This window comes from Neoarius graeffei, chromosome 12 (genome assembly GCF_027579695.1).
Source record: "Neoarius graeffei isolate fNeoGra1 chromosome 12, fNeoGra1.pri, whole genome shotgun sequence".
NCBI classification, from domain to species: domain Eukaryota; kingdom Metazoa; phylum Chordata; class Actinopteri; order Siluriformes; family Ariidae; genus Neoarius; species Neoarius graeffei.
The window spans coordinates 55038691-55164915 of NC_083580.1; the positions used below are offsets into that span (position 1 = coordinate 55038691).

Genomic DNA, 126225 nt, shown 5'->3' on the forward strand with positions numbered 1-126225 from the left:
CATCACAGAAAGTGTGCAGGTGTGAATAAAAATAATGGAACTAATAAATTAAAGCAGTGAGATGTGTGCAGTCTAACGTAGCATAATTTTTTAAAAGCATAAATGCACTTGAGTATTAAAACTACTCCTATAGGTACAATTTATTTGAAAAATGTACTTAAGTACATGTAGCAGAGGAAATGTAACAGGTTACTACCCACCTCTGCCCCTCATTAAAATACGACCCCACAGAACCCATAGCAATCTGAATCAAGAAAATGGAGGCGTCTGCTTAGTTATTCAGCAAAGGACACCAGTAAGGAACAAGTAGAGATGTCTGGGAGGAAGCGCAAGTGTGCTGTACTAGGATGCACAAAAGAAAACCCGAGTCTGCATATCTTCCAAAGCATCCAGTGAGCTCTTTCTGTCCCTTGAAAATCCAAGGGCGAGGCTATAAAACTGGCGCTGGGCCATACCCATATCCACACAGGTCTCCAAGGTGAACAGCCTCTGTAGTGTTGTTTGTGATGCAGGTTCAGCATCCATTACTTCATTTTCCTCTTCTGACTCGAATTTATACACGTAAGGCTGTAATCCAGGTGCAGAAACCATTGCTTACCTCTCAAAGTTTAGCTACAATTCCACGTGTTGGCAGAGGGTGTGTCATTTAAAGATGTTAGCTCATCAGAGCAAAGCTAATTACATACAGTGGATATAAAAAGGTATACACACCCTGTTAAAATGATCGGTTTTTCTGATGTTAAAAAAAAAAAAAAAAAACCACAACAAATCCATGGTTTTCCCCAAAGCATTTTAGCGTGTTGGGCCCGATACGCTTGCTCTGCCTGCCGATATGCTTAGTCACTTTAGCTAAAATCCGATACGCTTAGATTTATACCGATATGTTAAATTTCCTACCCACAAGTAACTAGATACATAGGAGAGCAAATAACAGATCCATTTACAGTGGTGCTTGAACGTTTGTGAACCCTTTAGAATTTTCTATATTTCTGCATAAATATGACCTAAAACATCATCAGATTTTCACACAAGTCCTAAAAGTAGATAAAGAGAACCCAGTTAAACAAATGAGACAAAAATATTATACTTGGTCATTTATTTATTGAGGAAAATGATCCAATATTACATATCTGTGAGTGGCAAAAGTATGTGAACCTTTGCTTTCAGTATCTGGTGTGACCCCCTTGTGCAGCAATAACTGCAACTAAACATTTCCGGTCACTGTTGATCAGTCCTTAGAGGAATTTTAGCCCATTCCTCCGTACAGAACAGCTTCAACTTTGGGATGTTGGTGGGTTTCCTCACATGAACTGCTTGCTTCAGGTCCTTCCACAACATTTTGATTGGATCAAGGTCAGTACTTTGACTTGGCCATTCCAAAACATTAACTTTATTCTTCTTTAACCATTCCTTGGTAGAACGATTTATGTGCTTAGGGTCATTGTCTTGCTGCATGACCCACCTTCTCTTGAGATTCAGTTCATGGACAGATGTCCTGACATTTTCCTTTAGAGTTCGCTGGTATAATTCAGAATTCATTGTTCCATCAATGATGACAAGCCGTCCTGGCCCAGATGCAGCAAAACAGACCCAAACCATGATACTACCACCACCATGTTTCACAGATGGGATAGGTTCTTTTGCTGGAATGCAGTGTTTTCCTTTCTCCAAACATAATGCCTTTCATTTAAACCAAAAAGTTCTATTTTGGTCTCATCCGTCAACAAGACATTTTTCCAATAGCCTTCTGGCTTGTCCACGTGATCTTTAGCAAACTGCAGATGAGCAGCAATGTTCTTTTTGGAGAGCAGTGGCTTTCTCCTTGCAACCCTGCCATCCACACTATTGTTGTTCAGTGTTCTCCTGATGGTGGACTCATGAACAATAACATTAGCCAATGTGAGAGAGGCCTTCAGTTGCTTAGAAATTACCCTGGGTTCCTTTGTGACCTCACCGACTATTACACACCTCGCTCTTGGAGTGATCTTTGTTGGTCGACCACTCCTGGGGAGGGTAACAATTGTCTTGAATTTCCTCCATTTGTACACAATCTGTCTGGCTGTGGATTAGTGGAGTCCAAACTCTTTAGAGATGGTTTTGTAACCTTTTCCAGCCTGATGAGCATCAACAACGCTTTTTCTGAGGTCCTCAGGAATCTCCTTTGTTCGTGCCATGATACACTTCCACAAACATGTGTTGTGAAGATCAGACTTTGATAGATCCCTGTTCTTTAAATAAAACAGGGTGCCCACTCACACCTGATTGTCATCCCATTGATTGAAAACACCTGACTCTAATTTCACCTTCAAATTAACTGCTAATCCTAGAGGTTCACATACTTTTGCCACTCACAGATATGTAATATCGGATCATTTTCCTCAATAAATAAATGACCAAGTATAATATTTGTCTCATTTGTTTAACTGGGTTCTCTTTATCTACTTTTAGGACTTGTGTGAAAATCTGAAGATGTGTTTTCAATCAATGGGATGACAATCAGGTGTGTGAGTGGGCACCTTGTTTTATTTAAAGAACAGGGATCTATCAAAGTCTGATCTTCACTGGATTTATGCAGAAATATAGAAAATTCTAAAGGGTTAACAAACTTTCAAGCACCACTGTACATACTGATTGATATTTGTGTTAAACAAGTGGTCTTTTATTCCAATGCTTGTGTTGATTCCGTCAAAGTAATATGTCCGCGTGGTATGATGTAAACAAACTCTAATCTGTTGGTGATGTCCAGATCATGTGTTCAAACCGTCCAATAAAAATATCGAAAGAAAACGTCAGACATCCCGGAATTTTCCGATTCATTATAAGCGATCTCACTGGCTGTCGATGTTGTCCCCCACCAGATGGGCAAAGCCGACTGATTTATTTGATAGACTATTCTGCTTCTGTTTAGATTGTGAACGAGGCTTCTCCTACCTAAAGAGAATAAAGACTCCAACGAGGAATAAGCTAGGAGAAGACTCGCTGGACAATTTGATCCACATCAGCATGGATGACAGCGAGATGGACTATGAGAGGGTTGCCCAACATTGGGCCAAGCAAAAGCCAAGGAGAATTAATCTGCTTTAAAGGAGTAGAAAACTTAATTCATTAGTTTGGGTTTGCAAAAAGATTATGTACTTATAAACACTCACTAAAGTGAAGTTGTACAAATGTGTCAAATATAGCATAATTTCAAATAATAATCAAGCATTTTTGGCAGTGTGATGTCACTGGGATCCATTTAACAAAAGAAGGCTCCAGATTATTCTTTGGTTAAAGGGTCACAGTGACATCACACTGCCAAATATGCTTATCATTATTATTCGAAATTATGCTACATTGAATGTGAATACAATGAATGTGTTTATAAGTACATAATCTTTCTGCAAACTTAAATGTATGAATTAAGTTTTCTTTTCCTTTAAGTATGTTTTAATCTTAATCTAGTCCATTTAATAATGTGCCAAAATTTAAACTTTATAATATGCAGCTGCCTTACTTTTCTTTTCAGTGTACCTTAGTTATACATATATTATGGTAATTGCATCAGAAACATTCTAAATCACTACAGTTATAGTAATACAGCAACTTATTTTAAGGTGACAGTTCTTAGGTTCAGATCCCTTTGTGATCAACAGGAGGTCATGATGATCGATTCTCTTCACTGGATTGCATAAGATGGAGCAAACCACTGTTCATATTTTCATACATATTTTTGTTACAACACTACTTGATCATACATAATTAAGGAATCCCCGTAGATTTTCAATCTATCACATACCTCAGTAATCTATAACAAAACAGTTTAACTTGCATGTTGAACTTTAAGGTGAAATTTCAAATGTGTACACATTAATACTATTTAGGTCAGAAATCATTGAAACACTGGTAAAATCTATCCTATAATCATGTATCTAAAACCTCTCAGCAAGGGCGTAGATTTGTTCTTGACATTGGTGGGGACCTAGGAATCTACCCCCCCCCAACCCATCTCCATCTCTGCTCCGTGATAGAACAATAAATGACTGACTACATACAACATATGCTGTTCTACGTACTTGCAATTCTACATAATTCATACTTTAATTCATTAATTAATATTAAACCAGTGACTGACAAACAAGTTGTTTAGAATTCAGTTTACTTCTGCCACAGTGCAAATTAAACAGTTTTTATACAATAATAAAAGTAGCTGGAGCACTGCATAACCTCCACAAAACCAACAAAGTAATCAAGTAGCCTAAGTAATCACAGAAAAAAGCATTGCTCTCAATGTGTCAGTGAAAGTACAAGACATATTTTCAGATAGTGTTGCCACGAATACATGGAGCACTGCATAACCTGGTGCTGTTGTCCACAAAACCAAAGTAAAAATCCCAGAAAAAAATTAATTCTTTCTCAATGTCTCAATTAAACTAGAAGACATAGGCTCATTTCAGCCCATTTCAAACAGTGAGTTAACATCTAAAGGCTTATCAACATTACTTCAGCCATAGTGCAATTGACATCTTTTATAAATTAGCATTGATAAAAGTAGGGAACATTATCACAGAATAAAAAGTATTTCAGTAGTCTCTCTGTGAACTTATATACATTTTTAGGCACATGCTATTGCCCCTTTTAAATCAGTAAGCTATGATTTTTAAACATGAACTACTGTTACCACAACAGACATGGACTACTGGTACCCCACAACAGCTCAATGTTCACAGCTCCTATGTGAAGGAGCCAAACACATGCCTTCGCCTCTCATTAACTGAGATAAACTGCTGGCATATTTCTTTTATATCTACGTATACTGTCCAGTCTGTCCTGGTGGACATGGCATACAGCAGCATTGTTTAATCTCACTTGGGTCATTGTTGACCTTAGCCATGTTTTTAGTATGGGGCGCCGTTTGTAAAGCATGTCCGTGCTGAAAATTTCAGCAACATTTTGTCACATTTAGCTTAAAACAGTGTTCATTTAGATTTAGATTTAACATTTAGATTTATATTTAACATATATTTTTACATTTAGGTTTAACATTTATTTGTAACATTTAACATTTAGATATAACTATTTAAAATATCTCTAAGATGACAAATATTGTTATAAATGTGCAAAAAGGGGAGTCTGAAAAATTCACACCATTTTTAAAACACTGTTTTAAGCTAAATATGACAAAATGCTGCTGAAATTTTCAGCACGGACATGCTTTACAAACGGCGCCCCATATTTTTAGTCTTCTGAGAGCGCTGAAGCTTCTTTCAGCCTCAGCCGACAATACAGGGATGACCAAAAGCAGCCTGACAAGGCTTTTGACTTGATCAAATAGACCCCTCACCTCCACTGGCATTCCCCTCAAGATAGTAGCCACTTCTGTACTAGATGTAAAGGTATATTTAGATCTGAACATGGCTAGCTGAACTTTTAGGCTCTCTCTGTTAATTTCTGGGTACTGATTAACAATGCCCTCCACCTCTCCAGTGAGCAGAATTTCTTCCAGCTTCTGCAAGACACCTAGATCTGGTTGGTTGAACCTCTCCTGAAACTGAACATCAACACTATCCAGCACTTTGTAAAACTCTGCTCTGTAATGCTCCTCAGGTGACTTGGGAGTGTGCTGGCTAGCCCTGCCAGTGTATCTTTTTGGTGGCCGTCTCTGGTGAGGAATCTGAATGGGCTCAATGCCAAGGGAGTCCACCATTTCCACTGCTTTATCAAAAATCTCGTGAAATCTTTCTTCATTTCTTTTCAACTGCAGAGTGGATCGGACACACTCTATTGAGCTTCCCATTCCTGCAATAGTTGCAATCCGGTTCTGCAGGAACTTGTTCAGACATTCTAACTCCTCAATAACTTCCAAGGCCAAAAAAAGCACAAGCACTGTTTTGCCCTTTTCAAACGTCTCATGCAATCCATTTGCCCTTGCACTAGATCCAGTTGCTGCCATCTCCTCTAAGCTAGTCAAAACACTGTCATACTGAGACAGCACTGCTTTGATAGCATTTCCCCGTACTGTCCACCTGGTTGGGCAGAGTGGTCTGAGTGATGCTGATGGTCCCTCTGATTCTGCTGCTATCGCTGAAAACATAGCTTTGAATTTTCCAGATTGTTTGCTTAATGACCCCAGATCATGTACCCACTCTAAAGCATCACGTATTAAAGGGCTAGCCTGACATAGGACTAATATCCTTGCACAAGGCTGCAGTTTTCTCTGACAGAGTTTCAACCGAAGTTAGACATGCTACAGTACTCTGTGAGACTTTAACAGAACTGACAGTTGGCAATTTGTTGTGTAGTTGGTTTCCAAACCATGTTATTCATCATAGCTGACGTTACTGACGATTTTAGCTTGCTGTATGTAACGTTATGCTGTGCGACAAAGCCTTGCCACGTTATTAGACTCATTTCATTAGTGAACATGACTTTAAGTAACTCACAGGTTTCTTTGAGAAGTAGGTCCTTATGTCCACTTTCTTCTTCTTCGCTGCCATCCTTACTCGCTTATGACACCCGTGTGTCATGTTGCACCTGAGTCTTCAGTAAATCCCGCTGGTGGTCTACCCAGTTTTGGCGCTGCTAACAACCAAACGTGGCTACAGAGTCTCACATGACAGCTCGGAAAGGCACAGCCAATTACACTAACTATAATGTATAACCGAGGTAAGACTCCAGTAGAGAACGTGATTTAACCAACCCTCTCGGATTTAACCCTTTCTGCACCTCTAGGTGAATTAGACGTTGACAGATCATTTTGGTTTTTTTTTTTTTGAGGGAAATTATTGGTGGGGACAATTCAATAATCGCTGGATATCAGTGGGGACACGTCACTTCCGTCCATGCCAATTCTACGCCCTTGCCTCTCAGAGACCCTGAAAATGCACCTGAGAGCAGGGCCGTAACTACCATTGAGGACACCGAGGTCATGTCCTCGGCATTTTTTTCCCACGGTATTTTTTTTTTCACTCAGAAATGTGAAATTAATATATGATGAAAATCGTTCTGACTTTGATCGGTGGAAAATTCTAAATTCAGCTTGCATCCCCCTGTTCGCATTTGTTTGTCTAAAAATAAAGTCCACATAATCATTTTTAAACGAAGCTGAAATATCCGACATTGGAAACATTTCATATTAGGCAGCCTCGCGATAGTCAGCTAAGCACCACGGGATATGCAAGAGTTGAGAAGTGTTCTCATCAAGGTCCGACTCCGCAGCCAGGCAGTTTGTCAATTAGTCGTGGAATCTGAAAATTGACATAAGATGAAGAAGTCTACTACACCAAAACAAAACAAACTCAGCTTTGGAAAGTCAGCAAGTGAGAGAAAAAGAAAGAGGGAAGAAGGTGAGTTAATTTTGCCAGTCACTGACAGTTATGTGCCGGAATGCTTATGATCATTAACAGTGCAATTTTAATTAGCATTTCAAGCAACAACAGTCGAAGCCACTTAGCTAGATAGGATTTTCGTTTTCCAGGCGGCACAAACTCTTATTCTCTCTCTCGATTTGCTTTGGTGCATTTCAGATCAGAAAAGGCTGGACAGTCGTGACCTGTTGTTTATGAAGTTATTGGGTACTGACGAGACTTGAGCTATTTTGCTAACTTACCAGACTATAGGCTTTTTTTTTAATTGAACTTATTTCATTTTATTATTTTATTTCTATTATTGTTTAATTCTTATTTTTCTTCCCCATTTATTTTATGTAATTTTATTTTCTATTGCTTACTGTTTTGCTTTTACTTCTGTAAAGCACATTGAACTGCCACTGTGTATGAAATCTGCTATATAAATAAACTTGCCTTGCCTAACGTGAACACAAGACACTATTGTTTTGATCATTGGTTGTATTTTCGAACGGAACTGAAAACGGGTAGCAAACTTATGTTCACATTTTATTTACAACATGATGTACCAGGGCGGCACGGTGGTGTAGTGGTTAGCGCTGTCGCCTCACAGCAAGAAGGTCCTGGGTTCGAGCCCCGGGGCCGGCGAGGGCCTTTCTGTGCGGAGTTTGCATGTTCTCCCCGTGTCCGCGTGGGTTTTCTCCGGGTGCTCCGGTTTCCCCCACAGTCCAAAGACATGCAGGTTAGGTTAACTGGTGACTCTAAATTGACCGTAGGTGTGAATGTGAGTGTGAATGGTTGTCTGTGTCTATGTGTCAGCCCTGTGATGACCTGGCGACTTGTCCAGGGTGTACCCCGCCTTTCGCCCGTAGTCAGCTGGGATAGGCTCCAGCTTGCCTGCGACCCTGTAGAAGGATAAAGCGGCTAGAGATAATGTGATGTGTGTGTGACATGATGTACCACCTCTGACTGCTTTCTGTCAATCATGAACAGCCCAGCCGCGTTCACAGCTCCTCCTCCGATCACCAGCTGGAGATGAGCCTCCTCTCGGGAAGTCTTGTCCCGCCCCTCTTATTGACTCCCATCTCCAGTGAGGCTCAGTCTCCGAATGTAGCGTTTTAGTCGGTTTTGTCCAATAACCGTCTAGTATTTTGCTATTGAAAAGGGCATATATTTTTTAAAAAGCAATTGAAGTCCATTCAGGCTCGGCTCGATTGCGTTGTCATTCTCACTCACTCACACTAACTCACTCTCACTCACACTCCATCACTCATTCACTTTCACACACACTCTTTCACTCACTCACTAACTCACCCACACACTCACTCACTCGCGCACACACACACACAAAAAATACTTTTGTGATCGTGCAATTTTGAAATTGTTAAAATAAACATGTTCACCTACATGTTCATCTTGTTGGGCTTGTGATTTTGACTCGTTTCCAAAATGTATGAAAAGTCACCATATTAGGACTTTTTTTTTGGCAAATATGTATCGCAATGTTTGACCTCGGTATTTGAAAAATCCTGGTTACGGCCCTGCCTGAGAGCATCTATTTTCAAAAATGTTTCCGGGGGGACCATGCCCCTGCACCCCACTAGTTTCACTTCGCACCTTCGGCGCTCAATTGTCTGTGTATTATCATGCCAGAATTTAGGGCTTTAATTTTTTTCTGGGGAAAACACTGAAATCATTTCAAAACTTTTCCCACCTTTAATGTGACCTATAACCTGTACAATTCAATTGAAAAACAAATCTGTTCAGGGGAAAAAGATAAAAAATAAAAAATGTACAATAAGCTGGTTGCATAAGTGTGCACACCCTTAAACTAATACTTTGTTGAAGCACGTGTAACCCCTTTTTAGTGTCTTCCCTATACTGAAGTCACACTCAGACTAACAGGATCCTGGATTTCCAGTGGTTGATGGGAAATTTACTGGTCTTCCTGTCTACCATTTCCAATTGGGGAACTTACCATTAAACCTAGAACAGTAGGCCTATGTATTAAATAAATAACTTGCGCAGTGCCTCCACTGAAGAAATATTGTACCAGTAACCCTGACATACACTATGTAAATCTTCAGAAATTAGATATAACAGAAGTAAAGGCAACACCACTCTTTCAATGAAATATAACAAATAGGTGACATTTATTTTACCTTGTGCCCACCTGAAATTAAATCTAAGAATGAACTGAAATTAGTGTATGGGTGTGTAAAATGTATGTGAATGTATGCCAATATGAAATAAAAAACTCTTATGGCACTCTGTCACCTTTGACACCCTTATGAACATAAAAGATACCTCTAGCCACCTCTGTAACCCTTATGAGAGGAATGACTATTCAAAAAAAAAGAAAAGAATAGCCTACACCTTACAATATAGGTCAGTTAGTGAAAGTACAATACAGTGTCCATCAAAATCTACTCTATGCCTATAGGCATAAAGTCTCCAAAATACCATGCGGTTTAATCAGTCAATGAACAGCAAGCTTGCAAACAAAACGCTGGGGCCCATTACATTGGTGCACATGATGGAAAAAAATATATATATATAAAAAAAATCCACAACGCAACATCCAATGCCGAACGAAATCTGACATAAGGAAACTGATGTTCACTCACACTGTCACGGTGGTTGAGGGGTGAAAAGGCAGTTGAGCCAGTTATTCACGAACAGTTCAGAATCCGTAGCAAGCAGCCGATGACCGAGGAGGCTTTCTCCGAGTAGTAGTAGGCGGTCCAGTTGACAAAGAGTCTTTACAGAGCGAGCCTTTCTTCCAAAGTGACTTCGCTAGCTTGACCAACAGTTTGTGCACTCAGTTCAATATGTTATTGCAATAAAGAAAGCTCTGAGCTTAACTCAGCTGGCATTTAGGCTACTATTATACTTCCAAACTCGATAATATGCAGCTAGGAAAAGAAACGCCAAAATCATGAGCTGTCTAGCACATTTCGAACAAACGTAAACACACTCGGGACCTTATCACTGCATATACTTAGTAACGTTTGGGCTAGTAGCTTATTAGCTATATTCAGTCTTTTAAATGTCAAATAAACCTCAATTCAAAGCTTTTGCTCCTTCAGCTCTCGGCCCTGAATCCAACCACTTCGTAGCCCAAACGCATTCTGGCCTCTTGCATCTGCGTATTCAGTAGCTGCAGATTCTCCATCCCCTGTCCCAAATTCTAATTGGCCCAATTCATACCACTACTTCTAAACTTACACAGGATTGGTTACACCATAAACACTTTAGCACGAAACATATGAAAAACATTGCATTATGGTACTTGCAGTCACCATCAATAATCTCATCTCATCATCTCTAGCCGCTTTATCCTGTTCTACAGGGTCGCAGGCAAGCTGGAGCCTATCCCAACTGACTACGGGCGAAAGGCGGGGTACACCCTGGACAAGTCACCATCAATAATGAAATGTAATAAACTATATTATCATCCTATATTTGTAAAGACCTTAATGAAACACGAAGCTACTATTTTAGTAGGACCTTACACACGTTTTGATTTAATTACAGCGTTCAGTCTTTTTGGGTCAGAGTCTATCAGCCTGCCACATCTAGACTTGGCAATATTTGCCCACTCTTCCTTGCAAAAGTGCTCCAAATCTGTCAGATTGCAAGGGCATCTCTTGTGCACAGCCCTCTTCAGGTCACCCCACAGATTTTCAATTGGATTTAGGTCTGGGCTCTGGCTAGGCCATTCCAAAACTTTAATTTTCTTCTGTTAAAGCCATTCTTTTGTTGATTTTGATGTATGCTTGGGGTCATTGTCATGCTGAAAGATGAAATTCAGCTTCAGCTTTCTAGCAGACACCTGAAGGTTTTGGGCCAAAATTGACTGGTATTTAGAACTGTTCATAATTCCCTCCACCTTGACTAAAGCCCTTGTTCCAGCTGAAGAAAAACAACCCCAAAACATGATGATACCATCACCATGCTTCACTGTGGGTATGGTGTTCTTTTGGTGATGTGCAGTGTTGTTTTTGTGCCAAACATACCTTTTGGAATTGTGGCCAAAAAGTTCAACCTTGGTTTCATCAGACCATAACACATTTTCCCACATGCTTTTGGGAGAGTTCATGTATTTTTTTTTTTTTTGCAAAATTTAGCCAGGCCTGGATGTTTTTCTTTGTAAAGTAAAAAAAAAAGGCTTCCGTCTTGCGACCCTACCCCATAGTCCAGACATATGGAGAATACGGGAGATTGTTGTCACATGTACACAACCAGTACTTGCCAGAAATTTCTGCAGCTCCTTTAGTGTTGCTGTAGGCTCTTGGCAGCCTCCCTGACCAGTTTTTGTCTCGTCTTTTCATCAATTTTGGAGGGACGTCCAGTTCTCGGAAATGTCACTGTTGTCCCATATTTTCTCCACTTCTTGATGACTGTCTTCACCTGTGCTCCATGATATAGCTAATGCCGTGGAAATGTTTTCGTACCCTTCTCCTGACTGATACCTTGCAACAATGAGATCCCTTTGATGCTTTTTAAGCTCTCTGTGAACGATGGCTTTTGCTGGAGGATGCAACTGAGTAAATGTCAGGAAAATCCTACTAGGACAGCTGAACTTTATTTGGGGTTAATCAGAGTCATTTTAATTGATGGCAGGTGTGAACCCAAAAAGACTGAATGCTGTAATTAAATCAAAAGGTGTTTCAACAAAGTATTAGTTTAAGGGTGCGCACATTTATGCAACCAGCTTATTGTATGTTTGTTTTTTTTTATCTTTTTCCCCCTAACAGATTTGTTTGTTTTTCAATTAAATTGTACAGGTTATAGGTCACATTAAAGGTGGGAAAAGTTTTGAAATTATTTATCATGGTCTCATTTTTTTTACATCAGTAAAACCGATCATTTTAACAGGGTGTGCAAACTTTTTATATCCACTGTATTTAATATTTAAAAGAACAGCTGCAGAATCAGTTTTCATACCATGCTAAAACAGCATGAGAAGGCTTTTTTAAATAATCATTAAAAAAAAAACCTCTCCCAAACTTTACAAAAGCATCTCAGGGAACAATATAAAACAATTGAAGCATATGGCATGTCACCTTTAAGGATGTATGTAGAGCTCTTTGAAGTGTGGGTGGAACACAGAGGACAGCAGGACAACGCTTCAGGTGCTAATAGGGTCATTCCATATCAATTCACACACCCTCCCCAGGTGACCCTCTTCGATTTGCCTGATATTCGACACACAGGTACCTTTTGATGCCAATGGAAAGAATCCCAAGTTTTAGCATCCTACGTCTAAAGGTTTTGGAGATGAGGCCCTCCAAAGTTTGGGTGCCACGCCCACTTTTCAAGCCTGTGAATTGCATACAGAATTTACAAGCATATTTGGACACCTCTAGTTTTAGATTGAAAGAAGATACAGGCCTAAAAATCGCCATGTCCCCTCAGCATGACCTTGTCTATCAGATGGTGTACTTAAGAATAGCATAGCTTGACTATTTCTGCATATATTAAGCCTTGAAAACTGTAAGTGTGAAAAGGGTGGTGAAGAGTCTTGACATTTTGGGGTTCCAGATCTTGGAAACTATGAATGCTGTGGGAGGTATCATTGATTTTCCATCATATTTGGTAACTGTACTGTGTATTCAAAAAAGTGTGCGGACACTCAGACCTTAAATGACAGAATAGGAGGTACACAAAAATGGCTTTGGGAGAAAATGACCCTACGGTACCCCCTACTTCATGCTCCAATTTAACCATGTGGGTACTTGATGAGTGGAATGCCCTTTTAACCCCATGCACAGTAACACTGTATCAAACATTCAAGCTTTGAAGAACTTTGTTTTTCAGAGTTCTTCATACTAATTTAGGCCTTCGAAATATTGGGAAATTTGTCCCTTTTTCATCACAGTATCTGGGTTTCTGCTGCCATCTGCTGGTCAAAAAAGTAACAACAGCATAAATTATGAAAACACCCAGGAGGAAGTCACAAGAAAACAAATTTTTTATTCACCCATAAACCTTTTTCACACGCAGAAAGTATGTTAACTGTTTAACCACATACTCATGACAAAATTGAGGTTATTGAAAGATGGGTGTAAGTGTGGAGTGGAAGTGTCTGGTAGAGATGTAGTGCAGGGCTGAGGCCGTCTTGGGACTGTCACCATCTTCTCAATGTGCGACCATCATTGAGCACCTCAGTCCTCTGATGTGTTTGGCTGAGCTGGATGGCAGGCTGGCTGCAGTCAGGGAAGAGAGGACAAAGTAAGTTATGCAGAATTGAATAGGCATAGGTATGGTTTGGGAGGTGTATATGGATGTAAGAAAGAATGGTGTGCTGTTACCTTTCTTGTTCCAGCGATCAGGTGTGGGTCCAGAGCCAGAAGAGTGGAGTGATGGGGCAGGGCCTGCAGTGCTGGTTTCAGCAGGAGGAGGCATCCAGGGCCGGGGGTGGAGTGGAGTATTGAGGAGTGAATATGTGCCGTATAAGTCTGTGAGTCTATGGTCTCAAAAACACCATATCAAACTGAAAATATCAGTGGATTACATTTTAACTCAAGTTTAAACTTTATGGGTGAAATTGGGAAGGAGCATCTGAATTCTTTCCACATCAGCTGGAACAAGTTTGTAATGCCGAGCACTACAACCCTGAATCTCTGGAGCATTTATGCGGCATATGATGTCTTGAAATGGGATCCAACATGGTGGATTCTGACGGTTTTCAGCAGGCCAAGACAAAGTCATGTTTGAGCGCTTCATGAAATGACAGTAGACATCATTGTGTTCATCTGAACGTTCAATAATGTTGGCCACGTACCAGTTTGCGTCGTACACACAAGCAACATACTGCCCAGGCTGATAGCAACTGAAATCCTCGGAGATCTCATGACCAGGGGTTGCACTTGTTTCCACAGTCTCATCAGAATTCCTCACAGACACAATGGAAAAAGTCACATCTTCAGAGATCCTTCGCATCTCCAGCTTTCTATTATCAATTGGAATATAACTGTGGTGAGACCGAGTTCCAGTCACAGTTTTGGCTGATGTGTACCTCTTCTCAAGTTCAAGCTCTGTCTCATGAAGTCTTATATCCTCAGTGCTCACATATAAGAATTTCACATTCTCAATATTGCCGTTTGCCCATTCATACATTTGGTGAGGAGTTAGAATGTGGTTGTTATCTGTGGCCTGAAGACTGGCTCGTGCAACCAGGCGCTTTACAGTGCCACCAATACCATCACAGGGACTCTTACCATGTGACGTAGCAAAAAAGTGCCATTCAGCCTTTACTCCAAAGTCACTTTCATGGTATGATAAGTTCACAAGGTTCTTATAGTTCTTGTATTGTGAGGCTGCTCCATCACTGAAGTAGATGACCTTCTTAAGATCAGGAATGCTCTCTTGCAGTCTCGGCAAAACCTTTGAAATAAAGGTGTGCACTGCAGTTGTGTCATGCTTCAGGCAATCCGAGATCACTGCAAGACTGTCACACTTAAGTTGGTCACCATTCTTGTAATAAACTGCAAATGGATGCACTGTAGCTTGGCTATTGTCCCAGTGGTGACCCTGTACAGCATCCTGCACAATGAAGCTGTAATTCTCGGCAAAGTCAAGCAGTATGACAGCAATGTTAGGCGTCAGTCCCTCTTTGAGCATCCGCAGATAGGAAGCCTGAGATTTCATTACAAAATGATGATGACGAAGTTGATCAAAAGCCTGACAAACAGCCTGAAGGAATTCTTGCAGAGGTTGCTGCAAAGAAACAAGTGTAGTCCTGTCTGTGTAAACCCACTGCATGTATGTGATCATGTCATCCATGTCCATGTCATTATTTGTGAAGACAGTCATCAAATAATTTTGAAGTCCATCCTTTCCAGGACAAGAGTCACACAGATGAAGCATGCACTCCCTACTCTCCAAATTACACACCATTTCTTTCAAAAGGTGCTTGTAGTCATCCTGTGTTGGAACGGCATTTACCATTAGTTTTGCATTCTGATGCGACTGGCATACACACACAGAGTGCATCCCGGCACTGTTCACAGGCAGACACCACTTTGGACGAAGTTCACAAAACTTAGAGAAGCCAATTTTATCCTGGTATTGTGCTTTGTATTGTGTATATAGCTCCTTTACATTTACCAACAATAGTCTCTTCTGCATTTGTTCACGTTTGTCATTGATCTTTACAGATACATAATCCTTTTTCCCTGGGCAGATCCTTGAATATTCATCCATCTGGTAGAACTTCATGACACGTTCTCTAACTTCAGCTGACAGTGGTTTTCCCTTGTTCACATGCGGCTCACCAAGTATTCCCTGTTGTTCTCTAATAGTCTTTGCTTTCCTCACCATATGAGTAGTGACAGAAAATTATTTAGCTACCTTTCTGATACTCCATGTACAACCCCGATTCCAAAAAAGTTGGGCCAAAGTACAAATTGTAAATAAAAAAGGAATGCAATGATGTGCAAGTTTCAAAATTCCACATTTTATTCAGAATAGAACATAGATGACATATCAAATGTTTAAACTGAGAAAATGTATCATTTAAAGAGAAAAATTAGGTGATTTTAAATTTCATGACAACAACACATCTCAAAAAAGTTGGGACAAGGCCATGTTTACCACTGTAAGACATACCCTTTTCTCTTTACAACAGTCTGTAAACGTCTGGGGACTGAGGAGACAAGTTGCTCAAGTTTAGGGATAGGAATGTTAACCCATTCTTGTCTAATGTAGGATTCTAGTTGCTCAACTGTCTTAGGTCTTTTTTGTCGTATCTTCCGTTTTATGATGCGCCAAATGTTTTCTATGGGTGAAAGATCTGGACTGCAGGCTGGCCAGTTCAGTACCCGGACCCTTCTTCTACGCAGCCATGATGCTGTAATTGATGCAGTATGTGGTTTGGCATCGTCATGTTGGAAAATGCAAGGTCTTCCCTGAAAGAGACGTCGTCTGGATGGGAGCATATGTTGCTCTAGAACCTGGATATACCTTTCAGCATTGATGGTGTCTTTCCAGATGTGTAAGCTGCCCATGCCACACGCACTAATGCAACCCCATACCATCAGAGATGCAGGCTTCTGAATTGAGCGCTGATAACAACTTGGGTCGTCCTTCTCCTCTTTAGTCCGAATGACACGGCGTCCCTGATTTCCATAAAGAACTTCACATTTTGATTCGTCTGACCACAGAACAATTTTCCACTTTGCCACAGTCCATTTTAAATGAGCCTTGGCCCAGAGAAGAGGTCTGCGCTTCTGGATCATGTTTAGATACGGCTTCTTCTTTGAACTATAGAGTTTTAGCTGGGAACGGCGGATGGCACGGTGAATTGTGTTCACAGATAATGTTCTCTGGAAATATTCCTGAGCCCATTTTGTGATTTCCAATACAGAAGCATGCCTGTATGTGATGCAGTGCCGTCTAAGGGCCCAAAGATCACGGGCACCCAGTATGGTTTTCCGGCCTTGACCCTTACGCACAGAGATTCTTCCAGATTCTCTGAATCTTTTGATGATATTATGCACTGTAGATGATGATATGTGCAAACTCTTTGCAATTTTACACTGTCGAACTCCTTTCTGATATTGCTCTACTATTTGTCGGCGCAGAATTAGGGGGATTGGTGATCCTCTTCCCATCTTTACTTCTGAGAGCCGCTGCCACTCCAAGATGCTCTTTTTATACCCAGTCATGTTAATGACCTATTGCCAATTGACCTAATGAGTTGCAATTTGGTCCTCCAGCTGTTCCTTTTTTGTACCTTTAACTTTTCCAGCCTCTTATTGTCCTTGTCCCAACTTTTTTGAGATGTGTTGCTGTCATGAAATTTCAAATGAGCCAATATTTGGCATGAAATTTCAAAATGTCTCACTTTCGACATTTGATATGTTATCTATGTTCTATTGTGAATACAATATCAGTTTTTGAGATTTGTAAATTATTGCATTCCATTTTTATTTACAATTTGTACTTTGTCCCAACTTTTTTGGAATCGGGGTTGTAGCTGGGAGAAGTGTGAGGATCTTGATCTTTTCTTTTTTTGATGCCACTTTACACTTCTCTTTCAGTAACTTTAGTAATTCCTCCCACTCCTCATATGTCTGGCAGTTATCTGAACTCGATGAAGGAAGTTCATCAGTTGGCACATCAGCCAATCTGGCTGCCTTGGTCTGTGTGGCATGATGCAAGTCTTTAATCTTCCATTTCCAGTATCCCTTTTTATCGCGTGAAGATGTATATTTCAGAGGAGAACATCCCATTGCTTTGTTACTTACATCCATTGACTCTCGAACTTCAGTCTGTGGCTCGAATCTGTCTCCTGCATCCATCATTTCACCCATGGCGAGTTGTTCCTTTAACTTGGTGCAACAGTTGCTGCACAGCTTCTGTCCTGGCTTCAACTTGAATTTCACTGCCTTAGCATCATCTACAACCCGGAGGTTTTCTAAAAAAGAGGGAAGAATTCATTAATCATTTGAAGGAATCACTACATTTTTTAGGAAATTATTGAATTAATGCTAGTTATGCAATGTAGCATTTTCATTTTTAGAGGAAATTAATTGAGAAATATGTACTTTTGCATTTTTTTTGGTGCATCTTCAGTGGATCACAGCATGCTTTTTGTAAACATTGATACCTTGAAAGGAACACTTTTTCATGGTGGTAGCAAATTACATCATTATCTGAAAATGACACTCCTGATCGCCATTTCAGCATCCTCCTTTCAGAAGGAGGAAGAGTCATCAGACCTTTCTGCCTACAGTAGGTAAGTTTATGGCAGACATCATTCACTAGAGACAAGCCAGTTTTACAGTTTGGTAGCTCCATTCTCCATATGCTTAGCTTAAAAAATAGAAGTTAATTTAAGCTGTAGAAATCTGCAGTTTCAAGAGCTAGTTGTAGCCTTTTGTATAGAGGCTGAAGTGGAGGGAAGTGAAGACGGAAATTAAGGCTGTACCTGAGTTCACCGCCTGGCACATGATTGTAATCGCCCATAGCAGTTTTCTTAATTTAATTAATTAATTTCTTAATTTTCTTAATGATCCTGATTGATGTTGACCTATTTCTGAACCATGCAATCACAATTTAGAAAATATTTAAACTAGAAACACTGTGCTTTTCCAACATGAAATCTTTACTTAGTCTTATTTTCATAAATACACTAGAGGCGACTGTTAATTTAACTCCCTAATACTTGTTAAAATCACCTATATAATTAAAGTGGTTTATTGATAAAGTGGTTTATTGGTTTATTGGTCAAGACTTTCCAGTCCCTTCTGTTTTCATGATTTATGCTGTTACTTTTTTGACCAGCAGATGGCAGCAGAAACCCAGATACCGTGATGAAAAAGGGACAAATTTCCCCATATTTTGAAGGCCTAAATTAGTATGAAGAACTCTGAAAAACAAAGTTCTTCAAAGCTTGAATGTTTGATACAGTGTTACTGTGCATGGGGTTAAAAGGGCATTCCACTCAAGTGCCCACATGGTTAAATTGGAGCATGAAGTAGGGGGTACCGTAGGGTCATTTTCTCCCAAAGCCATTTTTGTGTACCTCCTATTCTGTCATTTAAGGTCTGAGTGTCCGCACACTTTTTTGAATACACTGTCCAGTTACCAAATGTGATGGAAAATCAATGATACCTCCCACAGCATTCATAGTTTCCAAGATCTGGAACCCCAAAATGTCAAGACTCATCACCCTTTTCACACTTACAGTTTTCAAGGCTTAATATATGCAGAAATAGTCAAGCTATGCTATTCTTAAGTACACCACCTGATAGACAAGGTCATGCTGAGGGGACATGGCGATTTTTAGGGCTGTATCTTCTTTCAATCTAAAACTAGAGGTGTCCAAATATGCTTGTAAATTCTGTATGCAATTCACAGACTTGAAAAGTGGGCATGGCACCCACACTTTGGAGGGCCTCATCTCCAAAACCGTTAGACATAGGATGCTAAAACTTGGGATTCTTTGTATTGGCATCAAAAGGTACCTGTGTGTCAAATATCGGGCAAATCGAGGAGGGTCACCTGGGGAGCATCTAGGGAATCGTGTGAATTGACATGGAATGACCCAATAGGCTTTGTATTGCCAGACGTTTCAGTATAACAGCCAGTTTTATTCTATTAGCGAAACACACACACACTGTGTTCTTGTCCCGGGATGAGCTCTCCTCTGCTCTCCCTCTGCCTCCTTAAATAGGGCGCGGTTACTGGGAAGACACACAAAACACAGGTTAATTACCGTCAGGTGTAGTGATTCTGCCACTCACCTTCCCTGGCTCCGCCCTCCTGTCACAGACCGGCACTTGATCACGCCCCCGCTGCCACATACCCCCACCGCCCGACTCAGGCCGGGCACCCGTCCGGCCCGCAGCCGACTCCCCCCCCCCCCCCCTTGATGGGAGAGGAAGTCCGTCACGACCATCTGCGCCCCCGGCCTGTGGACCACCTTGAAATTGAAGGGTTGGAGTGCCAGATACCAACGGGTGATCCGCGCGTTGGCATCTTTCATGCGGTGGAGCCACTGGAGGGGCGCGTGGTCCGAACAGAGGGTGAAAGGGCACCCCAGCAGGTAGTAACGGAGGGCGAGGACCACCCACTTGATCGCCAGGCATTCCTTCTCAATAGTGCTGTAGCGCCCCTCACGCACCGACAGCTTCCTACTAATGTACAGGATGGGGCGGTCCTCCCCCTCCCCCTCCCCCTCCTGGGACAACACCGCCCCCAGCCCTCTGTCCGACGTGTCGGTCTGCAACACAAAAGGGAGAGAGAAGTCAGGGGAGTGTAAAAGTGGCCCCCCACACAGTGCAGCCTTTACCTCAGAGAAAGCCCGCTGACACTGCTCCGTCCACTGGACCGGATCTGGCGCCCCCTTTTTAGTGAGATCAGTCAGCGGGCTGGTGACGTCCGAATAATTAGGTATAAACCTACGATAGTAGCCAGCCAGCCCCAGGAACTGTCTCACCCCCTTTTTGGTCTTGGGCCTCGGGCAGGCCGCAATCGCTACCGTCTTATTAATTTGGGGACGCACCTGCCCGTTGCCCAAGTGGAAGCCCAGATACCGTACTTCCACCCGCCCAATCGCACACTTCTTCGGGTTGGCAGTGAGACCCGCCCACCTCAGCGACCTAAGGACGGCCCTCAGGTGTTGCAGGTGCCGCTGCCAGTCGTTACTATAAATGATAATGTCGTCCAGATATGCGGCCGCATAGGTGGCGTGGGGCCGGAGGACCCTGTCCATCAGCCGCTGAAACGTAGCGGGTGCCCCAAACAGCCCAAACGGAAGTGTGACGAATTGGTGTAAGCCGAACGGTGTGGAAAAGGCCGTTTTCTCCCGGGATAATGGAGTCAAGGGGATCTGCCAATATCCCTTCGTCAAATCCAGTGTTGAGTAAAAGCGAGCTGTGCCTAGTCGATTGAGCAGCTCGTCAATACGAGGCATTGGGTATGCGTCGAATTTAGACACCGCGTTGACTTTTCTATAGTCCACACAGAACCGGACCGACCCGTCGGCCTTGGGTACCAAGACCACTGGGCTGCTCCAGTCACTGTGGGACTCCTCGACGATGCCCGTTTCGAGCATGGTCTGAAGTTCTTCCCGAACCACCTTTTTTTTGTGTTCGGGTAGCCTGTAAGGGCGGCTACGCACTACCACCCCCGGGGGCGTCTCTATGTGGTGTTCTATGAGGTTAGTGCGACCGGGCAGGGGCGAGAACACATCCGAAAACTCGGCCTGCAACTGGGCGACCTCCGTGAGTTGGGTCAGGGAGAGGTGGTCTCCACAGGGGACCGGAGAGGTACGTGATGCCAATGTCCCTTTTTGAACCTCCGGCCCCAGCTCCGCCTTCTCCGGAACTACCGACACCAACGCCACGGGGACCTCCTCGTTCCAGAGTTTAAGCAGATTGAGGTGGTAGATCTGTAGCGCCCCCTCCCTGTCCGTTCGCCTTACCTCATAGTCGACGTCCCCGACTCGCCGTGTGACCTCAAAGGGTCCTTACCACTTGGCGATTAATTTGGAGCTCGACATGGGCAACAGTACGAGTACCTTATCTCCCGGAGTGAACTCTCTAAGGCGCGTGCCCTTGTTGTACAGGCGGGCTTGCCGTTCCTGGGCCTGCCGCAAATTCTCCTGAGTTAGGTGGGTGAGCGTGTGGAGTTTTGCGCGCAGGTCCATAACGTACTGAATTTCGTTTTTACTCTGTGAAGGTCCCTCCTCCCAATTTTCCCGCAGCACATCTAAAATGCCGCGTGGCTTACGCCCGTATAACAATTCAAACGGGGAGAACCCCGTGGAGGCTTGGGGGACCTCTCGCACTGCAAATAACAAGGGTTCGAGCCATTTATCCCAGTTACGTGCGTCCTCACTTACGAATTTTTTAATTATATTCTTGAGGGTGCGATTGAACTGTTCAATTAAACCGTCCGTTTGTGGGTGATAAACGCTGGTGCGGATCGGCTTAATACCTAATAGCCCATACAGTTCGCTCAGTGTTCGTGACATAAACGAGGTGCCTTGGTCAGTCAGAATCTCTTTCGGGATTCCAACCTGGGAGATGACATGGAAGAGGGCCTCCACAATACTGCGTGCTGAGATATTGCAAAGAGGCACCGCTTCCGGGTATCGCGTTGCATAGTCCACCAGAACCAATATAAAGCGGTACCCTCGTGTTGACCGATCTAATGGCCCGACGAGATCCATCCCAATTCTTTCGAACGGGGTCTCAATTAATGGTAGGGGGCACAAAGGCACTTTTGGAATGGCTGCTGGATTTACTAACTGGCATTCGCGGCACGCCGTACACCACTTACGGACGTCGCCGCGAATCCCCGGCCAATAGAATCGGGCCATTATCTGGGCTAGTGTCTTATCCTGCCCTAGGTGTCCAGCCATGGGATTAAAGTGAGCTGCCTGAAATACCAATTCCCGGCGGCTCTTTGGAATTAACAGCTGTGTGACTCGCTCTTTCGTCTGAGTGTCCTGCGTCACTCGGTATAATCTATCCTTCATAATAGAAAAATAGGGGAAGGACGGGGTGGCGTTCGGCTGGAGCGTTTGACCATCGAATACTCTCACTTGGTCAAACGCATGTCGCAGAGTCTCGTCTCGCGATTGTTCTAATGGGAAATCCGCGAGGGATTCCCCAACAGAAAGAGGAGGAGCCGGCGGCTCCTCACTCTGTCGCGGAGATGACGTAGACGGCTCTGCGACAGCAGCTCCAGCCAAAGCGACACCGGGACCTCCCCCTGTCAAATGGCAGGACCCACTCTTTACTAGGCACGTCATTAAACCCCGAAATCCCGGCCAATCAGTCCCCAAAATTAAAGAGTGGGTAAGGCGAGGATTAACCGCCGCCTTCACTATAGATTTTTCCCCTCTGAAAATATGTGGACTGACACCAAAGGGTAGCTGTGAACATCCCTGTGCACACACAACACCTTCACCCCCTGTGCTCCCCCCAATGCCTCGTCTTGCACCAGGCTTTGGCGGATCGAGGTCTGATTGCAACCAGAATCCACCAACGCCTGATATGTAGCCCCTTGTATACTCACCGGTATGCGATACGCTCCGGCCCGATCGAGGGCAGCTTCTGGCACGTCGGGGATCCATACCACCGCGCCCACCTCCATTGCTGCGCACTGTTGTTGCAGGTGGCCCGGCTCCCCGCAGCGCCAGCAAACCGGCCCGGGCTTTCCCTCTGCACCGGTGCTCTGGGGCTCACTCACCTGAGGGGGGGGAGAGACAGACACAGAAGGGAGAAACGGGAGGGCACCATGGGTGCGGCGGGCCGGCTGGGGTGGAGCCGGCCCCCGCCTCCGTGGTGGGGGAATGGGGTGAGGACGGGACACAGAAGGGAGGGGAGAAAGAGAGAGAGGAGAGAAAACGTCATCGGTTGTCCTGCCGCCGGAACAGCCGCCAAATGATCCTCCGCCAGTCCTACTGCCTGATCCAGCGACGCCGGGCGGTGGCACTGGACCCACTCCATGGTTCCGGCTGGTAAGCGGGCGATGAACTGCTCCAGCACCACCTGATCGATGATTCCCTCGGCGTCGCGATCGTCAGCCCTCAGCCACCGCCAGCAGGCGTCCCGGAGCTGCTGGCCGAACGCGAACGGCCGGCCGACTTCCTCCAACCGCAGCGCGCGGAAGCGCTGGCGCTGTTGTTCTGGCGTGCGCCCCACGCCCTGGAGGACGGCCCGGCGAAGGTCCGCGTAGGCCAGTCGGCGGGGAGCTGTAGTGCGGCCAGCTGCGCCTCTCCCGTCAGGAGGGGGAGGAGGCGCCTCTCCCGTCAGGAGGGGGAGGAGGCGCGCCGCGCGCTGCTCCATCGGCCACCCCTGCTCCATCGGCGACCTGCTCGAACAATGTGAGAAACGCCTCGGGGTCATCCTGCGGGCCCATCTTGGTCACGGTGAGGGGAGAGGGGCCCGCGGCCGGGGCGCTGGTGGACCCCGCCGACGCGAGGAGACGCCGGACCCCGCCGACGCGAGGAGACGCCGGAACGCCTCGCGATCTTCCTGCTGGGCCAGCACCAGGGCTTCGAAGCGCCGCTCTTGCTCCTTCCGGAGCGTGACGAGCGCCTGGTGCTGGCTTTGCCGAGCCGTGGCGAGGGCGTGGACCAGGTCCGCGAACGGGGAGGATTCCATGGGGCTGCGAGGTTGGTGCTCCACCTTGTCCCGGGTTTCGGCACCACTGTAGAGCTCTTTGAAGTGTGGGTGGAGCACAGAGGACGGCAGGACAACGCTTCAGGTGCTAATAGGCTTTTTATTGCCAGACTTTTCAGTATAACAGCCAGTTTTATTCTATTAGCGAAACACACACACACTGTGTTCTTGTCCCGGGATGAGCTCTCCTCTGCTCTCCCTCTGCCTCCTTAAATAGGGCGCGGTTACTGGGAAGACACACAAAACACAGGTTAATTACCGTCAGGTGTAGTGATTCTGCCACTCACCTTCCCTGGCTCCGCCCTCCTGTCACAGACCGGCGCTTGACCACGCCCCCGCTGCCACAATGTACTTATCTCTCATGAGGCTCTGAGATCCCGAAGTGGAATATTTTCACACAGCAGGATTGTCTGTCATGTGTCCTTCCTTATATAATGTATAAATACGGTATAATTATTGCTTGTCACAGTATACCATCATGCCAGATCATAGTAACAGAGTTTTTATTTCATTTTTTATCTTTCCTTACTTAGAAGTTGACTCTCCCTGGTAAATCAGCAGCAGCCACACCGGAATTTTCTGGATGCAGAAATGTGACAGGTTTGTTATTTCTGCTCTTCTGTTCTAAATTAAATTTAGTTCATTTCTATTAGAGTTAAATCAAAGTAAGGAAACATTTTGGGTTTCACTTTTCTCCACAGAGGTCAGAATGAAACATATTACTGAACATGTGAACAAGTTCCAAAAAGGGAGCAAAACAAACTCCAGCTCTCTCTCCGGTAAAGAGAAGAAAAGAGGATAGAAACATGCACAAAAAGATCCCCATCATCAACCCAAACTTCAGACAGAACCTGGAGGCTGAACTGGTGGGGTCGACAAGAGGCAAACATGTCTTTAACAATGACATCCTTAAATTTCATTCCAAGGTGCTAAATGAGTTTAGATAACAAAAACTTGATAATCTACCCTTTGACATGCACAATAGGATAGAAACAATAAAAATGAACCTACTTCCCCGACTCTTATATCTTTTTCGATCCTTTCCAGTAATGGTGACACCAATGCAATTTAACGAATGGGATAAGTGGATCTCAGGATTCATATGGGTGGGTAGAAGGCCAAGGATTCAATTCAAAACATTGCAACTGTCGAAAGAGAAAGGGGGTAGATCATTACCATGCTTAGCAGACTACTATAAGGCAGCACAATTAGGACCACTGGCATGCTGCTGTAACCCAAATTACACAGCAAAATGGAAGGATTTGGAAACTTCACAATTAGAGATACCGATACAGTCTACACTGGGTAGTAAAATACTGTATGAGCAGCATTCTAGTGGCCTGAATCAGTGGTCTAAAGTTTGCCTTTGAATTTGGTTTAAGGAATGTAAAATCACCACTACTTGAAAGACAGTCTAAACTGCTGAGATGGGTTGCTTTTGACCCCGAATTCAAGCCCGCAAGGATCGACGGGAGATTTAAACATTGGTATAGAAGGGGAATCACTTCCTACTGCTTAATTTCATCAAAGGGAGAATTTGATAGTTTTCAGAAAACCTCAGATACATATGGGATAGAAAAATTGGATTTCTTTAGGTATCTTCAAATCAGGACTTATTTTAATGATGAGATAAAGCCAACAGAGGAATGTGAGACCAACTTAATTGACATATTTATTGACATGTACAAAAATATGGACAATAAGAAACTTATTTCAACACTGTACTCCCGTATTCGATCTAATAAGAAACACTCAGCTGATAAGGTTAGATTAAAATGGGAGAAAGAATCTGGAACAGTCATTACAGAAGAAGAGTGGCTGAATATGTGCTCAGTACAGTCAACTTCCACTAGTTCTGGTCCTTGGAGAGATTTTTGCTGGCGGAATCTGATTAGATATTTCATAACTCCTAAGTTAAAATGTGTGCAGACGGGAGACAGACAGAGGTCTATGTTGGCGGAACTGTGGAGAAAAGCTAGCAGACCATTTCCATATATTTTGGAGCTGCCCAGCTATCCAGCCACACTGGCAAGAGGTTATTCGGGTAATACATAATATTTTTGGTGATTAAATTTACTGTTCTTTCTCTACAATCTATTTGGGCAATATTGCACCCCATTTACTGGCGCGAGACAAATATCTTTTAAAAACATTATTAGCAGCCAGCAAGAAAGCTGTAACCCGAAAATGGTTGCAGGCCACACCTCCAACAGAGACAAACTGGATATACACTCACCGGCCACTTTATTAGGTACACCATGCTAGTAATGGGTTGGACCCCCTTTTGCCTTCAGAATTGCCTCAATTCTTCGTGGCATAGATTCAACAAGGTGCTGGAAGCATTCCTCAGAGAGTTTGGTCCATATTGACATGATGGCATCACACAGTTGGCGCAGATTTGTCGGCTGCACATCCATGATGCGAATCTCCCGTTCCACCACATCCCAAAGATGCTCTATTGGATTGAGATCTGGTGACTGTGGAGGCCATTTGAGTACAGTGAACTCATTGTCATGTTCAAGAAACCAGTCTGAGATGATTCCAGCTTTATGACATGGCGCATTATCCTGCTGAAAGTAGCCATCAGAAGTTGGGTACATTGCGGTCATAAAGGGATGGACATGGTCAGCAACAATACTCAGGTAGGCTGTGGCGTTGCAACGATGCTCAATTGGTACCAAGGGGCCCAAAGAGTGCCAAGAAAATATTCCCCACACCATTACACCACCACCACCAGCCTGAACCGTTGATACAAGGCAGGATGGATCCATGCTTTCATGTTGTTGACGCCAAATTCTGACCCTACCATTCGAATGTCGCAGCAGAAATCGAGACTCATCAGACCAGGCAACGTTTTTCCAATCTTCTATTGTCCAATTTCGATGAGCTTGTGCAAATTGTAGCCTCAGTTTCCTGTTCTTAGCTGAAAGGAGTGGCACCCGGCGTGGTCTTCTGCTGCTGTAGCCCATCTGCCTCAAAGTTCGACGTACTGTGCGTTCAGAGATGCTCTTCTGCCTACCTTGGTTGTAACGGGTGGTTATTTGAGTCACTGTTGCCTTTCTATCAGCTCGAACCAGTATGGCCATTCTCCTCTGACCTCTGGCATCAACAAGGCATTTCCGCCCACAGAACTGCCGCTCACTGGATATTTTTTCTTTTTCGGACCATTCTCTGTAAACCCTAGAGATGGTTGTGCGTGAAAATCCCAGTAGATCAGCAGTTTCTGAAATACTCAGACCAGCCCTTCTGGCACCAACAACCATGCCACGTTCAAAGTCACTCAAATCACCTTTCTTCCCCATACTGATGCTCGGTTTGAACTGCAGGAGATTGTCTTGACCATGTCTACATGCCTAAATGCACTGAGTTGCCGCCATGTGATTGGCTGATTAGAAATTAAGTGTTAACGAGCAGTTGGACAGGTGTACCTAATAAAGTGGCCGGTGAGTGTATATTGTGACTAATATTCAAAATATGGAAAGGATGACCTTTTCGCTAAATCTACGGATGGATAAGTATTGGCAATACTGGGAAAAATGGATTATATTTGTGACCACAAGAGATGTTCACTGAGCCATTACTGTAAGAACTGACTTGTATCCCCATCAGTAACGTATGTATGTATGTATGTATGTATGTGTAGCTGACCAACTGTTTGTTCTATGTTTTTATATATGCTGTATGTTGTTTATGCTCTTTCTATAAAAATAAAGTACAATAAAAAACAATGACATCCTTAAATTTCATTCCAAGGTGCTGAATGAGTTTAGACAAGAAAAACTTGATAATCTACAAGCACTGAAAGATAATCCACAGGCACTGAATGAATTCGATTCTCACACACTTACCCAAAATACAGCAAGAGAAATTTAGTACCAGATGATGGTTCACTTTGATAATAATGAATTCTATGTGAACATGAATGCAGTAATGTATGGTGAATATTCCCGAGCACTTCGTAGTGCTTTGTTATCTGTGCTGAACAACATAAACCCAGACGATGTGACAGAAAACCACAGAAACAGGGTGAATTTTGTCATAAAGAATATGAATAACTTTCAAATCTATGTGGACATTCTGGCAAAAGCAAAGTGGTTTGAAATAAGTACAAATCCTCAGGACAGAGAGGCCCGATTTAATGTGGTGAGACAAGAAGTGGCAGACATGTAGGAAGGTCGTGGTTTGGACTGGTGCAGTCGCATTCTGCGTGTAGTTGCACCTTGGTTTTCAGCAGATATATAGTAAGATTATTTCTCCTGTTCTAGGTTGCCAGGTCTTCCTTTCAAAATTTCCAGCCCAACTTCATCAAAAAACCCACAGACCTGAAACTAGTTCAAAAAGTTTTGATATTTTAAGAAACAGACACCAGATTTTTTTTTCTTTCCAAACAAAAGTTCACCTTGGTGTGGCAACATTTTTAAATTTCCTATATTTCCAACATGCCTAGGTTTAGGCTTTTATCCTCCACAGCCTGGTATGACTCTTATCCTCTCCATAACACTGTTTTTCCTCCCAAGCTGTGCACAATTTGTTCCATACATTTTCTGTACATTACACTTTCCCTGTGTTTGCCATAGCCACTGGGTTTTTTTGCAGGAAATTAACTTATCCATATTAACCATATTAATTATAACAGTATTGATCAGCAACTAGCCCCTCACATCTCAGCCACTTCACCCTTCCCAGCTTTTCAAATCCCTTTCTCCCACCCACTCTCTAGCTTCAAACTTCCCTCTGCTGCTGATATTTCTGACCTCATCCACAAATCCAAGCCATCTACCTGCCAGCTTGATCCTCTCCCTACTTCTCTGGTAAAAGCCTCCATCCATTCTCTGACTCCTCTAATAACTGCTATTGTCCATTCTTCTTTCACCTCTGGTACTGTCCCCTCATCTTTCAAATCAGCTATCTCATCTCATCTCATTATCTCTAGCCGCTTTATCCTGTTCCACAGGGTCGCAGGCAAGCTGGAGCCTATCCCAGCTGACTACTGGCGAAAGGCGGGGTACACCCTGGACAAGTCGCGCCAGGTCATCACAGGGCTGACACATAGACACAGACAACCTTCACACTCACATTCACACCTACGGTCAATTTAGTCACCAGTTAACCTAACCTGCATGTCTTTGGACTGTGGGGGAAACCGGAACACCCGGAGGAAACCCACGCGGACACGGGGAGAACATGCAAACTCCACACAGAAAGGCCCTCGCCGGCCACAGGGCTCGAACCCGGACCTTCTTGCTGTGAGGCGACAGCGCTAACCACTACACCACCGTGCCGCCCCAAATCAGCCATAGTAACCCCAATTCTCAAGAAACCTGGTGCTGACCCCAATAATTTCAACAACCTTCGTCCCATCTCCAATCTCCCTTTCTTTTCCAAAATCCTGGAAAAAAAAAAACTGTTGCATCTCAGGTTCACGATCACCTCTCTCTAAATAATCTCTATGAACAGTTCCAGTCTGGCTTTCGCCCACTTCATAGCTCATCAAAATCACCAACGACCTCCTCATGGCTGCTGACACTGGACTCCTTACCATCCTCATCCTCCTCGACTTGAGTGTGGCCTTTGACACAATCTCCCACACCATCCTCATTGACAGATTAGCCGCTATTGGACTATCTGATACACCCCTGGACTGGTTTAAATCATATCTCTCTGGCCGCACTCAGTTGGTCCAATTGAAAACATTCTCATCCCAACCATTCCCCCTCTCTTCTGGTGTACCCCAAGGTTCTGTGCTTGGACCTCTCTTATTCATTATCTACCTCCTCCCTCTTGGCAGTATTTTCTGTAAATTTAACACCCAGCTCTACCTGTCCACCAAACCCACCTCCTCTTTCCCACCCACCTCCCTCTCCGATTGCCTACAGGAACTCAGATCCTGGTTCTCCCATAACTTCCTTAAACTTAACAGTGACAAAACTGAAGTCCTTCTCATTGGCACTAAATCCACCCTTTCAAAAATAAAGTTTCTCCATTTCCTTTGACAACTCCTCAGTTTCCCCCTCCCCCCAGGTTAAGAGTCTGGGTGTCATCCTTGACAGCACTCTATCATTCCAGTCCCAGATAAATAATGTCACTCGGTCAGCTTACTTCCATCTACGTAATATCTCACGCCTGCACCCATCCCTCACACCCAACAGTACCGCTATCCTGGTCCACACCCTGGTTACATCCCGCCTTGACTATTATAACTCCCTTCTTTTTGGTTTACCTGACAAGTCCATCCATAAACTGCAACTGGTTCAAAACTCTGCCACCAGAATTATTTCCAGAACCCCCTTCTTCAGTCATATCACACCTGTCCTGCAGCAACTCCATTGGCTTCCTATCAAATTTCGCATCATTTATAAAATCCTACTTTTTACCTTCAAGGCCATCAACACCCTCGCCCATAGTTCGAATTACGGGGGGTACTGGGGGGTACTATACCCCCCAATGAAGACCCAGTACCCCCCAAAGAGACAAAAATATAAGTTTTGGGGGTCTGATATTTTTTCTGATATTGTGAAAAGGAATATATAATTCAAACCAACTCCCATTCGGCATTCTTATTGTAGGAACATTTTAATGTAAATCAATTTCAGACAGACACCCCTATTGTGGACCGTACCATTTTTAGTCACCGCAGCGCTAGAACGCGCTAGAGTAGGGGTTTTCAAAGTGTGGGAGAGTCAGCCCCCCGCAGAGAGCAAATAAACAACAGCGCCCCCCCCCACACACACAATTTTTGTTGTTGCTATACTTAATGTTCCATTCGTATTTTAAAAAAAATGGTTGTTGTACACTTTTATTTTTCTCTTTTACACATTTTAAACATCTGTGCTTTTTGAAAACATCGTTTTTACACATTTAAAACATATGAGCTTTATTAACCCATTGACGCCGGATGCTGCGTCACGCAACATTGCCCCTAGCGCCAGTTGTTGCATAACGCAACATTGCCCCAAATGCCGGTTGCTGCATGACGCAGCATTGTTGATTTGTCATTATTTTCAAGACTCATCTATGTGTTAACAAATGTGTTAGTGTTAATGCTGAATGAGCATGATCCAATAAAAGCAGAGAATTTTATCTTTTAAATGCAACTTATTTCATGTCTTTATGTGCTTCAGAGGCTGAGATATTTAATTTTTCATAGGCGGTTTCAATTAATTATTTTTATTTCAGAAAACCCTCAGGAAGATGGGGACCTTTTCTAAAAACTGGCTTAGGCATTTGCAGACGTTTTTTTGCAGGTGTTTCAGGCGTCAATGGGTTAAAACATCTTTTTTTTTACACATTTTAAACATCTGTGCTTTTTGAAAACCTCTTTTTTTTACACATTTTAAACATCTGTGCTTTTTTTAAACATCTTGTTTTACACATTTTAAACATCTCATAGCATCATTAGCTAGCACCTCTTGGCAGACAACACACTGTGGCAGTGGAGCATCTTCAGATCCAATCCATGAAAATCCAAACTTTAAATAATCGTGGTCATACTTCCTTCTTTTTTTTGCTTGGCCCAGACTCTGTCTCCTCACTCACTGTAGCTTTAGGTACTAAAAATCGATCCATTTTGTCTCTGGCAAAGGCTAGCTGAAGTTCGCTAAATGTCCACAATAGTAACTTATTCTGGTTTATTTTTCCTCACGTTGCGCCCCCCCCCCCCCCCCGAAGAACTCTGGCGCCCCCTAGGGGAGACACGCCCCACACTTTGAAAAGCCCTGCGCTAGAAGCAATAGCTTCTAGTCCACACCGTATTCAGTTGATTCATCAGATACAGTCCATGGGTTTGCAGCAATTTATACAGTCTGTGGTTTGCAGCAGAAGACGTGCATTGGTAATGTTAGTTGCTAACCAACTTTTAGCCTGTTGAAAATGTGTTATTTTACAACTTTCATTTATTAAAGTGATTTGTTCTTTCAGCTCATGTCACATCTTTATACGTTGAATTACTTACCCACTGAGGCCAGAAGGCTACAGTGGACGGACGTTAATGTTAGTTACCAACGTTAGTTAGCAAGATAAGCTAAGTCTCTATTTAAATCAAGCTTATTACAGTGTGGTATAGAAACGATTCTCATTTCAAAGAAGAAGAACTCCATATGTTTCCATTCTCATTTTATCATGAATAAATTGTGCCCTTCTGAAATTCATTTGGCACATACTGTAGGCCCATCCTGTGTGTGTGATTAGGCACAAGAAGTTCTGATGTAGGCCTAGCTAAGCCTATGTAAAATTACAATCAGAACCTCTGGAGGCAACATAAAAAGAGCCAGGTAGTAGGCTAGCCTAGGCAAAATAGCCTAGTACATGGATGTTTTCTATTGTTTTTACTTACATTCCTTTTGTATTATTTTTAAGATATTCATAGTTTCATCTGAGTACCCTGTTTGAGTTTATTCACAGAGACAGTAGGCCAAACATGAGGAAAAGAAAAGGGCCAGACATCAGGCATTTTTTTGGTGCTAAAAGAGTAAGTAGTAAATATTAGCACTAAGATCTACAGACAATTACAGTACAAGTGTAGGTGCAGTTAGGTTTTATATACTGTTCATGTGAATAAAGAAAATGGGTTCCCAGCAGACAGAAGAGGCACAGCAGGACGAAAGAGAGCAAGACATTCAGCAGGACTGTTCTGCATGTGTGTATATACTGTATGTGACTCATTTGTAGTGTTGATACCCAGTTTGTTCTGACAAAGAAGGTTATCAGGTTGTACTGCTGTTTTTCTTCTGTGGTAGTACTGTATGGTTTGTCATGCTTCTTAATGACATTAAAAATTATTGTTCAGAGTAATTGTGTTGAGTTACTGACACCGACTTCCATAGACGAGACGGGACAGGACCGGGGGGGGGGATTGATATGATAGTGGACCATGATGGTACCCCCCAATTATGGTGGGGTAATTCGCACTCTGCCCTCGCCCCCCAGTACTTTACTGAGCTCCTCCACACGAACATACCCAGCTGTACTCAGGTCCTCCTCCTCCTCCATCCAACTCACCCTCCCACCTGCTCGCTTGTCCACCATGGGGTCGAGAGCCTTCAGCTGCTCAGCCCCCCGCCTCTGGAACTCCCTCCCACAGGACATACAACACTCTGATTCCATTATTTCCTTCAAATCTCGCCTCAAAACCCACCTTTTCCGGCAAGCATATTCCCTTTAATCTGGGGCTGGAATGACCCCACCGTTGCACTTTATTTCTGTTTTATTATGTTTTGCACTCTTTTGATTGTTTTTCATTTTATTGATTGCTTTTATTATTGTCTTTGTACGGTGACCTTGAGTGTCCTGAAAGGCACCTATAAATAAAAATTATTATTATTATTATTATTAGTAGTAGTAGTAGTAGTATTAACCCCACATACAGCCCCCCCCCCAAAAAAAAAATAAAATAAACACAATCTTGTTCCAAAACTGAAATGTTTGGCAACCCTGTGCCTCAAAATGATCCATTTTACTTAAAAAAAAAATGCACTCAACAAATTGGCTATTAATAAAAATTTAAAGCTAAGCCTAATAAGCTGAATTGTAGTTCTTATTAAAATGATTGTGTGTAAATGTGAAGCGGAACAGCGATGATGTTGGAGGCATCTGATTTCCTCCATCTCCCTCAATTCCCTCCATCATTATTGTTATAACCACCTGGTCAGGAGGATTCACCACCATGTGAAGAGACTTTAGAGCTCTGTAGTGTTGCTCTGGAATTATAAAAATAAAATCCTGATGTAATTTAACAGAACAGGAGGGTTAATGATTATCATCAGGGTTTTTAATTCAGCACATATTCTCTAAGGACTCTAAATATGTTTGAGCTTTACTGAGAAAAATTTGTTTGGATATTTGGGTGTGGTCAGAGTTTATATTACTGATTATATACATTATTATTAGACTTTATTTCCCACTCTGTAGCTTATGACACAGATATCCTGGCTGTTACTGTACACTTTCATCAATTTTCAGACGATTCATGCTGATGGTTTAACTATCATATTTTAACATTTTATTTTAATTACTGATTACTATTACTAACTAATTTTGTTTAACAAATCTCATTGTTTTTTATCTATTGATTTTATTTTCTAATGTAATCTTCCTGGAAAGCATGCTGAGCTGCATTTAAATGCATGGAAAAGGTTCCTTGGAAATAAAAATGATTAACAGCCTGTAGTGCATATTATTATTATTATTATTATTACAAATGTAGTGCTACAACCACTGAGCATCTTAATTAAAATCTACCACCTACAAACACAACACGAGCCACAATGAAGGCAAAAAAAAGAGCAGTGAGGGTAAATCCAGTGGACGGAGATGTCTCACAGGTAAAAGAGAAGGTGGTGCAGGTAAAGGTTTGGTAGTGAAACTGGTAAGGAGTAAATTGCAAGCTCTTCAAGCTGAAGGATACACTGGGGTCATTGGTGGTGCAGGTGGATTATTAGTAAGCTGGAGAGGTGGAGCGCTGAAAGCCCTGGAACTGGGAGTAAAACTGGACTGGACTGTGAAGTGAGATGTTCAGAGGAACCCCTACTGATTTGGGAGAACAGCTAGGCATGTATTTACTTCCTTGGCACCACAGAAATCTTTTTTTTTTTAATGCAGGAATCAGTGATTGTATCACAATCAATTAGATTATATTAATAAACTCAACTAGATTAATAAATATCACAATTATTAGATAAAAACAGCCCAGATTTCAGCACGATGTATGAAAGTTTTGTGCCTGCAGGCAGCTTGTTTCCTAATTGGAAAAGCTCACTGGTGTCACTAGGCCCTATCACTCAGGATGATAGCCCTGGGTATTTTTGCCCTCAAAAAAGTAAGAGATTCATAAAAAATCTCTATGAATTTGAATGAGGGGGAGGGGCATAATTGAGCACTGCACAGTGCATATTCAAAATGTTGGTAACCGCCAACAGAAAAAGAACATTCAGAACTGATCGGAAGATGACTTCAAGAAAAATAATCCACTATTGTTGGATTTTTCGAGATGAAAACAAATGGTAAGTCATCAACCATAAGTGTGTATACAAAATGTATCAACAGTGTAACCTCTCAAATTATGACAGTGATGCACAGAAACCGCTCCGTGTAGCCTGGTTATGTTGAATTTACAGTGTAGGGTCTGTATGATTAGTGAGCTAGGTGAGCTCAAAAGTTCGAGTGGTTTAATGACGATCTACAGCAGGGGTCTGTTTGCCCCAACTAAGTTTACTGAACAGGTCAATAACAATCTGTGTTCATATAGACACCAATAGTTGCCCTGACATAATTTAATCCTATGTTTTAATGCTACATGTCGCCTTCGCAGAACCAGCCAGCCGACCGTCCCATAGCCAGCCTTTGGCAGATTAGTCAGATTAGGGTGGCACGGTGGTGTAGTAGTTCGCACGGTCGCCTCACAGCAAGAAGGTTCTGGGTTTAAGCCCAGCGGCTGACGGGGGCTTTTCTGTGTAGAGTTTCCATGTTCTCCCTGTGTCTGTGTGAGTTTCCTCCAGATGCTCCGGTTTCCCCCACAGTCCAAAGACATGCATTTAGGTAAGCATGGGGAGGTCTTGGGCTGAAGTGCCCTTGAACAAGGTACCTAACCCCTAACTGCTCCCCAGGCGCTGTTGTGTGGCTGCCCACTGCTCTGGGTGTGTGCGCGTGTGTTCACTGCTTCAGATGGGTTAAATGCAGAGGATGACTCTCACTGTGTTAAGTGTGCATGTGACAAATAAAGGTTTCTTCTTCTTAGTTTTACTGTTTTGCCATGCAATATTAATGTTAACATCAATCTGTGTTGTCCAGATACTACACATGAGCTGCTCTAGTCCACTGAGCCTGGATGCATTGGAGAAAATGGTGTGTGTGTGTGTGTGTGTGTGTGTGTGTGTGTGTGTGTGTGTGTGTGTGTGTGAGAGAGAGTGAGAGAGAGAGAGAGAGAGAGAGAGAGAGAGAGAAACTTGGAAGACATTTATGTGATCATAGTCTTGTGAGATGGATGTCATCTGGGGTTTTGAATGTTGTAATATAATAATTTAGTGTAGAATTTGTGTCTTTGTGGTCCTAAAGGAGAGATATGTGAGTGAGAAACGATATATTTCTATTAAACTGATGATAAGTTTTACTACGGATATTTAAACCAATTGACACATGCCTCAGTTTCCTGAGTCACTATGGGTGTTGATGATGATAACTTAATAATGAGACAGAAACTGAAGTGAACTCCATAAATGTAAAAAGAGCAATGCAAAAATCATTAATAAAGAAGTCATAACCTTTTAATGTGTGTGGGTGATAATATTTCTTGTAAAGTTAGATATAACCTCACCAACCTATCGATGCCAATTCACCTTAAAAATGCACGCCCCAGGAAAACTGGACTGAGCCCCCGGTCTTTTCAGTAGCTAGAAACTCCCCTGGTTCTACACAATGCATAATTATGTATGGCTTAAAGAATAAATTTGGGCCATCAACTTCAGTCACTTAAATGTTTTATTATCTTCATTTTAGATTCCATTTCAGAGCAGAAATTTAAAAGTCATAAAAATCATAAACACCTATTTTTTTTTTTTTATATGGAGTGTAGAGAGTTTTTCACTCTGGGTTTTGAGAGGCCTAGCAATCTAAAAATTAAATTTCTTGATTCAACAGCATCTGGACAAATTGTGTATAAATGTTGAAGCAGACAGACAAAGCTTTACAAGTTTTACACAGCAGTTATCATATAGTGAGGATTTTGATATTAAAACATCTGTGCTGAAAATATGCTGTTATTACCTCCTAGAGACACCAGGGGGAGCCAGTATATGCCTGGGGGGTGGGGGAGGAATTGGGAGGAGTTTGAGGAAGTTGAGTCAGCAGTACTCACTCTCTTAGGGAGAAGGTTTTCACACCCCAATTGTTTTTGAAAGTAGACATTCAGCATGTCATTCTTAAAGTGCATATCACAGGTAAATTCAGGAGCAAGATCAATGTAATTCTCCTATTTTATATTCAACTTTGGTCAAATATCTCACATTTTGCATTTTGTGCAATTTTTTTTTTTACCTTGCGCAATACCAGAAAAATTCAGTTGAAATCAAGCCATTTGAGGCGAATTCATCTGCCTCTGAAAAAATCACGCATTTGAATTTCCCGGCAAACATTGATTTTCGTGACGTTGCGTGCGGAACGCCTCCTTCTGAATCCTACGTCTGCGCTAGTTTGTTTATGAGAATACGGCCTGGTAGTTTTCTGCAAATTTCTTCAATGTTATCACGTAATTATCATAGGAGGGTGTAGCAACACCAATCTTGATGGGATTACTGTAGTACTCATCGTTTTCTAAAAGACCGGACAATGAGAGAGAAATGGGAGCGCTTCGTGCGAGGCACCCGGAAGCCAAGGACCAAAGCAGAGCCGAGAAAAAGACCAAGAAAATCGGCAATTCACAAGTTGACTGTTGCCAGGGTAAGAAATAATTCTGACATCTCATTATATTCTTCATCCAAAGGTGAAGTAACATTGCGCTCAGGTGACAATTCCATATTTCAATGCAAAATCGCTAGCTGCTAAACTTGGTCTACACAGGCTGTGCACTGAAACCGTGCAAGCTCTTGCAGCCTGCTGGCGGTTCCGCAGGTAACGTCACGAATCTGGCTCCAGACTCCCTTGGGATTTTTCCAGACATGTTTTGTTATTTTATTTTTTCTGCTGTAGACAGATGGCCTTGTGCAAAATTACCCTTCTGGATGAGTGTGTAAAGGGACATACTTTCATATATATATAAAAAAAAAAAAAAATTGGTCCAGGATATGCACTTTAAGCTCAGGCCCAGTGCTTTTGGCTAAAAGAGACTTCAAGAAGAGGAACTGCAGCATGTTGCTACACCTGGAGTAAGTGTTTGTGGCCTGTGGAAGCACGTTACACAGGACTGCTGAGCTCTGATGGGATTCTGCAAATAAATTGTGAAAATAAATAAACAGAGATGTAAATATGGCTCACCTTCATGGGCTCCATCAGGGGCTCAGGTTCTGCCAGTGACTTGGGCTTCAATGGTGATTCTGGCAGATGCAGGAGCTCTTTAATGGCTCTTTCTTTTTCATTTAGCACATCTTCATTCTCTTCATACAGAGCCATAATCAACTCCACGCTCTCTTTCACCGTCCCGACGACAGGAACGTCGCCCACAAACCCGACCCACACTGAAATATTTGGATTTTTAACAGTCATGATGGCACGCTGCCTCTCTACCTACAACCCGTGGATGAGAAAGCGTAAAAGTTTTAAAGCATTAAACCATTTGTCCATGCTCACTAGTCCAGGGTTCACAAGGGTTCGCATGCGCGCGCGCACACGGAGCGTTTTTTTTAAACAATTTTTTTCCTTGAAAAATCAAGTCAAAGAAATATTCTTCACTTTTTCTTCACTTAGTCTGTATTTTTTTTAGTTACTGACTTATCAAAGTGGACTTAATACAGGTTTATACCAACCAAATTGGCACAATTCGAATACTTGTACAGATACAGCTCGGCCTCCATTCCACATAAAATTTAGGCTCCGCTCCAGATTCTGATAAGAAAGACTTGATTTTGGGCCCCTGTGCACCATCAAGCTAAAATAAACCTCTTTAGTTTTAGCTTACTGAAGGATATTTTAGCAGGGAATTATTCTAAAGAGAGATTAGGACTCCTCTTACCTTTTACTTCAACGCAAAACTTGATGTACAACTGAACAAAGTCGAGAAGAGTCTTGAAACAGCCAACATTGAAAGAATCTGAATTTGCCACAGATTTACGAACCGAACACAGAATGACACATCATTTTACGTCATACGTTGCCATGGGGACTGAACATACCACGCCCTCCAAAACATAGAAACTTTTTATTTTTTTTTTTTACACTGACCCCTTTATTACTGACACTTCCTGATGGGCTCAAGCAGTGTTTCTCAACCACTGGGCCGCAAATTTTTTTCAAGTTTGAATCCAAATACTAAATAGTTCAGGACGTTGTTGTGTCCCAAATCCAGTAGCTGGTTTGCCGAACATTTTTCAAGTGGAATAAATATATTTGTGGGTAAATTAAGACAAACAAGCCTTTATTTTGTCACTTTCCTTCTCAACATTTAACCTGCACACACACGCGCACACACAGAGAATGAATCATAACCATGGTTAATAACTTAATAATAAACCACCAAGCATGCTGCTGTTATAGGAAAATAATCAATGACAGGGCAGTGTGATGAAGCGGAGTTGCTGCTCCCACCCTGAAGTTGATTATTTTCCCAAAACAGCATAGAGAGCTATAAATAAATACATTTGTGGGTAAATTATATAGATCTGTGACGCCTGCTGGAAGAGAATAACAGGGAGAATTGGGAATCGAGGGTTATGGGGTGGGTGGGTGTGTGCGCGCGCGCGCGCGCGCATGCGAACCCTTGTGAACCCTGGACTAGTGAGCATGGACAAATGGTTTAATGCTTTAAAACTTTTACACTTTCTCATCCACAGGTTGTAGGTAGAGAGGCAGTGTGCCATCATGACTGCTACAAATTCAAATATCTCAGTGTGGGTCGGGTTTGTGGGTGACGTTCCTGTCGTTGGGACGGTGAAAGAGAGTGGAGTTGATTATGGCTCTGTATGAAGAGAATGAAGATGTGGTAAGTGAAAAAGAGAGATCCATTGAAGAGCTCCTGCATCTGCCAGACTCACCATCGAAGCCCAAGCCACTGGCAGAACCTGAGCCCCTGATGGAGCCCATGAAGGTGAGCCATATTTACATCTCTGTTTATTTATTTTCACAATTTATTTGCAGAATCCCATCAGAGCTCAGCAGTCCTGTGTAACGCGCTTCCACAGGTCACAAACACTTACTCCAGGTGTAGCAACATGCTGCAGTTCCTCCTCTTGATATTTTTACAGATCACAGACTGTAGTCTGCTTTGCTTACATCCATGGGCGCCGCCAGGGGGGGAAAGATTAGAACAATTCTAGGGGCCCAGCACTGCCATGGGGCCCTTTAAGGGGCTGATAATATGCTTTTAATGATTTTAATAAGACTTTTGAAATAACAACAATGCAATATTCCATCTGGTAAAATGAGCTAATTGAACAAGGTTGTCTATTTCTTGAGTTCTTCAACATATTGTCATTTAACCCTCCCCCTTTTGTGAAATGGTACGGTCCAGTTCTGGTAGAAGCGCGATGCGTTAAATCTGTGTGCTGATCAGTGCAACGCTACTTGCTGCTGTATCGCGGTGCAGCAGCCAGCCAGCCAGCAGTGGAGTGCGTACAGTCTATGATCGCTAAATATGAAGAGTGGCTGTCAAAAACGTAAAGAAAGGCAGCTGAAAGCTGAGAGGGACCGGAGAGGCAGGCAACTGGTCACTCAGTTTTTTCCCAAAGAAAGGGAGCTATCGCTCACATGTGTGTTCAAAATATTAGCGAATGGTAAATGAACAGTATGAACGTGGTTGGATTAGCCTATCAAGAGAACACTTTTACAGTTTGTACAGTGACATTTTTTCCATTTTAATAACTGAACTGACTTGTGTGATAAACAAGATGAAATATTACATTATGCTGGTGCTAATAACTAGTGCTAATAACCAGTTTCATAACTAATGGGGTAGGGGTCGACCGATAATCGGCCTGGCCGATATATCGGGCCGATATTCTGCATTTTTAGGGTTATCGGTATCGGCCATAATTTCCACCGATATGCCGATAACATGCCTTTTTGCAGCCATTTCGTTCCTAACGCGACTGTCACTGCACGTCCTTTCCTGCACTCGCCTCTCTGAGTTCAAGAACACGGTCCCGCCCACCACAACATCTGATTTGTTTGGCACAAGAGATACAGCCAATCAACACGCGTAGCTAACCGCTGTGAACTGTTTCAAGGCGGCCGTATGGGCACTCGGGGAGAAGCAGATTCCACTTCAAGGTAAGGACACGCTGCTTTTGCCGCAATAAGTCACAAACACACAAGTTGCAAAAGCACAACATCATTATATGTTTACATTCTTCATCTACTACTCGTTAAAATTGTCCATTTGCATCTGTGTAGCCAGGCAAACTTAGCTTACGGAAGGAAGCACTTGAATTAGCCTACAACCAACTAGTCTCGCTGAAACTACATGTAATGTTGTCCATAGTAAGCAGTCCCCAGCATAACGTAGGCTGCAGTCATTTTTACACACATGCAAACTCCTCACCTTTCGGCGAAATTCGCCGTTTTGGTCCCAAAATAGGTAAATTGTGTGAATCGTGTAGATCCGAAGAGTTTTTTTTGGGGGGGGGGGGGGTTAGGCAGGCTACAACGTTATTGTTGCCAAACATTTCACTTACAAGGTTACAGCCAATCGAGAGATAAACAGTAACACGCGCTTCTTTTCCATTGGAGTTCTGATCAGCTGGTGCGCAACCCACTGCTGGTTGCCAATCCTCGCTTACGAAAATTCCACAGATTCAGACCGCAAAGTCACCTTTTTATAGAGGGATCTGGCAACCTCATCTCAACAGACCCCTTCGCAGTAAACGTCATTCATACGTAAGAGGAAATTGTGCGCGCAGCCTGGACTCAAAAAAGACTCAGCGACGGTCAGACTGACTTTTGGCGACGGTAGAGAGGAGAAGAAATATTTGGAAGAAATGCCTAGTTGTTGTGTTGTCAGGTGTCAGAATCGTAGCAGTGATGGGGTTAAAATGTTCAGAATTCCAGCAGGATCTCACCCATTCCAAAAAAATCGCCGACGTCTATGGCTACAAGCCATCAAACGTGTAGACTGGGATGAAAGCACCATCAAAAATGCGCGGGTTTGCAGCGCCCACTTCATCACAGGTAAGATCAGGCTATTTATTAAATCTTTCTTTTTTATTCTTTCTAGTCTTCGTTTATTGATGTAGCAAAATACTTTGGTAACGTTTGTCTGATTAGCTGGGTCATAGTTACACAATGTAATGAATATTGTTAGCATGTTAACTTAGCTTTGCATGCAGTTTTGTTTGTAGGAGAGGTCTCGCTTGACTCAAGCAGTCCAGATTTTGTGCCATTATTATTTGTGTATGCCGAAAATCACAATTTTAAAGCAAGGATGGAAAGGTAAAATTGTGTGCCCTCACTCTAAATGCCAACTTACGTTGACTGCTCTAACCTAGCTCCCGCCCCGTTCAGTTTCATTTCTGCTCTCTGCCTCTCGCTTTTTACGCAGCTCTGATTTCTCTTAGCTGCACTCTTTACACTATCATTGTGGATATGTTGGATGATGTAGGCACGAAGTTTTTCGTGGGGGTACACTGAAGTCTTGTCAATAAGGTACGAGTATATATCTGGCCACTGTATACCAGGGAACTTACTAACATTGTCCGTCCACTCTTTAATTAAATGCGGATCCGGTAGGCGATGTCCACTTGTTAGAGTTAACTTATGTAGCATTCTCGATCTTGTAACTACAATTGTTTTGCATAATCTGACAGCTCATAATGCCGGTCTATGGGCAGCGCCATTGTTTCTGAGTCCAGGCTGCGCGCGCATCCTGGCAACGGTCGGTTTGTTTACAAACATGCGAAGGGGTCTGAACATACCAATGGAACAGTTTCCAGCGCGCTCGGGGGTGAATAGCTGGAAAAGTCATTGGATTTTGTTGCTGTTACGTGTTGAGGTAAGTCTTTTACAGTGCCAGTACATAAATGTAACTATGTCTAATATGTTTTAACATACGTGCTGAAATCAAGTTTAAGACATAACACGTTAGCTAGCTCCATAAGACGGCTACAGATGTAAATACCAGCCGCTATAGCTTACTGTCGCCAGATATGAGAGAGATGAAAACGAACACATGATCAGCTCAGTGGCGTGGTATAGAGAAATTCCCTCTTCACAATGGATGGTTTTCAAATACAGTTTTTTTTTTTTCGAGAGCTAGAAAGCCGACAGGGTGTTTTTCTCCTAAAAATAAGCACCAAGCGTCTTTTCAAATCCCCATGACAACCGCTTGTTCTAGCTTGCTCTGGCTGTAGAGCGCAAGCAATGTACAAGCACAAGTAATGGTTCCAATTATTTTTATATTTTCTGGTAGTATCGAAGTTACTGGGGAACTCTTGACATGGGTTTAGTTACCGTTCGCTACAACTTGCGTTGAACACCGCGAGAGCTAGTAAAGCTCTGGTGGAAAATGATTTGCTCCTGTTTGCTAGATATTTTAAAGAAATTAGTGTCAAACTTGTGTTGTCAACGCTAAGTAACAAACACTGGTCGCCAGGATTGTTATTTATTGATTCATTGAAACGTAATGGTTCTGAGCCATCTAAAAATAGCGAAAACTGGCCTGTCTCGTGTTGTACACTGTTCTGCCTTCATCCATTGACTCGGCGCAATTTTTTTCAGCGTGAGAGGAGACGTCAGGAAAGGCTTATTTAGACCAGAAGCTACTAAAGCTGTAGTGTAAAGCCGCTTTGTTGCCATTGTTGTTTAGTCGCTGCTGTAGCTTTTGTCACTCGTCACCATTCAAAGTCAATTACTTTTGGCTGTTGTACAGCTTTATCTTCTGTGATCTCTGAACACAGTAAAGAGAGTGGTTTACAGTTAATAGTACTGATGTACCACTTACACTAATACAAACATTATTCTTGCAGAATGAGTGTGTTGGGGAGGAGGACGCTGCAGCTGTTAAAAAGCTGGATGCTGAAATAAAATGCAGCTGGAAGTGGACCTGGCTTTAACTGGAGGGCAAGGTATCCATGAAGGGACAAGAGGGGTCATTTCACATAGGTGATGTCTTTAAGAAAATTGACAGACAGGGATTGGCCAGGTGTGTCCTCTGCCACAAGGACATAAACTATGCGAAAAAGGGCAGCCATGCTTTGATGGCTCATGTCCAAACAGAAATACATAAGAAGAAGATGGAAATCATTGCATCCACACACAGGAGAAGCAGGCCAGGCTGAGGCACGCAGCTAAACACAGGAAGAGGGCCTGTGAACTCCTGGTGCAGGCCAAAAAGAAAAAAAAATAAAATGGCTGTAAAGAAAGCGTCCACTTGAATTGAATTGTTGTCCAATAAAGACATGTTTATGGAAAGTTATTTTGTACTGTATTAAATTCAAGATGTCACTGGTTGCAATTTTTTTTTGTAACGTAAACTACGAAATGTACTTTTGCGCACGTGCCGTGCGTCCGTGCACCCTTCTCACCTTTTTCACCCCTGACCAGTTTGCATGCCTGTTTTTAAATCCCCGTCTGGAAACGTTGTGAATGTGTCAGTAGTTCTACTTGAACAGTAGAATGACAGCCATACAGAGAGGTGGTCAAGGGAAGACGAAATAAAATGTAGTGTTTGTGTTCTGTAGGCTAGCACAAGCCTACTGGCTATTTGTTATGGTGATGAGTAAACTTCATGACATGACTCGTGCTCAAAAAGCGCATTGCACTTGTATATGTTAGGTAACTTTATAAAGCGCTATTTGAACATTTAAACAAGCCAGGTGTGATATGGTGCTAGTAGGCTATGTAATACTGTAGGGAGTTTGTCAGGACGCTTGTTGTGGGCTCAGTAATTAATTGTGTCGTGGATGCACACTTGCTTGGATAAACGGTAATGAACTACATCAATTAAACTCTTGACTTAAATGTTCTTATGCTACTTCTACGGAAGCGTATTAGGGCCACTTGGAGAAAATATTTTTTTCTAAATTCCGAGATTAAAAGTCGGAAATTCCGAGAAAAAAACTCGAAATTCCGAGAAAAAAAGTCGAAATCTTCGAGAAAAAAAGTCGAAATCTTCGAGAAAAAAAGTCGAAATTTTCGAGATTAAAAGTTGAAATCTTCGAGATTAAAAGTCAAAATTATGACATACAAAGAACGCATGCTCTAACTGCTGCCAAGGCAACGAATGGCCACCGGAAAGGGAAGTCGTGGAAAGTGGCTGCCAACCGGCCTGGCCCTGAACATGTGAATTTGGCGACGTTGACTCTGAATGCAAGACACAAGGGATGCAGTTGAAAGGTAAGATTATCATTCTGTTCTGTTTGATGTTACATTGCATTGCGGATATGGTTAAGGGTACGTAATATCAATTAGGATCAGAAGTGACACTACCATGCAGGCTGCATGCTACAACCACAAGGCGTACTGCTCGTTTAGAAACGTGGACATGACACTACCCTTAGTAGCCGATCATGTCCAAGTGCTAAACGTTTGTGCATACAGTGAAACGACACACTTGGTGTCCGTATAATGACTGCAGAAACCCGTTTAATCTAGCTAGTATTGCTAATATTATGCTAACGCCACTACAGTAGGCCTAAGCCTCGTCTGTAGAGCAGAAGGGTTTCCAAGTCACCTCTAATATTTCAATCTAGAGACATCAAACATATAATTTGCTTCGGCAGGCTAGATGAATAATTCCACTTGTACCTACCTGAAGTGTCATGAGTCCAGGAGTTAAATTCCTATTAAACGTTTTCTGGTGAGATTAGCCCACTGAATTGTTTTCGTTTTGGATTAATTGGCTATGAAAGTAGTTTAATCAAGGAAGATAACGTTAGCCTAAATTTGGGCTCAGCATGGGATGACTTTTGATGTTATCAGGGAAGCCTGTGGGGATAAGATGGAACAGGCATATCTGTCCATACAATGTGATAGTAAAATATTGTGATATCTACAGAAAGTATCATATGTGAACGTTCTGTTATGACTTTTCTCAGTTTAACGCACTGATTTTCATATTTTCCTGTATGAAGTAGTGTTATCACACATGAAAATTAAATACATGATGTCAGAAGCACTTTGCAAATATTATCTGGTGCTACTCAAATTCTTCAGTGTTATAATTTAATGCACTTGATCTGAGAATTTGTTACACATGGCATTACACAATAGTGCCTCGGCCTAAAAAAACCGTCCCATCCCTAGCCCAGGGCTCCTACTACTGGGTCCTGGATAATGAATCCCACTTTGCCTCCCACTTCAACACCCCTGCTCCTGGTTTGTTTGTATTGTGCCCACCCCCTCTCCCACCCAAATGAAACCATTTCAACCACTCCATCTTAAATAATCAGGATACTGTTACTGAAACTGTAATACAGAATTTATATACTGAATATTATGTCTGATCTCTAGGAAGAAGTTGATGGGGTTGTATCGACTTGGAATGACCACAGAGTCCATCAAGTCCACAACTCTCGTTCACCTCATGGACGTCCCTCCATATTACATGCAGTCCCTCAGCTGTACGGAGGCAGAGACCATTTGCAGAATGTGGACCTGGAGAAAGTTGAAGTCTGCCTTGAAGAGTGTATGTTCAAAGACTTTCCATGTGATGATGTGTTTCACATTTGTGTGGACCTAATGTCAGAGCATAATCTGTCATTAACAAATGTTTGAAACAGTTAACCTGTATCTCACACTCAGACAGCTGATAAACAATGATCTTGGTGTAAATCATTAATTTTATTGGACGCGGTCTTGTCACCTGTTGTAAGATGAGATAGTACTGTATTCAAGCATCCCGTAACATCCACAACAAGATACACATACACATGATGTCAAGGTTGCCATGGTCATGGATACCTCAGCAGGCACAGGCCATTTCAGAGATGTCTTTTTGTTTTTTCCTTTGCCCATTTTATTCACAATTTGAAATATTGCAGTTTAACTGATTGCCAATTAAAATGTTTTTTTTACTTGTAATACCTGCTTTAACCTCCTAAGGCCCAAGCTGTTTTTTTACATGCATTTTTTATTTCTCTTTGCTATTTGGGCTTATTAGAACCTGATTAGAATAAAAACTAAGCATCATCTTTTGATAAGATGTACTTTTAGAGAAAAAGTATGTCCACATATGTGGATTCTTGTTCCGAATTTCCATAAAGTGCTGTCCACGCATGTGACCGCTAAGCCCTAGGAGGTTAAAAGATGTAGCTTCTTATTTTCACATCAAATGTATTAGCAGTCAAGTTATTTTGTTCTACCATTTACAAATATGAATAAAAATGCAAAATCCTAACGTTTTAACTGAATTATTTATTCAGATATTTAAAAGATCACAATACAAAGAATGCAAAACTATATAATTTCATTGGAACTGTAATGCCACCTTAAAATCTTTACAGAAGGAAGCCTTCAAAAGTAAGATTTTTTTTTGTAAACAGCAACTGTATGGAGTAAAACAGTGGTTGCCATGAGAAATGTAAACAAGTAGTCATACATTGGTAATTCCGACTAAAATCCATGACATCTCATCTGAAATTATTTATAAAGATAACTGGAATTTTCTGCTGATAATAACTCTTCCCAGGCAGACAAAACAACAGTAGGCCTAATCCATTATTAGAAGGCATTTTGTTGTCCTTAAAGCACACAACAGGTATTCACAATTCTCTGCAGCATACCACTTAAAGTTCATGCCACTTAGTGTGTAAAGTAAACTCAAAAACAAAATACAAAAAAAAAAAGTGGTCAACAAGGCAGTGACACTAACATCTAGTGAATGCTGCTGAAAGTCAGTTAACTTACAGTCAAAATCATCACGCTTCCCGTCTGCATTTCTTCCACCTGGAAAAAACAACTGCACAGCTTTATCAATCAAGTCTGATTTTTTACTTTCCTTCTGAACACTCATTTTTCTGGTTCCACCTCCTTTTTTGGTTCGTACCTGCACAAATTCCCCTTTCCTAAAATGCAACCATCCCAATTCAGTTTTTCTCTCATTCTTCTGAGCATTTCTTGCTGTGGTTTGACACTCACTCTCAGACACATGATCAGCTTTTTTCCCTGCAATCTTTGCTTTAAGCCGCTCAAAGACCTTTGACTTGTGACTTCCTGGGTTCTTTTTCCTTCCGTCTGCAGTATCCAAAAACAGCCAGTCGGTCACCATAGGAAGGCAGATATTCCCTTAGCTGGTCATCTGTCATTAGGTTTATGATGCTGGAATCAATCTACAATAAATATATACATTATTAATTCTCAGATCAAGTGCATTAAATTATAACACTGAAGAATTTGAGTAGCACCAGATAATATTTGCAAAGTGCTTCTGACATCATGTATTTAATTTTCATGTGTGATAACACTACTTCATACAGGAAAATATGAAAATCAGTGCGTTAAACTGAGAAAAGTCATAACAGAACGTTCACATAAATTTGGGCTCACCCAAATTTAGGCTAACGTTATCTTCCTTGATTAAACTACTTTCATAGCCAATTAATCCAAAACGAAAACAATTCAGTGGGCTAATCTCACCAGAAAACGTTTAATAGGAATTTAACTCCTGGACTCATGACACTTCAGGTAGGTACAAGTGGAATTATTCATCTAGCCTGCCGAGGCAAATTATATGTTTGATGTCTCTAGATTGAAATATTAGAGGTGACTTGGAAACCCTTCTGCTCTACAGACGAGGCTTAGGCCTACTGTAGTGGCGTTAGCATAATATTAGCAATACTAGCTAGATTAAACGGGTTTCTGCAGTCATTATACAGACACCAAGTGTGTCGTTTCACTGTACGCACAAACGTTTAGCACTCGGACATGATCAGCTACTAAGGGTAGTGTCATGTCCACGTTTCTAAACGAGCAGTACGCCTTGTGGTTGTAGCCTGCATGGTAGTGTCACTTCTGATCCTAATTGATATTGCGTACCCTTAACCATATCCGCAATGCAATGTAACATCAAACAGAACAGAATGATAATCTTACCTTTTAACTGCATCCCTTGTGTCTTGCATTCAGAGTCAACGTCGCTAAATTCACATGTTCAGGGCCAGGCCGGGTGGCAGCCACTTTCCACGACTTCCCTTTCCGGTGGCCATTCGTTGCCATGGCAGCAGTTAGAGGATGCGTTCTTTGTATGTCATAATTTCGACTTTTTTTCTCGAAAATTTCGACTTTTTTTCTCGAAGATGTCGACTTTTTTTCTCGAAGATGTCGACTTTTAATCTCGGAATTTCGAGTTTTTTCTTGAAATTTCCGACTTTTAATCTCGGAATTTAGAAAAAAAAATTTTCTCCAAGTGGCCCTAATACGCTTCCGTATACTTCACTAGTATTTATAATTCTTGCGCAAGTGATTCTCCTCGCCGGCGCTTCGGATTCGGAAAATGATATACTCTTAAAGGAGCAGCCGCTCCTTTTAACATGCAGAGCAACTGTGCTTCCTTCACTACAATATAATCCTAAATTGGGAATATTAGGCTTGGGCATTAAAAACATTAGAATGTAGATGGTTACTTGTTAAGTTGTTACATAATAGGGAGTGATAGCCTACTTTATGTTTGATTTTACTTTTTTAAAAATGCTGCAGGCAGCTCCCTACACTTGATTTGTTATTTAAAAACTACTTGAAGTTGGTAAGTCTTACTTAGTTCTTAGTGTAAAAGAATCCAGAGTGTATTTTCATTTATTTTCCACTGAAAATGGTGAGCTGTAATATAGTAGGGAGTGATTTATTTTTTTATTGGTGAATATTTATTTTATTATTTTATTTCTCATTTTATTCTAACTAATGTTTGACTTTATTGTACAAATGCTGCTGGCATCTCCCTGCACAAAATTTCATGTTCAATTTTACAATTAAACATATACATTTCATGGATATGAAGGTCTGTGTCAGTGTGTGCTATGTTTAATTTCATGTGAATTATAATGTTTACATTTATCGGTTGCACATATCGGTTATCAGCATCCCAATTCCATAATAATCGGTATCGGCCCTGAAAAAAACATATCGGTCGATCCCTATAATGGGGTGCCCTAAATATGCACAGATTCAGCCTCAGGGGGACCTCCACCCTACCAAACCACTGAACCCCCCTTTGGAGAAGGAGGTAAGCAGCAATACAACCCATAAATGCTTTAGGATTTAAGTTTTTAATGAGCGAGCGCCATATACAGTTTGCTAGATTTAAGTGTTGCTAATAACGGACACCAGTCAAGTGTTTGACATGTTTACGTGTGTGAAATGTTCACACCTTCTAAACCATTGGTTTCAAATTGAGGAGCTGGAGAAAGCGCAGCACACATAAAAGAGGGATAGAGGTTACACATATGAAGAAATACGTACGTAATTGATCAAATTGAAATGTCACTCCGTGTCACTTTGAAATAAATTTATAATAAGATGTTTCCTGTCTTTTAGTCTAACTCTGCTTACGCTCAAATTTCTGTCTAGACACACTTTGCTTTGAACATATTCCCTTTTTGCAGAACAGTACACACAGCTTTCTACCTAACACATAACAATCCATGGGATTTCCATAGGTATTTTGATGCTGGGTAGAAAACTTTTTCAATGATTTATTAGCAGTCACATCACACATTTCACTACCAATTGTTCTAGCACAAGAAGGCATGTGGCAAAATCTTGAATTTTCATTTGTGATTGTAAATGCACCAGCATTAGTCACTGACCAGTTTTCATCTAGTCCCTGGTAGGTTAATACATAAAATGTAATAACAAAGTCACAAACTCAAGGTCCATGGGCTATCAAAAGTCAAATAATGACAATAGTGCAATTGTGACAAGGGTGGGCAAAGTTGGGGGGCCCAAAATTCTAATCTTTCATGGGGCCCAAAATTTCTGGCGGCACCCCTGCTTACATCACATAGTATCACATGGTGTTCGATGTTGGTATTGGAGCATTTTTATAAGTAAATAAGCACCATATTGGACTGACACCAGAGGCAGCAGGTACCGAGAACCGGAAGCTCAGAGCGTTTACAGAAACTGGAAGGCAGGGACAATTCAAAGAGACGAACGTAGCAGGAAGAGCACAGAGAGAGAAACATGATGGGAACAGAATCAGGGAAGATGTCACATCGTCCTACAGAATCTTTATTTTATTTAGGGGTTAAAGTTACCCGAAATACCAGAAGGGGGAACAGAGGATCCAGAAGGAGCTGCAGAAACATCATCATCCTCATCATGTATAAATATCAGCGTGGTTACAAATGGTGAAGGGAAACAGGGCTTCGTTTGATACCTTTTCCGAGAACTTAATCCACCCTACAGCAGACCAAGTGGGCAGCATAAGTTACCATGGTGATTACAAACATCCCAAGTTTCACTGGAGCTCTGTAGCTGAATTAATTTGAGATTAATTAATTCTAGAAATTCGAAGGAGCATAAATGTGAGGAATAACAGACCTGTAATCAAAACCTTATGTCTAAAAAAATAAACTGTTCATGGATTAAACCTGCTTGTTGTGAAGTGTATCACTCCTGCTTTGCTGTGGTTTTGTTAGCAAACAGTAATCTCATGATCCAGACCACGTCTCATAGAAATACCTTGAGAATCATATTGAGATGAGATATTTTAATCGTATCTTCCAGCTGTAAAACAGATTCCACTGACCTCCTTGGTACAGATTTCATCCATCCATCCATTATCTGTAGCCGCTTATCCTGTACAGGGTTGCGGGCTGAAGCCTATCCCAGCTGGTGAGAGGCAGGGTTCACCCTGGACAAGTCACCAGGTCATCACAGGGCTGACACACAGGCCAAGTTTACATTAGACCGTATCTGTCTCGTTTTCTTCACGGATGCACTGTCCGTTTACATTAAACCGCCTGGAAACGCCGGGAAACGGGAATCTGCCAGGGTCCACGTATTCAATCCAGATCGTGTCAGCTCCGGTGCTGTGTAAACATTGAGAATACGCGGATACGCTGTGCTGAGCTCTAGCTGGCGTCGTCATTGGACAACGTCACTGTGACATCCACCTTCCTGATTCGCTGGCGTTGGTCATGTGACGCGACTGCTGAAAAACGGACTTCCGCCTTGTATCACCTTTCATTAAAGAGTATAAAAGTATGAAAATACTGCAAATACTGATGCAAATACTGCCCATTGTGTAGTTATGATTGTCTTTAGGCTTGCCATCCTTCCACTTGCAAGTGGTAAGTGATATGCGCTGAGATCACACACACAGTGGCTCAGTCCCGAATCACAGCTTGTGCACTTCACTCGTGTGCTCTGTGAGCTGCGCAAGGCCGTAGTGCGCACCCTCCAGAGGGCACTCGCTGTTCAGGGCGGAGTGATTTGGAGCGCAGGATGCCTGCGGAGCCGAGCGTATCCGTGTATTGGTGTTGCTGTGTGCACGCAAATCGTGTATTGGTGTTGCTGTGTGCACGCTAATCGTTTTAAAAACGTTAATCTGATGATCCGCTGATACGGTCTAATGTAAACATGGGCACAGAGACACACAACCATTCACACTCACATTCACACCTACGGTCAATTTAGAGCCACCAGTTATCCTAACCTGCATGTCTTTGGACTGTGGGGGAAACCAGAGCACCCGGAGGAAACCCACACAGACACGGGGAGAACATGCAAACTCCACACAGAAAGGCCCCCATCAGCCACTGGGCTCGAACCCAGAACCTTCTTGTTGTGAGGCAACAGTGCTAACCACTACACCACCGTGCTACCTAACTTGTTCTACTGATTTTTATAATTAGCAAACCAATGTGAATGAATGAAGCAATAGCATAAAGCAAGGCAGCTAATGCTAAATAAATTGAATAATAATGTTAATTGGCTATATGCTTTTAGTAAACACTTGAGATAGCTTGGTAATGTTACCCAATCCCAGAAGGTGGTGCTCTCACATTCTTTATTTAATCCAACAACAAATAACCATAAACAGGCACCAACTTCACAAGCATTAACACAGCTACAAACCCAGGTCATGTCATACAGCTGTGCCCTCCAGTTCACGACAAAACAAGCAAAGAAAATCCCTCTCACGCCCTCAGGGGGCAGCAGTGAGTTGTTCCTGGTTGTTTAAATCGTCCATTTAAACATTTTTTGTTGCCAGAATGTCTAGTATTTTGGAGGTTTTTTGCTCTTAAAATCCTTGTCTACCCAAAGAACTAAATAATGAGACTGAGTAATTTAACTGATCACATAATAGTAGTTTATTTGATTATTCAGCTAATCCTAGAACATGTGTCTTTATCAATAAAATTTGCGCGTTGTCTTCTCGAACTCAGTGATCACATTTTTTTTTTTCAAAAACATGCCCGAATATTTAAAGCCAAAAATGTCTTCTAAGAGTCTGCACAGTTAATTTTCACTCAGAAATAAAATAATCCTTGTGTAAAGGCTCTTTCTCTGGCCTGCACGGATAAAATGACCCACTTCCGAGTTTCCTGGTTGGCCCACATGTTTGAAATCTCTTTTAGCCAAAAGCACTGGGCCTGAGCTTAAGGGCCTCTGCATGCTCTTGCGACAAGGCTTTCGCAGATAGCTTTTCGCAGACAGTTGTAATTTATCGTTGAGCGGGGGAGTAATAGGCGTGCGCGATGTTATTCACCGCCACAACGCAAGGGGGCGCAAAGTCGCGAAATTGCTAGGAGTAGTTGGTGGGTGTGGTTAGTGGAGTGTTTATCCTCCGGTTACTTATAATGACTAGAACTGGAGTCGTATAGATGTACGTACTTCCTCACTTCCTCGATCAACCGCTCTTCGTGCTGCTCCATCTTCGCTCGTGTTTTTAAAAATGGTGGTCGTGAAAACAAACCAAATCGGGAAAGTAGGGAAGGGGAAGTGCATGTACAGCAGATGTAGAGTGGACCAATCAGAGCCCTCTTGTCTGCGACGCTGTCTGCGAGGCTGTCTGCAGTGGTCACAATTTTTGGGAGGTGCGCGCAGAGCGTCTGCGAAGGGGGGGGGGGACTTCGCAGACGCCATCTGCGACACCATCTGCAAGGACTGGGTTGTCAGCATAAATTGGCCTTAAGAATGACATGCTGAATGTCTACTTTCAAAAACAATTGGGGTGTGAAAACCCTCTCCCTAAGAGAGTGAGTACTGCTGACTCTTTGGGTAAGCAACTTCCTCTAACCCCTCCCAATTCCTCCCCCACGCCCCAGGCATATACTGGCTCCCCCTGGTGTCTCTAGGAGGTAATAACAGCATATTTTCAGCACAAATGTGTTTACAGATGTTTACCTGTACCAAACCTTTACCTGCACCACCTTCTCTTTTACCTGTGAGACATCTCCGTCCACTGGATTTACCCTCACTGCTCTTTTTTTGCCTTCATTGTGACTCATGTTGCATTTGTAGGTTGTGGATTTTAATTAAGATGCTCAGTGATTGTAGCACTACATTTGTAGTAATAATAATAATAATAATAGGCACTACAGGCTGTTAATCATTTTTATTTCCAAGGAACCTTTTCCATGCATTTAAATGCAGCTTAGCATGCTTTCCAGTAAGATTACATTAGAAAATAAAATCAATAGATAAAACACAATGAGATTTGTTAAACAAAATTAGTTAGTAATAGTAATCAGTAATTAAAATAAAATGTTAAAATATGATAGTTAAACCATCAGCTTGAATCGTCTGAAAATTGATGAAAGTTTACAGTAACAGCCAGGATCTCTGTGTAATAAGCTACAGAGTGGGAAATAAAGTCTAATAATAATAATAATAATAATAATAATAATAAACGTATATATCAGTAATATAAACTTAGAACACACCCAAATATCCAAACAAATTTTTTCTCAATAAAGCTCAAACATATTTAGAGTCCTTAGAGAATATGTGCTGAATTAAAAACCCTGATGATAATCATTAACCCTCCTGTTCTGTTAAATTACATCATCTCATCTCATTATCTCTAGCCGCTTTATCCTGTTCTACAGGGTCGCAGGCAAGCTGGAGCCTATCCCAGCTGACTACGGGCAAAAGTTGGGGTACACCCTGGACAAGTCGCCAGGTCATGACAGGTAAATTACATCAGGATTTTTTTTTTTTTTTTATTCCAGAGCAACACGACAGAGCTCTAAAGTCTCTTCACATGGTGGTGAATCCTCCTTACCAGGTGGTTATAACAATAATGATGGAGGGAATTGAGGGAGATGGAGGAAATGAGATGCCTCCAACATCGTCACTGTTCCACTTCACATTTACACACAGTCATTTTAATAAGAACTACAGTTCAGCTTATTAGGCTTAGCTTTAAATTTTATTAATAACCAATTTGATGAGTGCATTTTTTTAAAAAGTAATATGGATCATATTGATGCACAGGGTTGCCAAACTTTTCAGTTTTGGAACAAGATTGTGTTTTTTTTTTTTTTTTTTTTTTGGGGGGGGGGGGGGGGGGGGGGGGGTTCGTGGATGGGATTTTTTTTTTTAAAGCACGCACAAAGAACTCCTTTTATCCATACTTATCCATATTAACCCCACATACAGGTGAGGGGGCTCACCTGTATGTGGGGTTAATATGGATAAGTTAATTTCCTGCAAAAAAAAAAAAAAAAAAAGTGGCTATGGCGAACACAGGGAAAGTGTAATGTACTGAAAATGTATGGAACAAATTGTGCACAGCTTGGGAGGAAAAACAGTGTTATGGAGAGGATAAGAGTCATACCAGGCTGTGGAGGATAAAAGCCTAAACCTAGGCATGTTGGAAATATAGGAAATTTAAAAATGTTGCCACACCAAGGTGAACTTTTGTTTGGAAAGAAAAAAAAATCTGGTGTCTGTTTCTTAAAATATCAAAACTTTTTGAACTAGTTTCAGGTCTGTGGGTTTTTTGATGAAGTTGGGCTGGAAATTTTGAAAGGAAGACCTGGCAACCTAGAACAAGAGAAATAATCTTACTGTATATCTGCTGAAAACCAAGGTGCAACTACACGCAGAATGCGAATGCACCAGTCCAAACCACGACCTTCCCTGTACATGTCTGCCACTTCCTGTGTCACCACATTAAATCGGGCCTCTCTGTCCTGAGGATTTGTACTTATTTCAAACCACTTTGCTCTTGCCAGAAAGTCCACATAGATTTGCAAGTTATTCATATTATTTATGACAAAATTCACCCTGTTTCTGTGGTTTTCTGTCACATCGTCTGGGTTTATGTTGTTCAGCACAGATAACAAAGCATCATGAAGTACTCGGGAATATTCACCATACATTACTGCATTCGCGTTCACATAGAATTCATTATTATCAAAGTGAACCACCATCTGGTACTGAATTTCTCTTGCTGTGTTTTCGTTAAGTGGATTAGAATCGAATCCATTCAGTGCCCGTGGATTATCTTTCAGTGCTTGTAGATTATCAAGTTTTGCTTCTTTAAACTTATTCAACACCTTGGAATGAAATTTAAGGATGTTATTGTTGAAGACATGTTCGCCTCTTGTCGACCTCACCAGTTCAGCCTCCAGGTTCTGTCTGAAGTTTGGGTTGATGATATGGATCTTTCTGAGCATGTCTGCATAAATAGTCTCTATTCTTTTTTCTCTCTCTTTCAGAGAGAGAGCTGGAGTTTGTTTTGCTCCCTTTTTGGAACCTTTGTTCACATATTCAATGATATGTTTCATTTTGACCTCTGTGAAGAAAAGTGAAACCCAAAATATTTCCTTACTTTGATTTAACTCTAAATAGAAATGAACTAAATTCAATTTAGAACAGTGAGAAGAGCAGAAATAACAAACCTGCCACATTTCTGAGTCCAGAAAATTCCGGTGTGGCTGCTGCAGCTGCTGCTGATTTACCAAGGAGAGTCAACTTCTAAATAAGGAAAAATAAAAAATTAAATAAAAACTCTGTTACTATGATCTGGCATGATGGTATACTGTGACAAGCAATAATTATACCATATTTATACATTATATAAGGAAGGACACGTGACAGACAATCCCACTACGTGAAAATATTCCACTTCGGGATCTCAGAGCCTCATGAGAGATAAGTACATCCTTAAAGATGACATGCCATATGCTTCAATTATTTTATATCGTTCCCTGAGATGCTTTTGTAAAGTTTGGGAGTTGTTTTTTTTTTAATAATTATTAAAAAAAAAAAAAAGCCTTCTCATGCTGTTTTAGCATGATATGAAACTGATTTTGCGGCTGTTCTTTTAAATATTAAATACAGTGGATATAAAAAGTTTACACACCCCATTCAAAAGATAGGTTTTACTGATGTAAAAAAAATGAGACCACGAAAAATTATTAAAAAACTTTTCCCACCTTTAATGTGACCAATAACCTGTACAATTCAACTGAAAAACAAGCAAGTCTGTTAGGGATAAAAAGATTTTAAAAAATACAATAAGCTGGTTGCATAAGTTTGCACACCCTTAAAGTAATACTTTGTTGAAGCACGTTTTGATTTAATTACAGCATTCATTCTTTTTGGGTTCACACCTGCCATCAATTAAAATGACTGATTAACCCCAAATAAAGTTCAGCTGTCCTAGTAGGATTTTCCTGACATTTACTCAGTTGCATCCTCCAGCAAAAACCATCGTTGGCAAAGAGCTTAAAAGCATCAAAGGGATCTCATTGTTGAAAGGTATCAGTCAGGAGAAGGGTACAAAAACATTTCTACGGCATTAGCTATACCATGGAGCACAGTAAAGACAGTCATCAAGAAGTGGAGAAAATATGGGACAACAGTGACATTCCCGAGAACTGGACGTCCCTCGAAAATTGATGAAAAGACGAGACAAAAAACTGGTCAGGAAGGTTGCCAAGAGGCCTACAGCAACACTGAAGGAGCTGCAGGATTTTCTGGCAAGTACTGGTTGTGTACATGTGACAACAATCTCCCATATTCTCCATATGTCTGGACTATGGGGTAGGGTCACAAGATGGAAGCCTTTTTTTTTTTTACTTTACAAAGAAAAACATCCAGGCGTGGCTAAATTTTGCAAAAAAATACATGAACTCTCCCAAAAGCATGTGGGAAAATGTGTTATGGTCTGATGAAACCAAGGTTGAACTTTTTGGCCACAATTCCAAAAGGTATGTTTGGCACAAACACAACACTGCACATCAAAAGAACACCATACCCATGGTGAAGCATGGTGGTGGCAGCATCATGTTTTGAGGTTGTTTTTCTTCAGCTGGAACAAGGGCTTTAGTCAAGGTGGAGGGAATTATGAACAGTTCTAAATACCAGTCAATTTTGGCCCAAAACCTTCAGGTGTCTGCTAGAAAGCTGAAGAGGAATTTCATATCAGCATGACAATGACCTCAAGCATACATCAAAATCAACAAAAGAATGGCTTTAACAGAAGAAAATTAAAGTTTTGGAATGGCCCAGCCAGAGCCCAGACCTAAATCCAATTGAAAATCTGTGGGGTGACCTGATGAGGGCTGTACACAAGAGATGCCCTTGCAATCTGACAGATTTGGAGCACTTTTGCAAGGAAGAGTGGGCAAATATTGCCAAGTCTAGATGTGGCAGGCTGATAGACTCTGACCCAAAAAGACTGAATGCTGTAATTAAATAAAAACGTGCTTCAACAAAGTATTAGTTTAAGGGTGTGCACACTTATGCAACCAGCTTGTTGTATGTTTTTTATTTTTTATCTTTTTCCCCCCTAACAGGTTTGTTTGTTTTTTAATTGAATTGTACAGGTTATAGGTCACATTAAAGTGCTGATGACACGAACATGACTCTATGCAATTTCTTAAATAAACTATACAACATGGCAAACATGTTAGATTTCTGTTATAATTACGTGAAAAGAAGCTGTTATGCGAATATCCAACTTTTAATTGCTCAGCGCAAGAAAACTGGGTCCATGACTCGCGGCCATGCTGTGACGTCAGTGGAAGAACACGCTGCGGTTCACTGGCTGTTCTACTCAATGGAAATGGCGCATGAAAACGCCGGTGAACTTTCTAGTGCTAGCTCTTCAACAACCAAATACTGGTACTTTAAGCAGTGATCATGATGGCATGATTTTATCTGATTTTAAATAAATGAGATTGATAATAATGTGAATGTTCACAACTAGTACATACAAACTCTGCAGCTTCTGATTCAGCAGCTGCGTCATACTCCGCAAAAACATCAGCAAGAACCTACAATATAAATGGAAATGCAATACACTAAGCTCAAATGACTTTTGGAAAGTATAATTTCTAAATTTTTTCTACACATTCTTGAAGTCGGTCATCGGGGTACTTGCTACCGTTCCCTAACAACGCATGGCAAAGGGTAAAGTGTAGTGTTGCTACGAGTACTTGCTAAAGCCTCCGGTGGAAGATCCTCAATGTACTGATAAGACATACAGTTCTATATAACACACAAGTGTCACGATAATCACAAAACAGATGCAAATTGTTAAAATACCTAATTTTTAAGCAATCATGTATTGATCTCTTCTGAATAGAATCTATGATAGCCAACCCTCTTTACCCTTTGCCTCTCATTGCTAGGCGGCAGTTACATGAAAGCCGCAAGCTTTCACAAGCAAATACATGACTGATATCACGCCGACTTTATGATTATCATGAATGTGTACTCTATGATGTGTCCTGTGTGAGCGCTCTGGAGCGAGTCACTTCCAAGATGGCCGCACAGACCGAATGGTTACTATTTTTAGCATCATGTCGGAGCACTCTATAGCTCTACGTACCTTTATCTTATGTCGTTTCTCAACACATGTTCTGACAGGAGGACTGTCTTTGGAGGAGTCGCCTTGTCCCAGGCGACTGCTGGATCCGGCATAGCTACTAGTAGACCCCCTCCGGAATACTGTAGGCACTGCTGATGGTAGCAGCACACGTTTGTGCTGAACTGAACACCCAAGAGATTCCTTTAAGCAGGGAAGGGTGTCAAAACAATCCAAATCGAAGTGTTCAGAGCACAGGACGGATGTTGGTGAGGGCTTCCACTTGTCACGAGTGTGCCTGACTTGCTTCACCCACTTCGCATGCAGCTCGGGATCTCTGGGAAACTTGAATAAACTTACCCCATCCTTGTGGGTTTTGGAGCAAAAGCCGGCAACACAACGCGAAGGCATAATAACTATATATATATATATATATATATATATATATATATATATATATATATATATATATATATATATACACATATATATATAAATAATAATGTCTAATAAAAATACTAATAATGATAAACTGAACACCTGCCGCATCAACAACAAACTGGTAAGTTAGGAGGAAGGTTCTTTCGCTGACGTCATATAGCTCCTCCTCCTCTTTCGTCTCCTGGGTGCTGCAGCCCCATCAAATTTGCCCAAATAGCCGCGTTTATCATAACTTGTAAAATAGGCGCCTTCGTGAATTAATATATGGATCATTGGGAATTACTTTTTATGTTATAAAACATCGCCAAAGATGTCAAAAACGTGTCATCAGCACTTTAAAGGTGGGAAAAGTTTTGAAATGATTTGTTGTGGTCTCTTTTTTACATCAGAAAAACCGATCATTTGAACAGAGTGTGTACACTTTTTTTTATATCCATTGTATGTAATTAGCTTCGCTCTGATGAGCTAACATCTTTAAATGACACACCCTCTGCCAACACATGGAATTGTAGCTAAACTCTGAGAGGTTTCTGCACCTGGATTACAGCCTTACGTGTATAAATTCAAGTCAGAAGAGGAAAATGAAGTAGTGGATGCTGAACCTGTATCACAAACAACACTACAGAGGCTGTTCATTTTGGAGACCTGCGTGGATATGGGTACAGCCCAGTGCCAGTTTTATAGCCTCGTCCTTGGATTTTCAAGGGACAGAAAGAGCTCACCGGATGCTTTGGAAGCTATGCAGACTCAGGTTTTCTTTTGTGCATCCTAGTACAGCACACTTGCGCTTCCTCCCAGACTTGTTCCTTACAGGTGTCCTTTGCTGAATAACTAAGCAGATGCCTCCATTTTCTTGATTCAGACTGCTATGGGTGCTATGGGGTCATATTTTAATGAGGGTCAGAGGTGGGTAGTAACCTGCTACATGTACTTAAGTACATTTTTCAAATAAATTGTACTTATAGGAGTAGTTTTAATACAACCCCGATTCCAAAAAAGTTGGGACAAAGTACAAATTGTAAATAAAAATGGAATGCAATAATTTACCAATCTCATAAACTGATATTGTATTCACAATAGAACATAGCCAACATATCACATGTCGAAAGTGAGACATTTTGAAATTTCATGCCATATATTGGCTCATTTGAAATTTCATGACAGCAACACATCTCAAAAAAGTTGGGACAGGGGCAATAAGAGGCTGGAAAAGTTAAAGGTACAAAAAAGGAACAGCTGGGGGACCAAATTGTAACTCATTAGGTCAATTGGCAATAGGTCATTAACATGACTGGGTATAAAAAGAGCATCTTGGAGTGGCAGCGGCTCTCAGAAGTAAAGATGGGAAGAGGATCACCAATCCCCCAATTCTGCGCCGACAAATAGTGGAGCAATATCAGAAAGGAGTTCGACAGTGTAAAATTGCAGAGTTTGAACATATCATCTACAGTGCATAATATCATCAAAAGATTCAGAGAATCTGGAAGAATCTCTGTGCGTAAGGGTCAAAGCCGGAAAACCATACTGGGTGCCTATTATCTTCGGGCCCTTAGACGGCACTGCATCACATACAGGCATGCTTCTGTATTGGAAATCACAAAATGGGCTCAGGAATATTTCCAGAGAACATTATCTGTGAACACAATTCACCGTGCCATCTGCCGTTGCCAGCTAAAATTCTATAGTTCAAAGAAGAAGCCGTCTCTAAACATGATCCAGAAGCGCAGACATCTTCTCTGGGCCAAGGCTCATTTAAAATGGACTGTGGCAAAGTGGAAAACTGTTCTGTGGTCAGACGAATCAAAATTTGAAGTTCTTTATGGAAATCAGGGACGCCGTGTCATTCGGACTAAAGAGGAGAAGGACTACCCAAGTTGTTATCAGCGCTCAGTTCAGAAGCCTGCATCTCTGATGGTATGGGGTTGCATTAGTGCATGTGGCATGGGCAGCTTACACATCTGGAAAGACACCATCAATGCTGAAAGGTATATCCAGGTTCTAGAGCAACATATGCTCCCATCCAGATGACGTCTCTTTCAGGGAAGATCTTGCATTTTCCAACATGACAACGCTAAACCACATACTGCATCAATTACAGCAGCATGGCTGCGTAGAAGGAGGTCCGGGTACTGAACTGGCCAGCCTGCAGTCCAGATCTTTCACCCATAGAAAACATTTGGCGCATCATAAAACGGAAGATACGACAAGAAAGACCTAAGACAGTTGAACAACTAGAATCCTACATTAGACAAGAATGGGTTAACATTCCTATCCCTAAACTTGAGCAACTTGTCTCCTCAGTCCCCAGACGTTTACAGACTGTTGTAAAGAGAAAAGGGGATGTCTCACAGTGGTAAACATGGCCTTGTCCCAACTTTTTTGAGATGTGTTGTTGTCATGAAATTTAAAATCACCTAATTTTTCTCTTTAAATGATACATTTTCTCAGTTTAAACATTTAATATGTCATCTATGTTCTATTCTGAATAAAATATGGAATTTTGAAATTTCCACATCATTGCATTCCGTTTTTATTTACAATTTGTACTTTGCCCCAACTTTTTTGGAATCGGGGTTGTACTCTTAATCAAGTACATTTACGCTTTTAAAAAATTACGTTACGTTAGACTGCACACATCTCGCTGCTTTCATTTAATTAAAAGCAACGATCAGGCATACAGTCTAATACAGTAGGCAGAAATCATGAGCAGTAAACAGGCGAAGGGTCAGGTGAGACACAAACAGGCTAAACAAGGCACAGACAAAAGAGTTTGGTAAACTGGGATGTATGGATGCTATCAGTCCCCCACTCACTCACTCACTTGAGTTTGTTGACGGTGTAGTGGCTGCTGCTTTATGTCCCGGAGCTCCCTCATGCCTGTGTTTCCTTCTGGCTCTCCCTTTTTAGTGATGCTGTTATAATTAGTTTTGCCAGAGTCCCTGCTTGCACTCAGTGCAAAATATATACTGTTCTTACTCATTAGGTGACATTGGGCATACCTAACAACCTGTGATTCCCTCCCCCTCCAGCCAAATCCGCTTCCCATGCCTGCCTGGCATTGTCCCGTGGAGGGGGGCTAATGCCCAGTACTGTTTTGTAGATTATCGACACCCTTCTTTTTACCCCAGGGTCCAAGTCTAATATGATATTGGTTGTGTTTTGGGGTGGTAAGGAGGGAAATGGGAAGTGTTTCTTAGCAAAACTGCGTACCTGTAAATATCTGAAAAAGTGGTTATTGGGAAGATTGTGATCTTTCTGTAGCATGATAAAGTAAATGTGCCTTCGACAAAGAGGTCACCAAAAAATGCTAAACCATTCTTGTGCCATACCTGCACAGCAAATTCCTCAGTGTTGAATTAACACTTTCAGAGTTCATTTGGGTCCAGTTGGACCTATGGTATATAAACACTCTGGGTGTTAATTCAACACTGGGGATTTTGCTGTGTGGAAGGCAGTATCAATCTGGGATGGAGGAAACAGATGATTGTTTGCTAATGGGAGTAGAGTAATTGCCTGATTGAAATTAAAGTGTTTCCTGAATTGAAACCATATTTTAAGTGTGTTTTTGACAACTGGGTTCAAACTTTAAAGGCTTACACTGACAGGTAAGGAGCCACTCAGGATAGACATGGGAGAGAGCGGAGAACTGGAATCAAGTTCCACAGAGGCCCATATTGGTCCTTCTTTATTTTTATAGGTTGAAATCCAGTAATTCAGTTTGGAAATGTTAGTAGACCAGTAATAAAATAAAAAATTAGGCAGACCCAGCCCCCCTGCTTCCTTAGGCATCTCCAAGTAAGCCCCTTTAATCTGCGGGGTGGAGTTGTTCTAAATGAAAGAGGTGATATGACTATTAAACTTTTTGAACCAGGATTTAGTCAATATGATGGGGATCATTTTAAAAAAATATAAGAATCGAGGCAGGATTGTCATCTTTACCATGTTTACTCAGCCTGCCAGTATAACAGGGAGTGCAGACCATCTTTGGAAATCCTGTTTAGTATGCTCTAGCAACAGTTTAAAGTTGCAGTCATATAGGTCTTTGTATTGTCGTGTAACCCCTATGCCCAATTAAGTGAAGGATTGGCGCTCCAGTTTAAAGGGAAGGCTACTATAATTAATGGATGTTGCCAGTTGATTAATGGGAAAAAAATTAACTTTTTGAGAAGGTTAGTCTGTATCCAGATAGTCTCCCAAATTGTTGTAATATGTCTATAAGCTTAGGGATTGATTCTATTGGGCTGGATAAATACAATAAAAGGTCGTCTGCATACAGTGACACTTTGTGTATTACTTGGTTCCTAACAATACCTGGAATATTTTGTTGCATCCTCAGCGCTGCGGCAAGAGGTTCGATGGCTAAGTCAAATAGAAATGGCAAGAGGCAGCACCCCTGTCGAGTTCCTCTTTGCAGCATGAAAAGGTTGGACCTGATCAAGTTTGTGCGTACTGAAGCAGTTGGTGAGGTATACAATATTTTAATTCAAGAAGTGAAGGACATACCAAACCCAAACCTCTCCAGCACCATGAACAGATAGTTCCACTCAACACGGTCGAAGGCCTTCTCCACGTCGAGGGAGAGCACAACTTCTGGCTGACAGATGGAGTGAGAAGAGTATAGAATATTGAACAACCTTCGCATGTTATAGAAAGACTGCCTCCCTGGTATGAAGCCTGTTTGATCGGGATCAATTATGTTAGGTGTCACTGCTTCTAGACGATGTGCCAGCACCTTAGTGAGGATTTTATAATCACAGCACAGGAGACTAATAGGGCGATAGGATCCACAGTCCAAGGGATCCTTGTCTTTTTTCAACAGAACTGATATAGTTGCCTGAGTCATGGTTCGAGGTAGTCTGCCAACAGAGATAATTTCCTTGAACAGTAAATTCAGAATAGGTACCAGCTTGTGTGAGAATAACTTGTAAAGCTCTATAGAAAACCCGTCAAGTCCGGGTGCTTTCCCACTCTGCATAGAACTTATTGCCTGTGAAATTTCTACATTTGTTATAGGAGCATCGAGGGAGGCTTGATCTTCTGTACTAATTTTTGGTAATTCTAGGCCATCTAGAAAGGTTTGGATTTCGGTTGCATTCATGGAGGCTTGTGGTGTGTAAAGTTCCTCATAGTATGCCTTAAATTGATCATTTATGATCTGGGGATGCGTGGAAGTTGAATCTGGTGCAACATGGATTTCAGGGATTGCACTATGTGCTGCTGTCTGTCTAAGTTGATGACACAGTAATTTCCCTGCCTTTTCACCATGTTCGTAACATGATTGCTTTGTTTTAAGTAGCAACCGTTCTGTTTGTTTTATGGATAGGTTGTCATATTCTGTTTGCAACAGTAGCCACTCTTTATAAAGATCAGATGTGAAATCATGAGCTGATTGGTCGTCAGTGTCTGATATCTGCTGGGTTAGTTCTGTAAGACGCTTGGTCCGTTCTCTCTTTTTGTGAGCTGCATATGAAATAATCTGTCCTCTGAGGTAGGCCTTAAGTGACTCCCATATAATAGTATATGACATTCCAGGGGTGCTATTGACCTCTATGTAAAAATCAATTTGGTCAGAAATGAATTTTAGAAATTAACTGGTTTGTTAATAAAAGTGGGTCAAGTTGCCATGAGCGCTGAGGCATGGGATTGTTTGGAAATGATGTCTAATTGGACAGAACTGTGATCAGAGATCACTATGGCATGATAATGGCAGTTGGTTACAAAAGAGATGGTCCTGTGATCAATCAAATGAAAATAAATTCTCAAATATGAAAGATGAACTGGCCAGAAGAAAGAAAACTGTCTGGTAGTGGGATTGGAGTGTCTCCAGGGATCAAATAATTTATAGGATTGCATAAATGACAAAATTAGTGCACTCGATTTGGACACAGAATTGTTTTGCCTGGGGCTACATTTGTCTAGCGTTGGCTGTAGTGTACAGTTAAAATCTCCCCCTAAAAGTAGCAAGTGTGAATTAAGATCAGGGAGTTTTCCTATGAGGCAAGAGAAAAACTGAGAGTTGTCCCAGTTGGGGCCATAAAGGTTAACTAGTGCGACTAGATTGACATATAGCTTCCCTGTCACAATGACAAACTGGCCATTATTATCTGGTACTACACTGCTTGGCACGAACGGGACACCTTTCCTAATTCATATTAGTTAGAATGGAATATCTGTTCAATCCAGCCTTTCTTTAGCTTAGTGTGTTCGCCAGTCCAAAGGTGGGTCTCTTGAAGATATATAATATCTGAACTCAGTAACTTTAGGTGTGTGAAAACCCTGTTGTGCTTAATAGGATGTTGTATCCCTTTAATATTCCAACTAATGAATCTGATTGAACCTAAGGCTGTGGTGTTAGCCATTGTCTTGATGTGCTGTTAATAGATATCATTCCCTAGTCAGTTGGGTAATTTCAGATGAAATACAGGTCCTTACCATAACAGAAAAGTTTGAGCAGAATGTACAAACATGTTTGATTTGTTTTCCAGTAAACAGAACACACACACACAAAACCAAAATAACCTTGGTTCCCTTTGCTGACCTGTTCTGAACTCCCAGGCCGCCCTAGCCTTACCTACCTTAAGGCTAGACCCCAATGTAGTCATGGTTTGGCTAACATTTAACTACACACTAGAACCCCCAGAACATGGCTCATGAAACAACTATGGCACATAGGCAGCATTTAAAAAAGGAGAAATGAATAAATTAATAAAAACCGTCTCAGTGGGTGCTTAAAGATCAAATATTGTTGTAATTAAGAAAAATAAAAATAAATAAATCAAAACAAGAGCACATGCACACATTAATTTATATGTACATAGTAGTGTTGTATCGAAAAATTAAATTAGGAGGTAATGCTTCCAGTAATAGGGGTTATACTCAATTTTGATGAAAACAGAAAGAACCCTTGGGCATACATGTCTCCTGTCCTCCACAAGCATACATACACCCACACATACATATACACACACATCCAAAAACAGAAGGCTGGCAGAAAATAAAAATTCTAATAATGGTAAAGGACACCCATGACCGCCACTGCGGCAATAAAGTTATCTACAAGAGGAGCCCTGAAAACATTTCTAACGTTGGATAGAAGTAAATGCCATCTCAGAAAAGATCTACAAACTGGTTGGTAATATTACTCACTCCAACATTCAGTGTAACGACACTTAAAGGACTCCATAAGAGGAGTTCAGCAGTTACTTGTTAGAAGTATTCCCGCATGCAGGAAAGTTCTTGTTGATGCAAGTCTGGGCTTCCTCTGGCGTCGTGAAGATCCGCTCCTGGTTTTTATGTGTGATGCGAAGACGGGCCGGGTAGATGATCCCAAAGCGGATCCCCTCTAGTCCCCAAAGTTGTTGTCTCACCCCATTGTATCCTGCTTGGGCTCTGGCCGCTCATGCTGTGTAGTCTGCATAGACTGAAATGGTCATTCTGTCCACGTTGATCTGTTGTTTTTCCCTGGCGAGGTGAAGAATGTTGGCACAGTCCTGGAAGTAGTGCATGCAAGCCACGATTATGCGCAGTCAGTCACCTTGCCTGGGCGCTGGTAATAGCAAGCGATGAGATCTATCCAGTACTGGTGCCTCCGTTAGGCTGAACGCCCTCTGAAGCAGGGTTGACACGGCGACAGTGGAGCTGACATGGCTCTCCGGTATTCCCAAGATTCTGATGTTATTCCTCCTTGACCTCAACTCTAAGTCTTCACATTTATCTTGTAGTAATTCCGATTGAGCCTTGAGGTGTGCCACTTCATGTTGCAGTGAAACGATATCATCCATACATGTTGACACTCTTCTCCATCTCGCCTGTGGTATTTTTCAACGTGGCCAATTCTGTAGCAACCGAGTTCTAAGATAGCATTTCAGACCTTACAACAGTAATGTCGGCTTTGAAACCTTCCATTTCCTTTTCCAGCACTCTTCTAATCTCCAACTTCATTATGTCTCCAATATCTTCATGAAGTGACATAAGCAACTCCTGCCTGAAAGCTTGAGTGGTTAGCACCATGGTCTCATCAGCTGGGGTTGGTTTATCATTTAGATCCAGGGATGATCTGGGACCGCTAGGCCTCGTGGTCAACGAAGTTGCATTACGGGTTTTTATAGACTTGCCAGCCATTCTATTTATGTAAGCAGATATGTAAAAGTATGTGTGGCAGCGGGGGCGTGGCCGAGCATCAGTCTGTGAATGGAGGGCGGAGTCAGGGAAGGTGAGTGGTCGTGTCACTACACCTGTTGTCAATTAACGTGTGCTTGTGTGTCTCCTTCAGTGACCGCGCCCGATAAAAGGAGACCGAGAAGGGGAGGTCAGCACCGAGCAGGGATGAGAATGAAAAATATTTTAAAAGTCTGAAAAAACAGGGGCGGGGCCCGGGGGCGGGGCCCATGGGGCTAATGATTTTTGGCTTTTTTTTTTACCCCAAAACCATTATTTTTATCAGCAAAAATTTGCAATTTATTTGGAAATAAATTCCCCTTCTTGGTGGACTACCAGGTGAAAATGATTAATATGGTACAAGAGACTTGTTTTTAATCAATTCACATTTGAGGATTTCAAAAAATCAAATCAATGCACCTTTTAATATAAACGAGCTCTACAGTATTATATTTCTGCATTTTAGCTATTCATGTCTTTGAATACTCTAATCCTTTAAAATGAAGTGCAAACCAGAAAAAAGTTCTATCATATAATTCTCTTAAGTTTTCTATTGACGTTATCATGGTAGCAGAAGGTCCTGCATATTAAGCAGGCAGCATTCAACATCACTTATCACTTCCCTTTCAACTGTTGTGTGTACTAGCTAGGTTTTATCTGGACAGGATGTTGTGTAATGTAATACAGATACCATATGGTCAATTTGAAGATCGAGATGGTGATTTTGAATTAAAGAACAGGCATGTACAATGGGCATTACATATTGGAAATTTTTTTAAAATCAAAAACTATAAGTTCATCTCGGCCTAAAAAATTTGGGCAGATGCTCCCGCGCGGCACATGCCAACAATTCCCCCCCCGTCCCCCTATGAAATGAGCAATAAGTAGGAGAGTTATACATGCTATCATACTTAAAATTTCATCAAAAATATGGATATGATACTATGATTCTCCCCAACATGCTACATTAGATAAGCTAACCCCATTTATAAAAGATACACACTTATATATGACATGTAATTGATATATATTTTTTGGGGCGCGCGCTCTCTCTCTGCCATGCCGATCCTGTAGGCTGCACTGACTGACTCAATACAAGTGAAAACTCCAGTCCTCGAGAAAAGAGATAAAAGCCCGCCCACACTGAAAGCTGATTGGCTTATTTTGCTGAGTAACCCAATCAAGATGCTCTTTGTCTGGCATGCGCTACATGAACAGGCACACAGGCAGTGTTGCCAGATTGGGTGGTTTTAAGTGCATTTTGGCGGGTTTTGAACATATTTTGGGCTGGAAAACGTCAGCAGTATCTGGCAACACTGCACACAGTCTCCCTCGCGCACCCCCTTGCGCGCACACATTCTAAGATGCGTGATGCAGACCTTAATGTTGCGCGCGCACGGTCTTGCTCGCTTCTATCAATATGCAGGAGATTCCCGGAACTTCCAGGAGACTTGGGATGTCTGCGTTATAAGGTGACCACAGATCGTTAATCATACCCCCCCCCCCAAAAAAAAAATTTCTCAACGGATTTACATCGATCTCAAAAACGATCATTTTGGTCTGAAAAAGTCGGAAATCCGCCAATCGGCGGAAAATTCTCATCCCTGACCGAGGGCTCGTTGACATCCTGAATGTGTGTACGTGCATGTGTGTGAGAGAGTGAGAGTTTTTTGGAGCCCTATGCTGAAAAGTTGTAAAATAAAAACCTCTCAACGCAAACAGCCGCCTGCCGTGCTTCTGTGCTCCACCCACACCTGAATCTCGCTACAGTGGTGCCGAAACCTGGGATGAGTGCAGAAGGGAACAGCCCCATGGAGTCCTCACCATTCAAGGACCTCATCCATGCCCTCACCACAGCCCAGCAGAACCAGCACCAAGCGTTGGTTGCCCTCCGGAAGGAGCAAGAACAATGGTTCGAAGCCTTGGTGCTGGCCCAACAGGAAGATTGCCAGGCATTCTGGCACCTGCTCGCATCGATGGGGCCCATGACCTCCACCAGAGAAGACCCTCCTCACCTCACCCTAATGAAGATAGGTCCGCATGATGACCCGGAAGCCTTCATCGTGCTCTTCGAGCAGGCAGCGGAGGTGTGGGGTTGGCCGGTGGACCAGTGCGCGGTGCGCCTCCTCCCCCTGCTGACAAGTGAGGTGCAGCTGGCCGCGCTGCAGCTCCCCGCCAACAGCCAGCCCTCCAGCATGTCGGCCGCTCCCCAGGGCAACAACGGTAGCGCTTCCGCTCGCTGCGCTTGGAGGAGGTCGGCCAGCCATTCACGTTCGGGCAGGAACTCCAGGACACCTGCCCGTGGTGGCTGAGGGCAGACGACCGCGATGCTGAGGGAATGATCAGCCTGGTGACACTGGAACAATTCACCGCACAACTTCCGGAAGGAACGGCGGAGTGGGTCCAGTGTCATCACCTGGCGTCACTGGACCAGGCGATCGAGCTTGCAGAGGACCACATGGCGGCAGTTCCAATGGCAGGAAGGTGTGCCTCCTCTTCTCTCTCTTCTCTCTCTTCTCTCTCCCTCTGCTTCCCATCCTTGCCCCATTCCCTCACCATGGAGGCGGGGGCCGCCTCCCCCCCAGCCGGCCTGGCGCACCTGCGGTGTCCTTCCATTTCCCCCTTCCTTGTCTGTGTCTCCTCCCCCTTAGGTGAGTGGCGTCTGTAACACTGGTGCAGAAGGAGAGCCTGGGCTGATGTGCTGGCACTGCGGGTATCCGGGACATCTCCAACATCAGTGCTCCGCGATGGAGGTGGGCGTGGTGGTCTGGGTCCCCGACGTGCCAGAAACCGCCCTCAATCGGGCCGGAGTGTATCGAATACCGGTAAGTGTCCAAGGGGATACGTATCAGGCTTTGGTGGATTCCGGCTGTAACCAGACCTCAATCCACCAAAGCCTGGTGTAAGGTGAGGCATTGGGGAGAGCACAAATGGTGAAGGTGTTGTGTGTGCACAGGGCTGTTCACAACTACCCTTTAGTGTCTGTCCACATTCTATTTCGAGGGGAAAAACATAGTGTAAAGGCGGTGGTTAACCCTCGTCTCACCCACTCGCTAATTTTGGGGACTGATTGGCTGGGGTTTAAGGAATTAATGACGCACATCGTGAAGAGTGGATCCTGCCGTAATTCAGCTAGGGAAAGCCCCGGAGTAGCATTGGCGGGAGAAGCTGTCATAGAGCCGTCTACGTCAGCACAGCGTCAGGGTGATACGTGGAGTGAGGAGCGCCCCACCCCTCCTCCCTCTCTCGGAAATTCCCTTGGGGATTTCCCGTTAGAGCAGTCGCGAAACGGGACTCTGCGGCATGCATTTGACCAAGTGAGAGTAATCGATGGTCAAATTCTCCAGCCAAATGCGTCACCGGCCTTCCCCTACTTTGCTATTATTAAGGATAGGCTACACCGAGTGATGCAGGACACTCAAACTGGTGAAAAGATAACACAGCTGTTAATTCCAAAGAGCCACCGGGAATTCATATTCCAGGCGGCTCACTTTAATCCCATGGCCGGACACTTGGGGCATGATAAGACACTAGCCCAAATAATGGCCCGGTTCAATTGGCCAGGGATTCGCGGGGATGTCCGTCGGTGGTGTGTGGCGTGCCGCGAATGGCAATTAGTAAATCCCACGGCCACTCCAAAAGCTCCTTTGCGCCCTCTCCATTTAATTGAGGCCCCTTTCGAAAGAATTGGGATGGATCTCGTCGGGCCATTAGATCGGTCAGCACAGGGATATTGCTTTATTTTAGTTCTGGTGGACTATGCAACGCGATATCCAGAAGCAGTGCCCCTCTGCAATATCTCAGCATGCAGTATAGCAGAAGCACTCTTCCGCTTTATCTCCCGGGTCGGGATTCCGAAAGAAATCCTGACAGACCAAGGCACCATATTCATGTCACGCACATCGTGCAAGCTGTATGGGTTACTAGGGATTAATCCTATCCACACTAGCGTTTATCACCCACAAATGGATGGCTTAGTAGAATGGTTTAATCGAACTCTCAAAAATATAATTCGGAATTTCATAAGTGAAGATGCACGTAATTGGGATAAGTGGCTCGAGCCCCTGTTATTTGCAGTACGAGAGGTCCCGCAAGCTTCCACAGGGTTTTCACCGTTTGAATTGTTATATGGACATAAGCCACATGGCATTTTGGACGTGCTATGTGAAAATTGGGAGGAGGGACCTTCACCCAGTAAGAACGAAATTCAATACATTCTCGACCTGCGTGTCAAACTCCACACACTCACGCACTTAACCCAGGAGAATTTGCGGCAGGCGCAAGAACGTCAAGTCCGACTGTACGACAGGGGCACACACCTTAGGGAGTTCACACCAGAAGACAAAGTACTCATATTGTTGCCCACGTTGAGCTCCAAATTGGTCGCCAAGTGGCAAGGGCCCTTCGAGGTCACATGTCGAGTCAGGAACGTCGACTATGAGGTGAACGGACAGGGGTGGGGCATTACAGGTTTACCACCACAATCTGTTAAAACGTTGGAATGAGGAGGTCCCCGTGGCGTTGGTGTTGGTAATTCCGGAGAAGGCAGATCTGGGGCCAGAGGTTCAAAGAAGAAAATTGACATCGCACACTGCTTTGGTCCCCTGTAGAGACCACCTCTCCCTGACCCAGCTCACGGAGGTAGCCCAGTTGCAGAAAGAATTTTCTGACGTGTTCTCACTGCTGCCCGGCCGCACCCACCTCATAGAACACCACACTGACATGCCCCCGGGGGTGGTAGCGCGCAGCCGTCCTTACCGCCTGCCCGAACACAAAAAAAAGGTGGTCTGGGATGAACTTGAAGCCATGCTCGAAATGAGCATAATCGAGGAGTCCCATAGTGACTGGAGCAGCCCAGTGATCCTGGTCCCCAAGACCGATGGGTCAGTCCGGTTCTGTGTGGACTATAGGAAAGTCAACATGGTGTCTAAATATGACGCGTACCCAATGCCTCGCTTTGACGAGTTGCTCGATCAATTAGGCGCTGTTCATTTTTATTTGACACTGGATTTAACAGAGGCAGATCCCCTTGACTCCTCTGTCCCGAGAGAAAATGTCCTTTTCTACACCGTTTGGCTTATACCAATTTGTCACACTTCCTTTTGGGCTGTTTGGGGTGCCCGCTATGTTCCAGCGGCTTATGGACAGGGTCCTCCGCCCCCACGCCACCTACGCAGCCATGTATCTGGATGACCTTATCATCTACAGTAATGACTGGCCGTGGCACCTTAAACACCTTAGGGCCATCCTAAAGTCACTGGGGCGGGCAGGTCTCACAGGCAACCCAAAGAAATGTGCAATTGGGCAGGTGGAAGTACGGTATCTGGGTTTCCACTTAGGCCATGGGCAGGTGCATCCCCAAATTAATAAGACAGCAGCAACTGCTGCCTGCCCGAGGCCCAAGACCAAAAAGGGGGTGAGACAGTTCCTGGGGTTGGCTGGCTAGTATCGGAGGTTCATACCTAATTATTTGGATGTCACCAGCCCGCTGATGGATCTCACTAAAAAGGGAGCGCCAGATCCAGTCCAGTGGATGGAGCAATACCAACAGGCTTTCTCTAGGGTAAAGGCTACACTGTGTGGGGGGCCACTGTTACACTCCCCTGACTTTTCTCTCCCCTTTATTTTACAGACAGACGCATCGGACAGAGGACTGGGGGCCGTTCTGTCCCAGAAGGTGGAGGGCGAGGAGCGTCCCATGCTGTACATTAGCCGAAAGCTGTCGATGCAAGAGGGCAGGTACAGCACGATCAAAAGAGAGTGCCTAGCCATCAAGTGGGTGGTCCTCGCCCTCCGGTACTACCTGCTGGGGCACCCTTTCACCCTCTGTTCAGACCACGCGCCCCTCCAGTGGCTCCACCGCATGAAGGATGCCAATGCATGGATCACCCGTTGGTATCTTGCACTCCAGCTGTTTAAATTCGAGCTTGTCAACAGGCCAAGTGTTCAGATGATTGTGGCGGACTTCCTCTCCCGTCTGAGGGGAGTCAGCCTGGCCTGAGTCGGGCGGTGGGGATATGGGGCAGCGGGGGCGTGGCCGAATGTCGGTCTGTGAATGGAGGGCGGAGTGAGGGGTGAGTGGTCGTGTCACTACACCTATTGTCAATTAACGTGTGTTTGTGTGTCTCCTTCAGTGACCGCTCCCGATAAAAGGAGAGTGAGAAGGGGAGGTCGGCGCCAAGGGCTCGTTGACAACCTGTATGTGTGTGTACGTGCGTGTGTGTGAGTGTGTGAGAGTTTTTTGGAGCCCTATGCTGAAAAGTTGTAAAATAAAAACCTCTCTTCAATGCAAACAGCCACCTGCCATGCTTCTGTGCTCCACCCACACCTGAATCTCGCTACAGTATGATAAAACGTAAAAAGTGAAATAAAGAAGTGTGCTTTGTTGAAAGGTGCCTTTTTAAAAAAAACTTAAAAATGAAAGTTCTGCAGAGCCTGGTTGGATGCATCTACTCCATAGCTTGCTCGCTAGCCATGTCATAACTTATATTCTGATCCATTTGAATGTACATTATAGATTTACGAAATCATCATGTGAAGTTACTCACTATTTGAGTCGTCTTTTTATGAGATTCAGTTTTACTCATACTCAAGTAATTATTTTGATGAGAACTTGTACTTGAGTCATTATTATTATAAAGCAACAATATTGTTACTTGAGCAAGGTACCGAACCCCCAGCTGCTCCCAGGCTGCTCTGGTTTTGTTGTACATCTCTCTGGATAAGAGCATCTGCTAAATGCCTGTAATGTACAGTAATGTACTTGAGTACAGTTTTTGCTTACTCTGCCCACCTCTGATGAGGGATGGTACCATAAAAAATGAAAGGAGATTCTCCGTAAGATCCCTACACTTTTGTAACTGGCCTGTTCTCTCTGCCTCTTTTCTTTCTATGGCTGTTACAAACTGGGAAGGTAACAGTCCACTTTGAAAGGCCCATGTAAGTCACATCAATGTCTCTTCTCTCAAAAACAACAGTTTTCCATGGTAAGTCCCCTTTAAATTCAAAACTGGAAGCCAACAAAGAGTAGAGAGCACATGAGTACTGGGTAAATGCCAACAACATGATGGTTCGTGCATGAAAATGTCACATATAATCATAAACAATTTAAAAAAAATAAACTCACCTCTGAGAATAACAGGGGTGCACTAGACATTTTTTCATGTGTTTATTTGAGCTCAGTTCATATCAAGGTTTTAAACTGCTGAATTTTTGGAATATTAGAAGAATTTACTTTACTATCTCTCAATCTTTGGTTATATGATACATAAATATTACTCACCTTTACATATTTTAATGACTCGTTCACAAAGTTTTCAGCAGCCTTCTCTTTCTCCTTTATCACTGCTTTATTCCCTTCATACACAGCCAGCACCAACTCCACTGCCTCTTTTACTGTCCCGATGACAGGAACGATGTCCATGAATCCGATCCACACTGTGTTCACTTCAGTCCAAGCAGCCATGCTGTTACACTCTCTCTATCTAAAACCTGTAAATAGAGGAATTAGTTTATAGTTTTCTGCTTCAAATCTTTCAGGCTTTCATTATTCAAGGGGGCAAGTAGAAGACAGCATTCAGCACAACCTCAGGCTACTACAAACATTTGTCATACAGCTCAAAGGTGACCTACCTACCTACCCACCTACCTGTGTCAACCTCTCGACTGGACTCCAGCAACAATACTCATCCAGTTTCCATGATCTTTCATCGATCTCTCTAAACATCCAACATCTTTATTTCCAGGGTCTTTCAGTAAAGTATCAACATAAGTTGTCTGTCTTCTGCCTCTATTCACTTTCCCGAATTTAGGCTACCACGGAACAAGTCGTGATGCTATCTCCTCCTTCTGTCTTACGCAGTGTCCAGCAAGTCTGAGTCTGCATTGTCTGAATTTCTCGGACACACATGGTAGGTCACCATAAAGCTCATCATTTGTCATGTGTTGCCGCCATGATATGCTGAGAACCATCCTCAGCATTTTGGTAGATGAACCGTCTAACCTCTTTTCTAGAGCATTGTTGAGTGTCCAAGTTTCTGAACCATACAGAAGAACAGACTCTCCTGTAGCCAGAAATAGTGTGATCTTAATCTTCATTCCATATCTTGCTCAGTTTGTGACAAGCTTTCCATGCAAGCGCTTACCTTGTGTTCAAGTCCTTCTGTGTACTTTCCATACATGAGCCAAGATGCTTGAAATTTTTGACAATTTTGATGTTTCCTTCATTCTTTGCTTTCAATTTGATAGGATCCTGTTGGTGAAATACCATTGCTTCGATTTTGGTCACATTGAGGTGAAGCCCCAACTTATCAGCTTCAAATTCCACTCTTGTCAGAAGTTCCTGCGCCTTTGCCAACTCCTCTGATAAGAGGGTAATATCATCTGAAAAGTCCATGTCAGTGACTGCTGCCAGAGGTGATCTGCTACTTTCCTTTATGCTAAATCTGAGTTCTAGTTCTCTGCCACCTACTGCCTGCCTCATAGTGTAATCCAACACTATTGCAAATAAGTATGGAGCCAGAGTATCTCCCAGCAAAATGGCAGCCAGAATTTTAAAGAACTTTGTGTCTCCATCTGGAGAAATAACCATGGCTTTGGTTCCCTCGTAGAATTTCATGACAGCAGTGACAAGCTTTGTTGGAATACCATACACATGAAGGATCTTTCTCATTTTCCCTCTGTGCACAGAATCAAAAGCTTTGATGAAGTCAAGAAAGATGATGATGGTCTCTAAATTGTTACTCTTGACTCTCTCAATGAGCCTTCATAGTGCAAGAGTATGGGCTATTGTTGATCTTTTAGGTCAAAACCCATTTTGGTTGGGTCACAAGAGAGGATCTAAAATTGATTGCACTCTATTTAGTGTCATCTTATTGATGGCCTTTGCAATCATTGAGGATAGTCCAATACCCCTGTGGTTATCGGTGATATCTAGAAAGCTTTTCTTAGGTAGCGGAATGATGTTGATAACAGACCACTGGTCTGGTTTCTGACAGTAATTGATTAGATTGTTGCCGAAAGTCAAAATGTCCTCATTCAGCTCACACCTTTTTAAGGCCTCAGGTGGAATACCATCAGGTCCTGGAGTTTTCCCTTCAATGAGGGAACTTATAGCTTTCTCTACCTCCTCAATTTTGAACAATCCCTCATTGATATCTAGGTCTTCAAAAACAGTTGGAATGTCTTCATTATCATCTCCTGCAATCATGGGCTCTTTCCCCAGGTTGGAGAAGTGAGTTTCACACTTTTTGTCTTTGGTCCTTTGTTGCACTTACTAAGATACCTTTTAGTGCAGATTTGTGTCCAGTGATCTTATCAGCTTCCAGCTTTCTCTGTGTTTTGCCCAAGTGTTAGTACTCTCCACCTTCTCCAGTTTCTTGCTTAGGTCTTCTTCAAAAAGGTCATTATAAAACATTCTCCAGATTATCTTTTTCTTCCTGTGATCATTCCTGATTGACTCTTGTACTATTCTCCGAGTATGCATGAAATGTGTCCTGTACTTTCTTCCTCGCCTCTTTGACCAATTGACTGTCAGCAAAATTCTTACGATTGGGCTTCTTCTTTTGTGGTATCATGGTGTCAGCAGCTTCTTGGTTGGCTTTGATTAGATGGCTGAATCTTACTGATGTGTCTGCGTATGTCAATAATTCAGCAAAGCGGTTACGCACTATGACTGTGTATAACTGCCGCAGATCTTTATCTCTGACCAGTTCTTCCACCTTGGAGATGTTTTGCTACAGTGGAGTTTCAGTTTCATAAAAGCTGTTACTATACGATGGTCTGAGCCAAGACTGCTAAATGACTTGTGTGCTTCTACATTTGTGATAGAATTGATCCACTTAATGTTGATCAAGATGTAGTCCACTTAGTGCTATGTCAGACATGTATGTCCAGAGTTTCCTCATCTTTTTCGGAAATCTAGTGTTGGTCACTGCTAGATTGTTCTCTACTGAGAATTCATACATCAGTTTACGAATGTTGTTGCTGTTTTCATGGTGGCTGTACATAGCTTTGTCTTTCCCAAGGTGTCCGCTGAAGTCTTACCAATAAGAGTGTTTAGGCACCTGACTAACTGCCCTTGGTAAGATTTGAGACTGTTCCTCGGCTTCTTCATCTCCTTTCACGGGTGAATCATGGGGAATGATGATGATTGCAGGGTTACCGCTAAAGTTTGCAATCAATATCCTCTTGTTGTTTTCAAAAAGAGTGACAAGAGGATATTGATTCCAATATCCTCTTTGAAAACAAGAGCATATTGCAATCAAGATCCTCTTGTTTTCAAAGAGTGACACTTCAGTGAGTGCATTTGTAGTGTTCTGGTCCAACAGGAAACCAACTCCATCGGATGGTGCATTTCAGTTTGTGGCAGTTCGTATGAGTGGGAGGAGCACAGGAAGACAGCAGGCCAGAATTAAGTTCAACACTATTTTCAGCTTGAACACGCTCCCAGCCATACACACACGCACACACTAGTCTTCTGGTTGGGGAGAGAGCTCCCCTCTGCTCTCGCTCTCTCCTTAAATAGGGCGCGGTCACTGGGGAAGACACACAAACACACGTTAATCGACCTCAGGTGCAGTGATTCTGCCACTTACCTTCCCTGACTCCGCCCTTCGGTCACAGACCGCTGCTTGACCACGCCCCCACTGCCACACAGTTATTTCACCATGCACTTTCAGTAATCAATGTACATCCCTCGAGTTCTTCAGCCAAAGTCGTCATCATCAAGCAGAATGTGAGACAATCCGAACCATCAGTTTATTGATAATTACATCATCTTCATGCAACTCCCCTGCATTCCAAGAGCTGGAGTATTGGTATTGGACTACTGTTCATCTGGACTCTTACCTTTGACTTATCTGGCTTGGGTGACCCTACCAGGAGCATTTGCTCCTGCCAGCATAGCTCTCAGAATAATTGAGGCACACAAGGCCATCCACCACAACAAGGTGGTAGTCCATGGGGGCAAAGGTGAACAAAATGGATTATTTACTGTACCATTGTTTTTCCGCTAAAATATATGTTTTGATGTCTGAGCTGTAGCTCATTCTACTGATTTTATAATTAGCAAATCAATGTGAATGAACAAAGCGATAGCATAAACCAAGGCAACTAACGCTAGCTAAATTGAATAACAATTTGTGATTATTTGGCTTTAATAAACACTTGAAATAGTCTCTCCTTTTAAAAAAAATGCATTCACAGGACAAGTGGAGAATAGAAGAACACTTCTTTATTCAGATGGGAAACTTTCTGCAGGTGTCAGTGTGAGATGAAAATCATGAAGAGTAGCATTTCTTTCCTAAAAAAGTTGCTTGTATTGAGTGTAAATGTTGACTGCTGGTTATATTTTTATTTGCCACCTTACATTTGCTATTTATACTTACTTTGATTAAAATGACAGATGTCAGCTCACTAGCTAATAGTAACTCCCTCAATCGTGACTCAAAGTGCTGAAATCTTTTCCTGGCAGCAGTAAAATCAATATACCTGCAAAAATATGACTACACTTTAGTATTTTACAGATGAATTAATAGAGCAATATTTACCACTTTGAGTTAGTTGATGCTGTATTTTAAGTTGCACTTTAGATAAATAATTGTAGATGTGCACGTACGAGTGTCCAGCACAAAAATGGGTGGGGGAGAGGGCGAGCCCACTGCCTGACCGCCAGGGGCAGACTTACCATTAAGCAAACCAAGGCTGTTGCCTAGGGCCCCCCAAATTTGGGGGCCCCTAACAGTCAGCCCCGTCACGGTAAATACCAAACAATATATATGTAATCTTAATTTGTCTCTGATATTAAGTAGTCAACGATATAAATGGAAAAACACACCAAAAAAAGCATCAGAATATCGAATTCATGTGTATATAGTATTTGTCCCAGCACGCCCCCCGGTTGTTTTACATTGGACTAGTCCATGATCTGATGACGGAAATTCAAACCAAAGCAGTGGGAACCGTAAACAAGATGAAGCGCAGTTATGAGAGTGGTTGCGCTAAACGAAAAAAGGGCACAAAGCAAAAATAATGCAGCTGCACTTCTGAAACTAACTACATTTTTCAAATCGCCTGAGTCTGCTACAGCCTCAACCTCCGCTGCTGAGGAATGTGTTCGTGTAGTTTGGGTTCCATACCTCTGCACACCACCTTTCTATGAAGACTTTGGAGAAGCCAGCAATAAGTAGGACTTTCTTTCTCATATGATTATGATGAATGATGGACATTTGGAGATTAAGGACTTTTCAGTAATGTACTGGCTGCAACCTTTAAAAACCTCATACCTTTCTCTCTCTCTCCCCCCCAAACACACACACTCTCACACACACACCTACACCCCATTATGGAATGGTGATGGAATACATGAACAATGGAATTTTGAAGATTAAGGACATTTCAATAATGTACTGGCTGCATCATTTACAAACTCACAATCCCTCTGTATCTGTCTCTCAACCACTGTATTGCCGGTCACTAAATGGCTCTCCCTCCCTCACTCTCACACACAAACTCTCTCTCTCTCTCTCTCATACATTTATCTTGGCATCAGTCTTATCCCCATTGAAATGTAGAGGTTTCGATAGAGTAATATCCATTTGTGTTGTAGTTCTGATAACAGTAAGATCATTTTGTATCTCTGGTAATATGTATCCATTTGTGTTCTATTTCTGATAAGAATAAGATCATTTTATATCTGGGAATATGTATCTGTGGAGTAAAAATAATTGGATTTCAGATATCCTTGTTTTATTAAAATATGGAGATTGACTCTTAAAATTGGCTCTCTCTCTACTGTCTCTTCTTCTGTTGTTTGCCTTGTCGCTCTCTCTTTCTGGTTTGATCTGAGCAATAAACACTGTCAGAATTTTGGCAAATGCTGGAGTAATCTCAAACCTGTATCACTGCGGAGCTTATTTGGGGCACTTTGTTAGTGGCAGTTTGCTATCTTTTTTGAATTTACAGCAAGGAGATATGGCATGTGCCAAGTAGGGATGACCATTATTCTGTGTGTTTCAAGACTGACTTTTGAGGGCCCCATGTCTGTATTTCGCCTAGGGCCCCAAAATGGCTAGAACCGCCCCTGCTGACTGCCCCAATCTACCGCGCAGAATCGGCTTGCAATTTTTGCAAGATGGTGATTCCTATTTCAACCCAAAAAAGGCTTAAAAATGTACAAAGGTAGTAAATGGCATCATGTTGTCCACTCACTGATACAATAATTATTTGTGACAACATTAGTTTGTTTAGTGAAGGTAGACAGGCAGAAAAATAAGTCTGGGGTTTTATTTCTGAACTAAACTAGTGAAGCATGTTAACCTTCAGAAAACAAGTCAGCCTCATGTCAGATGATGAATCACTCACAAGCAAACAATCAAGACAAGTCTGATCAAGAAGTTTTTCCCCTGAAGGAGGTCACATTTCCTGCTGTGGGACGAATGTGCTCAGAACACTTCATATTTGCCTCCTTACACAACCCCGAATATTTATCTGGAATGCCACACCCAAGTGGAATGCTAACACAAAGCAACATTGTTTGGGATGGAAGCCAAAAACATCTAGAACATTCCATCCAACAACACAAGGATTTCACTAACATTTCCCTTAAAACAGTTCGGGCACAACTACTTTTAAAGTTGTATTTTCCCTGACTCCTAATTTAAAGTTAACGTTAAACCTATGCAGTGACTGAAATAGGTGACCTATGCAGTGACTGAAATAGATGACCTATGCAGTGACTGAAATAGATGACCTATGCAGTGACTGAAAACTTGTCTCTTATTTCACTCCATTTTGAGAATCTTCACCAGAGGAGCCTTGAAGTTGTGTACAAAAGACTGTTTCCCTTAGCAGCTTTCTGAGGAGCCTAAACTGCACAGCTGGAAATATACTCCCACATGCTGTGCATTCATTAGCTACTTTCCAACAGTTCTACATGAAAATGAATATATATATTTTTTTCAATACACTTATACACAGGCATCCACTTCTCTAGTTATATTCGCCTTGGGAACATATTTTGATGGAAAAAGTTACACACACTCAGTTCAGGTGTGTCCAAAAGTTTACATTTTAATGGGTAGTATATCACTCCTTCACGATAGAAAAATAAATAAGAATAAATTTACATACCTTAGAATCTAGCAAACAGAATAAAGTGTCATGTGACATTGGACAAAACATACCACCCCCCAAAAAAAAAGTTCATATACAAGTTCACAAGTCTAAAACAACTATACACTAACACACACAGTCCTGGCATTAACCGAGATATACTAAATAATACCACAAAAAAGTAAATAAACTGATTCTGCACATCAGTAATGTGATCATCAGTGGTCTTGAAGCTTATGTGAACACTCATTTTCTCAAAAAGGGATCAAATTATTTCATTTAATACAGAATGAATCTGCTGAACATTGTCTCCAGAATAAACAGCTCTTACCTGCTGTATTTTTCTGAACGTAGAGTTTCCTGAGCGGTGCAGTCAGTCAGTCCTGTTCTGAGGTCTGGAGTGAGAAGCACTTCTGCCCCTTTATACACAGACACCAAGTGGGTGTAGTTTTAGCTTCCGTTTCATTTCTTTTCACTTCAGGCAACAGCATGATTGTGCTGGAGAAAGTTCTGATTCCAAACTGATGTGATTTAATAATAATTAGTAAAATGGGATGCAAACATCTGTTTAACTGATAATAAGAATGAAAGACTGACAATCCATTATAAATGCTATAGTTGTGTGTAGCACTCTTGCAGCTCAGGGAATGAGGAACTGAGAGACACGCGAGACAGCTCAAGGTGCACTTTATTTTCATCTACTTTTCAGTAACTATGTTATCTGTAATTTAGACACCTTATTCGCACTTCAAAATCAAATTTGACACTGAGAAGTGGATTTCCCATGTGTCAATTATTTCATTGTTTATTGCAAGTGTGGCCTTGGGCAGAAAAGCAAAGCGTTGACTAAATTTGACCTTAAACAGAAGAGCAATTACTGACTACGCCACCAGGGGACTTTCACCCCAGGAATATTAACTAGAAAACACTTCAATGTTGACACGCAAGGTTCGTTTGACTAAAGACACCAGAGACCAAAGTTATGAAAATACAAAAAGGCTATTTTATTTTATTACAATGTTTACAAAAATAAAAATTCTTGCCTTTACTTCACAAACAATCACTTTCATTCACACTCACAATCCAAAGATTTAACTGACATGTATGTGGGGCAAGGATAAGGGAGAAATCAATATTAACGGGGCTGAAGCCTACCAGTAGGGGGCAAGATACCAAGAGACGAAGGAAAAATCCAAGGGGGCACACCATACAAGCATACGTGTCTCACTCACTGCAAACAAATTGAAATAAATCAAAAGCACAACAAAAGAAGAATTCCACACAGGCACACGTGAACACACACGAAATATAGGGAAACACCACCACCTAAGGGATCAGCTGCCACCCCGCCTTGGGCACTCAGCACCTGAAAAGTAAATAAACAGAAAAAAAATAAGAAAAGAAAATCAAACAAAGAAATAACATACAGCTTAATCCCAACAAACTAACCAATTAAAACACACAACCACACTATATAAACTAAGGGAGGGAAACTACGTGGACCACTGATGATCCACAGCTTGCAATGGCCTCCCACCAGTACTGGCATACAGCTGACAACAAAAAGCTGCTTGCCACAACAGAAAAATTGGGCAAACATGGTTGCCAGCTGCACACAAGTTCACATAAAATAAGCTCTTGTGAGCATTAAACCAAATAAACAGATAAAAAAATAAAAGCATTAACATAAATCAGGCCCAATAAGATAGCCCACTAGCTATCCACAGCTATAGACCCTTTTCACGTGACGTCACGACAAACGCGGCCGCCATTTTGGACGTGTACTACCAGTAGTTTACCACAGCCAGCATTGAGGAACGGCAGCAAAGAAAGTTTATTTTCAGCAAGACTTCCATCATGCCACTATATTGTTGTGCACCTGGATGTAGTAACCATCAACAAACAAGGCAAGGTTTATCATTTTATCGGATCCCGACGGAGAAGATGGATAGCGGCCATTAACAGATTGGCAGCCCTCGGCATACCAGCGCTTGTGTAGTGACCACTTTGTTGGAGGTAAGACTAAAATTAGCCAGAAAAGGCATTACATTGCTGTTAACATTCTGTGGCGGCGAGTGTGTAACCAAATAGGCTAAAATAACCCATTGTAACCTCTTTGTTCTTCTGTAGTAGCTATTAGCTAACGACATTAGCTAGCGTTATGTTCCTTTGCTGTTGGTAGACTGTAGGACAGATCAGAGGCAGTGTTCTACAAACAGCGCTTAATTTGAGGGGGAGCAAGCCGGAGCGCGCTCCGGAACCTCGGGCGTTGGCTCCGGCAGCTATTTACACTGGATCCAGTGATCCGACACCTCTCTTGACTATGTAACAAAAAAAAAACGATTGTCTTTAGGCTTGCCATCCTTCCACTTGCGAGTGGTAAGTGATGTGCGCTGGGATCACACACACAGCGGCTCAGTCCCGAATCGTGGCTCGTGCACTTCACTCGCGCGCTGTGTGAGCTGCGCAGGGCCGGAGTGCGCACCCTCCAGAGGGCACTCGCTGTTCAGGGCGGAGTGATTTGGAGCGCAGGATGCCTGCGGAGCCGAGCGTATCCGTGTATTGGTGTTGCTGTGTGCACACTAATCGCTTTTAAAAACGTTAATCTGATGATCCGCTGAGAGGAACATGTATTTGTCTCTTAAATCCAGGCCGTTCCCTGTAATCTCTAACAACGGTTGGAGAAAGTGATGGCAAATAGCGAGTGCACAAAACCATAGAAGGTAAACTGTACACAGCGCCAGGGCAGTGTGATGGTATGTCTACTTTTAGATTGTGTTAGCTTATCAATGAACACACTCGTCACTCGACGAGTTTCACGTCTTTACGACGGATACTTAAATGTGTGTTAGGTATTATTGTTGCAGTCTAAGCAGTCATTGTAGCAGCTAGATGAGCGAGAACCGAAAGGGTCTGTGCCATAAACCGTTATTTCTGTACGGCGTTGCTAATGTGTCGTTACTGTTATTTCTCCCTCTGCTCGCCCTGTAAATGCCCTACGTCGCTGGATAGCGAAGGTGTTTTCTGCATCTCGCTCCTTTTTCTTGTATGTTCTCCGTTTGTCGCCTTCCTCGCATTCAAACCAATTCGAGCCGAAGTCCGCTACATGTCCAAAATGGTGGTCGCGTTTACGAAGGTCACGTGACTGAAAAGGGTCTATAGAAAGAGAGCCTCCTGCCAGTAGGTAAAACCTAAGCAGGACTAAAACAAAAACACCCAATTTAACAGAAAAAAAAAAATCCCTCATACCACACTCCAAACACACTAATTATAGGCGAATAATGATCAAACACACAATCTCACACACACACACACACACACACACACACACCCTACAAAAGTTAAAACTAGTGTTAAAGTACTATGGTAGTTTCGCAGCCCTCTTCATACAGGCAGCTGCACCAATCAAAGAAAGCAGCATTTGGTAGAAACGCGCTGGCAAGAACAGCAGCAAACCCACGAAGCAGCATTCGAGGCCCAACAAAACAGCAGCCTAGAGTGGCGTGGAGTTACGCCAACACCGGCCGCTGCCCTATAACACAAATGAATGGATACCGCATACGTGGATCTTTCTCAAACCCGTGATGGCACAAGGAAAACTCCATAGCAGTTTAGTTAGAAGGAACTCATCAGCACGCACCTGAAAATTGGATGCCTTAGGCAACAGCCATACACTGAACCATGAGCAATCACGGCAGGAAAACTGCACAACACGGGAATAAATGTTACAGCCTACCCAAATAAACGTCCCCAAATGTTGAGCAGTACGGTAAAAAAAAAGACTCACTTACCAGCATCAGCAAAACCACCCGTTTATGGTAAGAAGCACCGGCCAGTGTGTACTCCTTGCCACCGATTCAACCCCCGGTTGGTCGGAAATGAAGTGAAAGCAACTACAATGACACATTCCAGCGTACTTATAATAAATAAAAATCCGCCCCATTGGTTAATTGGACTGGCCCCTCCCAATGCAACCAGATCTCAGGGAAACTGCAGAGTAAGAGGTAATTCCACCTGCTACACAAGGTTATCAACTTTGCACTAGCATTATATCCATGAAAGTATTGACTAATTGTTTTTATTATGAACACGTACTGCACATAATGATTTCAAAATGAAGAGAGTTCTATGTTATCTCTTGATCAACAAATGTTCCAGAACAAAATGTTAACTGCCATGTGACTTCTTGATCAACAATCTGCATGTAGGCTGTAGTAACATAAAATGTGCCTGTATTTTACAGAAAAATATAGACACACATGACATTGTCACATATAAATACTACAATAAACATATTTAATATTAGATTATATACCACTTCATCCACAAATCTAATGAATATTACCTTTTTATCTCCTGATTTGTGTAGATTTATTGAGAGTTTATCTTCAAAATGCTCATGATGTATGTTGAAACACAGAAATGAGGCTGCTTTGTAGGCTGCACTTCCGCACATGCTCAGTTGGCCTTTTACTCAGGCCCGGCGCCATGGGGGGGCGAAAGGGGGCGTCGCCCCCTTGTGGCTACAGCCCCGCCCCCTCAACGGAGACTCAGATCACTTAATTTTCTTATGAAAATATAATGTATTATAGACGTATTAATAATTTGCATTTTCAAATACGAAATATTAAGTGGTTGCGCATTGCACAGAAATACATTTCACATAAATCACTACTGAAACTGGCACGGTAGAACAAATCTGATTGGTTGTTATGATTCTTACGTTGCAATCGTAGAATTCAACTGTATTAAGGTAGGATTATTTCAAAAAGCCTGAATTTAATATTAACCCTGTTTTAGACATATGTATCAATCCTAACTACTGGGGACTAGTTGTTGTGGGTGTATGTGTGAAATGCTGACACAGCCGCGCACACACAGACCTGTGATAAGGACAAGGGTCGTGTGGGCGGGGGTTTTACATGTACACTTACAAGTGCACTGTCTCTGCAATATCCTGCAATATGCAGTCAGTTTACGGGAGTAGTCTTTCCCCTTCCGAATTAAACGAATTCAATCACAATATTGTGAATCCATTTCTTTCTTTGTAGGCTAAGTTTATCTCTGTTTATGTTGGTGTATGTGTTCATATATGGTCCGCTTTGTGCGCAAATAGCGTAAGAATATGTGTCGTTGACGTCACCCCCCATGCAGCGGGGGTGAAAATTCATCACTTCAGAGTGTTTAGTCCCCTACACACCTAAACTGGGATCGCGGATTAAGTGGTTAGCGTTGACTCGGTGCGAGTCAGGAAGGCTATTACTGGTGCAGCCGCGGGGTCTGTTGATTTTTTTAAATTATGATTTTGGCCGCCGAGCCAAGTACCTTAGACTTGCATTGACGTTTTGTTTTCATGCCGCGGATCTATTTGTATGTATTTTAAATTTAAAGGACTTGCCTATAGGTTTGTGTGTGTTGTTTTATGTTTGGCATCTTTCCGGTTGTAACGCGTGTCTGTGAGAAAATTGGAGGGGAGGGTTAACAGGTGGGCACGGGAGCTGATAAAGCGCAACTGCCCTGGTAATATGCCACATGATTTTCCCGGACTAAAGCAACCTTCGGGGCCGTGGTTTTGTGGTTGGCGCAGTTAATTGTTTGAAATACGTTGTCAGACCGCCATCACTACTACACACTATATGAAAAAATATTTGCCCCCTTGCGATTTCTAATTGCCCCCTTAGTAAACTGTTCCTGGCGCCGGGCCTGCTTTTACTGCATCTTGAACATTTTTAAATGTAGATATATATTATGAATATAATAGCATTGTACTCATTAAGACCTTTCTAACAAGCCCTCAAACACGAAAATTGGTTAATAAATAACAAAATTATGGCAAATTTCATTTTTATCATTAGTAAACTATAAGTAAAAGTTCACGAACCACTAGCCGGATGAGTACTGCCCCTGACTTAAATTACACTAACGAGCACTGCCCTTAGAAATGACACTCTAATTGGAAATTTTTCAACTCACATAATTAATGTACATTGTATGAATTATTTTAAAATGTGGTAGATATAGAGTACAAACTTAAATCTTATATAATCTTTAAATTCTTATAAAATCTATTAAATCTTATAAAAATTAACATGAATAAATAGATAAATTTTACTTAAACTTACTATCATGAATTCCAATTTCTATATAATATGCAAAGAGGGCTTATATTATTTCTAAAATATAGATTACTTCTGTAGGAAAAGTTTCATTTCTCTCTCACTACACTTGGATCACTGAGAATAACATACACATGTACGTACTCATAGGCGTAGAATTGGGTATGGATGGTATGGACATGTCCCTACCAATATTTCTGATTGAAGAAAAAAAAAAATCACACTCCATGCGCGGTACACAATAGTCAGGCGGTATTTGTCTATTTTTGGAGGCTACTTTGCAAAATTTACTAAGTCTTGTTTTTGGTAATAATATATAAGTTCAGATATAAATTCATAAATCTGGACTTGTAATGATTGTAGGCTGCTCTTTCATAGTTAATTATGCAGGGGAATTTTGCACATAAAAAGGGCCCGGAAACCACACATAGGGAATTGGTATAAAAGTATTACATCATTAATATGCAATTATTATATCCATAATAGGTGTTATTTGTGGCACACAACCTTTTTACTCAGGTCAAAAGCATGGTTCATACATTAGATACCCATTTAACCCTAAAAGGACCTAAACTACTGAGTGGGATCAGTTAGAACCTCAGAGGTGGTGCTACTCCGTCTATTCAACTGACATAACTTTTTGCTTTTAGGAGTTTGTTACTCTGTAGATTCTTTATCTAAAAGTATGTTTGTTTCAAGATTGATGAAAAAAAAAGTGTTTAACAAAGTGACTGATTTTCTGTTGGGGTCCCATAACTCTGTGAGATTTGTTGCAAAAATATTTCAGCAAGTTAGTCGCTTCTTTGTGTGTCTATCTTTGCCTATCTGTACATTTGCATGTTTGTCTCAGATGTCTGCCATGATGAAGAATATAACTCTTTCTTACAAATTGTAGATAACTAGTGAACCTCTTAAGGCCAATTTATGCTGACAACCCAGTCCTCGCAGACGGCGCCGCAGATAGCGTCTGCGTAGCCCCCCCACCTTCGCAGACGCTCTGCGCGCACCTCCCAAAAATTGTGACCACCGCAGAAGCCTCGCAGACAGCGTCGCAGACAAGAGGGCTCTGATTGGTCCACTCTACATCTGCTGTACACGCACTTCCGCTTCCCTACTTTCCCGGTTTGGTTTGTTTTCACGACCGCCATTTTTAAAAACATGAGCGAAGATGGAGCAGCACGAAGAGCGGTTGATCGAGGAAGTGAGGAAGTACGTACATCTATACGACTCCAGTTCTAGTCATTATAAGTAACCGGAGGATAAACACTCCACTAACCACACCCACCAACTACTCCTAGCGATTTTGCGACTTCGCGCCCCCTTGCGTTGTGCCGGTGAATAACATCGCGCACACCTATTACTCCCCGCTCAACGATAAATTACAACTGTCTGCGAAAAGCTATCTGCGAAAGCCTTGTCGCAAGAGCATGCAGAGGCCTTTAGACTACGTTCAGACTGCACCCTGAAACGACCCATATCCGATTTTTTTGCCCATATGCGACCTGTATCCGATTTGTTATTGACAATCTGAACGACACAGATCCGATTTTTTCACATGCGACCCAGGCCGCTTGGATATGTGGTCCTAATTCCGATGCATATCCGTTATTTTCACATGCGACTGCAGTCTGACCAGACAGGTCGCATTCATGCGACCTACACGTCATCAACAAGAGACAAACGTCACTATTCTGCGTTGGCTAATCCCGCCTCTTTGGTGGAAAACAACATTTGTACAGTTTTCAGAATTTAAATAGACTTTTATAGAATTGATCAAGCTAATGGTGGATTTGGTAGGGACCTGGATGTTAAACCATCCTGTATTACAAGATTATAAGATTGTTCTGGAAATTTCCAGTAATTTGACACCTTCGGTCTCATTAGTCTGCTGCCCACATTAATCAGATTATTGTGTGAGTTCCGCCGCCGCCACAAAAACCACATCGCCAGGTCTCGCCTCATCTCCATGCTTTACTTGCAAACTTGAAGAGTGCGCTTTTTTTTTTTTGTTTACGTAGATGTGCTTATTACATGTCAATTTGCGCATGCGGGACACTTTTGGGTTGTTTTCCGTTCATATTGGAGATCACATACAAGTCTCATATAATTGGTAATGTGAACGGCCTAACAAAAAAATCGGATTTCACAACAAATCGGATATGGGTCGTTTCAGGTTGCAGTCTGAATGTAGTGTTAGTTATAGAGTTACTGAAATGTCTGATGCTTATCTGTCCATGCACTCTCCATACACAACCACATACCACAACAGATGCCTCATCCTTGCACCTATCCTGTAAATATGCTAATGCTTAATAACAATGTGTCCACGTACCAACTCTTCAATAAAAAGCTGGGATAAGTGATTCCTTATTTGAATAAAAGATTTTATAAGACACAATTTGAAACCTGCACATGTCAAATATAATATTTCGAATTAGAAGTATCATTCGTTTTTTACTTATTCATTAATATGGAATATCAAATGATGAAGAGTTCATTGCATCATAAACATGTGGACACATTTGAAGGTAGCTTAATATGCATGCTCTTAGAAAATGCTCATTCTGCTTTATTTCAGAATGAAGGTCTGTAGATGCTAACACTAGACATCACCTGATCCCTGAGCATATATAAATCAATATCATGGATGACAATTGTGTAATTTGTAATAAGCCAGATGATGGCTCTTTCTCAGTGGCAAGTGAAAAATCATTTATGAAGATCAAAACATTTTGTGAAGATTGGTCGAAAATAGGCAAATACACAGAAGACTGGCAAAGATTAAAACATGTGACCTTTTCTGCTGAGAGAAAATTCCAGTACCACAGAGCATGTTACCAAACTCTCTGTCATAAAGGAAATTTAATGCTGGCCCAGAAGAAGTATGAAAAAGATGTAGCTTCTGCTGCAGCTGAGAAGACACGAGGAAGTGATGAAGCCATGTCAAGCTCATCAAAAAAGAGGAAAATATTTTATCACGACTTATGTGTTTTCTGTCAAAGAATTTTACATGGGCGGCACGGTGGTGTAGTGGTTAGCGCTGTCGCCTCACAGCAAGAAGGTCCTAGGTTCGAGCCCCGGGGTCGGCGAGGGCCTTTCTGTGCGGAGTTTGCATGTTCTCCCCGTGTCCGCGTGGGTTTCCTCCGGGTGCTCCGGTTTCCCCCACAGTCCAAGGACATGCAGGTTAGGTTAACTGGTGACTCTAAATTGACAGTAGGTGTGAATGTGAGTGTGAATGGTTGTCTGTGTCTATGTGTCAGCCCTGTGATGACCTGGCGACTTGTCCAGGGTGTACCCCGCCTTTCGCCCGTAGTCAGCTGGGATAGGCTCCAGCTTGCCTGCGACCCTGTAGAAGGATAAAGCGGCTAGAGATAATGAGATGAGATGAGAATTTTACATGGTTAGATTGCATATAGTGTGAGATCTCCAGAAATGGGGCAAAAATTCTTGAAGATCAAGGGGACCACTAAAAATGGAGAAGTGCAAGCCAGATTTTTATTTCTTTATCATGAAATGGATGCATTTGCACAAAACATGAAGTATCATACTACCTGTTTAAGAAGGGAAACTCGTGAGTCCAGAACTGATAGTGACACTTCCTCACAACAAGAGAATATTTCTGGCTTGTTTATGTTCCCTATGTACTTAAATGTCTCATTGTAAGCTTAACTGGATAATCTCATGTAAATATATGTTCTATTTCATTTCTCCTGACCGCCAGAGGCGGTGCTTTAAGCACCCGGATGTCCATCACATGCGCATGCAGTTCGAGTGTGTGTATACCAACAAGGTCGCTTGCGACAGGGGGTGACGTATGTCACTGCACCGGTACTTAAGGTGCGTTCACCCCGGAAGCGTTCTCTTGCATCTTCTCGTGCAGAGCAGATTATTCGAGTAGTGCTATTTTCTAAGAGCAATCGCTGGAGTCTTGCAAACCCTTAACGGGTTGGAGCTGCGTTTTTTTTTTCGCCCTCTTAAAGACTGCGATTTGCCATTTGCTTAAGGTAAGAAACCGTTTATGAATAAGTTCACTGACTTTGGCAGCTAGCAACTTCCAATTATAAATTTCAGTTTTACCGCGCGGCGGCACGGTGGTGTAGTGGTTAGCGCTGTCACCTCACAGCAAGAAGGTCCTGGGTTCGAGCCCCGGGGCCGGCAAGGGCCTTTCTGTGTGGAGTTTGCATGTTCTCCCCGTGTCCGCGTGGGTTTCCTCCGGGTGCTCCGGTTTCCCCCACAGTCCAAAGACATGCAGGTTAGGTTAACTGGTGACTCTAAATTGACCGTAGGTGTGAGTGTGAATGGTTGTCTGTGTCTATGTGTCAGCCCTGTGATGACCTGGCGACTTGTCCAGGGTGTACCCCGCCTTTCGCCCATAGTCAGCTGGGATAGGCTCCAGCTTGCCTGCGACCCTGTAGAAGGATAAAGCGGCTAGAGATAATGAGATGAGATGAGATGAGTTTTACCGCGATCATAGGGGTGTTTTCTCGCCTTGTAGCGATCTAATAAGTACCGTATCGTTTTGTTGCAAGTATGACACTTATTTGGTGCTTGTGTGCGCTTCTGATTCGCACGGTAGCTTGTTTACTTCAGCTAATTGCTGAGTGAAGTTCGCTCTGACTTCAGCAACTAGCAACTTCTAATTATAAATTTCAGTTTCACTGTGATCATAGGGGTGTTTTCTCGCCTTGTAGCGATCTAATAAGTAGCGTTTTGTTGCAAGTATGACACTTATTTGGTGCTTGTGTGCGCTTCTGATTCGCACTGCAGCTTGTTTACTTCAGCTGATAGCTGAGTGAGTTCGCTCTGACTTCGGCAGATAGCAACTGCTAACTATAAGTTTCAGTTTCACCGTGATCATAGGGGTGTTCTCTCGCCTTGTAGCGATTTAATAAGTATCGTTTTGTTGCAAGTATGATACTTTAATTGGTGCTTGTGTGCGCTTCTGATTCACACTGTAGCGTGTTTACTTCAGCTGATTGCTGATTACCTAAACGCGGCTGGGTGAGCGTGTTCGCTCCTGACTCCGCCGCGGATATTTCATTTGGTTGCTTGGCTCTGTATTGGTACTTCAACACTGCTTGTTTACCGTCACCTAATCCATATTTAGGTAAGTAGAATAAACAGCGGTCATGTTTATGTGCTGATTGTCTCAAACCTTTAAGGTAAGTAAAGTATTTTCAACTAAACCGGTTATGAGTGAGTCCACTTGGACTTCAGCAGCCAGCAACCTCTAATTATAAGTTTCAGTTTCACCGTGAGCACATGGGTATTTTCTCGCCTTGTAGCTTATTTATTTCAGCTTTGATTGCTGATTACCTGAACGCGGTTGGGTGAGTATGTTTGCCTGACTCCGCTGCGGATATTTCGTTTTGTTTGCTTGACGCACTGCTAGGCTTGCTCAGCTGGAAAGCAGTTTGGGCTCTCGACTGCCCCCAGCACCGAGCGACTACGCTCTGCCTCCTAAGTCTAGGAAGCGCCCTAAGCAGCCGTCACGGGAGGCTCCCTGTAGGCCCAAGTACCAGAAGGTGGACCCCTTGGCGCAACAAGTGGGCACCTTGGCTCTTTTTGTATTGTATTGATTTATTTCGCAATAAAAACATAACATGTAAACATAATATAAATATAAATATTACGGAGGATAACACAAAAGTAAAAATACTTTTTTCCATTGTGGTCCTTCAGAGCTTGCTGAGATTAAGGCTTTGCTCTATAACCTACAATCGCCTGAAGCACAGCCTGCTGATGCTCTCGCCTCTGCTGCTTCATTTACTCCTCCTGAGCCACAGCCTCCGGTGCTGTCCCCGGCCGCGGAGCTTCAAGAGGAAGACGTGCTTTCCACTATGGTCAAGCCCACGATAAAAATGGCGCCTGGGGTTGGACACGGCACCATCTGAAGTACGGATGCAGAGTGCCTTTTTTAGACTCCCCGTCTGCTGTTTTCACTGTTCCACCTTCAGCCCCCTTTATTGAGGAGCTGTAGAGATACAGGATGCGTCCAGTCAGGGTCTGGTCAGCATGGACGCGTTGAGACCCGACGCTCGCTGTCCACGGCCACAGTGTCGTTTGACCGGAAGAGCTATGACACTGCAGCACGGGCTGCACGCATAGGCAATTCGTTATCTCACCTGATCCTGGCCCAGCCTCAGGCTCTTCAGTCTTCTGGAGCAGACCCATCACTGCAAAGCCTAAGCGAGGCCTCGCTGCAGGCGTTTGCTTTCATGTCCAGGGAGCTGGGCAGACTAATGTCGTCTTTAACTCTCGCCAGGTGTCAGGTATGGTTGGCTCAGTCACCACTCTCAGATCCCTGCAGGAGGGCCTTCTGCACTCTCCCAGTGATTCCGGGACAGCTCTTTGGTGCCGCCGCACAGGCACGTCGGGGTACAATTCCCACTGCCCCCCCTCCCCCGGTAGGGGGCATGGAGGCAGATGTTGACTACTCCACTCTGGCGGTCGGACACTTCACCAGTCAACAACTTGCCTACTAGGAAGTGGTAACATCGGACCCCTGGGTTATATCCACCCTCTCTCAGGGTTACAGCATACAATTCAGATGACGACCGCCAAGATTTCAAGGGGTCAAAATGAAAGCTCTGGCAGTACGCCAGGAGGTCTTGACCCTCCTGGAAAAGGGGGCCATCGAGCCATTAGATCCACCTTCACAAAACAGTGGGTTTTATTCCACCTATTTCATCATCCCAAAAAAAAAGGGGGTGGGCTTCGCCCCATACTGGATCTGAGACATTTGAACGACCATCTCAAGGTCTTCAAATTCCGTATGCTGTGCACATCCGATGTCTTAAACAGCATCAGATGGGACGATTGGTTCACAACCATCAATCTGAAGGATGCATACTTCCCAGAATCTTTATGAGATTCGTCGCGGCAGCACTGTCCCTGCTTCAGAGCAGGGGAATGTGTATCCTCCCCCTACCTGGATGACTGGTTGATTGGTTCTCAGTCAAGGGTAGACGTGCTCAGCGACCCTGCCGTGCTGGTTTCTCACATCACCAAACTTGGGCTCAGGGTGAACCACGCCAAGAGCTCCCTTACACCCAGCCAGAAGACTGTTTTTCTTGGCCTTCAGCTGGATTCTCAGCTGTTGAAGGCAACCCTGTCTTAGCGATGGGTGAGCGATATTGTCCGACGGCTACATCGCTTCAGGAAGGGACGAACCCTGACCTTCAGGTCTTTCCAGACACTACTAGGTATACTCACCGCAGCCTCGTCGATAGTTCCGTTGGGCCTCCTCACACTCAGGCCTCTACAAATCTGGATGAACAGCCTTGGGTTACATCCACAACATCACAGGCACAGGCCAGTCAGAATCACGGCCAGTTGCTCTTCATGTCTACGTCCATACCCTCTCGCAGAGAAGTAGTCGCCACCGATGCATCACTGATCGGCTGGGGCACAGTGTGGCAGTGCAGGACTGCCCGGGGCGTATGGGCCCCACAACAGCAGGGACAACACATCAATGTGTTAGAGCTGCGGGCCGTTTTCCTCGCCCTGAAACATTTCTGTCCGGTTTTAGCAGGTCGGCATGTCCTTATAAAGACCGACAATACATCTGTGGTCTATCATATAAACCACCAGGGCGGCACCAGGTCACTACCTTCCCTGAAAGCTCACTTGGCACCTACTGACATGGGCTTACCCTCATCTGGTGAGCCTGAGGGCAATGCATTCACCAGGAGTGAGGAACACTGCTGCGGATCTTCTGTCACAACAGAACCCTGATCCGGGGGAGTGGAAGCTGCACCCGGAAGTGGTGCAGAGTATTTGGCTGCAATACGGCAGGACAGAGGTGGACCTTTTCGCCTCCCAGGCCACGACACATTGTCTCCTGTGGTTTACACTGAAAGAAACGTCAAGCCCCTTGGGCCAAGACGCACTGGCACACGAGTGGCCACAGCAGCTCCTATATGCTTTACCACCACTCCCGCTAATTCTGCCCACTCTCGAGAGGATCCTCAAGGAGGGTCACAGGGTGCTGTTGATAGCCCCCATTGGCCGGGGAGAGTCTGGTTCCCTACCCTGTACAGGTTGCTGCACAAGGAGCCTTGGTGTCTCCCTGCACGGATGGACCTCCTCTCACAGATGGAAGGTCAAATTTGGCATCCGAACCCAGTACGGTTGCAGCTCTGGGTGTGGCCTCTGAAGGGCCCGACCCACTGCTAGCAGAATGTGAGTCGACTGTTGTGCGGACCATCCAGTGTTCCCGCGCACCTTCCACCAATGCGCTCTATGCCAATAGGTGGAAGCTCTTTGTAAGTTGGTGCCAAGCACGCCATCAGGAACCGGCATGTTGCCCGATACCGAGGATTCTCAGCTTTTTACAGTCTCATCTGGACGAGGGCCTTGCACCCTCCACCATCAAGGTGTATGTAGTGGCTATATCCGCAATGCACAACAGGGTAGACGGGCTGACTGTGGGATCCCACACACGGGTGAGCCACTTTCTTAAAGGTGCTCAGCGCATAAGACCCCCTCAATGCAGTCCAAGACCAGCTTGGGACTTGCCTTTGGTTTTAAGTGCACTGTGTAAACCTCCATTTGAGCCCCTACAGGGGACGGAGCTCAAGTGGCTATCTTTAAAGACAGCCGACGTCATAGCTAAAAGGAATGCTAAGAGAGCGGGTGAACTACACGCCCTGTCTATCGGCCGGGAGTGCTTACAATGGAGCCCGATGGCACGGGTGTAACATTGTGGCCTAATCCTTCGTTTATGCCCAAGAACTTCTCCTCCTCTTCATACACCAATCAGCCCCTCAGCCTGGAAGCCTTCAGACCACCACCTGAGGAGAATGAGCAGGGCCAAGGTCACGTCCTTCTTTGCCCAGTTCGAGCACGGAGGGCATACATTGAAGCGACTGCTGCATTTCAGCAGTCGGATGCACTGTTTGTGGGCCACACTGGACATGGGCATGGCCACGCGCTGTCCAAACAGACTGTCGAACTGGACCGTGGAGGCCATTAGCAGCAGCCTCCCGGTCCCTCCCCACATCCAAGGCCACTCCACTCGGAATGTGGCTGCATCATGGGCGGCTCTACGTGGAGTTCCACTCTCTGATATCTGCGCCACTGCCTCATGGGTCTCAACTTGCACGTTTGCAAGGTTTTATAGGGCTAATGTGGCCATGCACAATCCACTGGCCACAGCCACCCTTTTCAGCCATTCGTATGGTAAATAGGTCTTCCTCGTGACCCTGTTGGTATTAGTCATCCGGGTGCTTAAAGCACCGCCTCTGGCGGTCAGGAGAAATGAAATAGAACGATGGTTACGTATGTAACCGCGGTTCTATGAATTTTGGATGACCGCCAGAACTTGGCCGTCACTCGGAAGGCTGACGAGAAGACTGCCAAGAGAACGCTTCCGGGGTGAACGCATCTTAAATACCGGTGCAGTGACATACGTCACCCCCTGTCGCAAGCGACCTTGTTGGTATACACACACTCGAACTGCATGCGCATGTGATGGACATCTGGGTGCTTAAAGCACCGACTCTGGCGGTCATCCAAAATTCATAGAACCACGGTTACATACGTAACCATCGATTTCTATACACAAAGTTACTAAACGGGTAATTAAAAAAATACAGATGTTATAATGGACTTAAGTGATATGGATATATGTGTTGTTTTTTGTTTTGTTTTTACATTTTTACATGCAATATTTAGCATTTCCTTTTTTTGGTGAAAATGGTGATTGCTGACATTACAACAAGCAAAAATAAGTTGTTTGGGATGTAAATAAAGGTTTAATACTGAGAAACCAGACTTGGCAAATTTTGCAAAGTAGGTTACATATGCTCCCTGACTAATGGTTCCTGTAGGTTCCCACTGGGCGAAACCACACAAAATTGGCTCATGAATATTCGCTCTGGGGGTGTGGTCGTGACAACAGCAAGCAGGCTGGCTACCATGTCAATTAGCAAGTGCGGTTGCAGTGCAGTGACCAGCTGCTAGCTAGCAAACGGTCCTTGAGGAATGTAACGTTAGATTAGCTCGTAAAATTAATCAGTTAACAGTTCGGATTCAGTGTGTAAAAATGACAACATACGAATTTGACTGTTTTCTGAGTTTGTGTGGCATGTAAATAACAATCTGACTTGATACCGACAACAAGTGGTGTTCATTAAGGTCACAAAGACATTAGCACAATCTGATATGATTTAATAATGTTGGCTAATATTGCACCGAGTCTTGCTTGTGAAGTGCCTGCAAACTTTAGCAGCCCGCTAACCCTTAATTTGAAGTGCTTCAGTTAAGACCTGCAGAGCCCTGACTGAGTTTGTGTAACATGGCACATGTAAATAACAACCCGATGGTGATTTGGACATTGTTCGAGGCCCAGACACCTTTTAATCAAGTCAAACATTTTCACGTAATAAGCATAACAGACTCCGCCTTCTTGATCAGAAATTTTTGGTTACTCCCGCCTCTCTTTTGAAAATGTCACATACCGAGTACACATATCCGTTGAACTGACTGCTATGGCTCTTTTATGGAAGAGCAAGGACTGGACTGGATGGGCTTGGGTTGAAAGTGTGAATATAGCAGTAGTTTAGATATAGGCTTGAATGAATAATGTAGTATAAAAGTGTAGGTATAATGGAAAGGAAAGTATAATGCACTATCACTAAAGTAAAGTTCATACGTCTTTATTATCCAGTCTCCTTGTCTGTCTGTCATTCATTTCATTTAACATTACAGAAGTCATTAAGCGTGTTCTGAATTAAAGAAATACATTTTACACAATTTTCCTCGACCAGAACACTATGTGCACTTCAGCAGAACCCTGTCCCTCCCTCCTTCCTCTCCCGGCCTGGGTTCAAGAAGACAACATCTCATCTCATCATCTCTAACCGCTTTATCCTTCTACAGGGTCGCAGGCAAGCTGGAGCCTATCCCAGCTGACTACGGGTGAAAGGCGGGGTACACCCTGGACAAGTCGCCAGGTCATCACAGGGCTAACACATAGACACAGACAACCATTCACATTCACACCTACGGTCAATTTAGAGTCACCAGTTAACCTAACCTGCATGTCTTTGGACTGTGGCGGAAAACGGAGCACCCGGAGGAAACTCACGCGGACACAGGGAGAACATGCAAACTCCACACAGAAAGGCCCTCGTCGGCCACGGGGCTCGGACCCGGACCTTCTTGCTGTGAGGTGACAGCGCTAACCACTACACCACCATGCTACCCAAGAAGACAACAAAAGGGCAACTAGAGACAATTCCCCTGTGGGAAATTGTGAGAGTGATGCAGTGCGCGTAGCAGTCACTATTGCAGGAGCTGCACTGTACTGTGTGAATGTATGATTTGCCATGAGGCTACAAGCCTGTGTCTCTCTGAGAGGGAGCAGCCCCTCCCTCGTGTGTGTGTGTGTGTGTGTGTGTGTGTGTGTGTGTGTGTGTGTGTGTGAGGGAGGGAGCAGCCCCTCCCTCACCCGCGCGCTGAGCACAGAGACACAGAAAGGGCAGTTATTCCTCAGAGTGCTCCCTCCAAACAACGGGGATTTACACGAAAACGGAAGGAGATTTTCACAAAATTCTTTCACATTGAGTGCCACAAGGCTTTCCTGAACACATTGATATAATTTTTTTGTCTGTAATGTAAAAAATGAGGACAATAGAGCGAGTTAAAAACGAGTGACTTTTCTGTTTTTGCAGTCAGAGTGCTGTCAGGATTTGAATGGGGAGTCTATGGGGAAGCGCGCCTGTCCTCTCCTTACTTTCAGGCTTCTCATTCAAAAACTGTAAATCCTATCGTTTAGGTAGACACATTGTGTGAATCAGGACAAGTGTGACTACTACTTTTGAGAAAATTATGTGTGTAGAGTGAAAATTGTGGCTGAAAACACAGTTTAAATGAGAAAGTTTGAGCTTTTTTTTCAGGCAGCCTACACTCGAACTTAACGAGGTCCACTGGTGTGTAACGCAATAGACACCCATTGTAAAGCCTGAATTTCTCCAGATTTGCTCATGGAGTTTGAGCTGGGACTGATCCAAAAGTATAGAACCTAGCAAAAAAGTTGAATGCCAGATCCACAGAGGAGAAGTTTGTCCACGTTTTAAAGTTTGAATCATGTCTCTAGGTGAAAGCATGCCAGAGCAGAGGATGGTTGAAAAAATTGAAAAAGTGCGTTGTTTTTCAATAAATTCCATATAAATGAATGGGGAAATTTTGGGTGATTTTTTTCGCGACTAATGGTGTGTGTTTGTGTGTGTGTGTGTGAGAGGGAGCAGCCCCTCCCCCACCTGCGCGCTGAGCACAGAGACACAGAAAGGGCAGTTATTCCTCAGAGTGCTCCCTCCAAACAACGGGGATTAAAACGGAAGGAGAAAAAATCGTATTTTGATGAACAAAGTAATAGCACACCGAGTCCGATTGAGCCACATGTTTTGATATATTGCTTGTCTGTGTGCGATGTACGGTTATTGGGTCAAAATGTAATCAAAATTTCTAGGTACTCCTTCTACTCCTTCTATAATAATAAGAAGAAACACACAGAAGAACAATAGTTATGCGTGCCTAGGCACTGCATCACTAATAATATAACAACAACCAATCAGAATTCAGATACAACAACCAATCAAAATTCAGATATATTCTGTTGCCAAGTAAAATTGTTAACCTTTCAACATGACGAAAAAGTTCTCGAGGCCTCGTCCTGTTTTACCGTTAGATCAATCCCATATTAGCTTAAACTAGCATTCTAAAACTAGTTAAAGATCACACAGAAGAGAGCTGACTCCCCCTGCCAGCCTCATGGAATGCAGTGTTTAAGGCTCCGTATGTGTTTTACTTCCATTTATGAGGGGAAAAGAACATACACCCTCCCGACAGTCAATGCGTTATTCGCTTGTAAAACACAGTTGCAAATTGGTAGAATGAGTTAATCATCACATGCAAGATTTGCAATTAATCAAATGAATTGCATATTATTATTATTATTATTCATGAATTACTACAGTTCTGAACTTCAGATTTTAAAAGTCTGGACTTTGGAGAGATGATGGAACACAACGGAGCAAAATATTGTGACCCTCTGATGTTGGCGCCACTGGGGGTTGGCATTGGGTTTATGTCCCCACCAATGTTAATAACAAACCTACGCCCTTGTACGTACTGAAACTTTTATACAATATATTTCATCCAAAAAGTACTTTAACATCATTCTCCTTGTTTCATCTATGTTTCTACTCAAGGATTACTCTCAATAAACAAATTTGTCTCTGTAGAGCTTAGAAATTAAATTATACCTTTACACAAAAATGTAGTTGTGTTTAACAAATAACTGAAATCTTCAAAAATAAATTGATGTACATGTAATAAGATAATACAATGTTAAAGTGTTCTCTCGTGTTGTTTTTCGATGCCTTCTGTGTTCTAGATATCTTGAGGAAAAGTAAAGTGAATTGGCATATATATAATATATATATATATATATATATATATATATATATATATATATATATATATATATATATATGTGTGTGTGTGCAGGGGCGCAGATAGGATTTTGAACTGGGGGGGACTGAGCTGTGATTCCATTTTGTGTAAATGCATATATATATATATATATATATATATATATATATATATATATATATATATATATATATATATATATATACACACACACACACACACACACACACTGAAGCTTCACTATACATTAGAATAGTGAGTTTTCTAACTGAGGCGGCACGGTGGTGTAGTGGTTAGCGCTGTTGCCTCACAGCAAGAAGGTCCGGGTTCGAGCCCCATGGCCGACGAGGGCCTTTCTGTGCGGAGTTTGCATGTTCTCCCCGTGTCTGCGTGGGTTTCCTCCGGGTGCTCCGGTTTCCCCCACAGCCCAAAGACATGCAGGTTAGGTTAACTGGTGACTCTAAATTGACCGTAGGTGTGAAGGCCAATTTATGCTGACAACCCAGTCCTCGCAGACGGTGTCGCAGACAGTGTCTGCGTAGCCCCCCCACCTTCGCAGACACTCTGCGCGCACCTCTCAAAAATTGTGACCACCGCAGAAGCCTCGCAGACAGCGCCGCAGACAAGAGGGCTCTGATTGGTCCACTCTACCCGCTGTACACACACTTCCGCTTCCCTACTTTCCCGGTTTGTTTTGTTTTCACGACCGGCATTTTTAAAAACACGAGCGAAGATGGAGCAGCATGAAGAGCGGTTGATTGAGGAAGTACGTACATCTATACGACTCCAGTTCTAGTCATTATAAAAAAAAAAGTTCTAGTCATTATAAGTAACCGGAGGATAAACACTCCACTAACCACACCCACCAACTACTCCTAGCGACTTCGCGCCCCCTTGCGTTGTGCCGGTGAATAACATTGCGCACGCCTATTCCCCCGTTCAACAATAAATTACAACTGTCTGCAAAAAGCTATCTGCGAAAGCCTTGTCGCAAGAGCATGCAGAGGCCTTGAGTGTGAATGGTTGTCTGTGTCAGCCCTGTGATGACCTAGCGACTTGTCCAGGGTGTACCCCGCTTTTCGCCTGTAGTCAGCTGGGATAGGCTCCAGCTTGCCTGCGACCCTGTAGAAGGATAAAGCGGTTAGAGATAATGAGATGAGATGAGTTTTCTAACTGTATGAACAGTTGTAGACAAAGGCCTACCTGGTCAACACTAGCCATACATCATACCTGCAAACTTGTCGCTTTTTGGTGACAGTCACCTTTTTCATTGTCAATTGGGTCATTCACATGAATCGTGTAGAACCGGAGAGTTTTTTTTTTTGGGGGGGGGCGGCATCTGGGCCGATCGTAATCTCAACTGAGCTTGCGCCTGTCAAGAGAGGGGGGGTGGGCTTGCTGCCATGTTATAGGCCATTATTGGACAATTCTTATAATTGACATTTTTTCTGGACCAATCGGAATCTCAGCCTTTGCCTCAGGGTCTTGAAACACACTGCCATCTATGTTCGTGCTTGTTAAGAGACCCCTGAACCTAATGTGGAAACTCTGATGGTAATTGAAGGTAAGTCAGCCTTTTTGGAGCTAAAACAACAGATATTTGTTTGCTAAAGCATGTTTCACAATTGGATCACGATCAGAAGCGACCAAACATTCGTGCGACCGATACATTTTCATATTGATCGTTAACTGTTGCCGAAATAATCGCATATGAAAAAGTAGTCGTGCAAAACCTGCACGTCTAAAGCGACCGTTGTGCAATGCAAAAGCATGAAATCTTGCGATATATCTTGCGACTGTTGTACAATGAAAGCAGGTGTTGTAAGATAGTGCGATAGGGTGGCGCGAATCATCTGGTAATTGGACGATTGAACGCGCGGCGCTCGTGCAATTAACGAATCCATGGTACGAGTGCACGTACGAGTCAGGTTAGAGTCGACGACGGATAAGTAATGCCAGCACGCCCAAACGTCTTCGCTGGAGTTCTTGGAGTTGTACTCGGACATTCAGCAATCCCAATAGACGGCGAGGAGGTATTGGTGCAGCAGCATCCATGGTCAGTGGTGGTCTGAAGCAGCTGACTATACAGAGTTTATATACTAGTGACAAAGCGTGGCAAATTGAAGCTGATAAATCGCACACTGATAGTAAAACATTGCAAGATTACATAAAATGTTGCGCAACAGTCTCATTGTTGCAAAACAGACGCACAGGGAGCTGCGATTCATCCTATGATCTTTAAAACTCGTGCATCAGTCTTGTAGGTGCACAAAACGTTGCAAAACATTCGTACTAATGTTCGTGCGTTGCACTGCGATCAATTTGATCGTATTAGGTCGCGCCTGAATAGTGTGCATGTCCACTTTTTAGAAGAGACTTGAAGCGACCACTGAAATGCATGCAACGAATGCGAGGCATCGTACAATGTATGAGACGGGTCGTGCGAGGCTAAAATATTTCGATCGCAAAGTGTTGTAAAGTGCTCGTGAGCCAATTGTGAAAGGGGCTTTAAGTAAAATAACGTTAGCTAGCATTTTTTTCTTTTCATAGGCCTACAGTTAGCCTATGCTTCGAGCAAAATGCTTAATAGCAAGCAATACAAGCGGATCCAATGCTGGAATTTCCGTTAGCAAGATGGCAAATTTTCTAGCCATCTAACATTATTAGCTAGTTGTTAATTCCTGCATTGTCTGACTGTCTTGTTAACTAAAGTTAACCATTTAGCTTGCTACGTAAGTATATAGTATTTCAGATAGCCAACTTAGGTTGTAACCTTATCATTAGCCCCTAACTTAAGCCAGGTGCTCTGCCCTGAGTTCTGGCTACTACTCCAATTCTGAGCTACCCTGATTAACGACACGTTATGGAGGTTGTCGTGTGCGCAGCAGTGCTTTAAGTCAGCTGGATGTAGCCCAAGCGTAGCCCTAATTTTAAAGCGTTTCTGGTGTGGATATATGTTGATGTGGGTAGATGTGACTGTTTAGACAGCAGCTGATGCGAGAGTAATACAGTGTAATATAAAGCAATTTGACGTCTTGTTACATTGGATGCGCCGCATTACTTGTAAACAATGTATATTTAGAATCTGGCGAACGTGCAAGGCTAATGCACCTAACTCGCCGACAGCAAATTTCTGTATAATAAAGGGCTACATTTTGCATCCAAAGCTGTCATTTGAAATCTTGGCATTGCATTGTGTGCTACAGCCTTGTAATGAATATTCATGTTAAATCCCACCCAGGGCAGCTCAGAATTAGAGTAGCCTTATATCTTGAAAACACCAATCAGTCCTTGGTACGATGAGAGTGGCTAACTGAAGGCCCGGTCACACAGCGCTTTACGGCTTTATCACGGCCAAAACCCGTCAAAAAGTGCTCTCCCGTGAAGCAGACGATATTGTTCGTGTTGATGTCGAAGTTAAGACGTGTTACAGTCGATATACAGACGTGACAGGACGCAGGGGAAAATCGGAACGGCGTCGGACGCGGCAAAAAGTTTTGGACTGCTCAAAACTTTAGACCGCGGACAACCACGGCCGGCACACGTGGTAAAGACGTGCAACACAGGTGAAAAACACGTGATAATCAGTGTCCCGGCCGTTATTAAAACTTGGGGAGACGTGGTAAGACGCGAAAGTTTGGCGGTCTATCACGGGCAGAGCACGGTCATCGGACGGGTGTTACGCGTTGGTATCACGGGATATAGCGTGTGTTTAGCGGCTTATCACTGAGAAATGGATTTTTCCGCGTACATAGCACTGTCTAAGCCCGTTAAACGACGTCTCAAACAAGTTCTAAATTCGATTGATCACTGTCTAATCACTTCTGCATCACTTCTGATTTGCGGCATGTAAATACCGTAATTTTCTGAGACCTCGGCACTTGCAGTCTAGATGTCAAGGGGTGAACATGAACCCTCAACGCTGTGATGTCCTCATCTTAATGCTCCAGCACCAACAGAACCAACTGATACAGGCTCAACATATCCTACCGCTTTTATATGCGCAGCAAGCCGCTCTTCCAACGACGCTGAGCCGCGGTTACCCGTGATTTGGCAGTGCTATGGCAGTGAAACAGCCGCCGACGGCCATACCCCGTACAAAGCACGGCAAAGCCAAAATTGACCAAAAATTACCACTTACGACCACGTCCACCAGATTTTTGTATCTTTTTGTACGTGATATAGACGCGGAGTGCTGTGTGACCGGGCCTTTATCCTGTGATTTTCCATTTTAGAATGAGGGAGCTGAATGAGAAGGACTCATTGTATATAGCACAACTAGACTCAGCAGGGAGGTGCAAGTGGAGCTGGGCATGGCTCAAGGTGGAAGTGAAACAGGAAGTGCATGGTGTTGAGCATACAATGCCTCTGTCATTGTATTTCAGCAAAATAGATAAGGCAGGACATGCCAGATGTACCTTATGTACAAAAGAAATAAACTATGCCAATAAGGGGGTGCATGCCCTAATATCCCACTGTGCTGCATCCAAACACAGAGAAAAAGTGTTGACAATTTTGACAACCAGGAGCATTTGTATTCCCCCTGATAATGCTGTTCCTGAGACCCAGGGACCAGAAGCATTGAGAGAGAGGGAGAGAGGAAAATTACCTGTGTCCACATTTCAGCGTGTTGCGAATGCAGAGGTTTAGTACCAAGCATTTATACAGAAAATTGAATGAATTGTTGCTTGAATTATATTTTGAACACAAGCACTTAGATATTGTTTGATATTGCAGTGCAAATAAAATGCATAAATAATTATTGAACAGAAATGTATTTTGATATATACTGTATATCGTATATCAGCCATACAATACAGGCAGACAATTTCATCATAGTAGATCTATGTAGGGATAATTTGCAAAGTTGCATTTTAATGATTTTCATTTGCTTTACTATCAGGCAATGGTTCTGGGCACTTTGGCAGAGCACTCACTGCCATTCACAATGGCCCCCGTCATTGTCAACCTTGCACAGACGCTGGCCCAGGACAAAGTGGCTCTGAGCCGCATGAAGTTGTCGCGAACAGCAGCGAAATATAAAATGGTTCACGGCATGGGGAAGACATTCTCTGACCGCATCATCAGCAACATCAGGAAGTTACCATTCTCCATCAATCTTGATGAGGCTACCTCAAGTAGTGACAAAAAGGTAATGCAGTAATAGTATTAATACAATAGTAATTCCTAGGATTTATACAATACTTTGACACCTAAAGCAATTACAGGAGAACACCGGCCATGTACATCCCATCAAGCTTACACAGTGCTTTCATTTGGAAAAATAACATGAATATTTGGCACAATATTTACTTTATATAAAGGATGTCTGCCCCCATAGGTTCGCTTTAGCTGCTGTTCTGATATTCGGTCAATATTGTTATTTTTCCTACTGACAGCACTCAGTAACCTCGATCAAAGGGGATGTGAGTTAAAAACATTCAACATTCTCAATGGTCTCATTTATACAGGTGCTCTCCATTTTGGTGAGCTATTATAACCCAGGGAGGAAGGCTGTTGATGTGGAGCACCTTGGGTCATTTGAAGTACTCAAGGTAACTACAGCAACCCTGGAGAATGCCCTGGACAAATTCTTTACAGACAATGATATCCCGTGGTCCAACATGGTGAGCATGATGATGGATTCCTGCGCAGTGATGCGAGGCAGCAAGTCTGGCCTTGAAACTAGAGTTCGACACAACCACTGCCCAGAGCTTCTAGACATTGATGGGGACTCATGCCATCACATGCACAATGCATCAAAGAGATTTTCCAGTGCTTTCAACGGTCATCTAGAACAGCTCTTCAGTGACCTTCATACTGATCACAAGTGGGCTTCTGACCAGGTAAATTCATACAGGAGTGTAGAGTGCTTGTGTATAGCTCTTTTCCACCTTGACAGCACTGAGCACTTATTCACCCATTTTGCCAATGGCAGCAGCTGCCATGCGTGCATCCTGCTCATTAGAAGCAGTTTGGGTTTCATTCTCTTTCCCAAAGACATTTTTGACAGAACTTGAATGCCATTTGATGGCCTTATTATTGTTTTTTTATACACATATATATATATATATATATATATATATATATATATATATATATATATATATATATATATTGTGTGTGTGTGTGTGTTATTTCTATTTGTCAGCGGTCTTATCTCCAAGAGATATGCGATTATATGAGCATTCCCGGTTCAACTCCAAAGAGATTCATCCCACACCGTTGGCTGTCATCTTATGATGTTGGACTCAGCACGCAAACAATGCTTCCTGCTTATAAGGTCTTATTCTTTGGGTTCATGAATGCGGAAGACAAGGCTCTGTACAAAGAACCTTTGGAAAAACTCTATGATGCTCATCATGTGAATGAAAAGGCCCAGAGACGCATTCAGACTTTTCATAAGGACCTCAATGGGAAAGGTAAATCAACCCATTGCAGTTGTAGATTGGCTGGGTAATTTGGCCAAATTATGTGAATATCTATGGTGTGTCAACATTGGCCTGCATGTTCACTATCTGACATTTACTTTGGTAAATCAACGAATTAGAGCTTTGATATATTCTCTTCCAGGAATGACACAGCAGGGCAGAGACAGAAAGCAGCGGTTGGTTAAGAAACTGTGTCATGAAAACACCAAAACAGAGCTCCATCTCAGTGTCTACACAGGTGTCCTGGCTCTTCTGAAAGAATGTTATGGTGTTCCAGGTATATTGAAATAGTGTTTCACAACAATGTTCTATCATAAATTTTGGATAGTTTTAAATGCTACCCCAGAAGTATTTTAACATCTTTTATTGTATGTTACCAGTGTAACTGGTTGTGTCTTACTCTGCTTGTATGGTGAAAATTCATATCCATCTCTCACTTGCACAATATAACTACTTCTTCAGGGTCGTGACACCCTTGTGCACAAGTTGCATGACAAGCAGCTGCAGGTTTTCACCAACTTTCTTGCATGCTTTGTGAAGCCGGAACACCTGCCACCAATCCCCAGGACCCTGGCAGGTCTCGAACTCAAGGGAGACAAACTGCTGCCTGCAAGAGATCTGTATGTGGGTCGTGTGGCAGATAAATTCAGACGGGAGCATCCAAAACACCATGTGAGTGGTTTAAAATTAGTGACCCAACTTTTGAACAAAAAATATTTGCCAATGGTAAAGGTGCACTGCTATACCAGTGTGTTATTGTTGATATTTATACAGATGCTGAAGCCCTTCCTGGACCAAGTACTCCAGGGATACATTGCTTGTGGGGAATACATGCAGAGCAAGCTGCCACTGGAGAGCATGACCCTGCAGTGCCTGTCTGCTATTGACCCTATTGCAAGGGGGCACTCCAAGACTGGACATCTGCTGAGAGAACTGATGGAGATGCTGTAAGAATATAATCCTGAATACTCCTAAACCTACTCTTGTAAATGCGCGGCCCAAGGGTGACTGTCGTGTAGTGTAGCAGTTTAGGGTTTACTTTAGGCCAGCTACAATACGTGCTGCTCTGTACATTTTGCACTTCCACATGTTCTGTTCCCGTTTCATATCCTGATTTTGTCTATGTTTTTGTGTGAAACATCCTGTTGAACTGTGCATAACTCTTGTGTGACCTTGAGTGTGTGCAAGCACATTCCGTAATTTTCCACTGCTGATACTCCCTGCGAGGAGTGTATATAAAGCCCCGACGCAGCTGCGCGTTGGGGGCACGGCTGAGAATAAACCAGATTGATTTAACTCATGTGGTTTGTCCTCCTTTGTCCTAGGAGTACTCCTTGGTAACGCATCTGAACAGCACGCAGCGCAATCCTAACAATTTGGTGACCCCGACGTGATACTCTCAATCAGGTAAGACATGTTTGATTGACTACCTGGTTGGCAGTAGCTCCGTAGCGCCCTAAGGAGGGCTTTGTTTTCCCTGGTTCGAGTCCAGGAAGAGCGCGCTATAGAAATTTGGATAAATATCTGCTGTTTGTTTCTGTTCAGATCCGTTTGCTTTACTGTACAATGGGGGGCTCGTATCCTAAACCTGAGGTCACAGACACCCCGGCGGAATGGATGAATAAGTGCGGTTTAGGCTATTACGTTACGCCGTGGCTGGACAATTTGGCTGGGTGGACGGAGGCAAATCCTCAGATTCCATCGTATCCCCGTGATGGGACGTTTAATCCAGGCTTCCTTGCTTCAGCGCACCGTATGATTTACGAAAGCTTAGGCGATCCGGATTGGGACCGCCCTTATATGCGCGCAGGGTATGGTAAATGGTTTGACATGAAGAAGGTATGGGATAAATCAAAGGGTGTTTACACCCCGAGACCTGTTTTAAAGGCTATTCCAAAACCAAGACCAACGCCTGTTACTAAAGAGGCGGTCCAGGCCGCCCTAGATAATGGCTGCTGTTCGACCACGACTAGTGCGCCCCCTGCTAAACCCCCTTCGTACGGGGAGCCCTTGACGGGCAGCACCTCAAAAATAAGGGCCATACCTAAGCTATATCTTTCTTTGGCGGCCGTCTCTTTACCCTCGTCGTCCGCCGATTTAGAAGCACAAACTAAAGTTCCGCCCGCCCCTGCCGTTTCCAAGAAAGGCAAGGGTCCCCAGGGGAATAATGGGGACGATCACGATGAGGAAGAGGGGGGCGATGATGACTGGAATGATCCTGATGACGTGGGCCCAGACGCGGGCTCCAGACCATTTCCCCCAGGCAACGTAGCGTGTCTGGAAAGTGAAGCGCAGTGGGATTGATGTGGAGCCCCCGTCGCCATCAGCCCTTAAAGATATAATTTCCCTGCTCCCTTCGCCCGACAAACCGCTTCTTTTTGTCGACATGTTAATTAAGGCATCCCGTAACTGTCAGTTAACTGGTGCTGACTATAGGTTTATATTACAGAATCAATTAGGGGACTCATATGATGAGGAGCGTTTGCTCGAAATAGTCGATGTGTTGCAACCTAGAAATGACGTCGCTGTGAATATAAAGGAAGAAATAGCTCCGGCTCAGGAAGGTGGCCGTCCGCGTCAGCGCACCGTGTCGACATTTTTTTGGAGGGACACACCGAATGCTTTGCAGCTCCTGCGTGAGCAGTTAACTAGGTATTTACTGGCTATGAAACAAGCGAACCGTGATCTGTCGCAGGTTACTAACTGTAAACAGGAAAAGTCAGAAGTGACGTCGGCCTTTTGGAAACGTTTTGGTGAAGTTTGGCAGCACCTGGGTGGGTTAGAATTGGACATGACTCAACCCAATCCAATGTTCCTGTCCACCTTTTTATCTAACTGCCGCCCTGAGGTTCAGAACGTTTTGAAACATCACTTGAGCGATAGGACTCATTTGGTCCTTCGCCAAGCGGGTGAACGGTTGAGGACAATGGAAAGTGATGGGTTGTTAGATTGTAAGACTAATAAAGCATGTTTATCTGTGGCCCCACAGGGCCCCGGGTTGTATCGTCATAATAATGACAAAACACGTACCGGGCCTCGCACATGGTCGGGTGGGAACCGGAAGAAAACAGGCAGGTGCCACTATTGTGGAAAGGAGGGCCACTGGATGAGGGAATGCCATGCGCAGCGGAGGGATGAGCAGAGTAGGACGGGAGAATTAGGGGATGTGTTGCCCGGCCAGAATCCCGGACCTAAGGGCTATCGGCAGAATAACGGACAGGACCAGCGCTATCACGCCCCGCTATAGGGCTGCCCCCAGGGTACGGAATCCACAGCCGTTGCCATGTTAAATCTCTCTTTTAGCTCTCCTCGTAATGCGGAGCTCCCTCTTGTGCCTCTGTGTTTGGCAGGAAGGGAGTATCCGTTTCTACTTGATACTGGGGCCACTATGTCCTCAGTAGGGAGGGATTATGAGGGTCCTTTATCTACACGGTTTGTTAGCTCTGTGGGGATAGAAGGGGTTCCTTTTGACTCTAGTTGTACACCACCCTTACCTGTCATCTGCACTCTGGACCCTTCATTGCGTTTTTCACACTCTTTCATTTTTATGCCAGAGTGCCCCTTTAATCTTTTAGGTCGCGACCTCATGAGTCTTCTCGGACTCTCGATCTCCTTTAGCGGCTCACACATGATTGTTGATACCCCGGACGGTGCTCCGCCTGATGTTTTTGCCCTATCCAGTTCTGTGCTGCCACATAACATTCTGAACGCTGCTTGTACGTCCCAAGCTCCTTCCCCTGTTCTCTCTGCTCTTCCTAACACCCTGTGGGCGGATCATAAGGACGATGTGGGCTCTGTGAGCTGCTCTCCGTATGAAGCTGTTATTAAACACTCTACACCTGTTTATGTTAAACAATACCCTCTGTCTCCTAGTAAGCTCAATGGTATTGACAATATTCTAAAATCTCTTTTGCAGCAAGGTGTCATGGTTCCTTGTGTCAGCCCGTATAACACCCCAGTGAACCCGGTCCCAAAACCGGATGGCACATGGCGCTTCACTCAAGACCTACGTAAAATAAATGAACTCATCGTTCCCGTGGCTCCAGTGGTCCCTGACGTTCCTTCTCTTATGTCTTCTATTCCGTGTGACCATGCTTATTTCTCTGTGATTGATTTGTGCTCTGCCTTTTACAGTGTTCCTGTTGGCCATGAGACTCAGCCCCTGTTTGCTTTCACACACAGGGGAAGACAATACACGTGGACGCGGTTGCCACAGGGTTTCATTGACTCACCGGCGGTCTTCACTGCCGTATTGCGGGACGCGCTGGCTGATCTCTGTCTTCCCCGGGGCTCCACGGTGCTCCAGTACGCGGATGATCTCCTGGTAACGGCGGAGGATCAAGACGCTTGTGCTGCCGCCACATTGTCTCTCCTCACACTCCTGGCGCAGAAGGGTTTCAAGGTCTCCCGCACGAAGTTGCAGTTTTGCCTCACAACTGTTCGCTACTTGGGACATGACCTCTCCCAGGGTTCCAGGAGGCTTAGCCCGGAACACGTTCAAGTCATTATGGACACTCAGGTGCCTGCAACCAAGCACGCTCTCATGGCATTTCTGGGCCTCATCAATTACTGTCGTCAATGGATCCCTGACTGTTCAATCTATGACAAGTGTTTGCGTTCAGCTATAAGTCACTCAGATCCTTTGACTCAGCCCCTGGTCTGGACTGAGGACATGCTAACGGCCTTCAAGGCTCTGAAGCAAGCTTTGTGCTCCGCCCCTGCTCTCGGGCTGCCGAACTATCGTTTGCCGTTTCACCTGTATGTGTGCAATCAGAAGGGGACCGCCTCTGGGGTGCTGGCTCAGGAGCACGGGGGGGGGCATGCGACCTTGCGCGTTTCTGTCTAAAACTCTTGACGCTGTGGCACAAGGGCTTCCTGGCTGTCTTAGGGCTGTTGCTGCGTGTGCTCTCATGGTCACGGACGCTGAAAAACTTGTTTTGTCGCATCCGCTCATTTTACACACTTCACATGACGTCGTGTACATTCTGCGGAATCTTAGCACTCAGCATTTGTCTGCTCAGCGTCGCTCTGGCTATGAGTTTATTCTTTTGGCCACAGAGCATCTCACTGTTAAGCCCTCCTCGTCGTTTGATTCTGTCGCCCACGCTCTTCAGCGTCTTCTTAACTCACAGGATGACGATGTTGCGTTTGACTCACATGACTGTCTTTCTAATATCGTTTTTGAGACTAGCATCCGCCCAGACTTACACTCCACCCCTCTTTCCACAGGCGATTCTCTTTTTGTAGATGGTTCCTGTTCCCGCCCTGCGGATGGTGTGTTCCTGTGTGGTTACTCTGTTTGTCGCCTCCCTGATGAAATTGTTGAAGCTCATTCTTTGCCTTTTTCTTCTGCTCAGGCTGCGGAGCTCTATGCTTTGACTCGCGCGTGTATTTTGGCTCAAGACACAGACGTTACTATTTACACCGACTCACGCTACGCTTTCGGCGTGGCGCACGACTTCGGCCGCATTTGGGCGTCTCGGGGGTTTACGACAGCCGACGGTAAGCCCATTTCTCATTCTTCACTTGTTACTGATTTAATCACCGCCTGTCTCCTTCCGTGCACGTTGGCCATTGTTAAGACACGCGCGCACACAAGAGGGGACTCATTTGAAGTAAAGGGCAATTCATTCGCTGATCGAGTCGCTAAAGCTGCAGCCGCATCCGGTGTCCTGCCTCCAGGCTTTAATTGCGCTTTAGTTTCTACTGATCGCATGGTTAGCGCTGTCTTACCTGACATAGATCTCATTTCTATCCAGGCCTCGGCCTCTGTGGCAGATACGCAGTTCTGGGACGCCCAGGGCGCGACAGAGAAGAGTGGCGTTTTGCTTGACGCACAGGGCCGTCTTTGTTTACCTCGTCACTGTACTCCCTTTCTCGTCCGCGAGTTCCATGGTCCCACTCATCGCGGCCGAAGAGGGGTAGTGGAGGATATGAACAGAACATTCTGCATCAATAATTTGCACACAGACGCACACAACATTCTGGACAAGTGTTTAACGTGCGCCCAGAATAATCTATCTAAACCAGGCGCGGTACATCAGCACCTTCCCATACCCGACACGCCTTTCCAAGAATGGCAGATCGACTTCACTCACATGCCAAAGCAGGGCCCGTTCAAATACCTTTTGGTCATGATTGACAAATTTTCACGGTGGATTGAGGCTTTCCCGTGTAGCAAAGAGAACGCCCGAACAGCAGTGAACAAACTTACACAGGAAATTATCCCACGTTACGGTCTTCCGGTAGGAATTGACTCTGATAAGGGAACGCCGTTCACCTCTAAGGTAACGCAGGAGCTATGTAAAGACCTCAAGATCAATTGGCGTTTTCATATCCCATACCATCCACAGTCCTCTGGCATTGTGGAGCGCGCGAATAGAACAATTAAGGGTAAGTTGCGTAAGGCTATGCAAGACGCAGGCACGAAAAATTGGGTCCAAGTTTTACCGTTGGTCCTCGCTGATATGCGCATGACTGCTCAGGTCGCTCTCGACAATTTATCTCCGTACGAGCTCGTCATGGGACGCCCCTTTCCTGTCCCTTGGCGTAGAGGCATGCAGGTTATAGGAACGGGTGATCTTGAAGTACATCTCAGCAAGTACGCGGTGGGTCTCATGCAGGTGCTGGATGAGTATTGGGCGAGAGTAAATTCCAAAAAGCCTCCCATTCCAGAGGCACACACTCACCCCTTTGAGGTAGGGGACAGAGTTTTAGTAAAGAGATTTGCTAAACTAAACGCTCCCATGGAGGAGTCACCCTACAGTGGGCCCACCGATGTACTCGCTGTAACTCGCACGGCTGTGCTAACGGACCTTTTTCCACAGTGGATCCATGCCAGCAGAATAAAGAAGGCTCCAATGTAATAGAAATCTATATTGTTGATGCTTAACAGACTTTTGTGTTTCAGAAAGTTGCTGTGACAATAGCTGACGGCCTTTTCAGGGATCCCCTTCCAGCATCTGGAGCAATCCAGTTTCGGCTGATCTACAAAGAGGGGATGGTTGGTGAGTCTTGCAAAGTTCTGGGCTGAAGAGTCTGAAAAGCACGGGAGCCTGTGACATTTTTCGCCGTCTGCACCCTGTGAGCATTAGAGAACAAAGTCAGTGAACAGTATGACTTTCTTCATCATCGTGCTGATCTCAACGCTTGGGGCAGGGTTACCCGCACAAGCAATACACCGGGACCCAAGGGATAACGAGTTTTGGAAATATGTAAACTTCACTGTAAAAACATCAATGAATATGAGTAAACCCTGCTATGTGTGTTCTTTGTTACCCCATGACAGCAGTGCTCCTTTTCCGGTCCGAATAGCCCCGTCTAACTACTCTGAGGTTAATATGACATGGCTCAGCCTGTGGCCCTCGTATACTCAAACTAAGGTTTTCCTGACAGACAATACAGACCCAGAGGTAAGGTTGTCAATACACTGGGATACCTCTATGAATTATTCAGTATGCTTTCATCGATATGAAGGTAACGGTACGGAAGTAGACCGAGAGGCGTTCAATCACTGTAGTCTTTCGAACCCAACCGTATGTATCCGGAAAAATGTTTCTTCCCCCTGGCAGAAAGGTCTACCTGGCTGCCGTTGTCAATATATCTTTAACCTGAAACAGGACACGGCGGGACGTACCATGTTTAATTCTGACTACCCGATCTGGCTACCAGATTGGTATTGGGATTGCGACCGGGGTAAGTTGTGGTCTTACCTTCCCTCTCTGCAACGCGGCCTGTGTGCCCTGGTTCAGGTCCAGCATGCATTTACTGTTGTGCCCGTCCCTGAGGTTCTCAATACGGGCCGAAGGCGGCGATCCGTAGACGACGATTTTTTCCCGCCTTGTGAACATCAATTAGAAAGCAAATGGAATAAATTTTGGCAATCGTTGGTCCCACAATACGGTCTAACACAGGTATGGAACCAACTAGAAGTAACTCACTATCGTCTTGCTACCTTTGTTAATGCTACTAACGCCGCTATGGAAGGCATCCGCGTCGAACTAACGGCGCTGCGCTTAATGACAACCCAGAATCGAATGGCTTTAGACATACTTCTCGCTAAAGAGGGCGGTGTTTGTGCAATGATAGGCGACTCTTGCTGTACCTTCGTTCCTAATAAGGACGACGAAAGCTTCGGGGAGATTGCAAAACAATTAGGAAAGATGCGACAGGTAGCTCACGATTTACATATGGACGAGCAAGCTAGCTCGCCCTGGGGATGGGGGTGGTTGCACGTTTTGTTCGGAGGTCTGGCTCCTTATATCTCTATGATCATTCCCGTTGTGTTTATTGGCCTTCTGGTGTGCCTGTGTGGCCCGTTTCTTTTCCGTTGTTGCATGGATCGTATATATAATATGATGATCTCGCACACAGGTTATGTCCCTGTGTCGGCCACGACTGGGGTGTGAATAATACTCTGGGCTTGCGTCAGAGTATTAAAGAGGGGATTGTAAGAATATAATCCTGAATACTCCTAAACCTACTCTTGTAAATGCGCGGCCCAAGGGTGACTGTCGTGTAGTGTAGCAGTTTAGGGTTTACTTTAGGCCAGCTACAATACGTGCTGCTCTGTACATTTTGCACTTCCACATGTTCTGTTCCCGTTTCATATCCTGATTTTGTCTATGTTTTTGTGTGAAACATCCTGTTGAACTGTGCATAACTCTTGTGTGACCTTGAGTGTGTGCAAGCACATTCCGTAATTTTCCACTGCTGATACTCCCTGCGAGGAGTGTATATAAAGCCCCGACGCAGCTGCGCGTTGGGGGCACGGCTGAGAATAAACCAGATTGATTTAACTCGTGTGGTTTGTCCTCCTTTGTCCTAGGAGTACTCCTTGGTAACGCATCTGAACAGCACGCAGCGCAATCCTAACAGATGCTAAGCAAGTTTCTCCCTGCTGATGTGGACGTTCAGCAAGAGGTTAGCCGAATAATGCACGTCCCTATTATTACTATGTAATGTGTTTGTTAGTCTTGTGTATGGATGCTTTTGATGTTTACTGTTGTTTAATTTTTAACCTATATCTTGCCTCTGTGGAGGTTAAATGTCCCTGGTGGCATAATTAAATAGTTCTTATCTTGCCTTAGATTCTCCAGTATGGTGTGGACCAGAGCCTACCAACATTCACTGATGGAGAAGATGCTGTCAGCTGGTGGGCAGATGTTTCTGATACAGGAAGGTACCCAGCACTCACCAAAACAGCACAGACAGCATTGTCTGTGTTCCATGGGCCACTGATTGAGTCATCTTTCAGTTACATGTCAGAAATCATTGACTCAAAAAGTGGCAGCATGAGCATCAGCACTCTGAGTGCCATCCAAACTGTGAAACACACCATGCTGACCCAAAAGAAGACTGCAGTAGAAATGTTCAATAGAGAAGACATAAAGTATGGGCCAGTGGATCAGAAGATGTGTCAAAACATCCTGTCGGCTGGAAGTAAGGACAAAGCTTTAAGAAAGCAAGCAGCCTTGAAGGAGATGGAGAGACGGAGGGTGTTTGACTGCCAGCCATCCTCAAGCGCTGCCGCAGCCAGAAGAACCAAGGCAGAAGAGGAGGCTCTGGCCAGAAGGAGGCATGCGGCCAAACAACGAAAGCGAGCTTGTGAAACCCTTGTCCAGGCTAAGAAGAAAAAAAAATGAATGTTTTTCAAGTAAAACATATTCATTCATTTTCATTATTCATGCAAAACATACTGAAAAATAGTATTTTTCAGTTTCCCTCCATGGTGTTTGCGTGCGTAAGAGTGTTTGTGAAGCCCTTGTCCAGGCTAGAGAAGGAAAAAAAAAATGTTTTTCAGTATAATATAATTTGTGTTTTGGTTCTTTTATTGTTTTCTTATTTCTTAACACTTACTTGAGTTCAGTGTCGGCGTCACCATTATCCGCACCCCCCACCCCCGGACACTGTCACCTTTTTTTCTCTGACGAGTTTGCAGGTATGATACATGATCAAATTATGTGTCTGGTATGTTAATCACGCTCCAAACTTCATGTCTTCTGCATGTTTTATTTAAACATTTGCTGATCTCAGCAGGATGAAGAATCTCATCACAGAAACTTTAACTGTAACTTCTAACAAAAAGGGAATGTCCAAAAATTAATAACAAAATAAAATTGAAATGATTCACACTCGTGCCTTCATGTAAATGATTAGAAACATAAAATGTGTATGAAAACAGAAGTATAAACACTTGAACAACAGATTCACACAAATAAAAATAAAAAGTATTTTTTCAAATAAACAAAATTGATAGAAAAAAAAATTTCCCTCTGCAGCCAAACAAATTTACTGTCTAGAAGCAGACTCAATAGGTCCCAAAAACATCTCTCCGCCGCTTCCCAGTTTAAAAACTGGGACATCATGGAACATGGAATTCGAAAAAAAAATGGACAGTTAATGAAATGAAACGAAAACCCCAACGTTTATGCTGGTAGATGCTAGATTTCAATGCTTTTCCAACTTCAAACTTCCAACTTATGAGTACAACTGAACGCACCATTAGTCGTAGCAGAAACACCGTTGCTATCAAATGGATCAGCTGTGCAGTGTTATTAACTGAGAATTACGTGGAAAATTGAACACCTTGCTTTCCCAACTCTGCAAGGATCTGCTCCAGCCTTTCCCCTTCTTGAATCGGTGTAATGTGGATTAATCACAGACAAGGCTACTGCTGCTGCCATTTCAACTTTGTGCTGCAATGTAAGTTAGTCTAACTAACGGAACATTAATCCTCACTTTTTCTACCTATGTTTGGCGCCTTACGTAGGGACGGTGGGTGAGGGGGACAGATAGGGGTCACTATAAATCTGGGGGGGATATGTCCCCCCCGTCCCCAGTGCCATCTGCGCCCTTGTATATGAGTGTGTGTGTGTGTATATATATATATATATATATATATATATATATATATATATATATCATCTCATTATCTCTAGCCGCTTTATCCTTCTACAGGGTCGCAGGCAAGCTGGAGCCTATCCCAGCTGACTACGGGCGAAAGGCAGGGTACACCCTGGACAAGTCGCCAGGTCATCACAGGGCTGACACATAGACACAGACAACCATTCACACTCACATTCACACCTACGGTCAATTTAGAGTCACCAGCTAACCTAACCTGCATGTCTTTGGACTGTGGGGGAAACCGGAGCACCCGGAGGAAACCCACGCGGACACGGGGAGAACATGCAAACTCCACACAGAAAGGCCCTCGATATATATATATATATATATATATATATATATATATATATATATATATAATTATTTATTCATGTGTATTAATTTACTCACATGACACTAGCTATATACATGTACACATCAAAAGTTGGTGCTTACATAATTCAAAGACTTAAGGGAAATGGCTTTTCCAGGACCATCCATCCATCCATCCATCTTCTACCGCTTATCCGGATCTGGGCCACGGGGGTAGCAGCCTAAGCATAGCAGCCCAGACTTCCCTTTCCCCGGCCACCTCCACCAGCTCTTCCGGAGGAATACCGAGGCGTTCCCAGGCCAGCCGAGAGATGTAATCTCTCCAGCGTGTCCTGGGTCTGCCCCGGGGTCTCCTCCCGGTGGGGCATGCCCAGAAAACCTCCCTTGGGAGGCGTCCAGGGGGCACCCTAACAAGGTGCCCGAACCACCTCAACTGACTCCTTTCGATGTGGAGGAGCAACGGTTCTACTCCGAGTCTCTCCCGAATGACCAAGCTTCTCACCTTGTCTCTAAGGACATACTTCTTAAATTCCAGCAACTTTTACACACACACACAGATACATGCATATACAAACACACACTTTACATTGCATATCTGTCCTGGGCATGACTCTAAACTGCATCCGATGGCAAGGCTCCAGCTTGGGAAAGAAGGAGCTGTAGGGAGAGTGGAGTGACCCTTTAGTTGCCATCACTCCTAGAAGTCTGAAACCGGCAGAGAGAGCGGAGGAAACCAACCGTGGTTCAACGGCCTTGACGACGGGGACAGCAAAGTGCTGTGGAGTGCTCAGAGCAAGATGAACACCAAGGACATCTTGATCATCCACTGCGCCTGGCTCCATCTCCAGTTGTCTTGGCTGTGCCTTGCCACTGGGTCCACATGGAACATGGGAAGAGAGAGTGAGGCCGGCGATTCAAGATGTCTTTATTGATGCATCACAGTGAATTAACACTGAATTGCGATCAATTTACATTAAAATCAATATTAAGAACAAATTTAATCATTAAAAGTATCGATAGCAATCGTTATGTACTAAAATAACTTATTGCAACATCACTGCAATGATTTTAAACATATAATTTTACATTAGAGAACTATATATAATAATAAAAACAGGTGACATGAAAATAAATCAAAATCCGTATTTGTTAATGAGATGGCACATGTAAGGTATGGGAGAATTCTTATATCTCTATTTGTTCGTATTTTGAGACAATCCAGTTTCTGGTTATTTCTAGTGTTCCGATTAGTTATCTGTGATCTGGTTGGTGGCAGCCAGTCTCTGAAGTCCGACTTCAGCAGTGATCTAGCAAATTTCAGGCACAACTGTTCTCTTCTCTCAACTAGTGATGTCAGTCCAAGGTGTTGTAATGCTGAGGCATACCCTGTGTATGTCATACCCAAGATTACAGCCCATTTCTGGATACGTTCAAGTTTGTTTGCTTGAGTTGTTGTGATTCCAGAAGACCAGGCAGGGACTGCATACTCTAGGATTGGTCTTTTTGAGTGTTTTGTTACTCTGTACTTTTTACGTATGTATGATTTGTGTGCGTGTGTGTCTTGATATAAAGAACAAAACCAGAGGAATGTTCTCACATGTTTGACTGGGAGCATGTAACAAGGACAGAAAGAAATGCTGCTTCTCACTGTGTGTGTGTGTGTGAGATGAGATTCACTAAATGCTCCTTTGCCCTGTGACATCATAACTCTCACAGACCTTCTGGAATAATGATGTCACAGACTTTGGATGATGCCGCATCGCAATTTCGGATTTCCGAGGACAATTTATGCCTTTAATGGAGGAAGACGCACACACACAGATTTCCCCTTGTGTGTTCTCTTTGTACAGTGGGGCAAAAAAGTATTTAGTCAGTCACCAATTGTGCAAGTTCTCCCACTTAAAAAGATGAGAGAGGCCTGTAATTTTCATCATAGGTATACCTCAACTATGAGAGACAAAATGAGAAAAAAAAATCCAGAAAATCACATTGTCTGATTTTTAAAGAATTTATTTGCAAATTATGGTGGAAAATAAGTATTTGGTCAATAACAAAAGTTTATCTCAATACTTTGTTATATACCCTTTGTTAGCAGTGACAGAGGTCAAACGTTTTCTGTAAGTCTTCACAAGGTTTTCACACACTGTTGCTGGTATTTTGGCCCATTCCTCCATGCAGATCTCCTCTAGAGCAGTGATGTTTTGGGGCTGTTGCTGGGCAACACGGACTTTCAACTCCCTCCAAAGATTTTCTATGGGGTTGAGATCTGGAGACTGGCTAGGCCACTCCAGGACCTTGAAATGCTTCTTACGAAGCCACTCCTTCATTTCCCGGGTGGTGTGTTTGGGATCATTGTCATGCTGAAAGACCCAGCCACGTTTCATCTTCAATGCCCTTGCTGATGGAAGGAGGTTTTCACTCAAAATCTCACGATACATGGCCCCATTCATTCTTTCCTTTACACGGATCAGTCGTCCTGGTCCCTTTGCAGAAAAACAGCCCCAAAGCATGATGTTTCCACCCCCATGCTTCACAGTAGGTATGGTGTTCTTTGGATGCAACTCAGCATTCTTTCTCCTCCAAACACGATAAGTTGAGTTTTTACCAAAAAGTTCTATTTTGGTTTCATCTGACCATATGACATTCTCCCAATCCTCTTCTGGATCATCCAAATGCTCTCTAGCAAACTTCAGATGTGCCTGGACATGTACTGGCTTAAGCAGGGGGACATGTCTGGCACTGCAGGATTTGAGTCCCTGGCGGCGTAGTGTGTTACTGATGGTAGCCTTTGTTACTTTGGTCCCAGCTCTCTGCAGGTCATTCACTAGGTCCCCCCGTGTGGTTCTGGGATTTTTGCTCACCGTTCTTGTGATCATTTTGACCCCACGGGGTGAGATCTTGCATGGAGCCCCAGATCGAGGGAGATTATCAGTGGTCTTGTATGTCTTCCCTTTTCTAATAATTGCTCCCACAGTTGATTTCTTCACACCAAGCTGCTTACCTATTGCAGATTCAGTCTTCCCAGCCTGGTGCAGGTCTACAATTTTGTTTCTGGTGTCCTTTGACAGCTCTTTGGTCTTGGCCATAGTGGAGTTTGGAGTGTGACTGTTTGAGGTTGTGGACAGGTGTCTTTTATACTGATAATGAGTTCAAACAGGTGTCATTAATACAGGTAACGAGTGGAGGACAGAGAAGCCTCTTAAAAAAGGAGTTACAGGTCTGTGAGAGCCAGAAATCTTGCTTGTTTGTAGGTGACCAAATACTTATTTTACCAAGGAATTTACCAATTAATTCATTAAAAATCCTACAATGTGATTTCCTGGATTCTTTCCCCCCATTCTGTCTCTCATAGTTGAAGTGTACCTATGATGAAAATTACAGGCCTCTCTCATCTTTTTAAGTGGGAGAACTTGCACAATTGGTGGCTGACTAAATACTTTTTTGCCCCACTGTACATATTCCTCACATCAGCATTTCTCGTGTGTTTTTACGACACTCCGGTGACACACACACACCCCTCTACCGTCGTTAAAAAATCTTCAGTTTAATCCAAGTTCCAGTGTGGGAGTGATGTTAGTTATGTTTCATTATTATTTTTAAATCAACTTTTCTTTTTCCTTTTAAAGCCTCTGATGGAATGTGTGTGTGTGTGTGTGTGTGTGTGTGTGTGTGTGTGTGTGTGAGAGAGAGAGATTTACAGGAAGATAAACCATGATTTGTGGTGATAACGATCTGTAACATTTCGACAGGTGTCAGGATCAACAACTCGTAAATCCATATCGCTTCATGTTTAACTAAATAAATCATCAGGACGGGATTCTGTTCTGCTTTATCCATCCGGAAGGTTTGGAAGACGATGTTGAGTCTTCAGTCGCCGTTGTCAGGATGCGTCTTTGTCTTCTGATCTATAAAAACAAACAGTTTTGTAATTTTCTACACACCAGTGGTTCTCAAAGTGAGGTCTGGGGAACCTCGGGGCTCTGAGATGCAAAGCGAGCAGGTTTGTGTTTTGTTTTGTTTTTTAAAGCTAAAAATGTCATGTATTTTATGACATTTCGTTATTAGTCTGCTCACTTGAAATTAATTTAATTTAATTTGAGTTTAATCCCATCCTTACAGTCAAGACTTGTACAAACATGTCCGATTCATCTCATCTCATTATCTGTAGCCGCTTTATCCTGTTCCACAGGGTCGCAGGCAAGCTGGAGCCTATCCCAGCTGACTACAGGCGAAAGGCGGGTACACCCTGGACAAGTCTCCAGGTCATCACAGGGCTGACACATAGACACAGACAACCATTCACACTCACATTCACACCTACGGTCAATTTAGAGTCACCAGTTAACCTAACCTGCATGTCTTTGGACTGTGGGGGAAACCGGAGCACCCGGAGGAAACCCACGCGGACATGGGGAGAACATGCAAACTCCACACAGAAAGGCCCTCACCGGCCACGGGGCTCGAACCCGGACCTTCTTGCTGTGAGGCAACAGCGCTAACCACTACACCATCGTGCCGCCCATGTCCGATTCATCTCATCTCATCTCATTATCTCTAGCCGCTTTATCCTTCTACAGGGTCACAGGCAAGCTGGAGCCTATCCCAGCTGACTACGGGCAAAAGGCGGGGTACACCCTGGACAAGTCGCCAGGTCATCACAGGGCTGACACATAGACACAGACAACCATTCACACTCACATTCACACCTATGGTCAATTTAGAGTCACCAGTTAACCTAACCTGCATGTCTTTGGACTGTGGGGGAAACCGGAGCACCCGGAGGAAACCCACGCGGACACGGGAAGAACATGCAAACTCCACACAGAAAGGCCCTCGCCGGCCCCGGGGCTCGAACCCAGGACCTTCTTGCTGTGAGACGACAGCGCTAACCACTACACCACCGTGCCGCCCATGTCCGATTCAGTCTCATGAAAATGTATAGATGAATAAACATGTTCTGTCTGTGGAAGGGTCAGGAATTAAACGCTCTATGGCTTCAGTAAACAGCCAAAAAAATATTATTGTACACATTTAAATCATGAATCTGGTTTAATTAATAAAAATAAATCTGTACCAAGGAGGTCAGTGGAATTTGTTTTACAGCTGGACAATACGATTAAAAATATCTCATCTCAATATGATTCAAGGTATTTCGACGAGATGTGGGCCCTGTACTACGAACGGAGGTTAACCTACCCAGAAGTAACCCAGGGTTCCCCCGCTAAACCGGGGTTGACAAAACCTGGTTATCTTGTTTGGGGTTAAACGGTACGACGCCAGTTATGAAGTTGATTTGTTGAACCTGGTTTAACCTAATCAGGGTTAATGCACGTTCACGTTAAAGGGGAGGTTATCAGCGCGAATCACCACTGTTCACAATGGCACGGTCGCCGTACTTCACGGAGGAAGAATGCGCTGTCATAATGCAAAGCTACGAGGAGTTCAAAACAACATTAAGAGCAAAATCTAATACAGCGGCTGCCAATAAGGAGCGGCAAGCATGTTGGCAACGAATTGCCGATCGGGTAAATGCGTAAGTACATTCTCCCCTCTACGTGTTCCAGAACAGAAGTATAGGATGAGAGAAAGCTTCATGATCAATCACAAGTCACAGAAAATGGTCCTTCGATGTGGTCCCAGTCATATATAGCTTGTTTAATGTCCGAAAAATCCTGAATAAAATTTGGCATGGTAAATTCATGGAGTAGCCTACTGAAGCTGATATGTGCACAGAGTCACATGAATTAGGATGACTGACTGTTCAGTCCCTTTGACTAAGTTGGTGTATGTCCTGTGAACATTTCAAAGGCAACAGCAGTGCCAAACGCACCTGGCAACAGGTGAAAATGAAATATAAAAACATCATTCATAATGGTGTGTGCGCGCGCGTGCAAGCAAGCATTCATTTGCCTTTTATTTATTCAAGTTTTATCTGTTTGCCTAATAGTTCAAATTGTTTTGTATATAGTTTATAATGTTGTTGTGTGATATTAATGATATTGTGGGAAAACTACTTTGCACGGATGTTCATTTAATTTATTCTATCGTCATTTTGTTTGTTCTATTTTTGTGTATTTTATTTATTTATCTGTTTGTCTAGTTGTATCTATTTTTCTAATAATAATATATTTTTTGCATTAATAGTTTTTTTCCTATTAAAATAATCTTGTGTTCTTGTTATAACTTTATCTATTTATCTGACTGTTTAGTTGTATCTATTTTTGTTACAATTTCAATATTTTTAATATAGAAAGTTTGTTTTTTTCTATTAAAATGTTCTTGTGTGATAACTAGTTCTTGTGTTATATTTATTGTAGTTGTATCTATTTTGTATCTCAGACTTAAATATTTTTGTAAAACAAGTGTTTTTCTATAAAATATTCTTGCGTTCTTGATAACTATGTTCTTGAGTGGGTTCTTTTTTTTTACAGAAAAGCCGTTCTGCATGGACATTCATTGAAGCCCTCATTGTTTTTTAATGGTTATTTATGAGTGTTTAGGGGTTACAATAATGTAAGTCTAGGTTGCTTTATATAAAAGGTATGTCCAGAAATATTGATGTCACTGTCTAAGCCAGGGGTGTCAAACCTGATCCATAAAGGGCCGTGTGGCTGCAGGTTTTCATTCCAGCCATGCAGCAGCACCCTGATTTGGCTCATTCAATCAACTGACACACCCACCCTTTAATCAAGGGTGGGTGTGGCTGCAAGTATTTGACTGTGTGAAGACAGTTCAGTTGATTGAATGAGCCAAGTCAGGTGTGCTGCTGCATGGCTGGAATGAAAACCTGCAGCCACACGGCCCTTTATGGATCAGGTTTGACACCCCTGGTCTAAGCAGAGGGATCTGGCTTCTTTAGACGCTGTCTTCTTAAAACTGAATAAATATTTAAAAACAGCCAAATGAGCCAGTCTTTTGAACGGCTCTTTTCAAAGAACGGATCACAAAGATGCGGATCCCATCAAAGAGCCATAAATCCCATCTCTAATCTGCGCT

At 43.2% G+C, this 126225-nt stretch overlaps 4 protein-coding genes and 1 long non-coding RNA gene across 10 annotated transcripts; 3 read left to right on the top strand and 2 right to left on the bottom strand.

The window, feature by feature from the left end:
* Positions 1-13284: 13284 nt before the first annotated feature.
* On the bottom strand, positions 13285-15711 carry LOC132894947 (uncharacterized). The gene is made up of 2 exons (XM_060935090.1): positions 13643-15711; positions 13285-13537 (listed from the first exon to the last, which is right to left on the bottom strand). The coding sequence occupies exon 1, from the start codon at positions 15651-15653 to the stop codon at positions 13860-13862; it is 1794 nt and encodes a 597-aa protein (XP_060791073.1). The 5' UTR covers positions 15654-15711; the 3' UTR covers positions 13285-13537; positions 13643-13859.
* Positions 15712-41499: 25788 nt separating this feature from the next.
* On the top strand, positions 41500-44007 carry LOC132894948 (uncharacterized). Its single transcript, XR_009655695.1, has 3 exons — positions 41500-41779; positions 42415-42599; positions 43573-44007. It is a non-coding gene; the product is annotated as an uncharacterized LOC132894948 (long non-coding RNA).
* Positions 44008-54089: 10082 nt separating this feature from the next.
* On the bottom strand, positions 54090-86461 carry LOC132895434 (uncharacterized). Of its 6 annotated transcripts, none has more exons than XM_060936041.1 (7): positions 86368-86461; positions 82354-82441; positions 79298-79400; positions 75193-75401; positions 58720-58779; positions 56398-56473; positions 54090-56291 (listed from the first exon to the last, which is right to left on the bottom strand). In XM_060936041.1, the coding sequence occupies exons 4-7, from the start codon at positions 75373-75375 to the stop codon at positions 55558-55560; spliced, it is 1053 nt and encodes a 350-aa protein (XP_060792024.1). In that variant the 5' UTR covers positions 75376-75401; positions 79298-79400; positions 82354-82441; positions 86368-86461; the 3' UTR covers positions 54090-55557. The 6 variants fall into 6 exon arrangements, with proteins under 6 accessions (XP_060792024.1, XP_060792027.1, XP_060792023.1 ...); XM_060936044.1 differs by lacking the exon at positions 79298-79400 and adding an exon at positions 75559-78445 and having other exon boundaries at positions 82354-82543; XM_060936040.1 differs by having other exon boundaries at positions 82354-82543.
* A 20065-nt stretch (positions 86462-106526) lies between these two features.
* Positions 106527-108300, top strand: LOC132894778 (uncharacterized). The gene is made up of 4 exons (XM_060934895.1): positions 106527-106730; positions 107050-107424; positions 107730-108000; positions 108152-108300. Exons 1-4 carry the CDS (start codon positions 106527-106529, stop codon positions 108298-108300), a joined length of 999 nt encoding a protein of 332 aa, XP_060790878.1.
* Positions 108301-110268: 1968 nt separating this feature from the next.
* LOC132895435 (uncharacterized) lies at positions 110269-117753 on the top strand. Its single transcript, XM_060936046.1, has 3 exons — positions 110269-112528; positions 113367-116931; positions 117099-117753. Exons 1-2 carry the CDS (start codon positions 111293-111295, stop codon positions 114873-114875), a joined length of 2745 nt encoding a protein of 914 aa, XP_060792029.1. The 5' UTR covers positions 110269-111292; the 3' UTR covers positions 114876-116931; positions 117099-117753.
* The last annotated feature ends 8472 nt before the right edge of the window (positions 117754-126225 follow it).

Bases quoted from the DNA above. Each gene is read 5' to 3' on its own strand.
- LOC132894947 (XM_060935090.1), bottom strand. From the start codon at position 15,653: ATGGTGAGGAAAGCAAAGACTATTAGAGAACAACAGGGAATACTTGGT.
- LOC132895434 (XM_060936041.1), bottom strand. From the start codon at position 75,375: ATGGCTGCTTGGACTGAAGTGAACACAGTGTGGATCGGATTCATGGAC. The intron at 56,474-58,719 runs GTATGTACTAGT...TTCCTTATTTAG, and splicing joins AATCAGAAGCTGCAGAGTTT to AAGTTGACTCTCCTTGGTAA. The intron at 56,292-56,397 runs GTTTGTTATTTC...TTTTCTTCACAG, and splicing joins TGGACTCAGAAATGTGGCAG to AGGTCAAAATGAAACATATC.
- LOC132894778 (XM_060934895.1), top strand. From the start codon at position 106,527: ATGGCCCCCGTCATTGTCAACCTTGCACAGACGCTGGCCCAGGACAAA. The intron at 106,731-107,049 runs GTAATGCAGTAA...TCATTTATACAG, and splicing joins CCTCAAGTAGTGACAAAAAG to GTGCTCTCCATTTTGGTGAG. The intron at 107,425-107,729 runs GTAAATTCATAC...TCTATTTGTCAG, and splicing joins ACAAGTGGGCTTCTGACCAG to CGGTCTTATCTCCAAGAGAT.
- LOC132895435 (XM_060936046.1), top strand. From the start codon at position 111,293: ATGTTAAATCTCTCTTTTAGCTCTCCTCGTAATGCGGAGCTCCCTCTT. The intron at 112,529-113,366 runs GTGCCTGCAACC...TCTTCTGCTCAG, and splicing joins AAGTCATTATGGACACTCAG to GCTGCGGAGCTCTATGCTTT.